Source organism: Pinus tabuliformis, chromosome 3_1 (genome assembly GCF_031772625.1).
Source record: "Pinus tabuliformis cultivar Carrire ecotype Pingquan chromosome 3_1, CPIR1, whole genome shotgun sequence".
Lineage (NCBI taxonomy): Eukaryota > Viridiplantae > Streptophyta > Pinopsida > Pinales > Pinaceae > Pinus > Pinus tabuliformis.
The window spans coordinates 340127-484305 of record NC_142301.1 but is presented as its reverse complement, the minus strand read 5'-3'; the positions used below and the strand labels follow the sequence as shown (position 1 = coordinate 484305).

The 144179-nt window shown below is 37.2% G+C and overlaps 2 protein-coding genes across 2 annotated transcripts; both read right to left on the bottom strand.

Annotated features, from left to right (window-relative positions):
* Positions 1-87548: 87548 nt before the first annotated feature.
* On the bottom strand, positions 87549-88116 carry LOC149185467 (UDP-glycosyltransferase 85A7-like). Its single transcript, XM_089412405.1, has 2 exons — positions 87663-88116; positions 87549-87562 (listed from the first exon to the last, which is right to left on the bottom strand). The coding sequence occupies exons 1-2, from the start codon at positions 88114-88116 to the stop codon at positions 87549-87551; spliced, it is 468 nt and encodes a 155-aa protein (XP_089268531.1).
* Positions 88117-91703: 3587 nt separating this feature from the next.
* Positions 91704-138861, bottom strand: LOC149185466 ((R)-mandelonitrile beta-glucosyltransferase-like). Its single transcript, XM_089412403.1, has 2 exons — positions 138324-138861; positions 91704-92665 (listed from the first exon to the last, which is right to left on the bottom strand). The coding sequence occupies exons 1-2, from the start codon at positions 138859-138861 to the stop codon at positions 91704-91706; spliced, it is 1500 nt and encodes a 499-aa protein (XP_089268529.1).
* Positions 138862-144179: the final 5318 nt, after the last annotated feature.

Here is a 144179-nt window from a genome sequence, read left to right as displayed (position 1 = left end):
CCTTTTGATGATGCAATCTTATTTGGGTCCACTTCTATTCTCTCCTGAGATATTGAATGGCCAAGGATAGTCCCTGCATTCATTAAGAATTCACATTTCTCAGGACTAAGCGAGAGGTTCATTTCAATGAATTTCCTTAGGACTATTCCCAGGTTAGAGAGATCCTCAAGGAAGTCACACCCATAGGGAGTGAAATCATCCATGTAGATCTCTACAGAGTCATGGAAAATCTCAAAAAAGATGCTCAAAACTTCCCTTTTAAAAGTGGCAGGGCCATTTCATAAATCGAAAGGGATGAACCTATAAGAAAAGGTACCCCAAGGACATGTGAATGTAGTTTTGTCCTGATCGTGAGGGTTGATCTGGATATGATTGTAACCACTGAAGACATCCAGGAAAGAGAATAACTTATTCCCTACAAGAGCATCTAAAAATTTATCAATGAAAGGCAAAGGGAAATGGTCTTTCTTGGTGGCTTTGTTCAATTCTTTGTAATCGACACAAATCCTCCACTTCCCATTCTTCTTTGGGATCAAAACTAGAGGGGACACCCACTCACTATCTGAGATGGGGTATATGAACCCTACATCCAACAACTTTTGCAATTCTTCCTTTACTATGTCCTTGAGGGTTGGGTTCATTCACCTCTGAGGTTGGCGCATAGGTTTGCATCCCTCCACGATGTAGATGTTATGAGTAAAAACTAAGGGATGCACCTCCTTCATTTCTTTATAGTTCTAAGCAAAGGCATCTAAGTGTTATCTCAACATCTTGTAAAAATTTTCTTCTTGATTGGCTGAGAGAGAGGGGTTGATATTCAAGGTTCTAGATGGACCAAATTCTACAACTTTGACATGGGCATGACTTAGGTCAACTAATCATAATTCAGTCCAAGGACTACTCTTAGACTCTTTCACAAGATCATCAAGAGGCATGGTATTGGGGGTTGGTTATGGAGGATCTGGTCAATGAGGTCATATTCATCAGGTTTCCCCCCTCCTATAACAAAATCTAGGGTACAAATTCGATGGGATGTTGTATGAAACACTTCATCTTCCTCCTCCTCTTTTAGCCATAGGGGTAAGTAATGCTCAGTTGATGGCTAAGAAGAAGGGTACAATACCAATTGTTTGTACAAATGCCCATTCTTAATGGTCATGTTCCCAACCCTACAACTAATGTAAGCATCAATAGTGGATAACCACGACCTTCCCAAGATGAGAGGATAACCATTGAATTTGGTTTTAGGCTGGAGAACCAAGAAGTTAGTAGGATACTCCTAGCAGTCAACATGGGCAATTACATCCTCAACAACTCCCGCAGGAGCCATTATGGATCTATCTGCAAGTTATAGTACGATAGTGGTCTTTCTTAAGGCTCCTTGGAGGTTTAGTTTTAGCATGGTTTCTTTAGTCATCACATTGATGGTAGCCCCAAGATCAATCAGGGTGGGAGGGACAATGATGCCATCAATGTGCACATCGACTACTGGACTTCCACGGTCTAAATATTTTGGACAAATCACTCTCCCCAACATAAAATAAGATAATTGGTTGGTAACATTGATGGTGGGGGTGTCTCTTTTTCTCCTCCCAGTGTGTTTGAAACATTTCTCTTTGGTAATCTTATTATAGATGGTAATATCCTTAATAGCTTGGAGGAGGGGTATTTTAACACACAGATTCTTCAATTCTCCCAGAAGTTCAATCTCTTCTGGGGTGTGCTAGTTAGGATGGATCAATCTCTTAAGAAAAGAAGGTGGATTTACTTGAGGGGTACTCTGTTCCTTTTCCTCTTCAAGTTTTTCAGGTGGAGATGAAGGTTGGTTATCTGCAAGCACTCTTCCAAACTTAAGGTTGATTTCTTGAATATCCACAACATAGGAAGGGTAATATCTCTCTCCACTATAGATGTATTGTGTGTGCTTATTATTCAGGTTTGGATTGGGTTGAGCAGGCATATGAGGTTTCTTGGGTGGATCATGATAAGTGAGTTGTGGTTGAGGTGGAGGTGGAGGCAGTAAAGCAAGAGGTTGGCTGAGTTGAGGCCTCCACCCTTGTGATGGGTTATTCCATTGAGGAGGTTCAGAAGCACATGGATGAAATGTTTGATTGAGAGGTTGGGGAGGATATTGAGGAGCATAAGGCAAAGAAGGAGGTTTGGACCATGATCGATGAGTGGAAGAGTACTAGGGTGGCAAGGTTGCATTTTGATTGGGATGATAATAAGAGTAAGATGCACCTTGCATGCCCTGTTGGTATGGCCAAGGTCCTTGAGGCCTCCTTTGATTTATAAAGCAGAGTTTCTCAGCCCCGCCTTCTTCCCCTTGGTATACAATGTTTAAACTTGGAAAAGAAGGAAATTTATGTGTGGCATGGTTTTCCTCACAAACTGAGTAGACCTCTATGATATTTAATGAGCATTCATTTCTGGGGTGCCTTCTAGTAAATTTAGGGTAGAAAATAGCTAGGTCCCTCTCTGCTTCCTCTTGTCTCCTCTTGATCTGCATGGTATCCATTTTCAAAGAAAAGGTATGCAACATTTCACTTTTAAAGTCCTCCAACATGTTCCCAATCTCATTCTTGATGGATGTTGTGGAAGGAGAGGAACTGAGTAAGGCTTGACTAGCCCTACCCTTCTTCCAAGCAACCCTAGAGTGATTTTTGAACACTATTTTGATGTCATCATAGGATAACTGATAGATGCTTCCCCAAGAAATCATGTTGAGGATTTCCAACATGTATTCCCTTATCCCTAGAAGAAGAATTAGCTTGAGTGATTCAGGATCAAGGGTGCATCTAACCCTCCTATAACTGAGTTGAAATCTCTCCTCATAGTCCTCTAGGGATTCATCAAAGTCCAAGAGTAATTATAAATATTTCTTCCTTGGTTTCTTTGGACCTACAACAGTCTTTGTAGTTTTTATTAAAGGCTTGTTGCATTTGAGCCCAGGTAGTGATGTTATCCCAAGGAAGATAGATAAACCAGTGCAAGGTTGTATCCTTAAGGGTAGATAGGAATAACTTCAACTTCTGGTCATTAGAGGCATAGTCATAGGTCCTACAAACAACATCAAATTCAAACATAAAAGTATCAGGATCCTCATAGGTCAAGCCATGGAAGTGTGGAAGGGAAGTAGGGCTTATATTCTTCATTCTAACCTCTCCATTAGTCTCCCTGATAGGGAAAATTGCATTGTTCTTGTTTAAAGCCATGGTTTGGGTAGGTGAAATGGGTTCTTCTTCTTCCCCAATAGGTTATTCAAAGATCCTAGGTTTGTCACCTAAAGGGTCTTCTAGATCCTTTGTAGTCAGAGAGGGAAGTTGTCAGTAACCGAAGAAGAGTGAAGGTTGACTGTTTGAGGGTGTGGGGGTGTTTGGTAAGAATTTTCCATGAGTATCTCTATTCCTACGAGGCATGAAAGAAATTTCTTTCTTCTTTTATGTTATTTTTTTCAAAATTGAATGTAAAACAGAAAATAATGCTTAAGTATAAATAACATATACCTAGACACCTCCCTGAAAACGATGCCAAAAATTGGTGAGCCCTAGTATTTCACCAAGAGTGTTGCAACTTCCAAGGGCTCCTCAACTATATTTATCAACCCGAGGTTCGTACAAAATTTGAGGTGACAATGCTATATACATGGTAGATGAGATTCTACTCACGTCAACCTCAACTAGGAAATTTGATCAATAGTGCTCCAAGACAATTCTTTCTACTCAATTAGAAGGAAACTAACTAATCAATGTGAAATTCAGAAGCTAGCTCTAATGAAAAAAAAGTAAATTTCTTTTTAAACCTCAACTTGTAGATGTTATTAACTTGTAAATGCTACTAGATCAATTCATGAAAAGACAAGAGCTACACTACTTGCAGAAAGCGAACTACATTATCTTGCAATCAACCATCTAGCTACCAAATCCACTTGCGGACAAGAAACTAACCTACCAAATCATAACTCAATATTTCATGCAAAATCTATCTATTTCACACTTGCATATAAATAAATATTCTATTTGTGCCAAATCTATGATAAAGAAGCTAATGCTATTATATTTTGCAGTGAAGGAAAAGGATGGTTGGAATGACCTAGGTGTTTCCCTTGATCATGGAGTCACAACTGGGGTTCAACCTACTTCTAAACTAAGTCAAACTTGCATCACATGTCAAAACCAATGGTGAAATAGGCTGCTATAGGAGGATGCTACAGGTGCCCTGTATTGCTACAAGAAGGATTGTAATGCTACAAGAAGGTTTTCGAGAAGATTTAGGAGGTAGGAATGATGAGTTCAAGGGATGGTAAGGTGGATGGAGGTTGTGGTAGATGGATGAAAGGTGGCCAACACCCGTATCCAATCTAAACACCTTAGGAAGGTTTGTTTTGAACTAGGAGAGCTGCTCATAGTGACCTAAGGGAATGAGATAAAGAACATAATTTTGGGATTCATCGAAGAGGGTGAAGAAGTCTAGGATCAAGATGGTGAAAGGGTACTTTCTTTTAGATCCAAAAAACACTGCAACATCACATTCCCATACTTTTTTATCATTGACAAAATAAAATAACTAATAGTGTAAAATATGAGTTGAATTTAAATACCATCTAATCTATGCTAAAAACTATGATCTAGTCAATAAATCAACTCCTAAGCTACAGTAAACACATGCAAACCAATATGAATAATATGGACCTTCTTCCAACAAGTCATAAACATACCATTTTTGGACTGTGATGGTAGATTCTTCCATTCATGCTCCCATGAGAGAGATGAGATAGAGTTTACAATGATAAGATTTTTGAGCGGTTATGTTCTAGTGAAATGCAGAAAACTAATAAGCATTCTAAGATAAAAAGAAATACCAATACATAAGAGGGACCTAAGACACCGGGGTTGGGACCAAAACCAAGAGCCTCAGGTCTCTCGAACTAAGTCAGTGATTGAAAAATAAGAAACTTCTCATTATCATTGCATCAATGTCAAATGCATCACACAACTAGTAAAAAATAACAGTATCAAGTACTTAAGCTCGATAAATTCCTAGCTGAAAACAAAGTTCGAATATTAATGAGTTATTTTTCATGTTTATTTATACAAGAGGGTAGCTACTAAGATCTCCCTAGAAAATTGGAATGTTTTTCTACCAAAACTCGAGAAGGGTGGATCTTAATCTTCTTTAACTACACTTGCTTGGCTAACAATGACCTTATCCTGCTTGGCTGCCAATGACCTCGAGCTGATGAGAGAGAGTGTGGTGATCTTGGTTGATTGAGGCAGTTAAGGAGGCGAAAAACCTCCTATAATATCTCCATGTTGTCTAATCCAAGCTCCTGCATTGAAATCATCTCAAAAAATTCTCCATTTCCTGCATTTAAATGCTATTAGGCCAAATGACATAGAAAAACATATTTTACCCCTCTCGCTAAGCATAATATAACATAAATTGTAAATAAATGTGAGAAAGAGATAGTTCTAAAGTTGGAGGATGGAATTATGACATTTATGATGTAGTCATTGATGAGCCTCATCGGCAATTCTGACAAACTCTGAAGTATCATTGCATTTACCTCAGCTTGTTTCTCCTGTGCCTGTATGATTGTGTCATTCTCTAGCTTACAACTCCTTATTTCTGCCTTCAAGCTTCTCCATGTGTCTGCAAAATAAAAAGAGTGCCCAACACCATGCTGCTCATCTAATCCATATGGAGAGTCTCAGGAACAATATTCTACCATCCTGCTAGTCATCTTTGATATTCTTCCTGCAAGGTATATCATATCAACTAAACCAAATCACAATAAACCAACGTAGCTTAGCATAATTCAGGGAGGATACCTTGTCTGCAAGATCAAAAAATCAACGTAATAGACGTATAACATAATCATGACAACATACAAAAATATAACACATAAGCATGTAACCATATATCCATCATTCTAACTAGAGTCCAGTCATCAATGCATGACCATATCAACTACACATACCATGAACTCATGCATGACAACAATAACCATATCACTATACATTTCACAACATGTAAGCACTGACATGCATAATAATGCATAACTAATCATACACTCATGATGGCACACTTCACAACAACAACATCCTCTTAAACATGGCGACATCACTACAACCATGACTGACACCATGCATATGCAACAAGCATTCAAGGATGATTAACACATGTGAAACCAACATGAATGCATGACCAACACACAACCCATCTAGTCCAAGGGGTGAACCATTCTCTGATACCACTCTCTAATGCCCTCCTCCCACATCTACCCAAGTAATCAGAAAACTAGGGTAAACATGTGACGAAATTCATCTTGTCGTGACGATGAACCACACTTGCTAGTTCGAAACGCGTCGAAAAATAAATTTCGATGTGATTTATACCGAAAACTCTCTTCAATAAATGTGATGAGACGTTACTATGATATGATTCAACCTCCTAAGTCACCTTAAGGAAGTTAAACTAACATAAACACACCATGGAGACCTTCCACATCAACAACACGACACCCAGGAACTATCCCAACCTCTCAGGTAACTAGCCCCAGGGTCTCACTGAGTTTTTAGACCATTAAAATCCTAGACCCTCCCTTGATATTGGCATGGGTGCATGTGAGGACATCTGGACGCATGCAAAAAATGGGTATGCCAGTGTCCAGGGACTTTTCTTCCTAAGACTGTGCCTGCGTCCCCGACATTTGAGCCATGTTTTCAGGCCCACAACCTAGGTCACTTCCCATAACTCAATGACACTTTTAGAATCCATAAATTACATTATGACAAGACTTACAAATCAAAACTGACTTCAGGACTAGGCCTGACCATCCCCAAATGCGACTGACATTCTCTCAAACACTTGGCCTCAATGAAATCTTCAGGAAATGAATACAAGACATAGCATAAATGACTGATAACTCATATAGAACTTGACAAGAAGGGTCACCACCCTCTTCTCTTAAATATTTTGACATAAATTAGGTCTTTCCTCCATTATCCTTTCAATTACAAGTAAATACATGAAATAACCATGACAATAACCAGTCACATAACCATGCTTATAACCAACATTAAACCATGAAAATAACAAGAATATAACAACCACTAAAGACACATATTGACAAGTACAAAATCAAGATAACCTAGCTTTTATTAACCATAGGAAAAGTTGACGAGGTTCGAGACTTCCACGTACCACCTGACCGTAGACATGGTTGAACCAAATCATTCTTTTAGCCAGTCACCCCTATGCCATATTCCAAGCATGAATATGGGATCTCATGGATTAACCAATCCAAAAACAACCAAGGGAATACATAGGTTAAACCACCTCAACCCTCACCAAACCGTTATCTCACCAAAACCAGTACGGAAATCACAAAACCAAACCAAACTTGGAATGCCTCCAGACTCCATCACTATCCTTGAGGAATTTTCCATCTCCTTGCCTCTCAGGCTTTACCACACCAGATCACTACGCTATAAACTGAGATGCCAGTCTCTCAGGCTTTATGGCAATCCACGCCAGATCATTCGGCCCTAAACTGAGAGTCCACCCTCAGGATTTACCATGTATCGCACCAAAACCATTCAAGGGATTCCTAAGCCTTTGGGAATTTTCTTGAGACCACCTTTGCCCTGACTATCTTGAAAAAATCCTTGCTAGGTTGAAAACCACTATCATAACCTAACAAAACCATGCCACCGACAACAATAGAACCGTACACCAATATGAAAATCCATTCATGTCCAAACCAGCTAGGAAATCACACATGCAATATGTTACCTGCAAGTATTCATGTTGAAATTGCTTCATCCTGCTCTTCCTTGCTTGATCCTTTCTTTCCTTCCTTTCCTTTGCTTGCTTTTTCCTTGCTCGCTCCAAAGTTAGAGTGCTCCAAGGAAAATTTAAGTGTCCAACAGTGAGAGAGAGAGAGAGAGAGAGAGAGAGAGAATAATGAGAGAGCTCCAAAACTAAAGTGAAAAAAGTTTACAAACTGATCCTCAAAAGCCTTTTTATCAATGAGGCCTCTATTTTCTCCATTTTCCATTATTTTCCTTCAATTTCCTCCTCACATGAAACCTGTGACCTTTCACCTTCATTTTCTCCTAATTTCCTTTATTTTCATAAATAAATGTGCCAAAATACATTTTTGCCTTTTTAATGCCTTAGCCATTTTCATTGCCGAATTCCCTTATCCATAAACACATCCAATGATGCCCACTAGGATATCTTTGCCTAAACGTGGTCTTATTTTTCCTTTATTAACTTTTGTTACATGAACTTTTAAGCAAGGGTTGTTACACATATCTATTTAAGTCATGACATCTTCTGAAACCTTGGTAGGAACACTCGCTTAGGTCACCTCTTGGGAACTTACCTCCAGAATATTATTAAGAATGTCACATGGAAAAAAGAAAACCATTCCCATGGATGCAGCTAAATACTACTCGAAAACATATTTGGTAAATTGTGTTATATGGTAATTGATTTAGAAAAATATTGTTTCATTATAAATTTTTCAAAATTTCATTTAAATAATAAATAATTGATTTTGGATTTTTACTTTTCTTAAAACTATGAATTAAATAAAATTATAAAAATAACATATTAATTAACTATTTACGTTAACTCTTATATAAAACAATCATATTATCTGTAATTTATTATTAATATAAAAAATATATATTTTTACCAAAATGGAAAATAATAAAAAATAATTAAATTATAATATTGGGTTGGATAACTTATTTGCAAATCAAAAACATGATGTTATCTTTAAAGGAATTAAAATTATAACCTTTAATTTAATAAAAGAATTTGGATTTTTCCCTTTTCATTTATAAATAATTGCTTTTAGAATTATTTTTTCTTTCTTTTAACCTATAAATTATGATTTAAATAAGAATACATATTAATTAAGTTTTTACATTATTTTATATATGATGATGATGATGATTAATGTACACTAAGGCCAATATGGTCTATCAAACCTAAAGATAGGGGATTACTTGAGACTCTTTAAAATTTTATTTCTATGATAAAAAAGAAGGGAAATAATCGTTCTTAGATCACTATAGTTTTGTTGATTTAGCAAGTCAAGAAGTTTGGTATTATGGAAAATGTTATGAAAACGAGATTAGATGTGAGTAAGAGCTAGGAAATATAAGAATATTTTTTTTCATCTGCAACCTTCTTAGTATCACAAAGGTGACAAATTCTTTCATCCCATGGTGTTTTTGGAATAAACAAATGCCTAGTTTCGCTTCGAAGTTGTAACACCGCAAGTTAAAAGTTTATGTAATAAAGTTACTAAAGGAAAAATAAGACCAAGGTCATGGGACATGTATTCCAAGCTGATTGTTGGGAAAAACATCCTAGTGGGCATTCATGTGGTTTATTATGGCTAAGGGAAATTGGCGAAGGCATTGGCAAAGGAATTTAAAAGGCAAAGAGACATTAATTCGTATTTTACTTAGGAAAATAAAGGAAATGGGAGAAAAGGAAGGTGAAAGGTCACAAGATTTCATGTGATGAGGAAATCAAAGGAAAAATAGAGAAATTGAAGAAAATAGAGGCCTCAATAATAAAAAGGCTTATGAGGATCAATTTGCTGCTTTTATCAGTCCAATTTTGGAGCTCTCCCTCTATTCTCTCTATTCTCTCATACTCTCGCACATTTACAGTATTATTGGAGAAATCTAGCATTGGAAAAAGGAATGTAAAGGAAGGAAAGGATCAAGAAAGGAAAAGTTGGATCTTGGGGCTACATCGAGATTTCTTTGTAGGTATCGAGTTGCATGTATGGTTTCCTTCCTAGTTTTTTCATGCATGGTACATGGATGTGTGTATTTGGTTCTCTTGTTGTCATTGGCATGGGTTTTTCTAGGTGTGACAATGGTTTCATATTTTCCTTTCCATTTCCAGATAACCATGGTGTGATGGGGTTCTTTCATTTGGTTGAGCTTTGGATTTTTGGATGGTTTTGAAACTGGGTGAGGTGGTCTCAGGAAAATTCTCAATGGCCTAGGAATCCTTTGACTGGTTTTGGTGGGATTGCAGTAGAGCCTGAGGGTGGAGACATGCAAATTCCTCAAGGTATTGGTGAATAAATCCACAGGCATCCAAGATTGTTTAAGGCCTAATGATCCCTTGACTGGTTTTGGCAGGATTGCGGTAAATATTAGTAGTGTATGTTTTTTGTTTGGGCCAAGGAATCATTGACTGATAATGGCCAGATTGCGGTAAAGCTCAGTTGTGTAGGTGCTTGTTTCGGGCCTAGGAGTCCCTTGATCGGTTTTGACGAGATTTTTTTATTTTTATTATTTATTTATTTTATTCGTTTATTTATTTATTAGTATTGTTTAAGATATGTTTTAATCCCTTTTAATTATTCGATTCTATTTATTCATTCTTATTTTTACTAATTCCTCGTGTTTTGTTATTATTTTACTTTTATTTAGTTAGTTACTTTATTATTATTATTAGTTTTAGCTTTTATTAATTAATTAATTCAATTAATTTATTATTTTTTAACTTATTATTTTATTTTATTCCCTTTTAGTTATTCATTCTTATATATTTATTATTATTTTATTTCATTTTTTCGTTGTTTTATTAGTACTTTTCATTCATTTAGTTGGTTATTTTTATTATTTTTATTAGTAATTTTCTTTATTTTTATTATTATTTTTAATATTATTAATTAATTAATTTAATTAATTTATTACCACTTGATTTATTATTTTATTTTTATTTTTGTTTTGCGCTTTATTTTATCTATTTATTTTTATTTTTATTCTCGATTAACTCTTAGTCAGATCCAGTGGTCTATTTTTGTTTGATTTCTCTTTAAGTTTATTTATTTTTATTTTTGTGTTTGTATATTTGTTTTATTTTTACTATTTTAGTTCGAGTTTCTATATCTATTAATTTATTTATTTGTTATTTTAATAGTTTACTTAGTTATTCTCCCTTAATTCTTTCTTAGAAACGGTCCTTTGCAACTAATTTTCTTTTATTAGTAATTTGACCTTTAATTTTTTATTATTTATTGGTTATCTTTATTTTGATCCTGGTCCTCTCGTCAATATTAGCGGTTAGGTCAAACTAGCCGTTGGAGGTTCTGCTCGGTCTATATAGCATGCTTAGTTAGATCTGTTTTCTTCATCTTGTCCTGACGATGAACCACACTGGTTGGTTCGAAACGCGTCGACAAATGACTTTTCATGTGATTTACGCCGAAATCTTTATCTAAACTGAAGAAGCCATGACTGTTTTGGTATGAGTCCCACATTCATGATTCTAATATGGCATGTGGGTGATTGGTTGAAAGAGATATTTGGTTCAACCCAATATATGGTGACATGGTGCATGGAAGCCCCTGACTTGGTTGGTTTTTTCATATGTTAGTAAGAGCTCTTTTCCTCTTCTATTTCATTAGTATTTATACTTGTTATTATGTGGCTTTCATGGTTATTCTATCATTGTTATTATTCGGGTCATATGATAGTTATAAGAATTTTTCCATAACATATTCTAGTTCTGGCTCTATTGAAGGCTTGAAATGCTTTGCTGAACATCAGGGAAAACCGCCTAGTTCGAACCTTAGGGAAGATCCATTTTGTTGGCTTATTGGGGCCTGACCTAGGTTCAGAGTTGAGTTAGCCATACAAATTTTGGTACTACTGGCCCTTTCAGCAACAATCCTCGTCCCGCGGACTGATGTCTCACCCGAGGTAGTATGGGAGGGTGCTAGAACTAGGTTTCTGCACCCTGGATATCTTTGATGAGTTCAGTGGTCCACGGTTCGACCCTGTGCACAGGTCGCTTCACGCACTCTCCTGTACCTCGCAGCCCAATATACTACCTTTGCACCGCCCTACTCGGGGCCTGAAAGTTGCGCCTCTACGTTATTACACAAGACCTTACTCGTATTCCAATGTGAGTTGATTATTTTAGCCTACTTGCGTGCTTTAGGTTATAAAATATAACCATTCATACAGGTGCACCAGTAAATAAACAGTATATGTACAAATTATATCAAACATGCATTAACCCAAAATAGATACACAGAATTATGATAACTTCTCTTTATTAATTCCTTCTTTGGTTACAGACTCGACCCCGCCCTGCGCACTTAGCTGCAGGGGTCCGCGCACTCAGTTGTGGAATACTAGGCTTCTGTGCACTCAGCTACAGAGCCTTCTCCTACTCTATGACCCAAAGACACACTTCACTTAGTCACTTAGACTCTTCCTTTGCTTTCCTACTCTTCCCTTCTTTCTTTAGACTTATATCCTTGCTCTATTTATACAATCCCATGGTCCGTGGAGCATGGGTTGGTCTATCCAACCGAAACCACATTACAAAACTAAGGCGGACAACCTTGTGACTCTATCATACATTTCATGCTCCACACCCACAATTTGCGGAACTTTACAACAAGATTGGGTCAAAACTTGGGCTTTGAGACCAAAAACATGCCTTGGGGGGGCAATTCCATGCCCAATAGGCCCCCAACACAAACATTGTGACTTTCCCTTGAGTCACTCTGTCGGTGCAATGATATTTATGTGGAGTCCCTCCAACTGTTCTTGAACTGCAAGGAGGTCAGCAGCGCACTCAGCTGCTGCTTGCTAGATCTGCTACATGCGTTGTTCTGAGACCTCTTCGTTTGGGGTACTTCTGTGCCATAATGTTTTCATCCCTGTATGTGTGCGAGCTTTCCTTTGATGTTTGTCATGATGGTCAAGGCCTCGTCGATCCAAGGTTGGATGTGTGCTTTTAGAACTGTCTCCTTATGTCATGTAGAGTCCACCTGCTCCTTCAGTGCCTTAGCCTGCTGCATGATCACAGGCCGCTGAGTGAGGACCACTGTCTGTGCAGTTCCTCGGACACTGTCATATTGTTGTTGGAGTTCTTGCGCCTCTGTCTCTAAGCACTGGATGTTGGGGTCCTCTTGCAGAGTTGTGAGGACCTCAAGTGCTTCTCCCGACATGCTGGTATAGTCTCGCACTGCACCTCCAATTTCCTGCAAACCTACTATGATAGCGCTAGCGCGTTATTCTCTGACTTCCGGGGGAGTGGAAGGTTGCGCTTTTAACCGCAGCTCGACAATCTGAAGGTTCAACTCCAGCTAAACCTTTTTCGTTTCTTCCCTGGCCTCATGGACTCCTGCTACTAACCTACAGATCCACACCTCTGCTGGTAGATCTAGTGGGATGGCCAAATACGGGACGCTTCGGAAAGCATCACCTATCACCTACACTAGCTGTTGATTTTGTGACACCAATTCATCGCACTCCAAGATGAGTTGTTCCCTATTTACCTTCTGCTCGTTGAGGACTTGGAGTGCGCGACTCTCCCTAACACGCAGCTCTGCCGTTATCCCATCCTGTAATATATATAATGTCTCGCGTGGAAGGGCAGCTAGATTAACACCGAGACTTTTCATCGTGCTAACCGAAAACTTGTCATCCTCATTTGATGTCACCAGAGCCCCTTCCGACAACACTATTGTGTTCGTCATCCACTCGCACAACATCTGCTCTGTTACCGTGGATCCGCCTGCGAGTTTGGTCAAAAGGGCACCAACCCAAGGGGGGTGTGCCTGTAGTTCCTGCAACTGTGCTCTAAGGGCCCCCAACAAAATCTAGTTCTTTTGCATTAAATCTTGAAGAGCCTCATTTGTGACATCATGCACCGTCTTGTCGATGTCATGCAGATCACCCTCAGTTAGGGTGATTGGTTCAATGGAAAATTTCGAGGCCTTGACCTTCTTTTTCGATCCTGATCGCTCTGCCGGGAGTTGGTTCTTCAACTGTGTGGACGCGGTTCGTGGGTCCGCATCTCCTTCTTTTGTTTCGGCTTCCTCTACTGCAAGTCCTCGCGAAGGCGTTGCTTGGCCCTTGCCTGCCTTCACAGTTTCTTCCTGTACTGCTGCTACTGCTACAAACTTTTCCTACTCATATGCTTCCTATGCTGGTTCCTGCGCTACCCACACTTCGGCTGTTGCTGTTTCCTTCTGCCTTTTGTCGGCCAACTGTGCGATGCGTAGTTTGGCATCGTCTTTCTTCTTCTGCACTGCCAACCTCTCAAGTTTTGCAATGTCTGGGGCACACCATTCTGGAGGTCGTGCTTGTAAGACATTGACAATGTCATCATCAGTGGCTATAAAGGGTAGCTTTGTCCACTGCTTCATCGGATCCTTCGCGCCCTAATATATATGTTGGCATGTCTACCTTAAATTCTGCAAAACTTTGTAGGATGTTGTAAACAGTGGGCAACAAGCGTGGATTCTAGTTGATCCAAATTCAAATGTTCATCTACATGGGCACCGAGAATATTTTGTTATCCCGTATCCTTGTAGCATTCTTCATGGCTGAGAGCGAAGCGTACTTCATGGCCTTTGGTAATTCTCTGTCAATTATGGGGAATTGATTGTCCTCTGGCAATTCCCTTGCTACGAGTAATATGGACAACAACAACCATGCACAGTGGAAGGTTTTACCCTGCTCCTGGGCTTTGCGTCAATTCTATAAGAATTCCATGCATAGGAATTAAAACCAGTTAAACTAGAACCCCTCCGTGCACTGCTCAGCCAGTGCGACCACTGACACAGGTACCTTGTCGGCACGACACTTGCGCATAACTTTGCTTGTGAGTATTTGGGTAGCTACCCGTACTACTTTCTCCTTGATGCTAGAGATTGCATAACCCCTCTTCTTATTTTCCATCTTGTACTTCATCTTCATGGCCTCCGTGATGGCCGAATCACTGCCCTTTCCTTTTGATATGGTCTCGGGGTCCTTTCCTTTGTATGGAAGCCGGGAAACATGATGAATTAGGTCTGTCGTGATGGGGATGGGCTCCTCTAGCCATAAATACCCCTCATGCACTAGGCATAGAAGCTGCATGAGGGCGCGGTGGAAGTGCAACACCCATAGTAATTTCACCAACCCGACCTTGTCCACACCGCGCAACCACTTTCGTGGCTCTAACGTTGTCACCACCCCCGTGGTATTCTACTTCATGAGGTTTCTAGTCTCAAGGTGAGGGAACTTCTCGCGGTCATCGAGGTCCCAATCTTCAAATTTCATGGTCGGCACGCGGCCTAGGTGCATGCCTTCAAACATAATCCCATCTGGGAGGAGCGAGGTCTACAACAAACTCTTGGTCTTGTCCAGGTCCTTGGGCACTTTGGCCTTCCCTTTTTGCTGGGGGATATAGGCGAGCAGTTTTGTCGTAGAGTGCGTAGGTTGAATATCCACCTCCATGCCTTCGTCTTCTTCTTTTGCAATGATAAGAACCTACAGATATTCTTCTTCTTCATCTACTTCTATAGTGACAACTTTTCCTTTCTCCTCCATCGACAGTTCATTGTGCAGCAGGTTTTGCGGGGACACATGTATGGGAGCCATTGCTTGTTTATCCTTCTTGGGTCTTGGCATATGCTGTGATTTCAGGATATTTTCCACCATCCCGACACCTTCTGGAACATCCTCCATAGTTAGGGCCTGTGCAGCCTCGCCGGAGGTCACCTCTTCTATCCCCATACCATCCTTAGTTGTTGTCATTGTATCTATGCTGCAATCTATCACTCGCAAATTCAGGGGCTCAATCAACGCTCAACTCACAATACTCAGGGCTCTACTCAATCGCTCAATTCACAAATGACCAAGTTCTATTTTCTGGGTAGCCCTTTGTGTTTTATAGTGCTTTTTGAATTCGAATTTGACTATTCCCCCCAGTTCCAGTTCATTAATGCTTTCTTGGTGGTAGATTTTCCCAAATCTTGCCCATAAAGCACGTCTTAAATGCTTGTCGCCCGCTCCATTTGGCCTCAAGTCGAGCATCCCATCGTGAATAGTGACTTCAATGGTCACTTTCTGACCAAATTACGTGGCAGAGTAGCCCCCCATGCATGGTCGCAGACCTTGTGACTCTCTGCTTCTGCGCACATCTCCAATATCTTGCAGCTCTCGGGCAGAATAGTTTATAGTCCCGCGCTCCCTTCCAACTACCTGGAGTGCTAAGACTATCCTTGCCTTGGCTAGTCAGGTGGTCGCACCACCCACGAAGAGTTCCATCATGTCCTCCATCATGGCTCCTGGAGAATCCCCACCTTGTATTGTCATGGTCGGCATTGCACACTTCACTATTTGCAATGTGCTTATACCCTCATCACTATGCTTAGCAATATGTGGTCCAAACCAAGGCATCAGACTGATTAATTCATGGCAATGGGCCTTAACCCTGTCCTCCTGATTGCATGACTACTGCCTTACCATTCTTGTCTTTTTTCCGAGAAAATCTTTCTTTATTTCGTCTTCCATCCTCCTGACTTCCATGTCCATCAAAGTGATTTGCTTCCTTAACCGTACCCTTTCTTTTTCAAGTTCACGGAGTCTAAGGTTTCCCTATTGGATTTCTTCCTCAATTCCCATCATTCTGTTCCTTGCGGCTGTGTGATCCCTCCTTCCAGGGCTTCGCGAACCATCGTATCCACGGGTGCTACTGTGTTCGGACTAGGCCTCGCATGCTCCATAAGGATTGCAGCATCTACTTCATATTTTAGCTTCGAAAGTGCCTGTGCGTTCAAGGTTTTTCACATGGTCCTATAAGCCCATAGAACCACCAGTACATGCAGGTCTGAGTCAATGTGTTTCACATGGTGGACCGTGTTCAATACTTTGCATACTTTGTCAAAGGCTTCCATGTGGATAATCTTCAGCGTGCTTGGTCTTATCATACTTCCTGGTTGTCGTTTGTACCATTGTCATGCCCGCTCCTTATTATTGGTCATGTTTCCTATCATGAGGACGGTGTGCGTTCATGTAGGTTGCGCACCATACGCCTGTACCCATCTGGAGAGGTGGGCGCGTTGGATGTTTTGTCCATCATACCCATCTTTCATCTGCATCTAAGGCTTTCCAAACTGCCTGAGCATCATCCTTCTACATTCGCGCCAGTCCTCAAAACTTCTTTGATGCGTACCCCACCATCTTGCGGGCATAGCACATAGTGCCCATTTTAGAGCATCGAAACACTGTTGTTCTGGTACTTCTTTTTCAAACTTGTTTAAGAAATCATGCACCTTAGTCAATCTGTCATACACAGGCAGTTCTCTTACCTTTTTTGTCACGCAGCGCAACGATCTTGTCATCATGTTGCAATTGAGCATGGTTACCACGTGTAACCGGCTCTGCCACCGTTCTATCTCTTCATCCAAATCTGAGGTGTAGGAGCTTTCACGTTTCCATGAAATCCTGACATCCGCTGTTGGATTCACCTAGTCCTACACCCACACGGTTATCTTGTAGATACAGTCTAGATCATCAATGTTGTCATAGTTGCACACTGGCTCTATGTAGTGTGATCCTTCCGCAGGGTCTGAAGGTACCACTACGCGTAGTGACTTTTTTTAAAAAATCATCTTGTGCTTCTTTAGATTTATTACTCCATTCATGTCAGTGGCCCAATATGTTCCCAATAGCGTGGGATAGGGATTGTTGTCATCAACAATCTCTATCACTTCGAAATCTGCAAGTGCGCTCGCACCTTTGATATCCACCGTTATTCCCTGCAATCTTCCCATGGGTAAGATCTTTTGTTCGTTCACCATTCGCAATTGAATAGGAGACCATTGCAACACAGGCCTGCCCATGCGCTCCCATGTCTGCTTTGGAAGGAAGTTTGTGTCCGTTCCTAGATCCAAAATCACTTGATCCATTTTGTATTCTCCGATCTGCGCGGTCAATCTCATCTCCCTTCTTGTTCGTGTTCTGTGCTTCCCAAGCTTCTGGACTACGCACAGTTCTCCTGGTCCAGCACATCTAGTGATGAGTTCTTATAGTCCCTTCACCACTTTGGTGTCACACAGTAGCTTCATGCATGTCTCCAAAAAGGTAGTGAGTATTGATGGGTCCATTTTCAGTTCCAATTTGTCTTTACTACCTGAAGTGGAGGCCTTCGTGAAGGTCTTCTTAGCTTCCATGAATGTCTCCTTAGGATGCTCCAAATCAAATTCTAGTTCCTTTGTTAGAGCCTTGCAAACCTAGACACTCTCTTTGGGCTACTTTCCTTTGTCATCTCTTGTCGTAATACCACCTCGGAGCACGACATTTACATTTGGGTCTTCCTCGCGCAGCTCAAACCTCATCATTTGTAGTTTCTGAGTTGGGGGAGGTTCGAGCGCTCCTTTATCACGCAACCTCGCTATTAGTGTAGGATAGTCCTCTCTCTCATGATCAAACTGGGTATAATATAAGCATGATGGTCTCGTCAGATTTGTACAATCGCAGGCATAATGCCTTGGCCCTCCGCAATTGTAATAGATTAGCTATCCACGACCTCTTCCTGGTCCCCTTCCACCTTGACCTCGTCCACGCCCCTGAAATCCAGTGCGTGCCATCCCTAAATTTTGATCAAGGGCCCATGTTTCAGTCTGAACTCTGTAGGTAGGAGTCTAATCCATCATCAGTTCATAACTTCTACAAGTATGCTCATCATGACCTACCGACCTGCAAAAACTACAGAAAAACTGTTGGGAACTTTGTGTATACTTCTGTAATATATGGCAGTTATTTGTAGCATTATTCCCTCTTATCTGACAAATAGCGCACCATAATGCACGCGTCACGCTCGGTCCTTCTTGTGCCTCTGGTTTCAATGGAATTGGTCCTCCTGCCGCTAAGTAGTTCGCAAATACTAGACAATGGTCCTTGTCATGTGCTTGGCCTTTTCACTTTATGCACCATACATCCTCGCACGCTTCTGGGTGAGCCGTCCTGATTTGTTTCAAACTCTGCATCTCAAGGCACAAGTTTTTCGACTGCGCATGGATCTATTGGAGTCCCAGGTTAGGATCTTGTATCAGGGTCTTGTGTTGTCTCATTGTGATTTCCAGGGCCTCGGCCAAAGTGGATAGCTTCTACTGTGACAACGCATTTCTTAGATGCGGTGTTAGCAACGCTACAAACCGTACGTGATGTTTCCCATCCATCAAGGTCATGTTGGCTTCACGAATCATACACTTGAGTCTTTGATCTAGCTCCAAGGGGGTTGTGCCTGGAGGCATCACAATTTCCTTAAGTCCAATAATGGACTGTGTCTTTGATTTTGGCCTGCTAAATTCCCTGTTTAGCGCAACTTGGATATCCGCGATCCCTATGTTTAGATTGTCATTGGAATGATTAATGTACCACGTCAGTGCGCAATCCTGAAAAGCACTAACCAGCGTTGCTTTCTTTATATTTTCATCGGTGACTCCCTACGCTTCCCATATAGCCTTTACTACGAACCAAAATTGGTCCGAATCTTTGTTCCCTACTGCTTTGAACATCAGTAATTTAATCGCACTCGCCATATTGAACTGTGGTGGTGGTGGAGGTGGTGTGGGCGAAGACAGGGGTGAATATGGTGGAACTAGTGGTGGTGTAGGTGGGGGTGGTATGCACCGAATTTGCTGCTTTATCAGACTAATCGCACTTCTTGGTGAGACTTTCACGAGCTCTTGATCACTTTCCCGTTAAGGTGGAATCAAGTGGCTAGACTCTAGTTCTGTGCTACCTTCGTTTCTGTAGATCCTCCCACTCCGCGTATCCCCAAACATCAATTTATTCGCATAACCCACTTTTCACACAGTAGAATTTTAATCCACGTGTTCAAAGATTTAACGTACTTACCTCGCGGTCCTTTGAGGAAGTGGCGTTCCGCCTCGTTATATCTGACTGAAGTATCTACCGCGAACTCGATGATAAACCCTACTACAATTCGATCAAGCCAATGGCCCACATCACGCGCGATCTTTTCTTCTGATGCTTTGTAGTCTACACACCAACTCTGGAGTCAACACAATAGATTTGTCGAGCCTATACCTTCCTTGACTATTTTCTAGCTTCGATATCCACTCATACAACTCAGAGGGGAAGGATGCAAAGAAAATTTTGTGGATTTCCGTATACAAGTAGAAATCTAACCACTCTTCCTTTTATAACCATGGATTCCTATTTTGCTTCTCCACAAACTCGTGAATCTTTCTGTTGAACCACTCTTCAATTCCTTTCTTTGTCAGATTCCAATGACACGACATCAAACATCTCTTATGCAGATCCTGGTCCCAGAAACAGAACCATTTGTTGGATTAATGGGGCTTGACCCAGGTTCAGAGTTGACTTAGCCAAACAAATCTCGGTACTACTAGCCCTTTTAGCAATAGTCCGCGGAGCGCGGACTGAGGTCTCACCCGAAGTAGTATGTGAGGGTGCTAGAACCAGGCTTCTACACCCTGGATATGTCTAATGAGTTCAATGGTTCGCGGTTCGACCCTGCCCGCAGGTCGCTTTGTGCACTTTCCCGTACCTCACAGCCCGATATATTGCCTTCGCGCTGCCCTACTCGGGGCTCAAACGCTATGCTTTTGCGTTATTACCCAAGACCTTACTGGTATTCCAATGTTAGTTGATTATTTTAGCCTACTTGCGTGCTTTAAGTTATACAACATAAACCATTCATACAGGTGCGCGCAATAAATAAACAGTATATGTGCAAATTATATCAAACATGCATTAACCCAAGAACAGATACACAAAATTATGATAAAAGTTCTCTTTATTAATTCCTTCTTTGGTTACAGACTCAGCTCACCCTGCGCACTCAGCTGTGGACTACTAGGCTTCTGCGCACTCAGCTGTAGAGCCTTCTCCTACTCTATGACCCAAAGACGCACTTCACTTAGTCACTTAGACTTTTCTTTCCCTTTCCTACTCTTCCCTTCTTTCTTTACACTTAGAGCCTTTCTCTATTTATACAATCCCATGGTCCACGGACCATGGGTAGGTCTATCCAATGGACATTACATTAAATAACTAGGGTGGACAACCCTGTGACTCTATCATACATTTCACACTGCGCGCCTGCAATTCGTGGAACTTTAAGACAAGATTGGGTCAAAACTTGGGCTTTGAGCCCCAAAACATGCCTTGGTGGGGGGGGGGGGGATTCCATGCCCAACACTTTTCCATTTGGGATAGTGGCTCTGACTGGGTTTTATGGGACTAATTTCCCTTAATATAAAATACGAAAATGGATGAAGTATATAGATGTGAGACTTATGATGTGATTAAAACTAAGAATAAAAAGTATTTAAATTAACTATTTATCTATGTATCTATCTATCTATCTATCCCGGGAAATCTTATCTAGATATGTGATTTAAGAGAATCTCACATACACCATGAAAATATAGATTATTAAGTTAACATGAGGTTAAAGATATTTATGATAACTAATTTAATTAAATAGTTAATTAGATTAGTTGATGAAATCGTTACACATATATGATATCCATGTTCATGCATAAAACATATGATTTCAATCACAGATAGTAATAATGAAAGATGTATGACTACTTATAGCATATATATGATAAACATAATCAAACAACCATTCAACTCTTAAGCAAAGGAAAAATAGACAGATAATAGTACCCGATATATTGCAACTTTTCTCATGAGAAAAACAATATTGGTTCAACTTTCTATAAAGATAACTTGAGTTACAATAGTGCAAACAAAATATTTCTCTCCAAAATTCAGAACCCTTTCTCCATTCAAGTGAAGGGGATTTATAGTTTTCAAACAAAATACAAACATATTAAAGAAGAATAAAAGTCGTGAGCGGTTTGAACAAACACCGCTTAAAATAAAACCATAAGACAATTTTAGATTTTGTTACAACAACCTAGCTAAGACTATGAAGAAGACTGCCCTCCCATACGCTGCCGCAGTTCATAGATATTTTTCATAGGATTCAATTTAGGTGGAGACCATGGCTGAATGCACATCTAACTTGTAAATATAGCATCCTTGAGTGCTTGCAACATATGAGTGGTTGTGTTAGATAAACATCTAAGAATTAACCATTGGATATGAGGTTTGACTAAGAAATGGCAATGCCATTCTAATTCTATCTTAGAGAGATTTTTAATCCTCTCAACCTTTTTCTTTGACAACTCCTGCCACATCTTAGTTAACAATTTAACATCAGGAAGAGTTCCCTCATGGCAGTCTAAAATAAGATTTCCTTGAAACAGATTATCATTGATAGCTTCAATAAGGTCATTTAAGATGTCCCTTGCACTGAATACTGATGATTCTGTCTCTTTCAGTTGAAAATCCCATTCTCTGAAGACTATGTCCTTATGCGATTCTTCAATCCTTAGGAGATCATCTGACATGACTTCAACACTATCTTGCCATGTTATATATCCTGCAATCTTCTCCTCAATATCATCAAAGTATGTCCTCAGGTCGAACAGTTGGTCTACCAATGAATTGGATGTTTGACACAAATTGTGAATCATAGCCAACTTATGACAAAAAATTACCTTCTCTTGAGGAAGGAGAGTATTTAATTATCCTGCTTCTTTTCAAATTCTACCAACTCATGATTGACTTTCACTTGTTCAATCTTCTGTTGTAATTCTTGGATATGGGCATCTCGAGCCTTTAAATCAAAGTCATACTGAACTTTAAGGGAGTTGAAATTGTTTTGAAGTTCTATAGGTTGTCCTTGCCATTGCTGAGCAATTATTTTCTTCTCATGCTCATGGTATTGTTCTTATTGCATTATCATGTCATCCTTTTCCTTTAGAAGTTGTTGAATCTCAGTAGCTTTGTCCATAGTGGCAAAAGCATAGGCTCCTATGAACTGTGTGAGTTTTCTGAGTTCCTCTGTAGGGGTAGTCTGTGAACCTTTCCATAGTACATCAAAAGTAGTTTTTCTAGGGACTAAGGCCTGGGATTGATCAATATTTCTTTTATTTCTTTTCCTTTTGACCATGTCCTTATGTTGGGGACTCCAGAATATGTCGAGAGGAGTAATCTCTTCAACCCTTAAGATGACCTCGAAGATTGGGAATTATGGTATAATCTATATATCTTCAACCTCCAAAGGTTTGACAAAAGTCCCAATAGTGAGTAGGGTCTTCTCTGTAGTCTCAAAAATTTCTAATACCTTCACTTATGATGGATTCTTCAAAACCTTAGGTTTATTTCTTTAAGAGCCTGGCTACATTGTTCCCAAATATCCTCAAGTTCTGAGCTTGCCATTTTTCATTCAATCTGGGTAGAAGAAGAAGCCCCTGTCTCTTTTGGATCAAGGATATCAATAATATTTTGAGAAGAAATAACTATAACTTATTCCTGAACTGTGATTTCCTGTGGAATTTTAAGCAAATCCAAGGGTAAACGAGATAGCCTTGCTTCCCTGTATTGTAAAAACTGAATAATTTCATGTGGAGATAGCTTCTCTGAAATATGTTTGGAAATTATGGCATAGGTTGCACCTTTCTCACAGACATCTTCAAACTGATCAAGTTCATGAGAGAATTGTCTTACACTTGATTGAGCAATAACTTTTTTAGTAGTTCCATGAGGATCATTGATGGGCCTCTAAATTAGAAATAAACTAAGGCCCATGCCTCTTAATTAAAACATAAACTAAGGCCTATGACCATCCTTCAACACATCAAACCTCTATTTTTGCATTAGATAATTTATTTTTAACTTTAATATATTCATTAGGAAGGTTTATCAATAACTGAATATTTGAGCATAATATTATTTTTTGTGGAATATTATGAGAATATTGGGCAGATTATGAAGAGTTGGAGGAGGAGATAATTTAGGGACTTGTTCCCTACTGCTAGAGGATCAATAATAAGTAATAAGTCAACAAGATATTATGGAATTATGGCACAAATTGTGGAACTCCAATGATTGAGAAAATCTAGGAATGTGTTCCACTAGCCAAGGGAGCAGATCCACCATTCAAGGGAGAAGATCCACTAATCAAGGGATTTTGGTGGGGAAATCCTCCTCCATCCATGGGGAATGATTCTTAGCCATTTTTTATAAGTACCAAGTCGAATTTGCCTCTGGACGAGATTTTTTTATTAGTGTTATTGTGGAGAGAGCTTGTATTTTTGCAACTCCATTGTATTTTCTTGCAGGCATGTAATTTTATTGATGAAAATAATGAATATTGGTGTCGTGTTCAGCTGCTAATTCTTATTCTCCTCCATAGATCTCTGATTTTCCTTGGGCTTGGCAATCCCAGGAACCTCAGAGCCCTTTTGTATCATTTTCTTTCATTCTTTTAAGTGCTTATTCACATGTATCTCTAGTTTTTATTTCCTTCTATTTCTACATTTAGTATTAATGATTTCTTATTGTAGGATTGAGTTAAATGGTTGATGTAAGTTATTTTGTAGGATAAAAAGAATTAATTCATCCTTGGAAAAGCTTTGGAAGTTCATAATAATCATTGAGTTGCTTGGATTAGTCTTCTTATTCCCAAATCTAGATTGTTGGACCTCCTTTTTAGCAAAGAACAGTAAATTTATGCTATTTTTTAGAGCATTCTAATGAGCTTCAATCAACTTGATTCCACTTTCATTAGATCAAAAAAGCATTCTAGTTCATAACAAAAATTACCCCATTTCATTTTCACTTGATTTGGTTAGGAATTTTTTAGATTTACTAGCTCACTAGTTCTCGAATTTCTAGATTTTCGACTAGTAATGTTTTTTTATTTTTTTTGCATAGGTTAACATAGGTATTTTTGAGTGATTCCAGTTGGACTAGGGACCTAAGACATCCTATTTAATAAAAAAAAAATTCCCATCCAATTTGGATTTGATTTTCTTGGTCATTAAACCCTCGCCAATTTCATCATTTTACAAGAAAACTTCTCCTTTTGAGCAAACCCATCCATCTCCCAACTTTGGTTTTGAGTTCCGAGTGATCCTAGGAATTTTCTCACTCCATTCCACCCATATACCACCTTCCATAAGCCTTTAATCACCTCAAAAACCTTCCATTTTTCTCTCGGCTGTATCCTGTAGGTTCACTGTAATTCCTACAGGATCATCATGTTGGTTTCCAGTACATCCTGTAGGTTTTCCTGAAATGGCCCGTTTTAAGGCCGAATTGATGGAAACCTCTACAAAGTCACCAAAAGCCTCAAAATGGTCTCCCACACCATCCAATCATCTCCTAACCCTTCCATCCAACCTCCAAAATCTTTAATTCAGTTGTCACATCACCAAAGGAAATTAGATTGCACACTTGATTTTGCATGAAAAGACAAAAAGACAAAAACAAATTTATTTCAGTCCCTTTACTTGCACATTGGTGATGTTTGATGCTTATTACTTTCATGCTTATATAGTAGCATTTGGTTCATGATAATTTAGCATTATTGCAGAGCATAGTTTCTTGGTAGTTAATTAGGAAATGGTGTGATTTAGCATTGAATTTCTATCTCTTTCCTTGTACTTTCTTCGTGCAATAAGTTAAGGTTCCATTTTGAACATTTCATTTTCTACAATTAGTTTAGGATTTGACTTCAGCACATGCACTCCATTACATCATGACAATAAAGGAAGGACACATTGTATGCCACACACATAGTGTCGACACCGCTTAAGTTTGTACGAACACCGAGTTGATAATTAAAGTCGATAGCCTTGAGAGTTGCAGCATCCTTCTTGCAATACCAAGTCTCATAACTTTTTGGTGCCGTTGCGGGGGAGGCGTCAAGGTATGCATTATTTTCTTCCCTAGTTGATTCATTTATTTTTACTTTTTCAAAAAACAAAAAAATATTTGCATTAGGCATATTTAATTTCAAAAGTAGAAAATTTCATTGCATTATAGTTTTCATTCAATCATAAAAACAAAAAATATCCAACACCAACCCACCCCCCCATTTGATCACATGGTGTAGTAAGAGCCATATCACCATTCACTTTTTCAGGTAGAAGAAGAAGATGGCAAAGAATGTAGAAGAAATTGATGGTGATGATGACAACGAGGAAGGTCCTATCAGATTTCCCATTCAAGATACAGATGGAAGTGTGCACATGAAGAACATCCCTCCATATTTTCTTCCAAAATTTCATGGTCTAAGTTAAGAGGATCCGAAAGTTTTCTCTTTGAATTTAAGATTGTTTGTACATCTTATGGTTACTTATTAAAAACTCAAAATTTGAGATTGTTTCCAACAACTTTGAAGGATAGAGCTCTTAAATGGTTCATGAGTTTAGGGACTAATTCAATAAGATCATGGAGTGAGATGCAAAATATATTCCTACAAAAATATAAAGATCAAGATATTAAAGAAGAAATCTTTAGAATGAATCAAAGAGAAGATGAGAGTTTAGAGGATCTAATAGAGAGGTTCATATATAATCTTAAGAGGGAAAAACTACATCATTTAGGATCTGACACACTAAAAACCTCTTACTTAGAACAATTAGGGATGAGTGGATTGATCTCCGTAATCTCATAAGTAGAGGTGATTTATATCAATTATCAATTGAGAAAATTTGTGAAACATGCCAACACATATCAAGAGGAAGAGTAGGAGTAGGTAAATCAACATCAAGATCAGTAAGTCAAGCTAAACTTGGAAATTTGTTTGATGACTTTAAAACAGAAATTCTTAGCAAGCTGACCAAACAAGTAGAAATGTTAAGAGTACAAAATGAGCAAAAAGAAGATGTTTGTGTTGTCCATGCAGAATCACATGATGTTAAATTTTGGTCCTCATTACTCCAGCAAGACCAGGAGCCCATGGAGAGGTACTAGCCATGGGCTCTGATACCAAAACAAGTCGAGAACAAAAGATTGAGAACCTCTTACTGTTTAGTAAAGTGGCTCCTTGAGATGGTATCCTCTATCATATGCTGCCCGCGTCTACGGAAACTTGGCTTCTCCCTGGGCACTCTCTCAGCAGCTTTACGAACCCATCCCTTGCAGCCTTACTGATGCTTAGAAGAAGATATCAAGTGAACAACTCAACTTAGAGTAAAAAGGTGTGCGAAGATTTTATGAAATCAAAATAGAAAATTAGTTTAGGATTTGACTTCAGCACATGCACTCCATTACATCATGACAACAAAGGAAAGACACATTGTATGCTGCACACATAATGTCGACACCGCTTAAGTTTTTATGAACACCGAGTTGATAATTAAAGTCGATAGCCTTGAGAGTTGCAGCATCCTTCTTGCAATACCGAGGCTCATTACTTTTTGGTGCCGTTGCGGGGAGGTGTCAAGGTATGCATTATTTTCTTCCCTAGTTGATTCATTTATTTTTAATTTTTAAAAAAACAAAAAAATATTTGCATTAGGCATATTTAATTTCAAAAGTAGAAAATTTCATTGCATTATAGTTTTCATTCAATCATAAAAACAAAAAAATATCCAACACCAACCCACCCCCCCATTTGATCACATGGTGCAGTAAGAGCCATATCACCATTCACTTTTGTAGGTAGAAGAAGAAGATGGCGAAGAATGTAGAAGAAATTGATGGTGATGATGACAACGAGGAAGATCCTATCAGATTTCCCATTCAAGATATTGATGGAAGTGTGCACATGAAGAACATCCCTCCATATTTTCTTCCAAAATTTCATGGTCTAAGTTAAGAGGATCCGAAAGCTTGCTCTTTGAATTTGGGACATCTTATGGTTACTTATTAAAAACTCAAAATTTGAGATTGTTTCCAGCAACTTTGAAGGATAGAGCTCTTAAATGGTTCATGAGTTTAGGGACTAATTCAATAAGATCATGGAGTGAGATGCAAAATATATTCCTACAAAAATATAAAGATCAAGATATTAAAGAAGAAATCTTTAGAATGAATCAAAGAGAAGATGAGTGTCTAGAGGATCTAATAGAGAGGTTCATATATAATCTTAAGAGGGAAAAACTACATGATTTATGATCCGACGCATTACAAAACCTCTTACTTAGAACAATTAGGGATGAGTGGATTGATCTCCGTAATCTCATAAGTAGAGGTGATTTATATCAATTATCAATTGAGAAAATTTGTGAAACATGCCAACACATATCAAGAGGAAGAGTAGGAGTAGGTAAATCAACATCAAGATTGGTAAGTCAAGATAAACTTGGAAATTTGTTTGATGACTTTAGAACAAAAATTCTTAGCAATCTCACCAAACAAGTAGAAATGTTAAGAGTACAAAATGAGCAAAAAGAAGATGTTTGTGTTGTCCATGTAGAATCACATGATGTTAAATGTTGCTCCTCATTACTCCAGCGAGACCAGGAGCCCATGGAGAGGTACTAGCCATAGGCTCTGATACCAAAACAGGTCGAGAACAAAAGATTGAAAACCTCTTAAGATTGAGAACCTCTTACTGTTTAGTAAAGTGGCTCCTTGAGACGGTATCCTCTAGCATATGTTCCGCATGTCTACGGAAACTTGGCTTCTCCTTGGGCACTCTCTCTGCAGCTTTACGAATGCCTCCCTTGAAACCTTACTGATGCTTAGAAGAAGATATCAAGCGAACAACTCAACTTAGAGTAAAAAGGTGCGCGAAGATTTTATTAAATCAAAATATAAAATTACAGAGCATTACAACTGAAAACAATAAATATCAGAGTTTAGAAGCACTCAGTCCAACAATATGCGCTTCTCTTCTGCCGATTTCTCATTTTATATACTCTCTAACAAATCTACTTTTTCCTAGACATGACACAAAGTGGAAATAATTGAGGGTCCTGTCGGCATTTCCATAGTCTGACGGTGTCTACTTAATATTCCAGTACAATAATTCAAAAGCACTCTTAGTACAATAATTGAAGCTTTCACTATTTACAAAGAATCTAAGGACGATCACCATGGAACCATAGGGCTGCGGTCTAGGTCGTAATCATCGAACTCGTCAGAAGATGGATTCTGATGGTTCTTCAAAAGAAGAATAAATTAACATATATACATCTGATGGTTCTTCTTCTGACTGCACAACAGACCAATCATCACAAAAATCTTCAATATCTACACATGCTTTCAATTTTCCGGATGTGCTTTTAGGACAAGCATGAGCATAGTGTCCTTCTTGTTTGCATATGAAACAATGATTGTTTTTGGTTCTCGGTTGTTTCCTTTTCTTGAGAAACCTATAATTTTTAAAAGGTCGTTTGGGATTTGCAATTTTCTTGGTCTTAAATTTCCCATACCTTTTATGCTTTCTCCGTTTCTTAAAAAGTGTCCATGGTAGAGCAGCATGACAAACATTAGCACTGGGAGTTATATCATGTGCTTGTTTTTGCCAACATAGATATTTAACTTTCTCTTGACACATAAATAAAAGATCTATCCAGTAAATATGATCTATTGTTTTTCTTTGAAACCCAATATCCTTAGAAATCAGATCCCCTAGATTTCCTAGTAATTTTGACAAAAAAGAAATTTTATGAACTAAATCATTTGAATGATTTGCTTTGTAGACTTTGGCCATGAAATATTGACCAAAAGCTTCAAGATATTTCAGATCTTTCAGTTCCATTCTTGCGAGGTCTATAATAATTTTCTTCTTTTCATCTACTGGCTCGGTAAAAAACTGTGTTTTTAATAGTACCTCTAGAGTAGACAGTCCAACTGCAATGACTACTTGTCGTTCTAACTCAGGAGGTCCAATCCACCAGTCATAAACTATTCCGCCCATTCTTTTCTCCGCTAGAAAAAATATGGACATGTTATCAATCTTTGTTGTTACTTACATTTGGTCTAATGCTCTTATCCATATTTGGATCGATTCAGCTGGATTTGTTGACTTGTCCAAATCTAAAATATATCCACTAGAATTAGAAGCAAACAGATCTTCTTCTATTCTAGGATACATTTGGACTTCTTTAACAAAATTTTCTTTTTGGATTGAGGGCATGATAAAAGATGGAAACTTAGAAGATGCATTTTCTAGAGTCACTATTTCTTCTTTTGTTTTTCTTAGCTTTTCTGGAATGCACTCTATTTTCATTGGTCTGACAGGTGTTTCAGATGTACTAGCTTCTGTTTCTTCTAAATCCCAAAAATTAGGAGTTGACATATCTATGGAGAACTTTGAGCTCTGAGCTGCTTCAGATTTTCTTCTTCTTTCCTTTTTTTGCATTCTTTCTTCTTTCTCAGCTCTTTCTTCCTGTTTCTCATCATGTAAGAGCTTTAGATTGGCTAGAATAAGCTCATTCTGTGCACCCAAATCATCTATAGAATTTTCAGCATAAGAGCACCACGTGGTAATATAATTACCTATTTGATACAATTGGTCTAAATCATTGGGATTTGATGAATTGTGTTCAAATAAAGGGGCACAATTAGCTCTTGTAGAAGGTTGCTTTGAGGAGGATGAAGTAGTACAAATTTTTGTCTTTGGCGGCCATTTACCTCCTTTTACAAAGCGACGATTGGCATATTGCCATTCTTCAACTGGGGTTATTTGAGAATTAGAAATTCTAAACATCTTATTTATAGCAAGAAAAGGTTTAACTTTAGGTATGTATAATTCATTTGAAGACAGAACAGGCTGACTAGATGTACTAGCTATTTGAGCAGAGGATTCTGTTGATTCTGCGACTGGTAATGCATATTTTCTTGGATGAATGATGGGTCGTGGAATAGAAGGCTTTTCTTGGAGTATTCTGATTTTTTCTTCTTGTAATGAAGCTCTTCTGCATCTAAACAGTAAGATTATATGCATTCTGATACTAGCCATGGAGAGGATATGGAGAGGTACTAGCCATCAGAGCCCATCATCATTCCTAATGGCTAGTTTAATTAGATCGTTTTCCACTCTGGAAAGACGTGTTGTTACTGAAGTTGATTCTAGATCTCTTGAAAAGGAACTCGACTCTGAAAAGGAATTAGAGATAGTAGAAAACCCTGAAAGTTGGAATCCCCCAGCTCTTCATGTAGTAGATGTTTATAAAACTCCTTTCTCTAATATCTTTCAGAAAAAGATGCTTCTAAAAGAGGTGGAAGTTAAAATTAAAATCTCAGGTCCTTCTATACAGATCGTTTCTCTCTCTCTGTTTACCTCTGAAGAAATCAAAAAATTTCGTCAATATGCAAAAGATAAAAGATATGCTTATTTACTTTTTGGAGGAATAAGGATAGGTTTGGTCCCTTTGTTTAGACATGGCTTAAATACTCCGTGCATATCTGAAGTTTTTGACACTCGACACCAGAACTATGATCATGCTAGAATAGGTACCATTGTTGGTAACCTATCCATTGGTTGTCAATATGGCACGATTTCCCTTGATTATTCTATTAGTCTCATAGATCCTCATCTGAAGGATTGTTAGAAACTCATGGTAGGAGTTCAAGGTTTACAGATGGTTGATGAAAGTGAATTCTTATCTGTAATAATTCATACATCCTTCCAGTTGACTAATACAACCCATCCGAAATTAAAACAGCCAATGCTTAGAGATTGTGTGTCAGTCGGTTTAAGTAACACACAAGTAGGAGTATCTTATGATTATATAGGACTACCATATGACTGGTATTTTCAATACAAGTCTTTAGCTGATGAAAAGAAACCAGGAAGCCTAACAAGAAGAGATTCATTACAAGAAGGCAAAATCAGAATACTCCAAGAAAAGCCTTCTATTCCACGACCCATCATTCATCCAAGAAAATATGCATTACCAGTCGCAGAATCGACAGAATCCTCTACTCAAACAGCCAGTACATCTAGTCAGCTTTTTCTATCTTCAAATGAATTGTACATACCTGAAGTTAAACCTTTTCTTGCTGTAACTAAGATGTTTAGAATTTATAATTCTCAAATAACCCCAGTTGAAGAATGGAAATATGCCAATCGTCGCTTTGTAAAAGGAGGTAAATGGCCGCCAAAGACAAAATTTTTTACTACTTCATCCTCCTCAAAGAAACCTTCTACAAGAGTTGATTTTGCCCCTTTAGTTGAACACAATTCATCAAATCCCAATGATTTAGACCAATTGTATCAAATTGGTAATTATATTACCACATGGTGTTCTTATGTTGAAAATGCTATAGATGATTTGGGTGAACAGAATGAGCTTATTCTAGCCAATATCAAGCTCTTACATGATGAGCAACAAGAATAAAGAGATGAGAAAGAAGCAAGAATTCAAAAAACGGAAAGAAGAAGAAAATCCAAAGCATCTTAGAGCTCAAAGTTCTCGATAGATATGTCAACTCCTAATTTTTGGGATTTAGAAGAAACAGAAGCTAGTACGTCTGAAACACCTGTCAGACCAATGAAAATAGAGTCCATTCCAAAAAAGCCAAGAAAAAAGAAGAAGAAATAGTGAATCTAGAAAATGCAGCTTCTAAGTTTCCATCTTTTATCATGCCCTCAATCCAAAAAGCAAATTTTGTTAAAGAAGTCCAAAAGTATCCTAGAATAGAAGAAGATTTGTTTGCTTCTAATTCTAGTGGATATATTTTAGATTTGGACAAGTCAACAAATCCAGCTGAATCGATCCGAATATGGATAGGAGCATTATACCAAATGCAAGTAACAACAAAGCTTGATAACATGTCCATATTTGTTCTAGCGGAGAAAAGAATGGCCGGAATAGTTTATGACTGGTGGATTGGACCTCCTGAGTCAGAATGACAAGCAGTCATTGCAGCCAGACTGTCTACTCTAGAGGTACTATTAAAAACACAGTTTGTACCCGAGCCAATAGATGAAAAGAAGCAAATTATTATAGACCTCGCTAGAATGGAACTGAAAGATCTGAAATATATTGAATCTTTTGGTCAAGATTTCATGGCCAAAGTCTACAAAGAAAATCTTTCAAATGATTCAGTTCATAAAATTTCTTTTTTGTCAAAATTAATAGGAAATCTAGGGGATCTGATTTCTAAGGATATTGAGCTTCAAAGAAAAACAATAGATCAGATTTACTGGATAGATATTTTATTTAGGTGTCAAGAGAAAGTGAAATATCTATGTTGGCAAAAACAAGCACATGATATAACTCCCAGTGCTAATGTTTGTCGTGCTGCTCTGCATTGGCCACCTTTTAAGAAATGGAGAAAGCATAAAAGGTATGGGAAATTTAAGACCAAGAAAATTGCAAATCCCAAACGACCTTTTAAAAATTACAGGTTTCTCAAGAAAAGGAAACAGCCGAGAACCAAAAACAATTGTTGTTTCATATGCAAACAAGAAGGACACTATGCTCGTGCTTGTCCTAAAAGCACATCCGGAAAATTGAAAGCATGTGTAGATATTGAATATTTTTGTGATGATTGGTCTGTGGTTCAGTCAGAAGAAGAACCATTAGATGTATATATGTTAACTGATGCTTCTTTTTCAGAAGATGAAGAATTAGTTAGCTTTGCTATTAGTTCTATTCAGAAGATGAATATTTGTTATGATTGTTCTACTGATGAATTTTCAACTGAAGATGACGAAGAAGAACTGCATTACAGTGAAGAATTTGAGACTGACACCAACAGTGTTGAAACAAGTGAACCAGAATCCTTATGTTGGTCTCTACCACCAGAGAAAGATAAAGGAAAATAGGTTATCTCTATTCTTCCCTAGTTAAATTCTTTTTGTCCATATCAGAAAAATATTGGACAAAAATCTTCAATGCTAGTTCCTGAATACGACCCACCAGTAGAACAAGGTCTTTTGAGGAAAATGTTGAAAAGAAATAATCTTTTGTATATTCCAGTCTCTTTACAGGTTAAGAATAGTTGGTTAGATCTTGATGCATTTATTGATACCAGTGGTTCAAACAATCTTGCCAGACCATTTTTGTTTAAAGGATTATGGAAACCTCTCCAGAATATCCTAATTTCAGAAATGATAGGGGGTACAGTAAATATTACTCACTATGTGGATAATGTTTCCTTAAAATTCGGTGGGAATATTGTCAAAATATCTTCTATACAACATTATGACCCATCTTCCAGTTTAATTTTGGGTATGCCGTTTATCAATTATGTTTTGCCGGTGACCGTTAGTGAAGATAAAGTTATTTTAAATTTCCAAAAATAGGCAATCTCTCTTCCGAGACTAAAAGTTGCAGATTTTGAAGTTAGAATAGAAAGCCAGAAGAAGACCAGTACACGAAAGACAAAGGATGATTCCAAAGAATGGCAGTGAGTACTGAAGATTTATGAAGAAAAGGAAGTTCTCAAAACAAAACAAAAAGCAGTAATAGATCCGCAATGGACTCAGGAACGAATCTCCATATACCAGCAGTTAATTAAAAGATGCTCAGAAGACCCTCAGAAATTTTGGGAAAAAGAGATCCCCAAGCAAGAAATTGTGACCATGCATGAAAATGGAGTCAAAGGTAAGTTAATTCCTTGTACTCCTGATGAACAAGAAATCAAAACGCAGATTGAAGAATTGTTGAAGATGAAATTGATTGAACCAAGTGTTTCCCATTATTCATGTTCTGCATTTTTGGTTCGCAATCATTCTGAAATAGTTCGATGTAAAGAAAGAATGGTGATTAATTACAAACCATTGAATGCAATCACTCAATTTTTTCACTATCCCTTACCTCAACAAGAAGTAATAATGCAGAAAATTCAGAAGAGTAAAATTTTTAGTAAATATGATATGAAATCTGGATATTATCAGATTCAGATTGAAGAAGCAGACAGACATAAGACAGCATTCACATGCCCTACAGGATTTTACCAATGGAAAGTTGTTCCATTTGGATTAAAGAATGCACCTGCTTTCTTCCAGAAGAGAATGGATTTTATCTTTGGTAAGTATGATTTTATCATAACTTACATTGATGATATTTTAATCCACAGTCCAGATTTACAAACTCATTTGGCTCATTTAGAAATATTCCTTCAAGAAGTTAGGGCTCATGGTATTGTCCTCTCAGAGAAGAAAATGGTATTATTCCAAAATGATATTGATTTCCTTGGAATCCATGTTATCGATGGACATATACAGATGCAGCCACATGTATTGACAAAGCTTGTCGAGTTCCCTGATGAACTCAAAGATACTAAAATGATTCAGAGATTTTTGGGTGTTTTAAATTACATTCATAAATATATTCCCAGGCTATCTGAAAAAACAGCTCCTATCAGAAAGCATTTAAAATCAGGTTGGTCTAGTCAAGCCACTGCTGCAGTAAAAAACCTCAAAGAAGAATGTAAGTCCCTACCAAAATTATAACCACCAGGTGATGGATTATTAATTCTACAAACAGATGCTTCATATGATTTTTGGGCAGCCGTCCTTTTTGAAAAAAGGGGGAACACACAGGAGAAGAATTAGAAAACAGAGAAGAATTATGCGCCTATGCATCTGGAGAATTCCTCCCCAATCATAAAAATTATTTTTCTACTGAAAAAGAAACTCTTGCAATTTTTAATGGCATTCAAAAATTTGAACTGTATCTTGCTCCAAGAAAATTCTTGATTAGAACCGATTCAATGAATTTTAAATATTTCTTGTCAGCAAAATTATCAAGACAAATGGCAAGAGGAAGATTATTAGCATGGTAAATTTGGTTCCAGCAATACGATTTTGACGTAGAATGGATTCTTGGAAATTCTAACTATATTGTTGATGCTCTTACCAGGGAAATGAATAAAGCCCACAGGATTGGCTGCAGCCAGTCAGAAGTTAAAGGAAGGATTTTTGATATTCCAGATCAACCAGAAAATCTTGTCACTTTGGCAAAAGGATTCAAAATTCTCGAGAAGCATGTTGCAGATCTTTGTCTTGAAATAAATAAGGTATTCAGATTCAGGATTCGAAGAAATCAATGGATTCAAAAATTTGAAGCCTGGCATTCAAAGAATATTGGCACACTTCTTGGATTGGATGCCGAATTGGTAAAAGTATACTCTTTACCAAACATGAAGGTCAAATTATATTTCAGAACTCTTGATGATTTATGGTCCATACAGTATACTCAATCTATGATTTGGGTCTTGCAAATTTTAAATTATTATCAGATGATTGGGTGTATTGATTTTGCACTCGAAATATTTACAAGTGCTAAAATGATGGATCTCGATGATGTTAACATCAAGATAGAAGTTGGTCAGTTTTTACAGACTTTAAGGATCCCAGATCTGTTCAAGGAAATGGAAGCATCATATCTACAAAGAAGAGATCCAGATTATATGCATTCAGATACTTTTCCTCAGTATGAAATCTTCAAACCATTTGCAGATTGGGAGATCAAGGATGGATATTGCAGAAAGAAAAGGGTTGAAAGGAAATCTCAATGTGTGGAAAGAACTTTGTAGTATATTAAAAAATTTTCAACTCCATGGGACTTTCAAAGCCCATAAATAAGAAATTCTATTGAGCCAAATCCCTTTTCACAGGTTTTTGCAAATCAGTTCTCAGAAAGTTCAGCTTTTGCCGAAAATAAAGATGAAGTAAATATAGTTTTAAGATGGCTAAAAGAATTTCCCCTACAAAAGGTAGCTGAAAAAATTCATATTATCAAAAAAATGACTGAGTCATAAGGAAAGCATCCTATTTTAAAATTTCAGTAAATCAAAAGGCTTTCATCACAGTTGGAGTAACCTCAGGAAATTGGACAGCAGATACTATATGTTTGATTAGTTTGTTATTATCCACTAGGGTATGCACAACATTTAATTTTGAGTTTGGATGGCAAGAAAAATAAGGTGTTAGTGATGACTGTAAAATTTGGGTACAACACACTATTGAAACAACAACTAGTATGTTCCAGATTTTCAAATGGGAATTATTGGATGGGATAGAACTACCAGTGCTATAGATGGCAACTTTCTCAAAAGCGCATAAAGATTCTTTCTTAGATATTGAGATAAATCCTACATCTTACATCAATAGATGGAAAAAGAAAGATGACCCATTCTAGTTACCCTACATAAGCCATCATGCCTACAAAGACCGAATAAAGTTGGAAGTCAGAAAGTCCTCTAAAGCAGCTACAACACCTGCAGCAACCGAATCTTCAGAAGGAAAAGAAACTTTATTTTTAGATGTGTACCAAGATGCACAAAATCCCATCGAGCCGGACTACGAAGACAAATATCTAAAAATAATGGAGGAAGCATATCTAAAAGAGAATCCATCTTTTGACGAGTTCGATGATTACGACTTAGACCGCAGCCCTATGGGACCATGGTGATCATCCTTAGATTCTTTGTAAATAGTGAAAGCTTCAATTATTGTACTAAGAGTTCTTTTGAATTACTGTACTGGAATATTGAGTAGACATCGTCGGACTATGGAAATTCCGACAAGACCCTCAATTATTTCCACTTTATGTCATGTCTAGGAAAAATTCGATTCGTTAGAGAGTCTATAAAATAAGAAATCGGCAGAAGAGAAGCCCATATTGTTGGACTGAGTGCTTCTAAACTCTGAGATTTCTTGTTTTCAGTTGTAATGCTGTGTAATTTTCTATTTTGAGTTAATAGAAGCTTCGCGCACCTTTTTACTCTAAGTTGAGTTGTTCGCTTGATATCTTCTTCTAAGCATCAGTAAGGCTACAAGCGAGGCGTTTGTAAAGCTGCTGAGAGAGTGCCCAGGGATAAGCCAAGTTGTCGTAGACGCGCGCAGCAGATGCTAGAGGATACTGTCTCAAGGAGCCACTTTACTAAAAAGTAAGAGGTTCTCAATCTTTTTTTCTTGATCTGTTTTTAGAGGATACCATCTCAAGGAGCCGCTTTACTAAACAGTAAGAGGTTCTCAATATTTTGTTCTCGATCTGTTTTGGTATCAGATCCATGGAGAGGTACTAGCCATGGAGAGGTACTAACGAATAATTATTCTTTTATTATGGTATGGATATGGGCAGGTATTAGAGGGTACTCCTTTTCTTCTTCTTTTCAAAGCTCAAAGGTCTCCATACATATGTCAACTCCTAATTTTTGGGATTTAGAAGAAACAGAAGCTAGTACGTCTAAAACACCTATCAAACCAACGAAAATAGAGTCCATTCTAGAAAATCCAAGAAAAACAAAAGAAAAAATAGTGACTCTAGAGAATGCAGCTTCTAAGTTTCCATATTTTATCATGCCCTCAATCCAAAACACAAATTTTGTTAAAGAAGTCCAAAAGTATCCTAGAATAGAAGAAGATCTGTTTGCTTCTAATTGTAAAATATGAAGCTCTTCTGCATCTAAACAGTAATATTATATGCATTCTAATACTAGCCATGGAGAGGATATCATCAATAATAGCCATGTCAATCCTGATATGAATCTTGACCAGTACTCCAACGAGACCAGGAGCCCATGGAAAGGTACTAGCCATGGGCTCTGATACCAAAACAGATCGAAGTGCCTCTCCATCAGAGATACTTTATTATGGTATGGATATGGGTAGGTATCAGAGGATACTCCTTTTCTTCTTCTTTTCAAAGCTCAAAGTTCTCCATAGATATGTCAACTCCTAATTTTTGGGATTTAGAAGAAACATAAGCTAGTACATCTGAAACACCTGTTAGACAAGAGGACAGGTTGAAGGAAGTTCACCAAGAGGACAATGGAGCAATTCAATTGCCAACGCAACAATGTTATGTAGCTCTAAGAGGACCATGGTAGCCTATTCAACATGATATGATGCAAGTGCCTAATTCACAATTTCAAGCTTATGCACATCCACCTCAAAGTAATTGGAACACACCCTTTCCTTGACAACATTGGCTATCTCAACCCCAAAACCAATCTTGACAACAAGGTTGGAAAGGAACTTATGGGAGCCATACAAAATATCCTCATTATTTTCCTCAATATCCTCCATACCAAACTCCATGTTATCCCTACCATTCACCTCCACCACAACCACAACCTCATCCACATCCATCTCAAATATACACTCTCACTCAACTACATGTAACACCATTTCCAAAGCCACACATTGAAGTAGCTCAGCCCACTTACAATGCTAAGGTACAAAACTTCTAAACATCTCCTCTTGAGCTCAATGGTATTCACCATGGCTCATGAAGAGTATTGCAAAAAAGATATTATCTTGATATCAATGAAGGACCACATCCAGAAGAAGAAGATTTAAATAAGAAGACTACAGAACCATGTGTTGCGATTGATGAAGAGCAGACATCAAAATCAGAGATCGAGAGAACTCCATCATGGTTACCATCAAATCATCCATGTATTTAAGAGAAAAATCAACAAAAAGATGAATATTTGAAGTCATGGTAGAAGAAGACATGAAGAATCATCCAGATCAGCAAAAGGACCAAGGACATCACAACTATATTGAAATATGGTTCCAGACAGTCACTAAGTTGCAACATCACTCTCTTCTTCAACTATGATTAATCCTTTCAAAGTCAAAAATTTGATCACTCAAATCCAGGTACATGTCAAAGCATACATTTCAAGCCTCCACATCATTTTGTTTGTGATCTTGATGTGCACATGGATCCATTGGAAGTATTCTTATACTTGAAAGTGATTTTGTTTTCCAAGTAGGGTAGGGTAGATGACAAAATAATAATAATAATAAATGAAAAATAAGAGAAAAACTAAAAATCTAAGGTGAAAACCTCCTTGGAGGCACCTCAGATTGGCTCATTGATTGAAAACCTCCATGAGGCAGTCAATGGGTTGAAAAAAAGAGAAAAAAAGAGAAAAAAAATATCCTAGGTGAAAACCTCCTTTGAGGCGCCTAGGCAGACCTACTAGTTGAAAACCTCATTGAGGTGGCTAGTAGGCCTAGAAGAAGAAAAAAGAGAGAAAAAATAAAAGAATCCTCGTTCCATGCATGCATGTACTCTCCAAAGCAACAAGAACAAGTTGGTACCAAAAGGAAAATTAGTCAAGCCTAGTCAAAAGAAGTCAAATTTTGACTTTCTCCTACTTCGCTCAAATGCTCCAACAAGGCCAACACCATGCCAATCCATCACCCTCATCTATTTTCACCACCCACCCATCATTATCAAGCTTCTACCACTCATTTTCCTTGTTGTCCTAAAAAACTACAGGATGCTCTATTTTACTACAGGATACAAAAATACATAGAGCAGAAATTTGTTTTTACCATAACCTGAAAACCATGCATCCATTTTCCAAGTTGTTTCAGGGGGAGATGCATATGGATGATGGTAACATGTTCAAACAATTTCAACAAAATCCAGTGCACGATTTCCAAGAAATTTTCCTCCATCACCTTCAGCCATTTTTGCATTTTCTCAATCTTCGTGCATCCATTTAAAAAACTGTCTCATGGGGAGATGCATATGGATAATGGTAACATGCCCAAACAATTTTAGAAAATTATAGTGCATGGTTTCCAAGAAATTTGCCTCCATCACCTTCATCCATTTTTAGTTTTTCTCGAGATCCATGCATCCATTGACCAAATTGTTTTATGGGGAGGTGCATAATAATGATGGCAACATGCTTAGGAAGTTTTAGCTCAATCCAGTCTACCTTTTGGGAGATATGGACAAAACAAGTCATTGTCCTCTAAACCTACAGGATACAAAACAACACCTATAAAATTGGCAGTGAGCAGTTTTAAAGGAGATCTAGAGGTCAAAGAAGATCCTCCAGAGCTTAGCAGTAGCATTAGGATCATCAACATCACCATCCAACACCTGCACATCAACATCAACTCAGCAGCAGCATGCATGTCTCTCCAACAACCATCAGGTAGGTACAGGTATGCAATATTCTTGACCTCTTCCCTTGAGCATATTATAGTTAGAAATTTGTTGTCAATGCATGAGAGATGAGGTTTTATAAGTTAAGGATGGGTCAGCAGTCTCAGCCGCCTTCAACTAGTTAATTGCAACTCACTCCTTCACTCATGCAATGTTGAAAAGTAAAATTGTGAAGGGTGATGATTTCAGGAATGAGGATAACAGTTAAAAGAAGAATTTTTTTCAAAATCCAAGGTCACCATAGCACTCCAAGCCCTCCATCCACTTCATATTCTCTATATATTCATCATCCATCCATCCCATTTCATTCTAGAAAAAAAAAACAAACAAGAGCATCCTCTCCATTTTCATGAAATTTCCATTTGTAGGTCAGCAACAAGGACGGTCAAAGAGCAAAGGAGGATGACAAAGAGACCCCTGTCACTCACATTTTTATTTTACTACTCATTACCATTCATTCCTCCACCATTTCTATCATTTTTTCCACTCCTTTACTTCAGTTTATAAAGGCATTGTGTTTTCTACAGGATGATCATGTAGGAATTACAATGACCCAGAAATCCTACAAGAGGCAGTCCTAAGGCAAATAAATGACTTGCTATGCCAATAAGGGTGTGGAATACCTTGCCAATTTAAGAAAATATTCAAGAACTCATATTGAATAAGGGAAAGAAAGCAATCTAATGGTCTCAAGAAACAATGATTTTTCTTTAAACAAATATGTGTTTGGGCTTGTCCTTGCAGAGCTTACAACCAAGATTCTTAATGCACAAGAGAGAGGCCACCAGAGCCATGGATGAGGCACAATGAGGTCACTAAGTTGCTCAGAGGATGAGAAACACTTTCAGCATGGAGGTATGATGGACCTCCAAATTAGACATAAATTAAGGCCCATGCCTCTAAATTAAAACATAAATTAATCATATTGCCTATTAAGGATAGTAGGAAACTTAAAATATAAAATAGAGTTCACCTCAATAACTACATGTTTTAAATTATCTAATGTGAACATACCACAATGGAAAGGAAAGGTAGGCCATACTTTCTTATTGGATTCTTTGACCACTTTATAAATTCGATTACCAACAATTTGGTAAGTTATTTAATGGGCTAGTAGTTTATCAGGAACATACAGGGGAAAAACATGTGGATTATAAATACTTCCATAGACCTTAATGTAGGTAAACAACTTTTCAACAAACCAATCCCCAACTTTGATGAAATTTTTATCTGCTTCTAGGGAAACTGTAGGAGCCCTTTTGTTAAAGATAATTTGATGAATCAGAAGCAACAACTAGAGGTCCTGCAAGGGAGTCTACTGAATATATGCCATCTTATTCATGCTTGTGATTATTGGGCTCTCTCCTACAATCCATGATGGATTCTGATGGTTGATAAATTCCACTCATGAACTTCTCAACGAATTTTTTGTCATATTTACACTGAGGAGCAAGGAAATGATACATAGCGCTAAAATCACTACCAGTGAAAGAGCCAATGATTGTATCATTATTTGTTATGAATTTCCTTTATGAAATGTTTAAATGTTCGACAACCCATCAAATCATATATGTGTAGGGTAGGAGCTTGGGAAGAGCAACAATTCTGTGTAGAAATGGGTTTGCGACATCATTGTAGGTGGTATTGGAAACTGGAGCAGAATCTTCAACCGTGATAGTTCTTTGAGTAACCCTTGGTCCCTCTTCTTAGAATAACTAATAAACAGACTCCCATGAGGTGCTACCAACATCTAAAGAAAAAACTGTATCTGAAAACAACCCTGGTGTGTCAAGATTTTCAGCTGGTGGAGTGGCTGGTTGTTGCTGAGAAACTGGTTTCTTTCCTGCTTTAGTTACCCTTGACATATCTTCTAAATTTATATTATCGGGACTAGCATGTGATGTAAAACACAATCTAACTAATAATTCTCTTGCTTGAAAGCTCTTTACGCAAATAATGAATTTCCATAAAATTTTCTATCTTTAAAGGGCGAATCATGATAATATGAATTCAAAATGAATGTTGTTTTAGAACTTCGAAAACCATAAATTCACCAGTCTTTAGAAATTAAATGAAAAATGTGGATTCATGTGGGAAATGGACACATCACCATATCGAAGGAGTTTTATCAGAGAAATCCCATGGTTGCACTCTAAAGCTATGATATTGAAGACTTCCGATATATATTTTTCAAAGATTAAACAATCATAATTGTAGGCGGGCAGATATACCGAGGGTTTGTTATCGACATTTTGGAATATTGGGGATTTTAATGTGTGTCATCTGATATGTAAAGTTATGATATAAGGATAGTGGGAATACCGAAGGGTTGAGATATCAGAAGGGAGAAATATTGGAGATATCGAGTATTGGGAGTGTAAGATATAGGATCATTATGACATCGGGAGTTTCGGAGAAGCGGAAGCATTTGGTACTGGGATATCAGGTATTAGAGGTTTTGATATGGCACTTGGATGAAAGTTACGATATTTTAGAGGTCCGGTATGCTAGGTGGGAATTTTGTGGGGCTGGTGTTATTTGAAATATTAAATATAAAGGAAGCGTCCATTTTATTCTTTAGATATCGGGGAAGTTGTATCGGGGATTGTTTTATCGTAAATTTCTATAAGGAATGTTACGATATTCAAATGTTCCAATATGACTAACCCAATAATACATTATTTTAAACAATCAAAGGCTTATCGGGTTTTATAGTATGTGCATGGTTTGAATACTCCGATATATAATTTCAATATATGAAACCTTTATAAGAGGGTTATTTACAAAAACTTAAAAATAGTCTTATCTCTATTAGGTACTAAATAATTTTATTAGATTTCAAAAGGGTCCCCATTATTTATTATATAGCTAAAATAAATTCAAATGTGGGGCTGTTGAGTACTACAACAAGCTCTTAACATGTTTTTATTCGTAAATGAAGTGTTATTGAATGCATGACCTACTAGATGCTATTGTAGCTATTGTGAGAGGGCATCATACCTTCTTCATGACTTTGAGATAAGTATGAGACCCATATGTTAAGATATGCATTTAGGACCTGTAGATTACATGTTCAAAATGTGTTTGAAAAAATGACTGTCATGATTAGGCTTGGTTAGGTCAAGTATTTGAGAAAATTTTGTATGAATGTCTTTGTCTTGATGTCATCTATCATTCTGGAAAGTCTCATTAAGTTTTGGGCAATGGTCTGGAGACAAGCTCTAAAAAGGTAGCACTGATTCTGGGGTCACATGCTTAGAATTGAGAAATTGGGACCCCAGTCACTACCTTGCAGGCTTATGCATATGACTAGGGGCCTACAGTTGCATGGATGCAATGTTATGTCCATGGTTGGTAGTCCATGTTAGTAAAATAATTATCTAGCTCAGGATTTTGGCCCCTGGAGTGGTTGTTTAGCTCCTGGGGGTCATGTAGCTCCTAAGGAAGGTTAGTAAGGTTTCATTTTGTCGACTCCATTTCCGTAAGGTGATCTAGGAGGTCGGTTCATTGGACCATAGTAACCCTAAGCTTGTAGGTTTTAACCCCGTATAGAAATTACCTACATATGAACTACAAAACACAGAAAATAAACAATGGCGAGAGCCAAACACATAAAATAAATATACACAGATATTTTCTCATGGATACCAATACCGGGACTACCAGGTTGATTTTTCATTATGTTACTTTCAATGTTACAATACATATATATAAATGTTGAAGTATCCATAAACCCTAATCTATTAAGCCTATATTAGAACATGACCGTAGTTCCCTTGATCGGGTCTACAAAATACCATGTACCCAAAACCATCGCGCCCAAAACCATGTGCGAAAACCATATACAAAACCATAGGTAATATAGGGTGCAGGGGGGACCCCTACATACCCCCTCACAAGGGGGCTGCTGCCCCCCTTGTGACCGCCCCACTAGTCGTAGAAAGAATATAACACAACCCAACAAAGATCATGTCTACCCTGGCAAGCTGATGAAAGTGGGTAGATATGGGAGGGGTGGTTACAAAATCTCATGAGAAATAGTTCTTATCTTCACAATGTTTATTTTTTTCTTAGCACTAGTTAAGGAAGAAAGATAATTATGGTTAGCAAGAGTGGAGTTGATCAACACCTTATAATAATTTAGTTTCCTTTTCTCCTATAACACCTTATCATCCCACAACTTATCCTTAAATTTGGAGTAATAGTATTTTTATTCTTATCCTTCATCTCTAAGATGATCTCTTCCTTTATCCCCCAGTAGACGAGCCAAGAATGAGCATCCTTGTGCCATCCTCGCTTGAGCCAGAGATGTTGGTGTTGGATAGAGTTAGAGATGATTTTGGGGAACCTCTTGGCTTCCATGTTGTAAAAATTCTTCTTGTACATTAGATACATAAACATAGCCATGCTTTCAATTGGGGAAAGGATAGCTTCAATCAAGAGGATATGATAGGGAGTATTTCCTTTAATTTTGAGGTTGTAGGTTATAAATTACTTTTGGATTACCTCAAGATTCCTCCAAAATTATCTAGATATGCTACAATCCCAAACCTCTCAACCATATAAAATGAAATGGGTGACAAGAGTCCCAAAGAGGAACTTCTTCTTACCCCAAACCTAGAGATAAATTGAATTACAACTTTATTCAAGATCGTAATAAGCTTCCCATCCTACAATAATCCTTTTCTCAATGCTATGATTCTAGCTGAGCTGAAGATGAATATCAATACCTAAATATTTATATGAATATACCTTCTCTAAGTAATTGTTATCATAGATGAAATTATCATGGTTAATATTTTTGGACTAAATTATCATGACTTTAGTCTTGTTGGTATTAACAATCATACCCATCTCGAAGTAGTAATAATGGAGGACTTTAAGCTAATTGTCGAGATCATCATGGCTTCTAGGAAGAGGAATGATATTGTCGTCAGAAAGGATAAGAGTAATGACCATATTAGAGAGCTTTGGGCTGTCACATCCAACAACTTCTAAGCACTCCTCTAGCTTACTAATGTAAATTTCAAAAAGGGTAGGGGAAAGGGGACACCCTTTCTTAACATCGATATTGCATTTAATTTATTTAGACCAATGCTCGGTAGTATTAATATTGGTGACAATATTCCCATATAGATGAATTATGGAAAATATTAACTCGATAGGAAGTAGCATCTCTTTGAGTCTTCACGATAGATTATCTCGAGGGATTGTGTTGAAAGTTTTTCTAAAGTCAACAAAGCAACAAAAGAGATTAGTTTTATTATTGCTACATTGTTCGATGATGACTCTAAAAGTTAAAATACGGTCAATAGTGGAGTGATTTCTCTGAAATCAAGCTTTCCCTTTAGCTCTCTTACTATGGCTTTCAAGGCAGAGGATAATTCTCTTTTCCATAATGGGCCCATATAGTTTGGGTAAAGTGTGGCTAATCATAATGGTCCTATAGTTAGAGGGAATGTTTTTATCCCCACTTTCAAAAATAGTTAGAGGAACAATTATAGTATTTATAATTCATTACTAATATAAAAAACACATATTTTTTCTAAGCTATATTAAAACATAAAGTTGTGTAACTTATTTGCACATAAAAACATGATGTTGTATCTTCCAAGATATTACAATTATAACCCCACATTTATTTGAAAATCACGCTTACGAATTCATTACACTGTATTAGATATTATTTTTGAAACAATGCAAAACCACCACCATTCTAGTCAATGTCACCACAATCAGAATCTCAAGAATTGAAACCCATTCCCATCTCCTAAAACCATCGATGGCAACATCAGCTAGGACTACCTTAGTTCATGCAATGAAAAAATAATTTTGCGACCCTTGGCCATGGCCTATGAGACCGAATCTATCAAGGTCATGGAGGCAATGAAATTGATAATATATTTTCATCTTTGAGTGACATAGATAATAAATTTATGGTAGTCCTATTCTATTTCAATTGATGTAAATAGTTTACAAATGAAATGAGCTATATGACCAAAAACATAAATCTTTTCATGTTGAAGCCCTATTTTCCATAGTGATTCCTTCTCCCTGTAGATACATATTGATTGATTTCATCATATCATAATGAATTTCTACAATTGGTGGTTGGTTGGTAGTTGAATATTTGTAGGTGGTACAGACACTTGGTAGGACGGAGTAAATACAGATAGATGATGAAGGCCCAGAGAGAATCGTCCCCTTAAAAGAACGCCTTCGACATAAATATAATTAATTTAGAGTGTAGACTCATGTTTCCATATATACCTTAACATTATAATTTGAAATAAGTGATGATAAACCTATGATTTAAACATGGATTCAACATTGATATATGTGTGTAGTTTTACTCTTGAATTCGTTTTGTTTGCTTTGCATTTTCTATTGTCATTTTTAAATCGTCCCTTTTTTTGTTTTTTAATTGTAATTTTTTTCTTTTCTTATTTTTCATTTCCTTTGTATTATTGATTCATTTTTCATTTACGTTTTTATATCAATCTATTTTATTAATAATTTTAATTTGAATGTTTTTAGTTGTATCATTATAGAAATCACAGTATTGATTAAATTTTCATTCTCATTTTCATATTAATCCATTTTATTAATTATTTGAAAGTAAATGTGAGAAATTCTTCTATGTTAATATGAGTCTATCATCTTCAAAAAAAAAAATCTTGAAAATATTATAACAAGTACCAAAAGAATCAACACTACATCTTAAATTCAAACACCTTTTCTTTCATGACGTACTTCTTGTTGTCAAATTTTCCACTTCTTTCTTGACCTTTATAAATACCTTTTATTATATGCTTTTGTGGATACTATTGGAGATATTGAGACTTATTTTTCAAGGCTCTTGGATAGGGATATGGGGCAGCCTTGCACTTTGTAAGCCTCCATTTTCCCAACCGTTGGTTTCTTTCCCCTACCCCACCTCTTTGTTTTTTACTATCCATTTCAAATGCAAAAGAAATACCCTCTAAATGAAAAACCCTTAGAAATTATGTTCCATGGGTCCACCTAGTAGAGTTTTAATGAAAAATACCAACCACCAATTCTTGACAATCAACATACCATTCTAAGAGAATAATAGACACATATATAGGAAACTAAGGAATCAAATACCCAAATCGCTATGATGCTAATGCAAATGACCTCCTCTATTAAATGATAATTGACTTATCACAATAGCGTCAAAATATATGTAATAGGTCCCCTTGTTATTATTATGAGCTATGTCTACCAATGAATTTTTAAGGTGGTAGTCAAAGCCACAATAACATCCCCATGAACTCCTAGAATTAATGTAACTTGAAATAATCATTTTTATAGACATGAGATCCTAATATCTTATGTCTATCCTAACATATTATGTGGATATTATATATTTCTCATAATTATAAAAGATACTATTTTTATGTTTTCTATTTTCAAGTTTTAACTCTTTATTTGATTGTTAGTCAAATTTAATGGAAAATAAGTAAATGTTTATTTTTAAGCAATTGTTTGTTGATGTGTTTTCATGTTATGGATCAAATAGAGTTATTTAGAAACCACAAGCTTTTAGTCAAGTATAATATCACAAATCTTCTTCATACAAAGAAAATGAGGATGGTTTCTCTTTTGAGAAAGAGAAGAAAATAAAAAATACCCAAAAAAAGAAATTTCTCATGTTCATTTTCTCATTTGATAACCTTATGTCTCAACTGCACCTAACACTTAAAGGAATCTAAAACAAAGGTCATTCCTCTATGATATTTTCCCTTCTTTCTAATTTCTAGATTTAATTATCTTTTTATCATTCTTTTTTTTGTGTAAGTCGGAAGTTTATATTAAATCACAAAATATAGTACAAAAAACCGCAGAAGCGGATCGAGAAGCAGGGATAAACAAGAGACCATAACTCAGCACCTGCTCAGAGATTTCAAAAAAGAGACTGCAACATGCACACTGCGCAGGGTGGCCCGAGCAAAACTGGTGCCTAGAAACCGGAAACTATCGAAAACATTACAGTTTAACATATTAACATAAAGAGACAGAGGCCGAAACATGTAAGAAGACGAAGGAAACAGCAAAAGGGACGACCCTAGATGAACTTTCCCATTTGACTGATAGTGTCCAGACCAACCTCCCGAACATGTTTGTCCACTTTTGCTTGCAGGGCTTCGAGTGGTTCGTTCTCCTGCATCTCAGTTGTGGCCTGCTGCGGAGTCACCGGCGCTTGATTCACAGTGTCCCTCAGGATCCTGATGAGCAGAGTAAGCTTCCTGTTGACTGTTTGAACAGCCTCATGCACAGTAGTGATTCGGCTGTCCAGCGAGCTGTTGTAGTCGATTATTTTTGCCATTTGTGCCTCCGTAAGGTTCATCTCAGTCACACTTTGCTGCTTTCCCTTCTCGACCGATTCCAGAGCTTTGGCGATGAGAGTCTTGGTTCGCCAGCTTTCTGCTTTTGTTCTGACAAACTGAGTTGCTCTCTTCGAGGGGGTGCCTGGATCCTTCATCCAGTCCACCTCCTCAGCAATCTGCTCCTCCGTGCGCCCCTCTTCCTCCTGCTTGGCCTTGGCTTCCAGTTCAGCAACCTTTCGTTTGTTCTTAGTTGCCGTTCGGGTTTCATAACCTCTCTTCGCCTCCTGAAGGTCCCGATTTGCAGCAGCACAACGGCAACTTACCGTGTCCATATCTAACTCTCTGTGCTCCTTCCAGCTAATGCAATTGCCGAAAAAGGAAGCGTGCTCAACTGTGGAATGAGAAACTATGGCAAAAACATGGTGTCTGCCCTCAGATTTATAGTGTTTTTGCTTGTAAATCCTCCTGAGGTCTGTCTTAATCCAGCAAGTAGTGGGAGTACTGATGTAATTAATTTGGTTGAGGTTCGCACAAGCCAGGCCACTCCAGGTCGAATTGGCTTGAAGGTGGCTGCTCATAGTCCAATTGAAATTATGCCAAGTGTCCTGTACGTTTGATCTGTTGCTATGGTGAATATTGGTGTTTGAAATACCCCATTTGCCTGCATGTCTGGCCTCCCTGTACAGAGCCTCGAGCCAACCCGCTCCTCTTGAGATCACCATAAATGTTATTGATGCTTCCCCATACGGAACCCTTCCATGTGTCTTAAATTTGATACTGCTGATGCTATGTGCTCTGTGGCTCGATCTGTTATGATCATTCGTCTGGCTGGCCTGCCGCCGCCAGGAATTCCACCGCCAGAGATGTCCTATCATCCCATTGCCTTGATTATAATTACTGCTTTTACCGGTAACTACAAATTTCCGGTAACGAAACCCAAAACCGTCACCGGCTAGGTTTGATCGGCTTGGATTAAATCCTTCTCTGCCAGCTGTGCACATGTCACCTTGAGGATTGGGCAGTTCACCTCCTGCCAACAGCTGTCCAAAATTTTGTTCTGGTTGTCAACACCGTGGTTTGCCAAAAAGTCTGCCAACCCATTCGCTTTCCTTCTGATTGTTTGGAACACCAGGCCTCTCATTTCAGTAACCAGCTCCGCTATATTCTAAGTAGCCTTAGCCAGCCTCCAATGTGTGGTAGCTTTACTGGCTCTTGTTCCTGCTTTTAATCGTTTGGCCGCCGTGATAGCCAAGGATGAATCCCCTTCAATTACAACATTTCCTTGTCAAATTTTCCTTAGAATTTTCAAACCTTGTTCGAGCGCAGCAAACTCTGCTTCATTGTTTGTGCTTTCGCCAAGCACCCTGCAGTATATATGAACAATTTCACCAACCTGATTACGAATTACGCCCCCGATCTCCGCTGTACCTGGGTTGCCTCTCGAAGCCCTGTCAAAATTCAATTTTAGGCCTCCCTCCGGCGGGCATTGCCATCTGAGGAGTTGTCATGAAGGCTGTGACCTGTTTCCCCCAGTCGGTTGGTTGCTGGATGCCTCCAAGTGAAAGCTCTTCAAGATGCGTAAGTCCTGAGCCGATGGTTTTTCATTCAATTCTTCTTTGCATTTTGTTTGTATGAGCTGTTTGATGTTGATTGTGATTGAGTCTTTAGCAAACTCTATGTTTCTGACTTCCTCCTGAAAAATCCTTTGATTACGCTCTTTCCATATAGTCCATAATATAAAGCCTGGGACGCATTTCCATATACTTTCAACTCTTCGAATTCTAGAAAAGTTGTTCCTCCAGTTGATGATGGTTCCCTGAATGGAGTCTCTGTCCCGATCAGAAGCGCCAAGTACTTCTTCCATCCATTGCCAGAGCTGGGTAGCCCACTCACAGGAATTAAAAAGATGATTCATTGTTTCCGCCGCATTCATGCACATAGGGCATCTAGAAGGTCCCCTGAATCCTTTTTTTAGTAAGTTTTCCCATGTTAGAGTTTTCTTTTGCATAAGAAGCCATAAAAAAGTTCTGACCTTCGGCCATTGAAGGCTGTCCCATACTTTATCGGACCAGGGCACTAGTTCAGGCTGCTCTTCCCTCTCTATTATACTCCTGGCTTCTTTCAGGGAGAAATCACCATTGCCTTTCGGACCCCATCTAAGCTTATCATTTTCAACGGCAATTCGGATTTTTCTTTTGAGGATTTGTTGATTTAAAGCTTGGATGGTTTCCTGCATGTTGTCGTTGTTGGTTGAGTTGAAAACTGTCCATTCCCTCCAATCCGGGTCTTCACTGGTTGGGTTCCAGTACTGATTGACTCTGAATTTGCCCTCATTTTGATTGTTCTGCTTCAAGGGTGAAAGTTGAGGGGTGTCCAGTTTCGGGGACTGCTGCCAGGCATCCTCCCAGAAAAGTGCTTGAGTTCCATTTCGTATCTCCTAGAAGCTATGTTCCTGAACAATGCTTCTGTTGTCTTTGGCATGGTTCCATATTGGCGATCCGTAGGGAGCGTCCTGCATTCTTATAAGTTCTAGAGTGGTGCTGTTCGGCATATACTTTTCCTTCCAATGAGTGGCCCAAGGTAGGCTTGTGTCAGAGACCCATTTCCACCAGATTTTGGCCCCGCAAATTCTATTTGCCACTGAGGGATCAACCAAATTTAGTCCCCCCCTATCCTTAGGTTTGCACAGTTTCTGCCAAGCAACCAAAGACCATTTTTTCTTTTCATTGTTTCCACTCCATAAGAAGGATCGCTGGATGATTCTCATTTGATTTAAGATTCCTTTTGGAGCAGGAAGAATTGATAGCAGATACTGAGGGATAGCCTGCAAGACAGCTTTGGTTAGTATTAGTCTACCTGCGAAATTCAGAGCCCTGTTAGTCCAGTGTTTGCACTTCCTTTCCATACTGGCTAGAACTTTCTCCCAATGAACCTTTTGCCATGGTTTAAGATTTAGAGGGGCACCAAGATATCTCGAAGGTAAGGAGCCAATTTTAAACCCCAGAAGCCGAGACAGATGAGATTGGATAACCTGATGCGTATTGAAGAAGAAAATTGTAGACTTAGAAAAATTGATTTCCATTCCGGAAGCTCTGCTAAACAGATTGAGAATATCCCTGTAAGCTGAAGCTTCTTTTACTGTTGGGATACCATGTAACATGGTATCATCCACAAACTGTTGATGAGTTGTGGCTGGAATGGATCTGATTGGTTGCAGACCTCTGATCTGACCCTCTGCTTTTTTCTTGCCTATTAATCTACGTAGGCCTTCTATTAGAATGACAAACAAGAATGGGGACAGGGGATCACCCTGTCTGATACCTCTGGAGGGGCTGAAGGGGGCAGAAGGGGCGCCATTCACGAGGATAGAGTATCTAGGAGATTTTATGAGGGCTAAAACCCATTTGATCCATTGTTTACTGAAACCAAAAGCTTCTAAAATTGCTTCCAGGTAGGACCAACTTACCTTGTCATAAGCTTTAGAAAGATCTAATTGCATGAGCATTCCGGCTTCTTTCCGTGAATGAAGTGAATGAATCATCTCCTGTGCCAGCAAAATATTGTCTAGAATTTGCCTTCCTTCCACGTAGCCAGATTGTTCTTGCGAGATGATGCCAGGGAGGACCGCCTTCAGCCTATTGGCTATGACCTTAGAAATGATCTTGTAGATGACATTGCATAGGGCTATGGGTCTGAATTTTTCTGGTTTGTTAGCTTCCTCCACTTTGGGTATAAGAGCAATGAAGGTTGAGTTTAGAGATTTTAGGATCGTTTTGGAACGTCTTGAGTCTTCCACGATTTCCCATATGTCTTGCTTTACAATATTCCAGCAGGCTTTATAGAAATTGATGGTAAATCCATCCGGTCCTGGAGCTTTGTCGTTGGGCATGCTTCTTACTGCCTCCTCCACTTCCTCCATAGTGATTGTTCTTCTTAGGGCCCAGTTCTGATCCTCTGTGATGGATTTAGGTATGACATTGGTAATTTCTTTGATGGCTTCCTCTCTGTTGATCCCTGGTTCTTGCGCTATGAAGCTGAAGTGATCCGATAGGACAGCTGATATCTCGTTGTGATTTCTCAGGACTTCTCCTTCACTGTTTTTTAGTTCTAGGATTTTGTTGGCACTTCTGTAGTCCATGGCTGATCTATGGAAGAACTTAGTATTTTGCTCTCCTTCCTTCAGCCAAAGAATTCTTGATTTCTGCTTCCATAATGATTCTTCCTGCCTGCATCTGTTGTGCCATTGTTGAGTAAGCTCTTTTTCTTGCTCAAAGGTTTCTTCATTTCTGCAGCCTGCCGCCCCATCCTTTTGAATTTGTTCCAGCTTGTTTTCGATGATAGTTTTCTCCTGAAAGATATTTCCGAATACTGATTTATTCCAGTCTTTTAACCTTATTTTGATGTTTTTTAGTTTCTTTTGAAGATTGAACATTTTGGATCCTTCTTCATCTAAAGGTTCTGACCACCATTTTTCCACCATCGTGAGGAAGTTGGGGTGTTCTATCCAGAACTTTTCGAACCTGAAGGGTTTATTCCTGGGGGTGCCCTGAAGCTCGACAGCTAGTGAGATCGGCCAGTGGTCCGACCCTCCACTTGGGAGGATGTTCGACTCAACTACTGTTCCATCTAAAATTATGCTTTCCGAGACTAAGAAACGATCCAGTCTGGATGCTATTAACCTTTCACCCCCCCTTCTGTTATTCCAGGTAAATTTACCACTTTTAGGGAATACATCTACCATTCTGGCATTATCAATGAAACTAATGAAAACCTCTGCATCCCTATTAAGTTTTCTGAGGCCTCCCTTTTTCTCCAGGAGGGAGGTGATCATGTTGAAATCTCCCCCCAATATGAATTTAGCAGCAGGGTGCCTTTCTATAAATTTGGATAATGAAGCTAGAAAACTAATCTTGTCTTCTAACTTCTGAGGACTATAGACATTGATGCATAGGAAAGATGTAGAATTACCTGTGGGTTGAACTCCCAGTGCTAAGTAGTTTTTGCTTGCCTCAGCTGTTAAAATCTGGTATTTCCGTGTGTCCCAAAATGTAGCTAAGCCTCCTTCTCGACCTTGGCTTTCGATCTCTAGGACTTCAAAATTTCTTCCCAGCTTAGTTCGTAGGCGATCTATGATAACTCTATTACATTTAGTCTCCTGTAGAAACAACATATCTGGGTTGTATTTCTGCATCTGCCGCTTCAGAATCCTCTGTTTGGCCTGGCTGTTGATCCCCCTTGCGTTCCATGAAACAATCTTCATAGTTAAACAGTTATTTGGAAGGATGGATAATCACTTAACTGCCTAATCTGACCTACGTTGTACAACATCTCCCCAAGCTCATGTAGATGTTCTCTGCTTGATTTGCGGCCTCTACGGCGCTTGTGCCTCGAACCGAAGGTTTTTCCCAGAATTGCTTTATACTGTGGGCTGCTTCCTTTGATTATGCCTAACTTTTTCTTCTGTTTCTCTATTTCTGCATTCTGCCGTGCAATGAAGAGGTCATTGACCTTCCTGATTTCTTCCTCCGGTACTGCTTCAATCCCTGTGGCTCTCCAGCTTTCTACAATCACCGAGAGGTCCATTCCTTCCATGGCTAGGGTTTCTTCCAGCTCCAGATCCTCACTCCCCGCTTCACTTGTTAACATGTCTGTTTCTTCTTCCGTTTCTGTTGTGCTCTCCTGCATGTGGATTTCACCATTGAGTTCTCCTTCCGTGGTTCCTTTCCCTGCTGGTTCTTCCTGTTCTTTTTGCTCTGCCTCCACATTGGGTCTATTTTGCTTTTCCTCCAAGTCAGTCTCAAGATCAAGGATCTCAAAGGGGTTATTGAAGTAATTTCTTTATGTGCTACCTTTATTAGACCTTCTTCTGTTAGCGCGCTGCCTGTTCTTTGGTTTGGTGAAGTTGTTCTTGTCTTTGTTGTTTTGTATTTTCTCTTCTTCTGCCTCCTTTCTATTCAGTGGGCAGTCTCTTATCAGATGCCCATGCTCATGGCATTTCCGACACCTGAAAGGTATCGGCTCATAGTCTAAGGCTTGATAGTATTCCTCATCCCTATACTCGAGCCACAAACCTTCATGTAGAGCGCCAGATACGTCCAGTTCCACACAGATTCTAGCGTAGGAGGTATATCTTTTCTGCATAGTTGCCTCCGAGGCTTTAACAAAGGTGCCCAGCTTATCACCTATTTGCTTTAAGGCATTCAATCCCCAATAGTCTATTGGGAGAGAGAATAGTCTGATCCAAACTGGTACTTGGGTGAAAGATTCCTTTTCCGGGACAACGTTTGGCTTCCAGGGTCTCATATACAAGCCTGCTGCTGCTAGAAGATAAGGGCCACCTTCGAATACTCTGTCTTTATCTTCTAGATTTGTAAAGACTACTGTGAAAAACCTTTATCCCCCAGGTGCAACTGCACATCCCCTTTCGGTTTCCACTGCTATCTTATCCATTGGCACAGAGTCCTTTCAGATGGCCAGACTCCCATAAATTTACAAGTGATGGCATGCTCAGTCGTGTGCTCCTTGTAGGCCTGGATTTCAGGGTCAGTGATTGTCACCCGTAGGTTGTCTTTTTTCTTGCGCTTATAGGTAGTACTAGTCATAGAGGTCCTATTGGGGTTCGCGCTGGTCTCCCCCTCCTTCTCCGGTTGAACCTCGCTATTGTTTTTTGGCTCTTTGTCATTTTCTGGTCGTTCCTCCTCATTTCCTGAGGGTTGAAACTTTGCAGCCGTTTTGTCTTTTGTGTCTGCTCGGTTCTGCTTCTCTGTGTGATTGACTTCTGAGGTATTTTCTGTCTTGTCAGGCATCATTGGTGTCTTTTCCTTGTTTTTTCTGTCTTTCTGCATCTTGTTGTTCATTCCCTCTATTCTGACTCCCTCTTTCATTTTCAGTTGTTGTTTCTGCATGACAATCTGCTTAAAAGTTGGGGTCCCACTAGACCCCTCTGCTCCCATCCAGTCTGACAGCAATTGCCCCTTTCGAAACTATGCTGCCAACCTGAATTTGTGGTGTTCCAGCACTGTCTCAAACTCTGGAATGCATGAACCCTAGCTCAATTTCCTCTTTTTATCATTCACTTTTTATTATTTTATCTTCTTCTTTTCTTTTCTTTTTTTTCAGTTAGCATTATCCATTTTCATTGTTTTTTTGTTTATATGTTTATCTACCTTGTATTATTGTGGTACTTTCCATTATTACATGTTTGCATACTTAGCCTTTCCACTTTCCATTTTCCTTTTTTTCCTTCTATTACCATTTCTATAATTTTCCATATCCATTTCTAATTAGTTTTTATATTTCTACATTTTTATTATCCATATTTCCAAAAAAAAATCAATTTTATATTCCATATTTATAAATATTTATAAACTATTTCTAGTCCAGCCCCCAACCCCCAACATATATTATCTTCATAACCCATTTTACTATTCACATGTTGTTATAACATAATTATTCTTGAGCTTGAGCATTCCTTTGTGTGGAAGTGCATACTCTTTGGCACACCATTTCCTCTACACAACTCTTTTCTCCCTCACCTCCTCAAACACTCTCCTTTGCAAAACTTTTCCGTATACACAACCATCCCTCTTCATGAGCCTTCTCTCCACACACTTCATGATCAATTCTTTTTTGATTAGTCAATTTTCCACTTGTTTACTTTTACTTCAAACACAACTTAATTTCCAAATTCATGCATCTCACCTTGGAATTATTAACATCTCTCATATTACTTTTATCCTCATTTCTTTGGCATACCTCTTTATTACACTTGGCGTCCAACTAGACATATGCTTGGATGATACTTGAAAGATATTATTTGGATAGGGTAATGACCTAGTGTGATGACTAGACAAAAAGATAATAATTTAAAAAATATATTATATGTATGATATGCAAGGTTTCATGTCTCTTTAGACATCACATAAAAATAATATAAGTTGTTCATACCTTTATGAATCATTATAAATTTCTCCATAATGCATGATAGATGGATAGGGTGGATTTGTACATCAAAATTTTAATATTCTTGCAGATTATATCAACAATTGTTGAGTCATGGACATTCAAAGACCATAACTTAAGTTCTTGGAGTCTAATTTAGGAAAAAAATAGCTCATGGAAATATATAAGCGTGACGAACAACTAGGATTGGTTTCCAGCCCTAAAAGTATAGATATCATCTTAGAGAAATAAAAAAGTAGTCATGACAAGTTTTGTGCCTATACCAATTTTTGTTTTGGGAAATGATTTATAAAAAGGGAAATCTACATGAAAAGTTCCTAACCTGATATTTTCAAAATGGATCTTAATTCAATTAATGCAAATATCGAAAACCTAACCATCAAGTAGTTATAGAGATGAGGAGAAGGATATAAAGGGAGACAACCACATTCATAAAAAAGGTGGTTCTTTCGTTGAGTTATCGTTTCTGGAATATGTTTTGAATCAGCGAGATCAATTTTCCCTCTCATATTTTTTTCTATATTTGTTATTACATTAGATTTTCCATGTGTGCTTAGCTACTCGGTCTGATTATTTCTTCTCATCTCTTCTAAGCACTACATATTGTATTTCAATTCTAAGGGAGCAATGTCCCTACTTGTAAAAGAAAATTTAGTTTCATTATAGTATACTAATTTCTCAATTAGAAGGTTGTTTCAATTTTTAGACAATGTTAAACTTGTCACATTGGGATATTATTGTTAATATTTCCTACAAATAATCAAGATTCATGTTGTAGACATGGGTCTGTATGGTGATGTATCATTGGATTCTTGTGCAATTGAATATTTACAAACTTGATTGATTTTAACATATGTTTTCATTTAAATTTCTTTGAAGCCCTATCCATATTTTTATTTTTATTTCATCTTGCAAAGTTATTATTGATTCTAGATTCATAAGATATTAAAGAGGAAGGAAAAACACTTAATGAAGGTAGAGCCCACTACATAAAAGTTATGTTTTTTTCTTATTCATTTCCATCGTGATAAAATACTAAATCTACGATATTATAGATTTGTTGGAATATTTTATAGGGTTTGTTGTTTAGGACTCACCCATTTTATTGTTTTACGTTCATAATAAGAATCTTCCAAATATTGAAAGAGGGGTACCACCTTCTTAAACAAGTGCTGCATGCAGCCGGTAGTCCCTGCCTAACCATATAATATGCCATTTGTCAAGGCTCATAACCGTTTTATACACATGGTATCCACGGGAGGGTTAGAAGTCTAGCAAAAACCCTAACCATATAATATGCCATTTGTTAAGGCTCATAACCGTTTTATACACATGGTATCCATGGGAGGGTTAGAAGTCTAGCAAAAACCCTATTTCACGATATCATGAACAAATCACTTTTATCTTCACGTTAGGATAACTTCACACAAAGTTTGGGGTGAATTGAGAAATGTATGACGTGTAAAGTAAGGAAGAGAAAGTCAATTTAGGAATTAAGTTGAATGTCTTTGGTACAACAGAAGCAAAATTCTTTTATTTCCTCAAGTCGTACCTGTAACGATTGAAAATAATATAGGGGATTAGTCGTTGCTGTGTGCGCTTCAACGCTGGCCCTGCTAAAGTGTATATTGCTCATAACTAAAGCTAACAGCCGGTGGCAAATAATGTTTAGAGGTTTAAGTTGCTTACAAGATATTCGGAGGAACCACCCCTTCACTTTCCTCTCTAGGAATAACTTTTTAGAATTGTACTAACTATAGAAAAATGCTGATACATAATCTTCATAATGATTCCAAACCTATTCTGAGCATGACAATTGTGTTCTAGTGCAAACCAAAACATAAAACATTGATGCATAACCTCCCAAATTAATTTTACAGGTGTAGTGGAATAAATTTTATACAAGCGAGAAACATAACAACCAAATAAATATGGAAAAGATATTGCATGTTTGAACATACTTCCATTCGGAATCGACCTCTTAATGTATGAACATATAAAATGATCAACAATGCATTTATGTTTCTACTGCATAATGTAAAGAGGTAATGTCTTGCACACCCAGGTCAGTAGCATACTACTTGCGGACCATACAAAAGAGTACACGATAGAATGTTAAATGTGATACTATGTGAGTAGAAGTTCAAAATTACACCAATTAGCATCGTTAAACCATCAACAAACTTAGTTGACAACAAAGAGGATAATCAACCATCAAAAGGCATTCAAGTACCCCGGTGGCCTTACGATTAAAAAGAAAAAAATAAATATGTTACAAACAAGAATTACATGCATATGAAAATATGCTTGTCATGGAATATCCTTACTAGATTTAAAAAAAATAAAAAATATTCGACTAGATTCTCAAGATCTCCCTTAATTGGAACTATATATATATAAAAGGAATTACACATCTTCATACTAAGCCCTTCTCATTATTCAGATCAATTTACTTACAAATATATTTCCATAAAATAATTATAATAAAAAAATTCTTATACTTTAAATATGAAGTGATATACTTATTAATATCAATATCATGTCTTAATTATAATTTAAATATTGGGTAATATGCTTATTAATATCTATCTAAATATATCAATTCCATTTTGAATATAAAATTAATTATTTTATATAATTTGTAATTTTTAAAATAAATAATATTTTTTTTTATATTATTAATATTAATTTTTCCTTATTTATATAGAAAAATACAAATGAAATAACAAAACACTATAATAATTTTTGTTATTTCAAATATCAAAGTGAGTATTTTATTTTTTATTTTTTTATTATTTCAAATATAAAAATGAGTAAGTTTTTATTATTTTAAATGTCAAAACAAAAACAAAAGTGAACTGCAATTAGTGTCGTTCCTTTTTTTTCAAAGGACTAGATTCCGTGGGCAGTTGTGTTGAGAATTGTATGTCTCCTTTAGATCTTTACCAGTGGCCAAAAAAAATCGGGTAGTTTATGTCATTCAAATTTCAAGGGATGAGATTTTTATTAAATTTATTTCTTATGCACCGACTGTCTTTGTACTCTGATCACGTTCTTTAATTCTATTCAGTTAAAAAATTAACTTTCAAGGCGATACAAGAATTTTTTACTTATTTACTTATTTACTTTTTATGTCTATATTGCCATAGATTTGCTCTATTTTATAACTAGCAATTTTATATCATCTTTTTTCTGAGTTATATAGAAAAGCTTGCTCTATTTTATAATCCATTTGATTATGTAACATCCGGCTTCATCCTGTAATTGTTATATTCAATTATAGTCATATACTTGGAACCTTTTCAAATAAATTAAATGTGAAAATGTATATTACAAAAAGATAGTATAAGAAACTGTTGTAGAATAATTTAAAATATAAATAGATATAAACTCCTCATTCAAATGACCTGCATAACGCACAAAAAATCGTAACTGTCTTCCGCTCCAAATTCAGAAATTCAGTTGACTAGAGCTTAACGCTCTTAGACATAAGCTTAATGCCACTCAAAGTTTTCAAAAATGTGAAATGAAATCAGCGCGAACGCTAATCAATTCGGAGGATGTACTCCAACCGATGAGTCCAAAATTAACATGTTTGTCTTTGTAAAACTGTTCAAAGAACAATTCTATTGTTAAAATTTGTAACTGCCTACCTTTTATATATTAAATAAATAATAAGAAAATTTTGAAATTAAATAATAAGTTATTCGAGAATTGCAAACAACTTCACCTTTATCTACCTCTTAACATAAGAACTACTCTCAATATCCGAGCAAGTCCCCAAGCTTACTTTAACTTTATCAACAATAACACTCTGGAAGTCCAAAATGTTATATCTTTTAAAAAAGTATCGAAATCACTGATGGGAACACATTACCTTTTTTGTAGTTGTTGTAACGAGACCACCATGGATGCAGAGCCGAATGTGCCAGCAAGCAAATCACCGACCCACATGCCAGAGTGTTGAAATACACGAGATACAATTTGCTCTGTATAAACCCAAATTGCTGCTTGGGAATGGCTCTGGACAGCACATAGCCCCCAATAAAATTCACCCATATTGAACTCCCATACACTACTGCAAAGGCCAACAGATGTACCAGTCGTAATCCGGTCCTAAGCCCCTCCTTTGAAGCCTGTGAAGCAGGCATCGCATTTACAGAAGTTGTCACTTAAAGTTGGTTAAAAAGGAGGAACACTGGCCAGAGCATGTTGCCTGACCACATGCAGAAGAAACTACAATATTATACCTTGGATCATCCAATGCACATACTATGTTTGCTTCCCGTTCTTATGGACTCTGGAGGCATACACACGTTATTAACCAATAATTTTCCTTTCCCTCACAAGTTTCTGGGTAGTGTAATGGGATGGTAGGTTTTCTCATATAGAAAACTAGTGAGAAGAAAGACATTCATAGCCATGGAAAGACATCAAGTATTTGTTATTCATACTGCCTGGCTTTGCCATTAAAGAGAAGGGAAAGTAACTTTTTTTTTCCTGATTTTGTCGTTGTTGCTGCTTTCTTCATTTGGATAAATGCTTGATGTGAAGCTTTTGTCTGCCGCTGAGCTTTGTGGGTGCCATGGTTACTGAATCTCAAAGCTTGTGTCTCATAACCGAAAAATACCTACGAATAAGTAAGTGTTGGATGACAGCGGAGAAAGAAACACAACACATGAAGCAAAAATAACAACAAAAAATTACACGAAGCTAAAATAGCTAAATATAGAAGTTAAATGCTGGTCAAACATTAACACAAAAGTATGGCTGAGAATGGATCCCGTGTAAGGAACCTTCTCAAAGATCACAATATAGAAATTGTACTTAACTAATACTCTGTAAATATAGTCAAAACAAATTCGATATGAACCAAAAAAAGAAAGTAGAATGTACTATGACAACGAAAGTTGTCTCTGTCAAAAAATATAACTAAGTTGCCGAAGGCAACCCCGGAAGAGCAACCGGGTGGGTAACAATTAGGAAAATGGGTACCTGTAAAAATTTACAAACAACGATTTAATGAGAAAATTGTACACCACCGAAATTGGGGTTACCAATAAGAATGTAAACAAAAATCTTTTAACGAGAGAAGGACTTCACCTAATATAGAAGCAAATAACCCTGCTATCCAACTAGAATATATAGAAGAAAAACAAACTCCATTATATGCGGAAATGTTAAGACTGTAATGCGTGAATGAAAGAGAATTCAATATGAAATGACAGCCTGAAGTATTTTATGTACTATGGTCATATAAAAGTTAAGGCTAGAAAAAAAAAATACGGTAGAGAGAAAAACAAAATAGTTTAGGTGCCATTTCTTGTATCGGAAATAAAATTAATGAATCTTCCTTTCTAAATTCGAAGAAACGAAGTATAAACCTAGAGCGTTATGATAAGGAAAACAAATTAATCCGCTATAACGCTAAATAATGGTCACAGGAAAAAAGACTTGGAATCCCTGAGGGAAATTGCAGTCTGTATAATGAAGACATTATAACAAAATGTAAAAGCTATGGAAACAATCTTCGTATCCAAAGTTTCAAATCAAAGAGAAATTGGAAGGGTCCAGAGAAACCTACCGAAAAATCTGTACAATGCACTCGTAGAGTAATAGATTCTAAACTATGCCCGTGGCTTAAAGGTTTTCATAGAAGTCGTCGAACCCTTGCGGTTACAGCCACAAAGAGTTGACTGAAAATTTAAATTAGGAAAGCGAAGACTTGGGGTTTACCCAATTTAAAATAAACTACTCACTAAACTAAGAGCAATGTAGATTAACTTTGTGAGAGGGAAAAATAACCCATTGAACAAAATCTTCAGGACCGAGCAAAAAACCCTTATCAGAGAGAAGTTAACCATAGAACTTCTTCGAAAACATTGGGAAATGAGGAATGATGGTAAATTACCTGTTGATTCCTGGTGGATGTTCACATCCCTTTTTGTGAGAAGTTTATATAGCAGTCATATTCCTTACAGCTTGTCATTTCAAAGGATTAGCAAGCCAGACCAAAAAAAATGATATGCCAAATACATCATACAAGCATAGAAGAGATGTTATTGTTACAAGAGAGTTCTGTAAGAGAACGAGATTGCCTTTATACGCAGAGTCGGGGTCAACTATTAATAACATTTCCCTCCGGACAGAAGGAAAAATAGTCTACTTTGGAATGCCAGATGGTGAAACCATGGAACTGGTGGAACCACAAACACTTGTTATACCATACTGTACCATACTATCAGGGTAAACCATATTTAAAAAATTAAATATAAACCAAAGAAAAGGGGTTTAATGGCAGTCTACTGAAAGTATTTAGGATTGAGTCTTACCGTGGGTTTTACAGGGGAAATGGCCTTTGGAAATGAGCATATCTGAGTGATAATATATTATATACGATGCAGCGGACTGAGTCCACAACGAGATGAGAGGAACGTTGAATTTCTTGGCAATGAGCACCCTCCATGGCAGAAACGAATCTGCAATTATGCGGGAAATTTGATTTTCCTCCTGTTTGCTCAACGTCTCGATTACTTCGTCCACTGGCTGCATCATTGTATTGAGAGTAAACTGTAAAAATCCTTTGTTGTACAAAGACCTATCAAAATCCATGGCCAAGTTATTTGAAATCTCTGCACAGCGAATGTCTAAAACAGTTTTTTGAACAACATTGTTAATGTATGCTTGCGAATCAAATGAAGAACATGGTAACATATTGGACTATGAGCATTAACCATTAAACTTACCTCACTTGGAGCGATTCTCAAGTCAATCATGTGTTTTTTGCAGCGATTCTCACGCATGTCTTTTGTGCTCTCAGTGCTTGCCTTGTCTTCTGTGATGCAGGCGCAGATGAAAGGAGTCTCCATTTCTGCCACTCCTCCATTGTTGCCACTCCTGCAGACTTCGGCTCTGAAATAAGGATGGAAGATAATACACGTGTGGGCATCATTCGCAACAAGCAGAAACCAGAGATGTGATATCACAAAATGGAAGGACAGTGTCCATGAAAAATGGTGTGTCAAAGAACCATGGCAAACATAAAACCACGGTGAAAACGATGGAAGATGGCAAAAATATGCGAAGGCAAATGGCACACATGCAAGAGCGGCTGTGGGACACTATTCAACATTAAGATGAAACTCGGGCTTAAAGTTTCTTTACTTTAATATGAATTAATACTAAAAACAATAAGAGCTCAGTTGAACCTTCGGCTAAAGAGATATAATTTAAACCGAAAGAGGAGACTTTGGTTAAAAGTGTATATAATTCAAAAAGAGCGGATAAAACTTTGCAGAAAAATTCACAAAGCTAAACGAGCCACCCAAATTAAAGTTTCTTTACTTTAATATGAATTAATACTAAAAATAATAAGAGCTCAGTTGAAACTTCGGCTAAAGAGATATAATTTAAACCGAAAGAGGAGACTTTGGTTAAAAGTGTATATAATTCAAAAAGAGCGGATAAAACTTTGCAGAAAAATTCACAAAGCTAAACGAGCCACCCAAACTTTGGTTAAAAAAAAAAATTGGATTTGGAAATTCAGCAACCCGGCAATAAGACCTCCAATATAAAACTTTGGATAAAAAGTAAAAAACATCAAAGCTCTAAAATAAAACTTTAGGTAAAAGCGAAAAACATCAACTAAATTCTCCGGTCAACTCAAATTAATAAGAAGTCAACGCCTGATCGAACGCTATTAGTCTGAGACAGGGACTAAAAATAAGAGAGAATATTGATCATTCCGTAAGAGGTTGACACTTATCATTGACAGGAAAAATGATCAACGCCTCTCAAGGTGTTTATGTTAGTTCCCATGCACTTTTGCCTCATCAAGTTAGTCTTGCATTGAGAAAATAGATTCAAATTAACACATGAAAGTTCATATTCTAACTTTTTAAAATGTATGAATTTGCAAAAGATTATTTAATTCCATCATATGATAGGAATGTTTCCCTTCAAGGGAAAATTGTGTACTGTCATCATCCTACAGGTGGATTAAAATTTCTTGGTTGATCTCTCTTACTCATATCTACAAATTCACACTTATTCTTATATTTATTCCTTTAGACATGTGATTATTTATCCTTACAACATCCATTCTATTAGATAACCTTATGATTATGTTATATCCATATTTGCCACCACCAAGCCTAAAAAGAAGCTACTATGTAGACTATGCTAAGAAATTACTTTTCTCTCATTGATTCCTCAATTTTTACTTGTACTAAAAGACATTAGTGCCCTACTCTACTAGCAAGGTGCAATAAATAATTGTTTGCAACACTTGCTGATGCAGGAGCATCTAGACACCTCAGTGGAAAAAAAATTAGAGAAAGAAGACAGGTGGACAACCACATGGACAACCAGGCCAACTTTGAACAAGATTCGGTTAATGAACTAATTTCAATTAAAAATTCAGTTAAAAATGAATGTATGTATAACAAGAATTTAAGAATTCATTAGGGAATCAAGAAGGGAAGAAAAAATAAAAAAAGCCTTTTGTGTATAAGAGAGGGCAAAACATAGTTGTTGGAGAAATCTTGATTAAGACTGAGATGCCTTAATATTGTAATCTGAGTTTGTACATAATAAAAATGTGTTTTATGTGAACTTGTGTCTGTCTTTGTGTATAAGAGAGGGCAAAACATAGTTGTTGGAGAAATCTTGATTAAGACTGAGATGCCTTAATATTGTAATCTGAGTTTGTAGATAATAAAAATGTGTTTTATGTGAACTTGTGTCTGTGTATGTTTTTCCATGAATTGTTTGCCAGCGTTTTTGTTTTATTTTCTGGAGCCATGACATGGCAGCCGCGTGATTCACTGGCAGAGGCATTGAAAGAGAAGAATTCATTTCCAGTGGTTTTAATAGCTTGATAAAACACTAAAATCAAGATGGTTTCTGAGCAAGAAATCGCAGGGTGCCTGAAGGAAATTCTGCAGACTGCGGACCTAACGACCACTACGACTGCGAGCATTCGGCGTAACCTGGAAGAGGAACTTGGAGTTGAATAAAAGGACAGACGAATGTAAAGGATGAGACAGACCCGTGGGAGAGCATGTCGCCAAGCGAAGACGAAGAAGGTGAATCGTCTACCGGAGAATTTGAGGGTGCAGATATCGTCATGGTGCAGCAGGCCGTTGCAGCAGGCCGTTGCAGACGAGGATGGTCATGCTTATGATCACCAGTCCAAAAGGGCTAACTCTGACGAAGAAGCGGTCCAAGAACTGGACCAGGGTCGAAACCCTCAAGCTTATAAAGCTTCGAACAGAATTTGAACCCAGGTTTTCTCACAGCGGAAGAAAGACGGAACTCTGGGATGAAATAGCTGAGAGTCTGCGAAAAGAACAATTTTTCAGGGACGCCCAGCAGTGTACAGACAAATGGGAGAAATTAATGGCGGGTTTTAAAGATGTTAGGGAGGGTTTGAAAGATAGGAACGATAACCCTTATCATGAGGATTTGCTCTCCGGCAAATGCCTGCGTAGTGAAAACCTCAAGAAGGAAGGAGAATCTACCCATAACGAGAATTTGAACTCTCGGTATTTGGAAATTTCCGGCAGGGAAATGTATGAGAAAGCTCGTATGTGGATGAAGAATGATGAGAACGTCACCTGGTTTGTTATGGCTAGGGCTTTCAGTGTTCCAAGAACAAAGCACAGTTTTTGAAAAGATGAATGACTCATGGGCTCATAAGGCAATTCACACTGTAAGAAGTTTCAGATAGGCTTTGTGGGCTATGGGCCCACAGGCCTGAAGAATGAAGAATGATTTTATTGGGAGAAGGGATTTTGGTTCGCCCCAGAATCTCGTCCTCATCACTTGCGCGGATTGATCAGTCATATGTTACACCACTTGCAATTTGTAACTACCTTGAGAGCCTTTTAGATCCATTTATTTTTTAGGATTTTAGTTATAGATGAGTTACCTATCTCACACGAATAAACTTGGGACATGCAATACCCTTAGGTTTCCAATGTTATAAATATATAGATCCATCCTTTAGCCTCCTTCATGAATATATTTAAGGAAGTTTCTTAATGATTAAGGGAGTAAGAATCATTTTCAAACTCATGATACTATATTGATTATAGACTATTTAGTTTGATCTATTGAACTTTTTATTCTTTTATGAGTGCCAAGGGAGAGTTGGTGAAAGGATCTAAAAGAGGATTCGACCAAGACTTAAGATACATTTACATAGTTGTTGTAATTTTCTCTTCATATCAATAAATATCTACATGATTCCAAACTCCATCATAAGTATTTAGCTTTACATGAAAATAATTGGTATATCTCTTTTATCTTATGTATATTATGTTAGATTTGATTATAATCAACATTTATATTTGCTTGAAATTGTTGAGACTGGTTTATTTGTCTCCTTGCTTTTATGAAGCAAGTATTAGTAACTAGAACGTTGGATATCTCTAGCATCAACTGAATGACATGAAGAAAATCATAAAAGAAAAGGTATGTGTTATAACCTCTCTTCTCATAGCATAATATTGGATTAGTTGCATTAGATATAGATGGATATTGTGTAGTGGTTTATCATATGTTATGTCTGGGATGAATGGTATATAAGAGGGAGTACTCAGCTGTATTTACGACATATTTCTTACTCCTTGTTTTTGATAAAAAAATAGCTATATTAATAAACCTATTTCAATCATAATAAACCTACTATCTATCACTTTTGTCACAATTTTTCTCCATTTTGACCAATAAAACCATTAAAAAGGTAATTTTATCAGTTCATTTTAGTTCTTTATTTTTAATGATTTTTATACAATGAAACAACATTTTTACGAGACTTCACGAGAAATAATTTATACAATGAAACAACATTTTTACAAGACTTCACGAGAAATAATGGGTTCTAGCAATTTCTCCTTCATTTAGACATATGTAGATGATCTAGGTGAAAATAAATATATGGGTTTTTTCTCCCAAGTTTCCCATGATGGATCATATCCTCTTGTATCAAAAAAATTACAACTGTAGGGTCCAGTAAACACCCTATCAACATAACCAATCAACATGGAAAAGCTCATATTTAGGAAACAAATTGTTACAAATAACCACAATTGCAATTTGGGCACAATTTTTTACCGTTGTTGAGGTAAAATTAGATCTAGATGACTATTAAATTAGGAGATCAACTAGCTGGGTGAATATTATCAAAAATTTTGTTTCCTTTTTTTATTATTTAGAGGGCATGAGACAAATGTGAGATATTTCCATTTAGAGCTTAGCTTTTTATTAAAATTCACTCTTCTTTCCTTGTTTTAATTAATGTACGTAGCATAGTTCGAATTTATTTCTTTAATCATTAGAGATTTTAGGTTGAATGCTGAGGATTAGAGGGACCCAATTTTTTTAATTATTTACCATTTAATCCAAGTGAATATTATGTTTTTTTAACCTCTCATTTGTTGTTAATCAACTCTTTAATTTCTTTTAGATTCCCTGCTATATATGTAGAAATTTCTCATTGTTCATATGCAACACTATTTTCCTTTGAATAATATAAATTGTTTTGAAAACAAGTTTAACCTTGCTTGATTGAGTAAAATATTGAGGAGTCAATGGAGTATTTTTCTAAGTCTTTAATCCACATGAAGGAATAAGATAAAGAAACCACAATGGGATTTTCTATAGTTAGGGACCCTAATGTATACTTGATCAACCTATTAGACTTGAGTTAGTTGTTTTATTCAATTGATTTAGAATATTTTCATTCAAGCACGTGTGACTAAAATTTCTTCTATAATCAACAATATGCATAAGTGAAAAGAGCATTATTGTGCAATCCTTTCTCAAGGAATAAAATCCCACAACCTAATTGTCTACCTATGTAAACGTTTGTATCCTAGACTGAAGAAGATTAATTCCTTTTCTATTGAATTCATATGCTAGAATATTCTTTTTCTTTGCAATTTAGAATTTTCATTATTTCCAATGTAGCAACTTCGTCAATATTGACATTTCCATTTTATATTGTTTTAAACTTCATTTTCCATTTTATATTGTTTTAAACTTCATTTTCAAATTGCTATTTTATGTGATTAATGATATCCATAACTTTGGATTTCATTTAGAATTTGTTACAAGCAATTTCATTCTTTTACCTTGAGTGAGTGATATTAAGGTGAATTTAAGGCTAACTCTTGACATATGATTGTGTCCTTCTATGTTTATGGAATCCCACGTTGATAAGATTTATGTCCTAATTTACTCAAATAAATTAGACTAACATTTTGGAATCATTGTTGAAGAAGCATAATAAGTGTTATATTTATATCTAGAAGATAAGGAGTGAAAGTTGAAGTTGTAGGATGAGACGGTATGGATATACACATTTTGTTTAGTGATTTTTCATAACCCATTTCATGTTTATATGAATATATTAATTAAGGTAAGGTATAATAAACGTCGATTAATTAATGTTAATATGAAATATGTTGTAGTTGAAGAAAAAAATATTCCCACTACTAATATAGCTTCAAGTACTCAATAAGTGTAGGAACAAATGACTATCATGGAATATTCCAAGAAATACAATTACAATTGAGAGAATCCATTCAAAAATTATCATTAGGAACATCAAGGGAAGGACAAGTTTAAACAAACTCATCTATTGAGACATCATAAGTAAACCATTGGGTTTGAATTAAAGGACTTTTGGTTCTTTAGGAAGTAGATATGGTAGAACTTGAGGAACAAGAAAATAACATGGATGCCAAAATTGTACAATAAATAGAGAAAGTAGCATGAGAAACAACACTAGAAGTAGAAAGAGATAGAGGATAAAGATAAAGAAAAGATAAGGTAAAACAATATGAAAGAGGATATGTTGTTGAATTTGGAAGAATGATTGAGAATGGAGAAGGATATGGAGCACAAGAAGAAAAGTGTGAATTAACCTTTGGAATTCCCACCTTAGATGTACCAACACTCATTATTTAGGAGAAATGGAAAGTATTCCTCCATATGTACTTTTATATGTTTATGGTATGTCAATCAAAGATTCTAATGCTTTCATTTTTTCAATTTGTCATTTTATACCATACTTATGAATATGCAAGATATGAAAAAAATAATTTGTTTCCAACTACTTTAAAAGGATTTTCCTTGTCCATAGGGTATTGGATAAATGGTGATTGGGTTCTATGTTAAGGCACTACTTAATGTGAAGTCATTGGTTCAATTCCCAGCCCCAATCAGGGTGATATATTGGACATGATAAAGATGTAGTCCCACCAAGTTTATAAAAAAAGAAGAATGATTTTCCTTAAAATGGTTTATGGGTTTTGGAGAACCACGGGGCCTTCACTCAATGAACCTATGACATATCACGCACGTTCATGGAATACTAAATAATACCTTTAATTTGACTACATATTAGAAAATACCTCTAAAAATAATATTATTTAACCCCCTACCAATATGAACGAAATATACCTTCCAATTTTAAAAACCCGTACTTTCACTAGATATTGTAGGTATCCATTTTTTCATTAACTTTGAGCTCCATTTTATACCAATATAAAAATAATTTACCTCCTATTATATGGTCAATATATTATGTCATTTTTTCCTCAATATATATCCCCTAATATGTACACACGTGCTATGGTATTTCTCCTCCAATGAATCCCCCGTGTGCAGAACACACTATTATATATTGCAATGATATGAGAATTTTTTTTCTTAATAAGTATGAACCACATTGTAGACTCAAATAATCTAAGGATATTATATTTAGGATGTCACAACAAGAATATATAAATTTACAAGACTATTTGGAATCATTTTTGTATAATCTAAAAAAATCTAAACATAATGTACTAAACCTAGTTACCATTCACATAATTTTCTTAAAAGGAATTAAGGATGAATATATTGATTTACATATTATAGGACTAGGTGAAATGTATTTTCTACCTTATAATCAAATATGAGATTTATGCATAAATTATTACAAAGGAAGAGAAAAGGCTAGAAAAGATCAATAAGTTATTGTAGGAAGTGTTACTAGGGTAGAATTAGGGAATATATTATAAATTTTAAAAACAAATCTCTTAAGAACACTTGGATCACAAATAGATACATTAAAATATAGGAAGATGTTGTAGCGGCTACAACCACCCTTGAAAATTTTGACCTGCACCCAATTTCAGTGTATCCCTTGTGAATTTCACTTGATGACTGCACACACTCGAGTTCACTCTGTGAGCTCATTTGAGTCTTTGCATTCACCTTGCTTGTTCATTTCACCAAGTCTTGAATGTTGATGTCAAAGTCATGCTTGTGGCCATGTTCTGGTTATGCACAAAGTCTTCGCTTCGTGTGTACTTGTTGTGTTCACTATGAAAACATCTGTTGCACTCACACACGGAGTCACATTCACTATCACGCAAGCATCATAATGGTCAACCAACGATCAATCACAAGTTTCGTGCTTGTCGCTTACACTACCGTTCAATGATGTTGTACATGTGTGTCTAGATGGTTTGAGTCATCTCGTCGTCGATTCATGCAAGTGTGTGTTTACAATATCACATATGCATCTTTCACTCATTCACACACTTAGTCATTTTGCTGAAGTTCTGGTGACCGGACTCCCCTCTAACATCCAGACCATCATCCCACCATCAATCGATCGATTTTCACCCAGAACAGAGCAGAAGCACCAAGCAAGCCATTTCAAGCTGCACTGCCCTCATGAAAATAAATCAGTATCCATGTTGGTTAGTGAGAGAATTTGACCCAAAATCCACCCTGGGACTGACTCCCTTGAAAAATTGCGCAGAGGCTGCGAGCATTACCTGCTCTACTAACTAAGAAAATTGCGCATATAGGTCAGACAGACACCAGTGCTCGTCCCTGTCTCTCTCAGGAAATTGCGCAATTTTTCTAGCCAGCCCTCCCGACAGCTGACCAGCTGCTCATCCAGAAAATTGCGGAGTTCTCATGAGAAGTCCCTCTGCTACCCAACAGTCTGCTCAGCTCAGAAATTGTGCTGATATGATCAGCAAGCTGACCTCCCAGCATCAGTGCAATTTCCCTTGCCAGCAGCTCCTAGCATCAAACTGCCAATTCCCTCCAGGAATTGTGCAGTTTCTACTACCAAGCTCATGGCAGCTGACTAACAATTCCCCTAAAGAATTACGCATTTTTTACTGCCAGTGACCCAATAGCCAGCTGCCAGTTCCCTCTAGGAATTGCGCTGATTTGGATGCCAAGCTCTTGGCTAGTTCCTCCAAAAAATTGTGCAGTTTTTCTGCCAAACCCTACTGCCCGCTCATTCCAGAAACTATGCAAATTTTCCCTGCCTAGCCTCCCTACAGCCAAGACTGTTCCCCTTAAAAACTGAGAAGTTTTGTCCTCCAGTCGGGCCGGACCTTGAAAATAGTCAATGTTGATCTGGATTGCCCATTTCCATCACCCAGTGACTCTTACACTGTTATCATCAGTAGTTCCTGGAGCCTCCATCCCACCTCACAACCTTCTCGCCTCTCCTAGTCACCTGCATCCAAAATGATCATGTATCATGGTATACTAGGAGGTTTTTGGATTTGATGTCATCTCTTCATGAGTGACTATAGGAATAGGTACAAAAAAAAACATGGCATGATGATGAATCAGATGAACGAAGGGGAGCACATGCAAAGGGAAAGGTTCACCAACAAATGAAAAAATGATGCATACAAAGGGATGTGCTCACGAATGGATGATCATGCAAATATGTCTTTGCAGACAGACAGATGATCAAACATGTAAGATGCACTCACAAACGGACAAACGAATGAACATGCACCATTAATGAATAGACAAACCTATCAAGCCTTCTAACATACAAGCAAAGAGCAACGTGCAAAAGCAACATTAATTAAAACCAACGACCATCGGAGACTCTGCGCACTTTTCCATGCAGAGGTGAAGCTATGACACACCATGAGGACATCCATTACCCAACACCACTACAGCTCGACATGCACACCAGCAGTAGCACGAATGTACCAGCACTTTCATGTCGAGTCATGTCATGAGTCATGTCGTCCACATCTCTACTTTGGGTCATATTGTCTATCAATGTAATGAAACATGGAAGTCCAAGAGACTCACTTATTGTACAAAGAGTCATGTAAACTCGAAAAGTCATGGAAGTCAAACAGTCATGAGGGAAGTCGACAACCACAAGGGTTAGTATCACCCTTGGCTATAAATACCCCCTCATTTTTACATGCAAAGGAATTTTTCACCTCAGCTCCTCCCACATAGCCAAGAGAGTTTGTAATCTTTTCTTTGAGGAGTAAGTAGTGGCTCCAACGCTCCTCACACGAGGTTAGTGATGTATGGTGTAACGAGGTGTCTTGGAACTTTTTCTTAACTCAGAAGCTTGCTAACAGGCCATCACGTTTTCACACATGTATTGTAACTGTTGTAAGACTAATCTTTAACACTTGTGATGAATGTTGCTTTAACTTGTGTTTCACATTTGAGCTATTTCAGTTGTTGTAATACATAATCTATTAATGAAAATGTGTTGTATATGTTGTTAATGTTGTCTCACCTGTGTAGACTACTCTCCTGGGCATTGGACAGACCTTTCATATAAAACTGGTTGTAAATAACCGTTTCACTCATGTGGACATCCACTTAGTGTTATATGTGTTATCTTCCCTTGTGTGTTGTGACTACCGCATCCGTGTGTACTGCTTTGCCGGATGCTGTGCACCTCGTGTTATGTTCTGTGTTCCTAGCAGAGTTGGGATTTCTCCCAACTGACTTGGGACTCACTCTCAACCTCTTCCTCTAGAGTGAAAGAACCATTAACACAAGTGACACTTACACTCATTAGGCACGCGAACCTCACTTCTCAAAGACAAAGAAGACAACTCTCTTGTGCTGACAAGCAAGAGTTGAGGCAAATCCTTAAGATAATGGCAACCGGGCCATCATACAGGATGGGAATCCTACACCAAACAATGTGAGGTTTAGTTGGGACTTCATACCGGGGTGATCCCCTGAATGTTGGAGGGACAATCACCGTCTACATTTCTGGCGCTAGAAGGAAGGAAACCAATTGTATATGGTTGAACATTCTCTCACACTCATTCATCAACCATCTGGTCAAGGTAGTAACTCGCACTTCCTCTCACCTACATGCGACTCTGCAGTTGGTTACTCCTCACCTCCAAGGATTGAACACAAGATTCTGTATCATCAACTTCGCTCCATCTGTCCCATCGCTCACTAGTTCACGAAAGCAGTCGAACTGATCCTAGGCATAAAACATCTTCCATATGCATCAAGAAATAGAAAGCCAATCCTATGGAAGTTGTTGTATCAGCAGAGGAAGAAGCAGTCCTTGCCACACATGAAGGTCTGGCAGAAGCTATTGAAGACGGAGAGGAACCTTCGATCTTCTGGCAAGGTGAACAAGACACTCTTGTGATCTTGAGATCATTCTCCAATATAGGGGGCAGAGGGGAAGGCAGCGGAGGAGGCCGAGGCAGCGACGAACCCACGGACTTAGGGATGGAACCATTAGATTCTGAAAGAGAGGAGGAGGACGAAGAAGAAGAAGAGATGGTTGATCCAAATCTGGAATGGATGACTCAGGGACCCTTGGCTCTCCCAGATATTCTACACAAGATGTTGAAGCGAGCGTAGAGGATGAACATCAAGTTTAGCCCTGACAGCATGATGAAAGTTGAAGATCACTTGGACAACATATACCTGCAGCTGCAGAACCTTGAGGTATGGTATGAAGACGTAGCATGTATATTGTTTCCATGTACCTTGGATGGTCACGCAGCTTCATGGTGTCACAGCCTTCCAGCAAACTCTATACAAAACTGGGGTGCATTCAAACACATGTTCCTTGAAAAGTTTATTGATGACAAGACCCCAACCATGATACTCAAAGAATTGGGAAGCTTGAAGATGGAGGGAAAATAAAAAGTAAAAGACTTCAATAAGAGGTTTACACACATATTGAACAAGTTTGTAGGGGACACTAAACCTCTTGACTCCATCACTGTTGATTACTACACGTCCGCACTGCCGACCAACATTGCGCAGTTCGTCAAATGAGCATCGAAACCAACACTCTAAGAAAGTTGTGAAGAGGCTATCATTGTTGAAAAAGACCTACACACAATTTAAGTCATCATGGATGATGAACCAGCAAAGGAATCCAAAGATGCGAGTAGGAAGTCCCAAGCGATGGCAAGCAAGGGTAGAGACAAGGAAGCAACTGATATTGAAACCCTCACTCGCCTCGTCAAAAACTTTACCACAGAAGTGTTCGAGCTCAAACAACGAAAACGAACACATATGCAAGTAGCCATCCACCCACGTAGGGGCGGGCAAGCATCTCATCAGCCATCAACTGGTTCACACCAAAAACTACACAGAAACCTGTGTCCCAGGTCGAAAAGTGCACAGATCCCAAGTTCTTCTCATTCCACGAAGAACATCGCCCCAAGAACTCTTGTTCAGACTGGAAGCAAGTCGCAAACTATGTATGCAGTAATACACTCGATGCAGAAAATGGTATGCAGGAGTAGCGGGAAGACAATGATGACGACAAAGAGTTTCACCTAATCAACCGTCAAGTTTTGGACATGTGGTGGATGTGTATTAGTGCTCACAAGTAATTTGAAGATGAACACTGAGAAGCAGCTCCAAAAGAAAATTGATCGTTACAACCTTAGGAGTAAAGGGGCTCCCCTTACACTTGGGGAAGTACAAGAGAAAATGAGACTCCTGATGAGGAAGGCTGATCCATCGGCCGCCCCTAAGCAGAAAACACAAAACAAGTACCGGAAGACAGCGGCGAACAAGAATATATGCATGAGCAGGAAGCTACAGAACACTCTGTTGAACAACACGAACATATATTCTACCCTGAACACCTTGGTGAGTCTACCACCTCTAAAATATAACATTGTTGATGACATGAAGAAAAATCAGGAGAAAATCAGTTTGTTCGATTTAGCTAAGTTCCAGAGTTAGCGAGACATCCTGCTGCATGCATTGGGATAGAAAACAACAGATAGCACAACCTCTACCAACAAGGGAGAAAGCACACCTCCCATAACGCTTTCTACTATGCTCAACACGCTCTGGATGGAAGAAACAAACTCAGGTTTCCCTCCATTCCTGCTATCCTCTTAAATATTTAACTTCAATGTTCACAATTGCTTGGTTGATTTTGGCATGACCACAAACATCATGCCACTCTCCATTGAAAAGTAGATCAATGCACAATGGAGTGAAACGTCCGCACAAATCATCCAACTTGATCGAACATCGGTACCATCCATTGGTGAACTACAAGACGTGATCATATGACTATCTCATGATAGTGGAGTCAACCAATGCATCAACATAGTTGTTGTGGACATACCAGAAGCATACGGTCTACTACTCAACAGAGAATGGTCCAGTAAGCTGGACGAATATTTTGCTATAGACTCGTCCCACATGTGGCTTCCGCACAAGGTAAAATGCAATGAAATATGGGTATTGTCCGAGAGGTATATGAAGCACAATGTTACCCCCCTTAATGGTGAGAATGAACCATTGGCATTTGCAGAACTCATGTTTCGCAACCACCTACTAGAAACAACATTGGGGTGTTATCCTGCACGGCTAGCTCCAACCCCACCAGACATGTAGTTAGGACTCCTTCCTTGCCCAACTAATGGTAATGAAACATGTATAGTACATTGTACCAATAGTAGAAGTAGCGGTAGCAACAATAGCAACAACAGTACTAGCATGCAAAATAGTCGGTGTACAGACAAGTTGTGGGCCATGGATTGTGACGAATCAAAGACACATGATGACTCAATGACTAGGCATATCTCAGTCGCCCAAAATAACAAAAAATGCATGATTTCAAGCTACTTGAAGTTCGAGTGCACAAACAACATTGCTGAGTATGAAGCATTCGTGTTGAGCTTACAAAGGACCATCAACCTCAACGTGGTCACACTCAAAGTCATACTACACCCCGTGGACAATCTTGATGATTCCAAGGACATAACAATTGATGAAGGTAAGCACAAGCAACCCTTGAAAAATGCAACTAAGGCCAAGAAAGGCAAGCAAACCCCCAAGGGTGTAATTTCCCTCAACTAGCTCTATGATTTGCAGAATTTCTATTGAGGGCTAAGAAACAACAAAACCCACAGATCCACCACTATGAATGAACCGAGAAACCTGGGAACCAATCACGATCCAAAGATAGCTAGTCTCGGTACAAACTACACACCACAGCAACGACAAGTCTTTGACCGCTTGATCAAACAGTATCGGGATATGTCTACATGGGCAGATGATGACGTGAGTACACACTACACGTGAGAAATCCAACACGGGATTCCAGGTTAAGGAGTAGCCAAGCCTTTGAAGCAAAGACCAGGTAAACCACATATGTCATTTGAACTCCCTATACATAAAAAATTGACTAATATTTTGGATGATTGGATTACTTTCAACGTTCGTCATCATACTTGGATTTCTAATTTAAATTTGGCACGTAATAAATCCAGGGAAATCCTCTTATGCATTGATTTCAAGAACATGAACCGCTCCTGAAATAAAATCAACTACCCCGTTCCCTCATCCGAGCCTATGTTGCACACAGTATCTGAAGCACCCCGTTCCCTCATCCGAGCCTATGTTGCACACAGTATCTGAAGCAGTGGTGTCATCTTCATTTAAAGGTCTTTTGGAATACCACCAGGTTACGGTAGTGGAGCTTGGTGGACTTATACTGGTCCATGACACAAACTTGGCACACACACATGCTGTCTGCAATCACTTGGCGGGAGGGTTGATAACCTTCCTGTCAATGGACAATATCTCTAGCGTCACTTCCAGTAGGCCGGGTCGTGCCCTGTGCCATGTACATAGTATGGTTGCTGCTTGTTGTTTTCATCTTGTTTTCTTTGCTTACTATATTTATTTTTACTTTGTTTGTTATGCTTACTATTTTTTTCATTTGTTTTATTTGCTTGATATATTACTATTTTCGTTTTCAGAAATAAGTGTTGCCAACTACTCCGTTCTGGCTTTTAAATAGAGTATGTGGCTAAAATATGAAGAGACTTGTGACATTGCAGCACTTGGCGAATATTGTGTCCATCTTCTCTGTGCTGGGTTACAACCTTCGGCCGATGAAGTCTTGAAAAAAAATACGAGTCGTCTACAAGGGAAGTTTTGGTCCAACCACAAGCCTGTGCCCACAATGGGAAGCCTTGGCCTTTTTCTCTGTGTGTTCAAGCTCATCCAACTAGTAGAAATGGATAAGGGGAAAATATAAACGAGAAAACCTATGTCAGAGGTCTTACATGCTTCTCTAAAGGAACAACCCCTTCTGCTCTCAATAAGTTGGTATCCCTCTTATGCCGCAAAAAATAAACCAGTGCCTATGCACAATCCTCTTAAAAAATACAAAGGTGAAAGAAGAGAAAGGCTTCCCATGTAGAGAGGTGAAGCCTAAAACTCCACCGAGGTACTGACTAGGCTTGCTGGTAGTCGAGCAGTGTGTGTGTTCTTACGTGACTTCACCAGAGTACTGTCCAGGCCTACTGGCAGCAGAGCAACACTAGAGATGGAAACTTATACTCTGAAAATATTCAACTAGCGAGCTAAACTACCCTTCAATAATTCGAAACACTATGATCAAGCTAAACTTTTGATTGTGTTTGACTGAGTTGGAAAAAGGTGAACCATATATGTCCATGGGGTAAATGGGGAAGCCGAAGTAACCTGCACAATGATTCAATACTCTCCAAAAGACCAACGCCCTAGGCTGTCAATGAATGAAAACAAAGAAGATGGAATTCTACCAGTGTGTTGCCAAGTGTTGTAGCAGCTACAACCACCCTCCAAAATTTTGGTCGACACCCAATTTCAGAACCTCCCTTGTGAGTTTCACTTTATGACTGCACAAACTCGGGTTCACTCTATGAGCTCCAGTGAGTCGTCACATTTTCCTTGCTTGTTCATTTCACCAAGTCTTGCATGTTGATGTCAAATTCATGCTTGCAACCATGTTCTAGTTATGCTCAAAGTCTTCGCTTCATGTGTACTTGTTGTGTACGCTATGAAAACATCTGTCGTACTCACACATAGAGTCACATTGACTGTCACACAAGCATTGTCACAGTCAACCAACGATCAATCACAAGTGTCACACTTGTCGCTTACATTGTCGGTCAGTCATGTTCTACATGTGTGCCTGGATGGTTTGAGTCGTCTTGTCGTCGAGTCATGCAAGTGTGTGTTTGCAAGATCACATATGCATCTTTCACTCATTCACACACTTAGTCATTTCGTTGAAGTTCTGATGACCAAACTCCCCTCTCATAGCCAGACCATCACCCTGCCATCGACTTGATCGATTTTCACCCAGAACAATGCAGAAGCACCAAGCAAGTCATTTCAAGTTGCACTTCCCGCAAGAAAATCAATCAGTCTCCATGTTGGTCAAGCGGAGAGTTTGTCCCAGCAGCTACCTGGGGACTGACTCCCTTGAAAAAATGCGTAGAGGCTGCGAGCATTTCCTACTCTGCTGGCTAAGAAAATTGTGCAGATATGTTGAATAGACACCCAATGCCCATCCCTGTCTCTCTCAAGAAATTTCACAATTTTTTTCAGCAAGCCCTCCTGACAACCGACCGATTGCTCATGTAGAAAATTGCACAATTTTCATGAGGAGGCCCTATTCTTCCTAGTAGTCCTCTCAGCTTAGAAATTGTGTAGAGATGATCAACAGGCCGACCTCCCAGCATCAGCGCAATTTCCCTTGCCAGCAGCTCCCGGCAGCAGACTGCCAGCCAGTTCCCTCTAGGAATTGCGCAGTTTCTGCTGCCAAGCTCTTGGTAGCTGACTGCTAGTTCCCCTAAGGAATTGCGCAGTTTCTTATGCCAGTGACCCAACAACTAGCTGCTAGTTCCCTCTAGGAATTGTGTAGTTTTGGCTGCCAAAATCCCAGGCATTTCCTCCAAAAAATTACACAGTTTTGCTACCGAGCCCCACTACCCACTCATTCCGGAAACTGCACAGATTTTGCCTGCCCATCCTACATGCAACCTGAACTGTTCTCCTAAAAAATTGCATAGTTTTGTCCTCTAGCTGGGCAAGACCTTGCGGACATTCAGTGTCGATCTGGATTGCCCATCTCCATCACTCAGTGACTCTTGTGTTGTTTTCATCAGTAGTTCCTGGAGCCTCCATCCTGCCTCGCAACCTTCTCGCCTCTCCCAGTCACCTGCATCTGGAATGATCGTGTATCATGGTAGACTAGGAGGTTTTTCAATTTGATGTCTTCTCGTTATGAGTGACTATAGGAACATGTACACAAACAAACATGGTACGACGACGAACGAGATGAACAAAGGGGAGCACATGCAAAGGGACAGGTTCACCAATGGACGAATAAACAATGCATGAAGAGCTATGTGCTCGCAAATGGATGATCATGCAAAGATGTGTCTGTGGACGGACGAATGAGAAAAAATGAAAGATGTGCTCACGGACGGATGAATGAATGAACATGCACCCTTCTCGAATAGACAAACATATCAAGCCTTCCAACATACAAGCAAGGAGAAACATGCAAAAGAAATAACAAAGTGTACCAATGACCATTGAAGAGTCCATGCACTTTGCCATGCGAAGGTGAAGCTGTGACACACCATGAGGACATCCGTCACCCAGCAAAATTATAGCTCGACATGCACACTAGCAACATCATGAATGTACTAGCACTATCATGTCGAGTCATGTCATGAGTCATGCCGTCCACATCTCTACTGTGGGCCATATTTTCTATCAATGTAATGTAACGTGGAAGTCCAAGAGACCCACTTGTTGTACAAAGATTCATGTAAAGTCGAAAATTCATGGAAGTCGAACAGTCATGAGGGTAGTCGAATAGCCACAAGGGTCAGTGTCACCCTTAGCTATAAATACCCCCTCATTTGTACATGCAAAGGACTTTTTCACCTCAGCTCCTTCCACATAGCCAAGAGAGTCTGTAATATTTTCTTTGAGGAGTAAGTAATGGATCCAACGCCCCTCACACAGGGTTAGAGATGTATGGTGTAATGAGGTGTCTTGGAACTTTCTCTTAATTTAGAAGCCTGCTAACAGGCCAACACGTTTTCACACATGTATTCTAACTATTGTAAGGCTAATCTTTAACACTTGTGATACAATTTTCTTTAACTTTTGTTTCACATTTGAACTATTTCACTTATTGTAATACATAATCTATTAATGAAAATGTGTTGTATATGATGTTAACACTATCTCGCTCATGTAGAATACTCTCCCAGACATTAGACAGACCCTTCACTTAAAACTTGTTTTAAGAAACCATTGCACTCATGTGGACTAATCCACTGAGTGTTATATGTGTTATCTTCCCTTGTGTGTTGTGACTGCCGCATTCGTATGGAATACTCCGCCGAAAGATGTGCACATCCTGTTGTGTTATTTTTTCCTAGAAGAGTTGGGACTTCTCCCAGCCGACTTGGGACTCACTCTCACCCTCTTCTTCTACAGTGAAAGAACCATTGAAAAAAGTTACACTTACACTCATTAGGCACACGAACCTCACTTCTCGAAGAAAAAGCAGGCCAATCTCCTGTGATTACAAGAAAGAGTTGAGGCAAATCCTTAAGATAATGGCAACCGAGCCATCATACCAAATGGGACTCCCACACCAAACGGTGTGAGGTCTAGTTGGGACCTCATACCGGGGTGATCCCTTGAATGTTGGCAGGTCCAGCACTATCAACAGAAGAGAAAAGAAGAGAAGAGTGAAGTATTTTCTATTTTTTGTCCCAAGTGTAAAAATAAGCATCCATTAAGAGAATGCACATAAGATAGTATTCAAGTTTGTTTCATTTGTTCAAAAATGCATGCAACTATAAATTGTATATTATTATCGAACTTGAAAGTACTGTATAAAGGAGATTAATTGACCTTTCTATGGATGAAATCGGTGGAAATAATAGTGAATGATTGTATAATTTGGGCCTTGTGATTCATGGCCATAATTTTACCTTTTCTCGAAACTTGGGAGTGATCAAATGCCTACTCGATAGCTAGTTGATTTCCAATGTGTCCTTGTTTTGGATTATATACAAACATATGGGAAAATAAAATTATTCATGAATTTATCAAGTGGTAGCATTGGACCTTTGACTTCACCTATAAGCCACGCAATTTATTAGCAAGTATGTTGGGAAAGAATAATTTCACTTAAACAATATTTAGTTCGATTATATTTTATTTCAATTTTATTTCTCCCATTAGTCATATGACCATCTATTCTGATATCGTCCACGATTTCTATAATATAACTTTAGCATGGTATATCAACTCCCATGCATTACATATCGAACAAAATTTGAACTTGCAAATGGTACATCATTCATAATCCTTTTATTTGATCTACTACAATTTTATGTGTGGATTCCTTGCTTAGATATGTTGTGTTAGTTTCTAAACTTGTCATGTAATGTAATAAAGGTTTGGTTTGATATAATGACTCTTCCGCAATGTAATAATATTACTATCATGTCTCATACAACATTGGGGGTATACTTGTTTTTATATAAATTTTGTCATTACTAATATCAAATCATACAATCTATTATATATTTGGTTATGTATTGTACCACATACCATAATCATATTGAAAATTTTCCCATTTTTCCCTTTCGTTATCATCCCATTCATTAAAAATGTTGTCCTCACTTATTTCTGGCTTTTAAATTGGCATACAGCAAGGTTTAATAAATAAATATCAAGAAAGAAGGTAAAAGCCAAAATTAGACAAAAAAAAATTATATATATTTGTGAGAAGTATGTAATTTTACAAATGAAAAAATAATGAAGTTGCCTCATTAAAAGTTCCCAACAACAAGTTACTATGCTAAAAATGAATATCTAAATAAAAGGACTAAAAAAAATCATACAAGAAATAAAAAAATGTGTAATAGAATGGTATTGAGATGGTAAACTTACATTAAATCTCCCTCTCAAATGCTTATAACTACAAAAAATGAGGGTTCTTGCATCGAAAAGGCTAGATGAACTAGTAGAAGGCCTTATATAATTAATATTAACTTTGAGGATCAAAATAAAAGGTTTCTTTTATGTTTTTCCTTTAATTAATCACCACCTTTACCTATTACTAACTAATGTACATACTAAGTATTTCATGTCCTAGGAATTGACACATCTAATAGGAGTGAGGTTGTCCCTCTAAGGTAAAGTTATGTAATTTACATAATTAAACTATGTTATGATATTGTTAAAATATAATTACTTGATGACTCATTTTGAGCTATAATTAGGATCCATCCTATTAGAATTTGTGCACTATGCCTTGGGATCTAAGTATCTACATGGGGATTTATGTACCTTGAAATGATTATATTAACAAACATTGCAATAATTTTCATCGGATTGATGTATGGAAGCACAATGAATGATGATGCCACATCATCATAAATGTGTTCACATTAATAATATTATACATACCATTATACATAGTAGGTATGAGCCACCTGGTGGAATATTTTCATGTTGGGGTGGCTAGAGGTCATTATTAGATAATTTTGCCACATTTTGAGTGAGATGGACTCCAAGGGAAGTTATATTTTAACAAAGTTCCTTGAGCTGCATGAGATTAATAGCATAGATGTACAATGGACACATGATTACCGAATTTATAATAGAAAATTGAGAAAAAGTTAACAATATTATGATGTTATTGAAATTGTTGTAAAAAAATTATCATGTGTTTGACCACACGTGTGGAATTAGTTAATCAGTTTCTCCTTATGAGAGGAGTGCCTTATTTAAAAAAAAAAATTGTAATAATCTGAGGATTTTTCCATGGCTTTGACATGGAAACATGGTTTTACACTCATGTTTTAATCCTTGCACACAGTGTGAACTCATGGTTCCATAGTATCTCACATGTTTTGATATATGATGTTGAGGAGGAATCCATCAATACGAGGAGGGTGCCTCCCTCATATATTTAATGGTTTGAATGGAATGGGAGACTCTCTTTCTCTTTATGTGGTATATTTTATTATTTATTCTCTTGATTATAATGTTCTATACTAGTACTAGTAGAGTAGTGTGTATGAAATAGGCACTGAATAAACCACTATTGTAAGGTCAATAATGAAAAGAGAGTATGATCAATATCTATTTTGTTTCTTTGTGATTTTATGAAGCTAGGCATTCATATTCAATTTTAATTCCTTAGGGTTTTCAATTCCTACATTATATGTATATTATAATTAATCAAGTTTGCAATAATTATGCTATATCTACAATTAGTTTACCCTCTCTATGAATTTTGTATAGTCTAGGTTTCTTTAGGTTATGCTTCCCAATTATTTTCAATGAAAATTTTTGGGGACTTACACATTAAATTAGATGACACCTTTTGTAGAAATTAAATAAGAATCCATATCCAATGGTGACACTTAACTTATCTCTATGATTTTCTTTCCATCTCAATTTTATTGTCCTCCCGACCCTTCTTTTTTATGTAAGGGTTTCATGACCAATATTTAGATTTAGATTGTTGTATTCAATTCTTGGAGCTCACCTTAATTAGATAATTAGTATTTCAATTATTTTATGTTAGTTTTTTCTTAAGGGTAATATTCATTGATAATTATCATGAAGCTACAAAATATGTACATAAGGTTCTAACTAGCTAATGAGTTCTTATATCTTGATTTAATTTCATCATCTTATGAAAAAATCTAGCACATTTCTCTATTGTTAATGTAATTTTCATATTTCATAGAGTTTATTTCATCTCAATTAATCTTATAAAAAATCAAAATAATTCCATGAAATTAAACTTTATTTTCATCAATAGGTCTCGTTAACCACCTATTGACATGACATTAAATAATGATAATTTTGAATTCATTTTCATTATAAATTTGTGCTTAAAAATACATACTTAAATATCAACATTCATGGAATTTTTGAAATACTAAATTAAGATAGAAAAACAACTTCACTCATTACTGGTGCACCACATGAAACACTTCACATGCATAAGGAAACAACCTAATCACTTCAACACTTTCTTATCCTACCAATATTGGATTATTAACTGTTATTATTTTTTTTATCTATGAAGGTTTAAATTGGTGGTACAATTATAATTTAAGGCTAAAATGATAATTTTGGTTCACCCTACCCTTGGCCTTGTCATGTCTTAATGATTAGTGGTAAAATAAACACCTTGACTTATTTCTTTAGTGTCATAATTCTGATGTAGACCTTGTTGTCATAAGAATAATTTCTAATAGCACGGAGTTAAAAAAGACAAGACTTAATAATTATCACTTAATACTACATTTAAGTAAGCACTGAAATTCACCACGTGGCATGATGATGGACATTCCTAAGGGCAATGGTTTTATGATAATGCACTCATGAATTTAAAGTTATATCTTGCTACCCTAAATGTCCGAGCTTCCTAAAACTAAGATAAATATGTTGAAATTTTATTTTGAAAATACTTGCTTCACTTAACACTAAAGGAGTTGTCTATAATGCGACTTTTTGGAGATTCCGGTGACGGAATCCGGGAAGAAATTGAGGTTAAATCTTGATTTGTTGCAGTCTGCATATTTGGATTCAACACCCTGGAAAATCCCTGGGACGCTTTCATTGTGCAGAAACTAGCTCTCAAATTTGCGATTCCAATAAATTCCTGCCGGATTTCGACCGAAAAAACCCGCTGGAAAAGCTTTCAAAAAGTCGCGTTATAGACAACTGCAACACTAAACAATGTGGAATGGGATTGCATCTCGGTAAGTTTCGTGTCATGATATATAACTCGTAATTAAATCTTGCGGATGGAATTTTGGATTTCATTTCATATGGATAAATGATATATGGAGACATATTTTTCAAAAAAAACCATTTACTAGAATATATTATTTATATAAACAATTATAAATGTGAAGCAACATTGATTTTATTATATACAATCATATTCAATTATCTTTTCTAGCCTAATATATAAAGTTGGTCTATTTTAACAATACCTTACATATTTTAATTTGTTTTGAACTTTTGAAATCAGAAGTTACATAGATATTTGGATTATAGAATATATGGATTTTCCGGATAGTCTCTCGTTAGTTTGTAGTGTAGGATAAGACTACATATAGATAATTGGATTATAGAATATATGGATTTTCCAGTTAGTCTCTCTCATTAGTTTGTATTGTAGGATAAGACTACACGGCTAATTACCAGTGATTTGTAACTTATTTTTAAGTTTATATATTTGGATTATAGAATATATGGATTGTCGAGGTAGTCTCTCTGGTTAGTTTGTAGTGTAGGATAAGACTACACACTTAATAACCAATAATTTGTAACTTTCTTTTCAATTTATATGTTTTAATTTTTAAATTTTAAATAGAATTTAAGAATTAAAATAAAAAAATATATAATTAGTTTCTTTAAAAAGAAAAATGTTAAGTAATTATTACAGTATCTATTTTGGAATATTATAATTTTAATATATTAAAAATATTTTTAATAATAGTGAAATAAAATATTTTTAATGGTAGTGAGATAGAGTACTAACTATGAAATGGGTCATGATAAAATAAAGGTGAGTGAATTAAAAAATTTATTATATGTTTTTTTAATTGGAAATATGTTTGAGTTATATTTATTTTATAATTAATAGTAAAAATAATTTATTTAAAATAATATTATAGTTTAGTTATTTTTAATGATTTTTTTTAATCATAATAATATGAGATATATTATTAGTAAGTATTTTGATACTTATTAATATTTAGTAGTTATTTTATTTGTGATTTTGGTGGGACTGCATCTTTATTATGTTCAATATATCACTCAGATGGGATGAGGAATTGAACCAATGACTTCACATCAAAGAGTACCTTAACATAACACCTTCACATCAAAGAATATCTTAACATAACACTTTCACATAAAAAAATACTTTAATATAGCACAGGATCACTGTCTATCCACAACCCCATAAACAACATTTAATAGCTATAAATACACTAATTTATTTTGTAAAAAACCTAACTTACACTTTTACCATGAAACAATACATGTGCTAATTCAAAAAATCATTAAATAATTAATGCGAGATATAAGTGTGCGTAAAGGGTTTTAAAAAACAATGTAATGAAAACAAATTATGGGAAAAATATTGTTTTTGATATTTGAGTTTTTTCTAATATAACGGTATAAAATTTGAGTTTACCTAAAAATATTTATACACTATAAAATTTAATTAATATAATTAAATGTTTCTCTAGTATCCTTATAAAATTTATATATAAATAAAAATAAAAATTAAATAATATCATTAATATTATTTTTAATAATTAATTATCTCAATTTATGGCTGATATCTCTATATCATGGATGATTTACTCGACAACAAACACGAAACGAAGTGTCACATAATCAGTATTTTCATAAAATCTGAAGTGTTACATAATCAGTATTTTACAATCATTCTTAAATTTTTATAAATTATTAAAAAAAAAAAAACATCTCCACTTCACCGAAGAAAACTTATAAAATTAAAATATATATATATATATAATTTGAGTCTACTTAAATTGAACTGTAAAAAAAAGGAAAAAGAGTAATATGTAAGTCACACAGAATGTTCATGTAGCATTGAGAAAATCTATACTCTCTACAGTGGAAATGGAGAGACATACCATTTGCTGGAATATGTCCCAGAGAAGCTAGCAAGCTGGCGTAGCATTGAGAAATGGAGGCGGCTGCACATAGAGGCCAGAAGATAACCCTGGGCACTTTCATATTGCTTGCGACTTCCTCCGTGCAGGACATATAGGGGTCTGTGATGATGAACTTGATGGGTGGAAATGAGGGTGATTTTTCATGAGCACTGGTAAGGAGGTCCTCCAACGCCGGGCCTAACTTTTGCAGAGAAAGAAGTAAGTCGATGGCGCTGGAGGTGCGGCCATGGTTGTCTGGTAAACCATCAGGAATAGACAGAAACCGAATTCTCCATCCTTTTTGCTCCGAGTGAAGATCTTCTTTGGAAACAGGAGATCTAACTTTCCTTGAAGCTTCCACCACGCGTTTGTGTATCCACTCGGTATTGACGAAAGTGAAAAAAACTCCCCTAATACCCAGCAGCGTTAACATGACCCTGTTCAGGAAATGGTACATTGACAAGGATTTTGATTCATCATATTCAGGACAATATTGTCAAACTCTATTCGTTTCTCTTCAGGACAGTTTCCTGCTCTGGATTTGAACTGCGAATTATGCACCTACCACATCGGAGTTTACAATTATAGCGATCACGCTCACTGCTTACTATTCTCAAACAATCATGGCCAACGCATTATAAAAAATTAACACGTAATAATCCGTAAAACCGGAAAATTACATCGATTGACTTCTGAAAAACTAAGCTTCCACTACCTTCCTGTCTGGTTGTGTTTTTTTTGATATAGGTACCTATGACGAACTCTGGTGTTCTTATCAAGAAGATCAAATAAGATTTATACTATTGATTTATACTTTTCTACATGCTATGATTTGAACTTGGCTTGTCTGGTTGTGTGGTACCTATGACGAACTTGATCAAGAAGATCAAATAAGATTTCTACTTTTCTACATGCTATGATTTGAATTTGGTTGGTGGTGAAGATTGATTCTGAGATATTTGTAGGAAGATATTTCTATTAAGATATTGTTGTGTATGAAAGTATTATAGGTGATGTTTTTAGATTTAATTTATCATAATTTTTATTTTTGTAAAACTCATGGTCATATCTAGATAGAAGAGGAAGTTCTTGAGGATTTTTAGATGCTTACTAGACTCATACTGACTCCTTCTATTAGGAACAATATCATGAGCATAAAGAACAAAGATGATGTCTATACCTGCAAGAATCCTACAAGAATAACCAAAATCCTCAAAAACTCTTCTAACTTGTCAATGTATATGTCAAAAAGAATATCGAATAGGGAATAACCTTGATCGATGTCTCTATTACAGTTTATCTCTTTCAACCATCCCTCAATGATCCTAAAATTGGAAGACATAGTGTCAAAATCTTTTCTAAAAGTAATGAAATGAAAAAGAGGATTAATATCATTATTGTTCCACTCCTCCATAATGATCCTAAGCATAATGAGGTCATCCATAGTTGATTGATTCCACCATGGCAAGATTTTTGTGGTCTGGTCGTAATCAGTTCAAGAAAATTCATCTGGTTTGTATGTCAACCATTGGTAGAGTGGTTGAGGGAGGTGGATGGAGCATCCTTGATACTAAAACCTGATTATAAAGAGTCTTTGGAGAGGGCTATCTGGTAATAACATATGGTTGCAAATCATCATAGGAAAATACTTGAATTACCATGATTATGAAGTATAGATTAAGGAAGGAGCAGTTCAAAAGAGTAGTTCTTCTTTCATATGGCGTAGCATGCTGAAAAAATTTATTGGCTTTTAAGGGGCCTAAGTTAGGATGTTGGGTTTGGTTCACGAATTGAGATGGGACTAGACGCCATCAAAGGATTTGAGGGCAACTTCTCATTATTTGTTCCTCTTCTTCATCATCTACATGAAAGAGGTTTTTTCTTTCTTAACCATATTTCCATTGTTCAGGATTATTTTACTATTTTTCATTCTTCGCTAAGGATGGAGGAGATAGTTTTTATAGGATATTTAGGACTGAAATGGGAAAATTGCATCTCTCAGTTATGTGCCACAGGTATCAGAATTTCCAAGTAGGTGGATAAGTTGATATGGGATGGTCAAATAAAAAGGGGTCGGATTGTGGCTAAGGAGATTTATTATAGTCTGTCTTTGACATGAAATTCACTAGTTTATAGGTTATGGTTCCAAAAACCCTGGCCTTCGAAGATCCCACAGAGATTAAAGTGTTTCTATTGGTTGTCCCTCCACAACAAAATTCTTACATGGGATAATCTTTTTCATAGGGGGTTCATTGGCCTTAGCTTATGCTCTTTATGTATGAATGTTGCAAATGAAGTGAGACATTTATTCCTGGATTGTCCCTTTGCTACAATGGTATAGAGTGGGGTTTTACATTCTCTTTGCATAACATCGCTTTGGGTAAATATTTCGTTGGAGGATTGTCTTAAATATTAGTTTGGGACACATAATGAACATTGTTCTTTGCCCTTTTACATTATATGGGGCATATGGAGATGCAAAAACTATAATATTTTTTCATAGAAAGAGGTTGATGTTAGAAGCATCGTGATCAAGATAGTGGCATATTATTTAGAGATTAGACCTCAAACGAAGATACAGGAAAAGAAAATGATCAACAAAAGGGATATATGGAAGAAATTCTCGGTCGGTTTCTTTGATGGTGCATGTTCACAAAGGTTGTGCAGTTGTGGTGTATACATTTTCATAGAACTGGGTAGATAGTATTATTTTTGGTGGGAAGTATGAATATGTTCAAATAGCTTACCAAAAATCATTGCACTTTGGGGCGTTCTCATCTGCGCCAAATGGTTGGGTATTAACTATTTACACGTGTATGGGGATTCAAAAGGCACCATTGATTGGGTCAATGGTCATTCACATCTTCAGCCACATATGCTATCAAATTGGATGTGTCACATTCATTCTCTGGAAAAGGTTTTCCAATGTATATCTTCTAGACACATCTACAAAGAAGCACAGAATTCGATTGGAGACATTTTGTCCAAGGTAGGAATAGCAAAGACATTGGGTGTGATCTATATTTTGTGGCTTTTGTCCAAAGTTCTTTGTTCAATGTAAGAAGCATTAATATCATATATGAGCTCTTAGTGGTCTCTTTTTGTTTTTTTTGTGGATATTGATGGTTTTTTGAATCAGCTATTTGTGACTTCATTCTGAACAGATTCCTAGTCAGATAAAAGATCATTGTTGATACATCATGATGTTTGAGATAGGAAAAGGACAAGTATGAAAAACAAGAGAATCTAGGTTTTTGTTTCTCATTTGAGCCCTCCGTGGATCAAATAGTACAGAAAAGGAACTATGTTGTATGTACTCTCTTTTTTAATAAAAATAAATCATTTTAAATCACTTTCTTCTGCTGACAAAAAAAAGGTGCTGCTAGATTTTCAGTTGGTGCTCGGATAATTTAATTTCGATGTAGAACTACTTGTTTGGAGGCTCCTTTGGTGTTAATTTTTTCGTTAGTGTTGGATAATTTACCATGCAAAATCAAACTACCTGGTTACCTGGGAGTTACATAGTTCTGCATTTCAAAAAAATCGTAATCTCTTGGAATATGTCAAATATTCTATAAGCTTATAACAGAACTTGAAAGCAAAGACTTTTGCGAATGAAATCTAAAATCGCTGCAAATAATCTGTTTTCAGTTATTCAAAATTATGTAAGATACGATTTGAGTACCATCACGGGACTTAGTGATCACGTCACGGACAACTAATAAAACTTTAAAGTTAAATCTACCACGCCATACAATGAATAATTTCTGAATAAGATGGAAGCATTTAAACCATGAAATGTGGCGCGACGATCATAACAATCCATATGTTCAGCAGCCAAAATACTTTTGTTAATAGGAGTAATTTACAACGCTTTCTGCGGGGAATGAAAGCCGTCTCTTTTTCCTGTTCATCTCGGAAAGGAGAGAGGTATCTGACGATTTAGCAAGAATTTTGATATTGATCAACAGCTTATTCTCAAATCTCCATATTCTTTTAAGGTAAATTCTGAAAACAGAGTCACGTGGTTTCATTTCTGGATTGGACCCCTTTAGCCATCGTCATGTCTTTAACGAAAGTATTCAAGTTCAGAAAAGATGATCCTCCGGGTAGGACGGCCTTCGTTGCAGACTCCCTGATAATGAGAACGTTGTCTCTCAACTTCTTCCCTTCCGGTGTTCTCATCATTCTCCTCATAACGTCCTCCACCTCTTCTTTCATGACCACCTTCTGTTCATCTACTTCCACATCCTCAAAAGCCAGGCCGATTTTCCATATTTCCTTGGCGAATCTGCAGTTGAGGAATTGATCGGCAAGATTTGGGAATCCCACTACGGGAACTCCGAAGCCCATTGCCTCCAAGGTAGAGTTCCATCCGCTGTGTGTGAGAAACAATCCCACTGAGGCATGGGCAAGTACTTTCCACTGTGGCACCCACCTCACAAACCGGGCCCGCTCCTTCATTCGTTCTTCAAAGCCCTCAGGTAAAATCGCAACCTGGCCTTCTGCGATATCCAACCGAAGAACCCACAAGAAAGGTTGTCCGCTGCCTTCGAGCCCTAGTGCCAACTGCTCTAGCTGTTGCTGAGATTTCATAGCGATGCTGCCAAAGGAAACGTATATAACTGATCCCGGTCGTTGCATATCAAGCCATGTCAGGCAGCTCTCTTCCTCCTCCCACAGACTGCCGCACGAATCCCTTCCTTCTAAGAAATTTGGAAGAAAAAGAGGTCCTACGGCCAGAGCAGGACAGCCATTCAAAGAGAGTGCTGTTACTGCATCCCTCCCTTCGAGCTCCTCGAACGTGTTCACTAATACGTAGTCGCCATTGCTTTGCTTCTGCGATTCATAAAGAATAGCATCGAAGGTAATGTCCATCGGATCCTTAGCACTACATCGGGACATCATGTCGGTTGGCTTCAATGGTGGGATGTTGCCCGGAAGACAAGTGATGAGGTTTTCTTTATTTTTGCCTTCCGACACTGAAGAAGTTACAAACAAATTACAGTCATTTTAATGAATATAATTAAACAAAAGCACTCAGGATATATAAGAAGACTGTAAAAGGAAACAAAATATGAACTAGTCTTTTATCTGTCATCCTCAATTTCTTATTGGCCTGAGAGGCTCATCACTATATATATTTATATAAAATCCGTCCGAAACTCTAAATTGGGAGCACACAATATGTGATCAACCCGAGACATGATGATAAAAATGTCAGTGTTTTTCGAACTGCGATGCAATATAATCGAATTTTCTTCGCTGCTGTAGGGTGATTAAAGGCAACTCAATTACGTCTTAGAACTTAGAAGAAGCAACAAGTACATGGAGAGATGGTAGATTGCAAAGTTTTAGACTAGGGAATGAAATTTGACTTATTGGAAGTCAAGATTACTTAACCATAGTTGACCTGAACCTGGTTAAAATAGAAAAAGTCAATTTTCCTGGTTGAAAGTCAGTCGTTTTTTAGGAGTGACCAAAAATAAGGAGGGTGATAAAGGCACATTTTATATAACTAATTCGAAAATAAATATTGATATGTGACCTCGAGGAAACCAACCTAGTATAATGTTATTAAAATTTCTATAAATCATAGGAAACAACGTGTTTATATGTCAACTTTCTTTTCAATCATTGGGACTTTGTAGACAATACTATAATACTATTTGCTTAACAGAAAAAGAAACCAAAAAAAATTACTTAGGATACACTACTTAGCTTCTGCCATATTACATAGGAAAACACCAAATATTTAAGTTAAGTTCTACCAATCACTCTTTTTTTTTTATTTTTACTTACTTATGCTAGGATAGGAAAAAAGATTTATTTATCATTTAGATTTGTAAAATAATTTCTTATTTTGATGTAATATATTTGTCAATTTTACAAGTAATAAAAAAATATTTCTAAGATTAAATTTCGTATTACTTGTTATTCAAATAAAATCTATAAAAAATAATATTTTCTTAATTTTTATTTACATTGAATGGAATTTAAACAATAAAACCTTAACACATATATATATGAAAAAAAATATCTCATTTAATTTTTCAAGTCTATTTATTTAAATATGAGGTCACATATGTTATGTGGTTTTATGTTTTGTAGCTAAATAGAAAATGCAACTATAAATGAAAATAATTTTTTTCACTCAAAACATTAGCATTAACTTAAACCATAAACAAGTATTTTCTTTAATTGAGCCATCTCCTAGACTAGAACAAGTCACCATATCAACAATTATATAGATGTTATTGTAAAGCATAACAATTACCATAAACTAAATACTACCATAAAAAAATAACATCTCACTCTTCATAAGAATTCCTTACTATAATGAAAGAAGTAGCAAGGTTCCAATAATATATACCAAAATGTTAAAGAACTTAACCGTTTACAATCTTATACATATGCATTTTTAGTAGAAACTCTCCTCTTTTTTTTCCAACAAAGCTGAGGCAATCTACTAAAAACCACACCTAAGTTATCCCTAATCCACAATCCAGCCAAAATATTACAACATATTACAATACAACTAAAATTCATATCGAAGCACCACTAAATCCATATGTGTTGCATCTTAAAAGACATGGTTTAGGTCTAAAATTAACAATAACATGTATTAATAAATATGTCTTATCGAGACGCTTTAAAAGAGACAAATCCCTAAAATAGACTCAGTATTTAGAACTTGATATTGCATTGGGCCTAAACAATCCATAACAAGATACAAAACAATACCAATAGATGAGGAATTTATAATAAACTCATTAGCCACTCCAAAGACATGGGGCAACCATAATTTCTAAGTGGATTAGTGGTAGAGTTATTCATTCTATAAATACAAATGATTAGATAAAAATAAGATGGACTATTTTACCCTAATGTTTAACACCATTAGAAAAAATATGCATAGCTTCTAAAAGTATACAAATGATGAAAAAAATATGCATAGCTTCTAATAAAAGTTTATGCATATATCAAAACTTTGTGCATGATTGAGGAAATGGAAGAAGTGAAGATAAACTCTGGTAGGTTTAAAGCGCCATTCTTATTGTGATATGTGATTTTATCTACCTATATGACATGAGTTTTATCTTTCATATCATGAGGACTTGCTACAACCGGTAGTTGGTTGGTTGCTGAAGGTAGATAAGTGGTATAGACATGTGGCAGGATGGAGTGGGTATAGATAGATGATGATGGACCAGAGAGAACCATCCCCTTAAATGAATACCTTTAACATAAATATAATTAATTTAGAGTGTAGATTCCTCATGTTTCCACATATACCATAACATTATAAATTGAAATAAGTGATAATAACCCTATAATTTAAAAATGGAGTCAACATTGATATGTGTGTGTAATTTACTCTTCAATTTGATTTGTTGGCTTTGCACTTGCTCTTGTCTTTTTTAAATCATCCTTTCTTTTTTGTTTTTTAATTGTAATTTTTTTTCTTCTTATTTTTCATTTCTTTTATATTATTGATTAAATTTTCATCTATGTTTTTTGTATCATTTTAGAAATCACATTATTGGTTAAATTTTCATTTTTATTTTCATATTAATCTAATTTATTAATCATTTCAAAATAAATGTCCCAAATGTTTCTATGTTAATATGATTCTATTTTCTTCAAAAAAATATTATCCTTTTTCTTGAAAATATTATAACAAGGACCAAAAGACTCAACACTACATTCTAAAGTCAAATACCTTCTCTTTTGTGACATACTTCTTCTTGTAAAATTTTCCACTTCTTTCTTGATCCTTATAAATAACATTTTATTATATGCTTTTATGGATACTATTGGAGACATTTGAAACTTATTTTTAAGGGTCTTGGATAGGGATATGGGCCAGCCTCCACATGCCCAACCCTTTGGGGAAGTTACCACTTCTTTCTTGACCTTTATAAATAAACTTTTATTATATACTTTTGTGGATACTATTAGAAATATTTGAGACTTATTTTTCAAGAGAACCTTGAATAGGGATATGGGTCGGCCTTGCACTTTGTAGGCCTCCACATGCATAACCCTTCGTTTCTCCCCTGCGGCACCTTTTTATTTTCTACCATACATTTCAAATGCAAAAGAAATACTCTCTAAATAGATAATCCTTAGAAAAAAGTTCCATGAGTCCACTTAGTATAGTTTTAACGAAAATTACCAATCACCAATTCTTAACGATAAACAAACTATTCTAAGAGAATAATAGACACATATATAATAAACTTTGGAATCAAATACCCAAATCACTATGATGCTAATGCAAATGACATCCACTATTAAATGGAAATTGACTTATCACAATAGCATCAACGACTATGTAATAAGCCCCCTCGCTATTATTATGAGCTAATTCTACCAATAAATGTTTGAGGTGGGATTCAAAGCCACAATAACATCCCCATGAACTCCTAGAATGAATGTAACCTGAAATAATCACTTTTATAGACATGTGATTCTAATATCTTATGTCTATCCTAACATAGTATGTGGATATTATATATTATCCTAACATAGTATGTGGATATTATATATTTCTCATAATTATATAAGACGTGATTTTTATGTTTTCTATTTTCCAACATAGTTAAGAGTTTTAACTCTTTATTTTATTGTTAGTTAAGAGTTTTAACTCTTTATTTTATTGTTAGTTAAATTCAAGATGGAAAATAAGTAAATGTATATTTGTTTAGTAATTTTCTTGTTATGTCTTTTCATCTTATGCATTAACTCTTTATTTTATTTGTTTAGTAATTTTTTGTTGATGTGTTTTCATCTTAAGCATTAAATAGAATGATTTTGAAACTACAAGTTTTTAGTGAGGTATAATGTTGTAAATTTTCTTCATACAAAGCTAACAAGGATGGTTTCTCTTATGAACAAAGAGAAGAAAAAAAAAGATACCAAAAAAAATTGATCATGTTTATTTTCTTATTTGATCGCCTTATGTATCAACTACACCTACCACTTAAAGAAATCTAAAATAAAGGTCATTCCTTTATGATATTTCTTTTTCATTCTACTTTCTACATTTAATTATATTTTTATCTTTTACTTTTTATTATTTTATCTTATATTTTTATCCTTCACTTTTTATTGTTTTATCTTTTCCAATTAGCATTATCCATTTCCATTATTTTCTTGTTTATATATTTATCTACCTTGTATTTAATTGTGGAATTTTTCATTATTTCGTGTTTGCATGCTTAGCCTTTCCACTTTCAATTTTCTTTTTTTTTCCTTTTCTTACCATTTCTATACTTTTCCTTTTCCATTTCCAATTCGTTTTTATATTTCTACATTTATATTCTTTGTATTTCTTATATATATATATATATATATATATATATTCCATATTTAGAAATATTTATAAACTATTTCTAGTTCCTACCCCAACATCTAATATCTTCATAACTCCTTTGCACTATTCACACATTGTTATAACATAATTAATTTTGAGCTTGAGCATTCCTTTGTGGGAAGTGCATACTCCTTGGCACACCATTTCCTCTACACTGCTCTTTTCTCCCTCACCTTTGTACACTCTCTCCTTTGCAAAATTTTTCCATCTACATAAATGTCCCTCTTCATGACCCTTCTCTCCACAAACTTCATTGTCAATGCTTTATTGTTTAGTCAATTTTCCATTTATTTACCTTTACTTCTTCAAACATAGCTTATTTTCCAAATGCATGCATCTCACCTTGGCATTATTAATATTTATTATATAATTTTTATCCTAATTTATTTGGAATACCTATATATTACAATTGGTGTCCAACTGGACATATGCTTGGATGATACTTGAAAGATATTATTTGGATAGGGTAATGCTTAGCATGATGACTAGACAGTAAGACAATAATAAAAATTTATATTTTATGTATGTTATGGAAGGTTCCATGTCTCTTTCAACTTCATATAAAAATAATATAAGGAGTTCTTATTGTTAAAAATAGCAACAAGAAATCCTAATTTAATTTGTCCTTGAATTAAATAGGAATTAAATCGAAATTATATTCTCATAGCAACTTGTAATAGTTAACCAAGATAATTTGACTTAGTTGGCTTAGGAAATTTGAGTTGGAAGTATATCTAGAGTCATGTAGAGTGATCCATAAATTTTAGAGGCCCAGGTTGATTTCTTTTGAGTTGTAATTAATTAATTCAATTTAACTAAGTTATAGTCAGTTAAACTAGTTCCAAATGTTGGAGGAACTAGTAGGAGGTCTACTAGTGAAGACGGGCACCAATGTGGCTTCACTGCTGCACCAATGATCCAAGATATTTTACTTACAGATGCATCAGAATTACATATAACAAATTTAATTAAGCATGGAACTTAAAAGCACGTAAACAATGTAGAAATAATCAGAAGAACTCAAAAACCATGACATGATGATTTGATTACGGAGTTCATCCAATTTGGACTACGTCTCCGGGCCCTGCTCAATAGTGGGGAGGCCTTCATTCAATTAGTGACATAAAAGAGATAAAAGTACAAGCAACAAGAAATTACAACCCATATACCTTCAAGCTGAAAGATGGGTAGAGAATGGAGAGCTCAGCTTCATAAAATAGATAGTACCACTGAACTCTTGGCCAAAAATAGTGCAAAAACTCCTATCCAAACTCCCAATTTGGATAATCGGGCCTTCTGCAACCTATCAGAACCTCTCTGCTGCTCAACGCGAGGTTTGATCTGCTGCCAAGGTTAGGGTCTGCTACGTGCGTGTGCTTCTGAACTATCTACTAACTCCCCCTGCCTTTTTCTGACACAACAGTCATATATATAAGCATGGAGGCATCCCTAAAAACCAGGGAAGTTTTAACATAATAACCAAGTTTAGGCAGGCGGGATTGAGCCAGAAGCTTATATGGCAACAACCTTGTAACAATAGTGAAATCCTGTTTAAACATAACAAACCCATTAACTGTGCTCAAGGCCCGAGAGCATGTCTATTGATGCTTTTAACTATCGGCGGACAATCCAAAGCCAATACAATAGACACTTCTGCGATATATGGACCTGTCGGCTTATAGAAATAATATATAATATATCGCATCAAGATCCTCCCTGCAAATCGTAATCGACGTGCAACCCATCAGCATATCAACCCAAGTTCATCCCTCTACGATATGGCGGACCCGCCAAGATTTATAAACCACAACATATAAGATATCGGGTCCGGATCCTCCTCGCAAATCGCAATTGGTGTGGGCTAGGGTGTCACTCCATGCTACCGCTCCCCTCCTGTGAACTGCGATTATGATATATACCGCATTGCAAATGGACTCCATTGGGGCTGATTCGTATACTTGTTCCACCTCTGACCTATGATATGTGATATCGCAATCGCAGTCGACACCCGGTCGGGGCCGATTCTTAAGCCGCTTAGTCCTCTTGCGGCGATATACGATATGCGGGACCAAGTGGAAACCTACCACGTGCCACTCCCTCATTCGCTAATACTTTTTCCATGTCACCTTCTCCTGCCACATGGACAAGTCAAACTCAAACTTTGACTTTCTCTAACTTCGTCATCTGGACTCGGATTTGAGTGTCATTAGGATGACGAGAACTTTGATCTGATTCTAAGTTTATCTAGATTCTTCCACTTTGAGTTTTGAGCCTCTTACAATGCAACTGGTACTTTTCTGAAGATCCACCTCGATCAATCCTCCAGGATCCTCCTGGATCAATCCTCTCCACTAAGAGCTTTTGGACCACCAAAAGACTTTTCAGTCAATTGGAAAGTGAGGAAATTTCTCCCTCACTTTTTCCTTCTCCATCCATCAAGCTTTGCTTGGCTGCATTCCTTTGAAGCCAACATGGATATACTCCACATCTCCCCATTGTGAAGTTCTAGTTTTCCGGTCGAGTATGATATCCTCGGGAACTTATCTAGATACTTTGGTGCAAAATCATCCACTATAGGAATCTGTGAAACCTCCTCGGTATCCATAATCAATGGAGGTTCATAAAGCTTCAGGTTTTCTACATTTATCATTGAGTACATCTGCATATAAGCAGGCAAGTCAAGATGAAAAGCATTGTCTCCGATCTTTGCCAATATGGTGAAGGGACCATATCGGATGGGTCTCAACTTCTTCCCTTCTCATTTCATTCTATCCTTGCTGATATGGAGCCATACCTTTTCCCCAACTTGAAACTGATGGTCAACTCGGTGCTTATCATGTTGAGGTTTATACCGATCTTGACTCTTCTCCAATTGCTCTTGCTCTGCCTAATGAATCACCTGTATCGACTGAATGAACTTCTGTGCTTTGTCCCTATCATCTCGTCCATTTATATCCTCCTCTTTCCCAAATACCATGTCCAAGGGATCTCTAGGTAGATAGCCAAAGCATGTCTCAAATGGTGACCTCTGTGTACATGAATGTGCTACTTGATTGTATGCATGTTACACATAAGGAATTTGTTCATCCCACAACTTGGGATGTTTCCCACAATAGCCTTGCAACAAGTGTACCATGGTGTGGTTGAAAATCTCTGTCTGTCCATCAATCTATGGATGTGGTTGACAATCTCTGTCTGTCCATTGATCTATGGATGAAATGCCATACTTCTTTTCAGCTTAGTTTCCATCATTCCCCACAATGTGATCCAAAACTCCGCAAGAAAGTGAGAGTCTCGATCTGACACAATAGATGTGGGCAACCCAAAATGGACCCAAACATGCTGAAAGAAATGGAAAGTAGTCTTCTCAGTAGTGACCTGCTTTTTACAAGGCATTAAAATACACATTTTACTAAAGGATCCACAACGACATACAAATAGTCATGACCTTTCCTAGACATAGGAAAACCTCCTACAAATTCCATGGACACACTTTCCCATGGTCGACTTGGAATAGGGAGTGGTGTGTAGAGCCCAAGTTTTCTATTAGAGGGCTTTGAAACAAAACAAAACACACAAACCTTTACAAAGCGAGCCACAATGTTTTTCATATGAGGTCAAAAACAAAACCTCTGCAAATGACATAAAGTTTTCTCAATTCCAAAATGACCATACACCAGAGAGGTATGAGCCTCTCTAATTACATGAACCCTTTCATCACTAGGTATGTATAGTTTTCCAAGGTGGTACAATATATTTCCCTACAAGTAATAATTGTCCACTTGCGATCCATGAGTCAGTTTTGCATAGATTTATTTAAAATCACTATCATTAGCATATTGTTCAGCATAACTTTCTAACAATAAAGAAACATTTTGCAAAACTACAGATGTAGAAATAGGAGGGCGAGAAAGAATATCTGCTACTTTGTTTTTGGAGCCCTTCTTGTGTCTTATCACCAAATGAAACTGTTGGAGGAATCACATCCATCTGAAGTGACGAGCTTGCTGAAGCTTGGTCTGTGACTAAAGATATTGCAAGGGTTGATGATCCATATGGATGATGGTCTCCTTGCCGATCAGATAGTGTTTCCACTTCTTTACACTCTGTACCAAGGCGTACAACTCCTTTTCATACATGGGATAATTGAGAACAACCCGAGAGAAAGTCTTTGAATGGTAACATACAGGATTTCTTTGCTGCATCAATACAGAACCCATGTCATATCCCTTGGCATCTGTTTCAATTTCAAAAGGTTGTTGAAGGTCTGGTAAGGCTAACACTGGTGTTATGTTGATCTTCTCTTTCAGTGTGTCGAAGGATTTATGTTTCTTTCCTCCCAACTGAAAGACTCACTTCACACTAGTCAAGGCATGCAAGGGGGCTATGATAATGGAGAAGTTCGCAATGAACCTTCTCCAATACTATATCGCGCCCAGAAAAATTTGAACCTCTATAAAATTTGTGGGCTCAGGCCAATTCATAATCGCCTCCACTTTAGAGGGATCTATCCTTAATTGTCCATTACCAAAAATGTGGCCTAAATAAATCAGAGAAGTCTTCCCAAACTCACACTTTGACAGTTTCAAATATAGTTTCTCATTCTTCAGAACATCAAGCACTTTCTTTATATGACACACATGTTCATCCGAGTTCGTACTGTACACAAGAATATCGTCCAGATATACAAGAACAAAATGATCAAGAAAAGGCCCAAATAAATCATTCAATACCCTAATAAATGTCGATAGATCGTTGAACAGTCTGAATGGCATCACCATCCATTCAAACAACCCTGTTTGGTTTTGAATGCAGTATTCCAAACGTCCTGATCTGCAATTCTAACCTGGTGATAACAACTATGCAAATCGAGATTTGTAAAATAAACAACATTTTTCAAATAATCTAACAATTCATCAATGCGAGGGAGAGGGTATCAATTCTTCACCATGATCTTGTTCAACACACTATCATCTATGCACATTCTCCATGTGTCGTCTTTCTTAGGTATTGTTGTATTGTTTAACAGCCCCCCATTTATTGATTTAATAGTTAATATTCTATTGATAAATGGGGACCCTTTAAAAAAATACCTCCAAAAAACTTAACACTTAAGCGCTTTCTTTTTCAATTCTTAGGAATAAATTTCTAAATAATATAAGGTATCAAGTCAAAAACCTTTACGACTAGAAATTCTCACTTTATCACATATCGATGGATCATGTGTGTCAAAGGTTAATTAACAAATTGGGATTTTTGAATTGCGATAAGAAGGGATCACCGTAATAAACTTATGGTATCATTAAACTTTCCATTTAAAGCTAAGACTTAAAGTATTTCTTGTAGAATAAAGTTTCTATCGCAATCGCATATCAACATTCCCAAAAAGAAAAACTAACAAAACCTTTGGAATATGTGAATTGCGATATTGCGACATAACAAGCCAAAACTCATCGCATCACGACCCTTACTCAAAGGCCAATCTTGTGAACTATGAAAAGTTTGTGAAACACGATATGAACCAGACCCGATGGAAGTATACAATAAATGTTATAAACGTTGGTTAAGTCCAGCGCATAGTAAAAGGTCAATTTATGCAATAAATATTCATTCAAGCAAAATGCGCTTTAAACGTTAAAAGGTACGCTTCTCACATCGCATCTCACAAAATTCTAAATAACTCTTAAATAACGCATAATCGAAAATGGGATATTGCGATAATCTTTATCGCAATCGCATAATTGGCATTTCACACATTAAACTCATCACCTTAAAGTTTTTTCCTTACATGTTTGTGATGCGATGGCTTAAATGAATACTAACGGCCATGATAAAAGATCTTAGTGCATATTTAATGAGTTTTAATGGCATTTATGTTTAAAACGGCTCAACGTGATTTGATATCTTTCATTTGCATTTTCAAATAAAAGCTTCTTTCTTGTCACCTTTTGGAGTTAACTGTATCATTGAATTTTCACTCTCATTTTTGCTCTGTGTTTATCCAATAATCTCCATTTGCTCCATTTTAGGGAACCTCCGTAGGAAACAACGTTTGAGAAGATGGAAAAGAAGGGAAAATCTACTGCATATAAGAAATCAGACATGATACCCCTTTTCTCCGATACCACCTGCAACAAAGACGAAGGAACCACATCATGGGAAGCTATGTATAACCTACTGGAAGAAGAGAAACCCAGGCCACTGGAAACAAAGGCAACAGCTGATGCTGAAGTATCATATGACGCTTCCTACTTTGAGGCAACATGTTCATTTTTACACATAATAGCAGCAAGACCTAAGATATTACCATACACAGATATGGTAAAATGGGTGATTGATGATGTAGATGTCTCAAACAGAACTTTCAGGAATTCAAGACATAAGGTCATGGGGTCTTTCACACCAGAAAATCTGCCACAGATGTACCATCTACCAGAGCCTCAAAATCTCTATAAAAAATATTTCCTTGAGAATTTCACCAAAGAGAACGAGGACCCATTGGACGTTACACACACCTGGAGGTCAGGCGGAGGCAAATTCAAATGGGAGAAATTTGGTATGTACCCAATTGCTTCCCTCTCTGCCCCACATAATTTCGCAGTTGCGATGATGTGTAGATTATTTGGTAAAGCTGATAGCACCCAATTTTATATGGAATGGCTTCCATTAATTGATGCAGCGGTTAACACAACAATTATGAACTTGAGATAGATTTTATCAGACAATTTAGCCATGGCTATTAGGGAATATAAACAAAAGAGAAGTGTTTCCTCAAGAATTTTTCCTCCTTTTTATATGAGCTCTTATGTTATGGACGCCATTTGTTTTTGTTCTCAATTTCCAAATATGGGTTGGAAGTGGACTGTACAGAACCCTCTCCCCATCCATGTATACCATAAAATTTTGTGGGAATCCCAATTCAATCCCCATTTTTACACGATCGGTAAGCAGGTGTGGGTAAGGCAATGGCGTGAACGACCTCTCCGGTTGGGACCATGCAGTATGGAAAGACCAAGTGCACAGAAAGATATCCACGCAAAATATTTTAACAAAGTACGCGAAGCACTGAACAAGGTCCACGATGTGAAGCGGATTGAGCAGGACCTGCACGTACTAATGGTTATGTGGGATTATAGGATCTTGTGCAAAAACCTGACCACGCAGACACTGCCAAGGCTGAAGTATGAAGCAACCACAGTAAGCCCTATAGTACCTGGAGAACTTAGACCACGCATGATAGCACCAATAGATACGATGGTTCACGGAACCTTGGAAGCAGAAATCCGATAGGGAAATCTCAGAATCCAAGAACTTGAAGAAGAAAGGATACGATTAAGGAAGAAAAGCGCTCTAGTGGACGCAAAGGTCAAGAAGTTGGAGGACGAAATAAAGGAAGATTTTCTTGGAAAAAACCAGGGTGATAAGGTAGGATGTGTATGATCACAATGACAGGTCTAAGGCCTATCGCCGCGAATTGATCAGTCTGATGCCCTGGCCTGGGCAGCACATTGCTAAGCGTATTGACCACAGTAGCACATTACATATGGTAAAGTGTGCGATGCTAAAGTGCGTGATGCTGACCGTAATAATAAATGGTGGGTATTCTCTAAGAAACATGATGGATGACAGGATGAAACTTTTCATGGGTGGTGCGACCACCTGACTAGCCAAAGGAAGAATAGTCTTAGTCCTTCAGGCAGTTGAAAGGGAGTGTGGGATTATAAACTATTCTGCCCGGGAGCTGTGCGAGGATGAAGTTGCGCGTAGAAGCAAAGAGTCACAAGGTCTTTGACCACACACAGGGGGTTGCGGTGCTGCGTGGGTTCACCAGAAAGTGACAATTGAAGTCACTATTCATGATGGGATGCTCGACTTGAGACCAAATGGAGCGAGCGTCAAGCATTTAAGACGCGATTTATGGGCAAGATTTGGGAAAATCTGCCACCAAGGGAGCATTAATGAATCGGATTTGGGGGGAACAATCGAATTCAAATTTAAAAAGCGTTATAAATTACAAAGGGCAGCCCAACAAAAAACACTTGGTCATTTGCCAATTGAGCTATTGAGCAGAGCCTTGATTGTTGCGTGTCGAGCGTTGATTGAGCCCTTGAGTTTGGGAGTGCTAGATTTCTGGACATATACGATGGAAATATCTAAGGATGTTATGGAGATAACAGAATTGACCGCCGAGGAGGCCAACAGGAGGAAACTGCGCAGGTAGCCTTCTATCATGTTGCACCGCAATGCAGAAACTGCACTGACTGGGTGAACTGTAGTGCACTTAGCCTTTGTTTCACCTGCGCTGAGCGAGATTCATTGAATTTATTAAGTGAATCCATTGGATTCCTCATCTAATGGATACTTATGGAAGTTTCCAGATTGATTGAGCTCACATTTGGATGAGGAAGAGGATGAATGAACCTCAATCCATTATCCCTTCCTCCATGGAACCACCTCCCAATTTTGGCAGAGCATTCATGAGGGCCATTAATGGCTTAACCTCCTCCATTCAGCTATAAATTGACCAAGCATTCAAAGGCTTGTCTAGGTTGGAATTTCTTGAGCTAAGGAAATGCTGTTTGAATGAGAATAGTAAGAGTATTGTAATGATGTCAAATTGTTGCTTCATGAGGAGACAAGGGATCAAAACTAGAAGGAAGACACTGAATCAAGCATGAACATTCATGGGTTGTAATCTTTCCTTTTATCAATAAAGAATTAAAATATTTCTCCATTCACGTGCTTATATGATGTATATCGTATTCTGGATTCTATGATATGTTTAATTAACAGATCTTTATTGTATGCTTTGATGGGTTTCTGTCTTAGCTTGTGTGCAGGTACTTTCCAAGCGAGTTAAGTACAGAAAGGAGCGGCGGAATTGGTCAAAGGAGAGAGGGAGAAAGCGAAAGTTACAGGTTGGTTTCTTTTCCTCCTTCTCTTATCTGTTGATTATAGAAAAAGAAGCGAATTACTTTGTCTGTTATTTCTAGACTAGCTACTAGGTCTAGAGGGTTAGGCGTTTGTAGAAACACTAAATTTGCCCAAAACAAATTGGTGACTCCACTGGGGATATCTTACCCTTATAGTAGCTTATCCACCTCCTTAGACACCTTGACATACTTTACTTGTTGTAATTCAGCCTTTTGCATTGAATTTTGGTCAAAATTTGAGGTTAGATGACTCTTGAGTGGTCGCATAGGAATCAGTGCAGGCTAGCCTTAGAGACAGTGCGCTGCAGTGCACTTAGGCCTTCTTTGACCTGCGCTGATTAACAAAGGAATATTTTAATCAGCGTATTTTTTCCCTCTTTGGCCTGCGCTGATCAATGCAGATTGGCCCTCTTTGACCTGCACTGATCAATTTTGAAATCATTGAAATCAGCGCAGTCTTTAGTGAGAGCCAGTGCTCTACAGCGCAGTTAGCCCCTCTTTGACCTGTGCTGATCAACCTTAGGTTAAATTCCCACCTTTGGATTGAGTTTTTGCCAAAATTCTTCTGATTGCTTGCTTGCTAAAAATCAATGATGTCTTATCTCTGAAAACAGTGTTTTCATCTCCTTAGTCAACCAACCCTACTTTGATTGGATTGATTAATGTTTCTTTAATGTTTTCTTTGTCATTATCAGTCTATAGTCAAAGTTAGAATATAGTTGATTGATATTTGTCGAAAGAAAGTGTCGTAAAATCATCGTTTCTTTCAAAAGTTGAATTGTCGTCAAGTCTTCATTCATGAAAGATTGATTGATAGATTTGTGCATTTGATTTGTATTTTCATTTAAAGTGTCGAAAATATTCATTTCTTTAAAATCGAAAGTGTCGTACAGTCTTCCTTTCCCTTTAAAAGAAATTGTCGCAAATCGTCATTTTTTATGAAAAGAGTTCTGAATCATTTGTGCATTAGTTTTTCTTATTGCATCATTCACATTAAGAGAAACTGGAAAGATATACATGGAATCTGCATTTTAAAGTTTGAGTTTGTGAATGCTTGAAAGGAATGGTTTAGGGAATTGCATTAGTTTGTGCTCTTTGTTGCTTGTTCAAAAAGTACTTGTATGCTCTATCCCTCATAGCTAGGATTTTCATTGCTGAAATTAAATGGAAGGAGTGCTTCTCATTCTAGTTGCATTTTTAGGAATTTCGGAAAACATCTCATGGTGAACCTTCAAAGGAAAATTTTAAGCAAGATCAACCTAAAATTTACATCAATTAATCTAATAACACATTGGAACTTAATGAAAACATCTAGAGGTCTAGGCTAGAGATGTGTTCCGGTGTCTTCAAACCTAGTGGCTGTCATTTTCACTGAGGTTGGGTGATTCCTCCTCTCTGATTCGATAAGTACTAGTACGGACTTGTGCTCCCTGTACTGTCGAGTATATAGTGGGAGACCCCAATAGGTTGAAATCCTTTATCCCTAGGAAGCCAAGTCTGTCGCCTTACTGATCGCAACGCACCGAACATACCATTTGGGAAGATTGACTACCGTACGTAAAATCCTTGGTAATTTCTCCTTCATTTATAACCAAGGTGTATATTTCAGTTTTGCGGTTTGTTTGGTAAACCCTCTTGTCTAGAATCTCCAAAGAAGTCACTTTCGTTCCTTTTTGACTCTTTAACTGTAAAAGGATCATCTGAGCACTTGTCCCTTCAGGCTCATTAAACATTGAAGGCGACTAAAGTCATCTTTTGCTTTTTCTCGACTCTTTAAAAATGAAAAAGTGAATTTGTGTTCCAGTGTCGTAAAAATTAATTGACCGCGGATAACATCCTCCTCGCTCGCTCATTAGTTGATCTTAGGTTGAAACATATGGCGACAAATCTGGAGTCCATCGATCAAGGAATTCATTTTGATGCTAATCCTAGTCCTTTTCCTCCTTTCGGAAATATTGGTGCTCCTTACATGGCTACATTATCCCTTCCGAGATTTACCATTGGCTTGCCAGTATGGTTTTTTCAACCTCCTTGGTTCAAAATGTCGTGATTTCTCCGCAATCGAGTACACCTCCAACTGGACAAAATCAACCTCTAATTGATCCTAAAGTTGACCCTTTGCCTTCTTCCTCGGTTGTTTCTTCCTCCCCTTCTTCCTCTTCGCCTGGTGAAAGTATTGGTACTAGTAACCAGGTGACTAAGAAGAATAAGAAAGGGAAGAAGAAGAAGAAGCAAATCCAGCGGAGGGGCAACCAAGAAACCATTGTTTTGAATGCAACATCTGATGAGAAACCGCCCGTCAAGCCTCACAAAGTTCGATATCAATGAAAACTTTGTGTGGGAGACCATCTTCTTCGAATTTTTCCCGATATTCCTCAGATCTTAGAAGAATGGGCTTCCCGTTCACATCATCCTTTGTCATCAACTTCTGGAGATCATGCTGGTGACACACTATTAACTAGTGGTAGTAAAGATCATGGAAAGAAGGGTAAAGTTAAGTTTCCATGTAGTTTATGTGAAGGGAATCACCCCATTCACCTTTGTCCCTATCTGGATGAAGCCAAAAAAGTGTTGGATAACCGTCCTAATTCACCGCAGCAATTTCCATCTGGTTACAGGAAACTTTCCCTTAATCCTTCATTACTTGATGAATTGACTGACAAAGATCAACTGTCAGTCAAACCCACTCTCTCTGAAAGTGAATCCTATGAGTCTATACCCAATCCAAATCAACATGTCGAGGTAATAGTTGACCTGATTTCACCTTCAGTAAATCACACCTTTCCCGAAGAGAGTGAATCTGATACCACTCAGGTTCTTTTTGCTTCTTCAGATTCAAATAAGCTTGGAGGCAATCCTCCTGTTCCATTAAGACAGAAGGAAAATCCTCCTGCTCTCTTAACTCAATGGGTTAATCCTCCCGTTCTTACGGCACCCCATCCAAGTAGTCTGGTCACTTCCTTTGATTTGAATCGACTGGCTGGATTTTTCCTTCCTTCTTATGTGCCTTTCCAGATCATAGTACAGGTTTGTAATATGATTATATCGGGCATTATTATAGATGAAGGTGCATCAGTAAGTGTCGTTTCCTTAACTGCTTGGCAATCGCTCAGTACACTGCCACTTGTGCCAGTTACCCGTAATTTGTTGGATTTTAACAGAGGAACCAGTCAACCATTAGGGATCCTCCCTCGGTTACCCATTACTTTGGGAGGAAAAATTGTTTATCTAAACGTGATGGTAGTCCCAAGACCTTTAGATTACAATTTACTTCTTGGGCACGACTATGTTTATGACATGGGAGCTATTGTTTCAACACTCTTTTGAGTGATTTGTTTCCCTCATGAAGGCAGAATTGTCACCGTTGACTAGCTTTCATTTCCCAGTACAAATATAGCTCCTAGTCCACCATCTTCCCTATGTGGTCCTTTTATACCATTGGTATCATCCCTGCCATGGGTTAATTATGTGGCAACCTGTTCCATACCTACATCAACTGACGATCAATTTAGTGATGTTGTACATCATATACTAGGGGCATTGGAACCAAATCTCTCCTTCATGACCTCTTATGAGTTGTGATTGAATTCGAGGATAGTTCGTTTTCTTGTGTCAACCTCGTTAAAAATGAAACCAAGGAATATGAGGATAGTTCTTTTACTATGTCAACCTCATTAAAAAAATGAAACAGATCCCATGAGGATAGTTCCTTGTCTTGTGTCATCCTCGTTAAAAAATGAAACCAAGGAGTATGAGGATAGTTCTTCTACAGTGTCAACCTTGTTAAAAAATGAAACAGGCCCATGAGGATAGTTCCTGGTCTTGTGTCAACCTCATTTAAAAATGAAACAAGGAATCTGAGGATAGTTCGTTGTCTTGTGTCAACCTCGTTAAAAAATGAAACAAGGGTCTTCGAGGATAGTTCGTTGTCTTGTGTCAACCTCGTTAAAAAATGAAACAAGGATCCAAGGATAGTTCGTTGTCTTATGTCAACCTCGTTAAAAAATGAAACAAGAGTCTCCGTGGATAGTTCGTTGTCTTGTGTCAACCTCATTAAAAAATGAAACAAGGGTCCGAAGATAGTTCATTGTCTTGTGTCAACCTTGTTTAAAAATGAAATAAGGGTCTACGAGGATTGTTCTTTTACTGTGTCAACCTCGTTAAAAAATGAAACAGGTCCACCGAGGATAGTTCTTGGTCTTGTTTCAAGCTCGTTAAAAAATGAAACAAGGAGTTTGAGGATAGTTCTTTTACCGTGTCAACCTCATTAAAAAATGAAACAAGGTCCCCTAGAGCAAAGTTCCAAGTCGAGTCTTTGAGTAGACCTCGTAAAATTTCAGTCGAGTCTTCCACTTGATCTTGTAAAAGAACTTTAATTCCATCCACCTGATAACTGCGAGTAGTCTACTTAGGTGAATGTAATGAAGCTTGGGGGTCATGCACCTAGTGGTAAAGTTAAGTTTCATGTAGGTTATGTGAAAGGAATCACCCCATTCACCTTTGTCTATCTGGACAAAGCCAAAAAGTGTTGGATAACTGTCCTGCTTCATTGTAGCGGCTTCCATCTGGTTACAGGAGACTCTCCCTTTCATCATACTGGGGGTATGTAAACCAATCTCAAGCATAGTTCTTCATTTTAAGCTTGTGTAAAAATGAAACTGAATCCAAGCATAGTTTTTTGTTTCAAGCTTGTATAAACATGAAACTGAATCCAAGCATAGTTCCCTATGGTTAAAGCTTGTGTAAAAATGAACCCATTTCCATTTTTAACCCTCGTGATTGCCTTTCTATCAGCCTCTTTCTATTAGATGAGCCTTGGTCATTCTCATCCCATCACCACCATTCCTTTGGTCGATCATATGCTTTCACTTGGTTGTTTTACCTTTTTTGAGGAACACCTGCAATGAGTGGTCTTATTAGCTAGCCTCTTCACATAAATCAACATGTTTTGAGAAGTTCCAACATCACCAGAACCAGTTGCTACCCTAGACACGACTTGTTCGTCAAAATGGAGTCCTCTTTAAGCTCTTTTCAGACTCTCTAAATATGAAAAGATTGTCGAGCACTTGTATTTTCCAGCTCGTTAAAAGGATTGGAAATGTTATCTCTCCTGTATTATTTTACGCTTTTTCGGACTTGAGAGATTATTTTACGAAAAATAACTTGTGGAGTTTTCTTTTAGTCCCTTTTCAAACTCTCTAAACATGAAAAGGATCGAATTGTCTTTGTCGTTAAACTCGTTAAAAACATCAAATAGCGACAAACTTGTCCATCTAGACAAGACCGAGTTTCACCTTCGCTAGACTCGTTAAAACATCAAATAGCGATGGATTCACCTGAAGGGTGGAATTATACAACAAGAATATGTTATCCTCCTGAAGCTTGATAAAAATAAAGAGGTACTGGTCAGAAATGACTGGGGAAAATTGAGAAAAAGACGACAACACTTTATGGTAGCAGGTCGCTCTTGAACATGACACTTTCACCTCATCACTGTGACTATGTGGGTTGGGTCATTCAGCTTGATGGTTATCACGCTGTTGATCTATCATACCATCCATCACTTTGTTTTGGGTCAATGCTACCAATTCACTTCAGTGTCGCCGATATGTTCAAGAGAAGTCATTCAGTTCAAAACTTCATCCTTTACAATACAGTGAACCTTCATTTTCATGTCTGCCATTCCTGAACCTTGTGTCATCAGTCGATGTTTCATCTCCAAAATAATTTATCTCATTTCCTGTCGTTGATGTGGGATACATCAAGGCCCTCCTGCGATGATTCGCTTCTTGTCAACATCAGCACATCATCTAAGAAGTTGACTTAGAAACACCCCTCCAGTACCTTGAGGATTGCATACATGAATGGCAGGTTTCTCACTTCCGGCGATAGGTTGACATCACTGGCCTTTGACCGAAAGACTTCGTATGGTGTTCGACATCAAATCATTTATTCACACTATGTGAAATGTACTGTAGTACCTTGAGGGTCATTATCATTATCAGTGATTCCTCTCGCGTCTATTAATGACTTACATCATTGGCTGGTAATCAGATGATGTCTCCCATGTTAGACTTCGGATCATCTATTCACATGGTTAGACTTGTACTTGAGTGAAAGATTAGATGAGATCGAAGACCCCAGATCTAGTTTCATCGATCCGGGCTGCGATATATTTTCAGGAGTACTAAATCAAATGTACAATTGCCTTACATTTATGGTCAACCATTCATGGGTCTATATCTGTAGATGACTTTATTTGTACATGTAATGAAAGTCTATAAGATGAGCATGGGTATGCCTTCCCTTAGCTAGTTTGTGAGAAAAAATAAAATTATCATGATATTTGTATTGTAACTGATGCAGGTCACCTTCCACTTCGAAACCTTCTCTCCAAATGGTAAAGCATCTCACTCGATATGTTTATTTTTGACTTCATGCTTTAGGGGGCAACTGTTACAGGTCAATCTGGGCACATCAATCCCGACTTCCAGATCTGTATTATTAGTGTCCATCAAGCCCTAATTCAGTTGTTTTCATTCCCTAGTGAGGTCAACCTACATCATGCTTGCCTCCCAAGAGTTTCCATGACACCATTCATCCAAAAAATGTCCCTAAGGAGATCAACGCAGGTAGCCTTTTATCAGGGTGCATTGCAATGCAGAAATTGCACTGACTGGGTGCACTGCAGCACACTTAGCCTTTGTTTCACCTACGTTGAGCGAGATTCATCGAATTTTTTAAGTGAATCCATTGGATTCCTCATCTAATGGATACTTCTGGAAGTTTCCAGATTGATTGAGCTCGCATTTGGATGAGGAAGAGGATGAATGAACCTCAATCCATTATCCCTTCCTCCATGGAACCACCTCCCAATTTTGGCAGAGCATTCATGAGGGCCATTAATGGCTTAACCTCCTCCATTCAGCTATAAATTGACCAAGCATTCAAAGGCTGGTCTAGGTTGGAATTTCTTGAGCTAAGGAAATGTTGTTTGAATGAGATTAGTAATATTATTGTAATGATGTCAAATTGTTGCTTCATGAGGAGAGAAGGGATCGAAATTGGAAGGAAGACATTGAATCAAGCATGAACATTCATGGGTTGTAATCTTTCCTTTTATCAATAAAGAATTCAAAGCTTTTTCCATTCATGTGCTTATATGATGTATATCATATTCTGGATTCTATGATATGTTTAATTAACATATCTTTATTGTATGCTTTGATGGGTTTCTGTCTTGGCTTGTGTGTAGGTACTTTCCAAGCGAGTTAAGTACGGAAAGGAGCGGCAGAATCGGTCAAAGGAGAGAGGGAGCAAGCGAAAGTTATAGGTTGGTTTCTTTTCCTCCTTCGCTTATCTGTTGATTATAGAAAAAGAAGCGAATTACTTTGTCTGTTGTTTCTAGACTAGCTACTAGGTCTAGAGGGTTAGGCGTTTGTAGAAACACTAAATTTTCCCAAAACACAGTGTTGGAAATAATACTGAGAGGGGGGGTGAATCAATATTTGTAAATCAATAATATTTCATTTCCATAAGCAGATTTGTATACGCTACTTTAGCTAAGTGAACTAGCGTGTACACGTGACTGTTATTAAAGCAACCAGCGTATATGCAGATGACTTTTGATTTACCCATTTTATCATGCACTGAACTTAACTAGTATGCCAGATATAAATTAGACAGTGTAGTAAAAGCAGAATAAAGCGTTACACATAAGCATCACACATGAATACCAAGATATAAGCTGGAAACCCAATGTGGGTAAAAATCACCTGCTGTTGTCGTCTTTTTCTTCTTTTAATAATAAGAAAATTTTGTTAACAATTCTGTACTGATGCAGACTTATATCAGTACGTAGGCTTCTACCTACAGAGGGCTGCAACCTTCTCTCATTTTCTAGCTACTACTGGAAGGGAGCTGCAACCCCCTAGCTCTTGTACTAGCCAATATGTTTACTAGTACGTAGGTGCCACCCTACAGGAAACTCCACTCTTCTACCAGGGACCACGTTTCATAAATTTTTAGATTGGATACTCCTGGAACATAACACCATAATCTGAAGGCCACGTTTCATCCAATTTTCATACTGGACCCATCAACATCATCATAGCTGCAATACAATCATCAAGTACATAAACCAATCACTGAAACTCCTGAATTTGATCATTCAAAATACTGTCACCAAAATATAGTCACCAGAATAGAACCCAGATCTTCTGTAACAACAAACAAACAACTGAAACATTCTTCACAAGGTATATGCTACTTCCCTGTGTCTAACCAGCGTGTGTACGTGCTTTTGTCAAAGCCAACCAACGTATACATCTGTAAATGTTAATTCATAATTTTACAGCTATACCAGACTTCAATTATACCCAGATCATAACATTTACATAATAATATATGCGTCAGTATTCAGATCTAGAATATACATGAGCAAAAACACATAATGATAGTTCATTTTACGCCTTAAGATCCTGATCCATCATTAGATCTAATCCCTCATCATCCACTAAGGTTCATCCTTGGTTCAGATCCAGCAATGCACCATAACCCAATAACCTGCATACTAGATCTCACACTTCATCAGATATTCGATACTTGCACACCTTGTCGTAATGATCTTCTCCTCCTTTTATAGTTTTAGGCATTTCTCAATACCATGGACCAAAACCACTTAGGACTAATACCTTGGACCAAATACCTAGGGTCAATACCTCGAACCAGATGCCTTAGACCAATACCATGGATCAAAATACCATGGACCAAATAATTCGGACCAAAACATACGTTTCCAAGGTATACGCCCTTTTCCTTCTGTGAAAGTGCGTGTGTACGTATATGCGACTTGTATACAGTGAACCTACATGTATACACAGCTTGGTCAAGGTGAACCTGCATATACCTCTCTTTCTTCATTATGTGTAGTCTGATCTGCAATTCTTTGTTGTTAACCTGTTGTACTGTGATCTTTCATCTGAGTGAGTTGCCATCAAGGACAACACCTTTATCATAATGCCAACAATCTCCCCCTTTGGACTTGATGGCAACAACAACACCAAGTCACTCTCCCCCTTTGACATCAAGGGCAAAAGGGTCATGCTCCCCCTGAGTACAAGCAAAGTCTACAAAAAGATTTTCTAAAGAATAACATGACTCTATACAGACCTTCCTATCACCAATGACTCATACATACATCCATCTCCCAACCAAGTGGGGATATACCAAATTTGACTCATCCACCCAACCAAGTGGGGATATACCAATTGTTTATACATGACAAAAACAAGAAACATTACATCATCCATCCGGTCATTTCATGACCTTTACATTAAAAGGATATGCATGACATATATACCAGAGACCAAATATCATGATAGTCATCAGCAACTATCATATGATCTGTACCATCAGCAACATCTGTCAATAGCATCTAGACCAACAACTTGTATATGTTCATCATCATCAATCTGTGTCAAAGTATGTCAGCATATATCAACTCATCCTCTTGATCTCATCAACACCATAGACATCATTATCAAGAACTGCATGATCTTTCCACAAGAACCTTCTTTATATCATCACTAGGGAACATCCCATATCATCAACCATGATAATCAACATATGTGAGTATCATCCTATCATCATAAAGTAAGAACTCATCATCATTAATTAGGTACCAAAGACTTCTAAACATAATGCCAATAATGCTTTATTAGAAGCATAGCATGTTCTCCCCCTAAACCTGTTCCACCTGTTCACTATCATATCTAATCACTGCATATGTCAGAAAGAGATATCAAGACATCATCATCAATCAAATATACATCAAGTTATCAACAACTTTATGAGGACCAATATATTTCCACATGTTATCAGCAGATTGTAACCATCAAACAGAGCAGATCATTGACAGAACCATATCAGACCCCTTTTTCTAAGGCTGGCCCACTTCTTTTCCTTAAACCAACATATACGCGACTGTGCCCACAGAAACCTGTGTATGTACGCGATTACGCTTCATGAAACTCGTGTATAACAACCTTTCTCTGAAAAGTAGGATTTAACAGCAGGATGATGCAGCAACTACTCCCAACTTTTGTTTGAGATATTCAAGTGTCTCTCTAGGCAGTGGTTTAGTTAATATATCAACAACCTGTTCTTTGGAGGGAACATACTCCAATTTGACCTTTTGTTCAAGCACTTGTTCACGTAGAAAATTATATTTGATGGGTATGTGATTGGTCTTGGAGTGCATGATTGGATTCTTTGAAATACTGATGGCACTTGTATTATCACATAGAGTGGAAATGGGTGGAGTACATGTGATCTGAATGTCTGGCAAGGTTTTCATCATCCAAAGTAGTTGACTACAGCAAGATGCAGCAACCACATATTCTACTTCAGCTGTAGACAATGAAATTGAACTTTGTTTTTTTCTAAACCAAGACACTAACCTGGAACCCATATAGAATGCACCACCACTAGTGCTTTTTCTGTCATCAACAATTCCTGCCTAATCTTCATCTGTATATGCATGAAGAGTGAGATCTGTATCTCTAGGATACCATAAACCAAAGTTCTGTGTTCCTTGAAGATATTTGAAAATCCTTTTGACTGCCTGAAGGTGTGATTCCTTTGGATTTGCTTGGAATCTTCCAACTATTCCTACTGCATGCATGATGTCAGGTCGGGTACCTATTAGATAAAGCAGACTGCCAATCATGGATCTGTAAGTTGGTTGATGTACTGCTGTTGATTCATCATTTGAGCTGAGACTGCATCTTGTTACCATTGGGGTACACACTGGTTTAGAATCTTCCATGCCGTACTTTTTCAAGATCTGTTTGAGATATTTGGTTTGTGAAAGAAAAATACCATCTTTATTTTGTTGAAATTGTAGACCAAGAAAATAGGTAAGCTCGCCAAGCAAGGACATTTCAAATTCTTGCTGCATTATTGAGGAAAAATTCTGACTCATTATTCTTCATTGCTACCAACAATGATATCATCAACATAAACAACAATTATGAGAAATTTATCAGTGTCAATCTTTGTATATAGATTGCTATCTGCTGACCCCTTTGAAAAACCCTGTTGGTGGAGATATTTATCAAGACGGTAATACCAGGCCCTTGGAGCCTATTTTAGACCATAGAGAGACTTTCTGAGTTTGCATACAAGTTTTTCATCATTTCCAAGAATGAATCCTTCTAGTTGTTCAATATAGACTTCTTCTTCTAAGTCTCCATTAAGAAAGGCAGATTTTACATCCATTTGGTATACTTTGAATTTCTGAAAACTAGAAAGAGCAAGAAACATCCTTATGGCTTCAAGTCTAGCAACAGGTGAAAATTTTTCTTCAAAATCTATACCTTCTTGTTGAGCATATCCTTTACAAACAAGTCTGGCCTTGTTTCTAATAACTTCTCCATTTTCGTTCAACTTGTTTTTGAATATCCATTTAGTTCCTATGATATTCTTATCATGAGGTCTAGGAACTAATTCCCAAGTATTATTCTTTTCAATTTGCTCAAGTTCTTCATTCATGGCCTTGACCCAACATTCATCTTTGCATGCTTCATTTACATTTTGAGGTTTGGTGGAAGATAGTAATGCTAGATAGCTTGAGGCTTCTGTAATAGTTCTTCTTGTCTGCACACCTGCCTCTTTTTCCCTTAAAATTTGAGTTTCTGGATGATTTTTCTGAACATACCTGGATGGAGTCTTTTCTTCCACCGTTATATCTTCTTCTGGGCTTCATTGGTTTCTTCTTCAGAATCAGTGTGATTTGATGTGGGAAAATAATCCTCATCTTATTCATTATCATAATCTTCAGTTTTTATCTATTTTGGATTTTTGCATGCTTCATCAACCACAACATCAACACTTTCAATAATTTTCCCAAGTGTTTTATTATAACATTTATATCCTTTACTTCAGGAAGAGTAACCAAGAAGAATACCTTCATCCACTCTGGGTTCAAACTTACCAAGTTTTTCATCAGTCCTTTTCATGTAAGATTTGCTTCCAAAAACTTTGAAGTATTTTGCAGTAGGAGTCTTACCATACCAAAGTTTATGTGGAGTTTGAGTGTTGTTTACCTGAACATTTGCTTGGTTGAGAATAGTGACAACGGTGAATGCAGCTTCACCCCAGAAGGTTGCAGGAGTTCCAGATTCATCTAGCATAGCTCGAGCCATTTTTTGAACATTTCTGTTCATTCTTTCTACCACTCCATTTTTCTGAGGAGTCCTTGCGGTGGAGAACTGCCTTTTTATTCCATGTTGTTCACAAAAGTCAAAGAATTCATTCGAGGTAAATTCCCCTCCTCGACCAGATCTGAGGCATTTGATTTTGCGATCTATTTCATTTTCAACCAAAGCTTTGAAGGCTTTGAACTTTTCAAATGATTCATCTTTATGCTTTAGAAGACCTATCCAACACATTCTGGAAAAATCATCAATGAAAAATATAAAGTATTCTTCTCCACGAGGTGACTTTTTCCTTGATGGTCCACATAAATTAGTATGAACATGTTCAAGAGGCTTACTAGCTGACCCTTCTTTTTCAATGAAGTGAGATCTGGTTTGCTTACCGAATTGACATGATTTGCATATTGTATTTTCAGGAATGCTGATATCTAGAAGATCACGAACAACCTCAAATCTGCATGCTTTTCTTATTTGAGAAAAGCTTAGATGTCCCAATCTTCTGTGCCATAGCCAACTTTCATCATTTTTGCTTAGATAGCACTGTTGTTGTCCTCCCTTGAGTATGTATATGTTGTTTGGAATTCTTGTACCTTTGATCATGGTTTCTCCTGTATCAAGCTCACGAACAACACATCCATTTGATCGAAACACCACTTCATTTCCTTGATCACACATTTGACTGACACTCAACAGGTTATGCTTTAGACCATCAACATACATAACATTCCTAGCTTTAACCTTTTATTTCAAGAAAACAGAGCCTTCACCTTTTATGAGAGCAGGAGTGTCGTTTCCAAATGAGACATTCTTTTCCTTTTCTAAGGCATTATACGAGTGCAGTTTTTCTTTGTCACCACTAGTTTTCTTGTCCTTATGCATACAAGGCTATACCACATCTTTCTGTTTGCGGTTCTTTCTTTCTCCATATTTTAGGATTTAATGGAGTTTGCTCCTTTTGAGATTTTTGCCAAAATTTACTCCTGCATTCTAATTCTTCATGGCCAAAGTTGTTACAGATTGAGCATTCTATTTCATTTTCAAGAAGATAAAAGTTATTATAGGAACTTTTCTTGATCCCTATCACATTCCTTTGATTTTGTGCTTCTCCATTCATGATGGTTTTGTAAGAAACACATTGAGCAGCTTTATGTCCAAAATTATGACATGAGAAACATTGACCATTAAAGAAGTTCCTGCAATTATTGAATCTATTGAATTGGTGATTGTAGTTTCTATTCATCTTTGAAGCAAATTGAGTATGATTTACCTGAGGTTGGTTGTGACTTCTGTTCATCCTTGAAGCAAATTGAGCCTGATTTACTTGGTGATTTGCTTTATGCCTTTGCTGACGATTGTCATACTGTTCACTGTTCTTTGCTGCATCAAGATAGCTTTTACTGGAGGTTGATGGCTTCTGTGATTGAGATGCTTCTTTAGTATATCCAAGACCTGTCTTTATCAAAGAAGAACGCTGCACTTTGATCATTTCATTTAAGGTTTCTGGTCCTTTAGCAAATCTAAGATTGAGAGATTTTGTTTTCTCAAGATCTTTTCTTAGACCCACAATTTCACATTCTAGTTTTTCATTGTGTTTTTATCTTTCAGCAAGTTGATATGTCAAGGTATCTATAATCATATTCTTTTCTTCTAAACAGATTTTGATTTTAGAGATTTCTTCATGAAGGTCATATTCTTCTAAAGCATCCAAAAAATTATCATCTTCATAAGCCATTAGAAGTCTATAGTGATTATTATTTTCATCTTCATCACTATTTGATAAACCATCGCTATCTTCATGAGTATAGTAACTCCTTTTACTTACACTTTGTTTTCTATTCCATTTTGCAGATTCCTTCCCTTTATCATATTTATCTTTATGAGGACATTTGGTAGCATAATGGCTGACTCTACCATAGGAAAAACATTTGAAAGGTAGTTTACCTCTAAATCTTTTGGAACCTCGTTGAAGCTTCTTAACAAAGTTTACTTCATCTTCTTCTTCTAAAATATGTCCTGATTCATTGAGTTCTTGTTTTCGTTTTGCTAAAGCTTTAAATGCAGTTTCTGTCATATTTGATGGGCCTCCTTTTCTCATCTCAAAGGCAGTTAAGATTCCGTGAAGCCGTGTCATAGTAATAGTCTGTAGATCCCGTTTTTCTTCTATGGCAGATAATTTTGATTCAAATTTAGCAAACAAGGATCTTAAAACTTTCTCAACTAAGGTAACTTCGTTTATTTGTTCACCCAAATTCTTCATGCAATTAACCACCTCATCTATAAGTAAGAAGTAAATAGCTATACTTTCATCATTGTGCGTCATAAGAGTTTCATATTGAATTCTGAGAGTTTGTAGTTTAGCACGTTTTTCCTGAGAGTCTCCTTCGTAGCTTAGAACGATTTTGTCACATATTTCTTTGGCTGATTTGAGCTACATAACTTTGACAAACTCTGATTGTGACAGACTTCCCAATAATGTATTGATAGCCCTGGCATTGGTTTCATATTTCTTTTTACCTGTTGTATCTGTAGGAATTGCTCATGGAAATGTATATCCTCCTTCCATGATTTCCCATACATCTGTTCCAAGCGATTGAAGATAGGCTATGGTTCTTATCTTCCAATAAACAAAGTTTCTCCCATCAAAGATTGGTGGTGTTATGGATCCCCCGCTTTCTTGATTACTCATGATGATGGATCTTCCTTCAAGTGATCAAGCTTCTTCTGAAGGACCTGCTCCGATACAAATTGTTGGAAATAACACTGAGAGGGGGGCAGGGTGAATCAATATTTCTAAATCAATAATATTTCATTTCCATAAGAAGATTTGTATACGCTACTTTAGCTAAGTGAACTAGCGTGTACACGCGACCGTTATTAAAGAAACCAGCGTATATGTAGATAAATTTTGATTTACCCATTTTATCATGCACTGAACTTTAACCAGTATGTCAGATATTAATTAGACAGTGTAGTAAAAGCAGAATAAAGTGTTACACATAAGCATCACACATGAATACCAAGATATAAGGTGGAAACCCAATGTGGGTAAAAACCACCTGCTGCTATCGTCTTTTTCTTCTTTTAATAATAAGAAAATTATGTTTACAATTTTGTACTGGTGCAGACTTATACCAGTACGTAGGCTTCTACCTACAGAAGGCTGCAACCTTCTCTCATTTTCTAGCTACTACTGGAAGGGAGCTGCAACCCCCTAGCTCTTGTACTAGCCAATATGTTTACTAGTACGTAGGTGCCACCCTACAGGAAACTCCACTCTTCTACCAGGGACCACGTTTCATAAATTTTTAGACTGGATACTCCTGGAACACAACACCATAATCTGAAGGCCACGTTTCATCCAATTTTCATACTGGACCCATCAACATCATCATAGCTGCAATACAATCATCAAGTACATAAACCAATCACTGAAACTCCTGAATCTGATCATTCAGAATACTGTCACCAGAATAGAACCCAAATCTTCTGTAACAGCAAACAAACAACTGAAACATTCTTCACAAGGTATACGATACTTCCCTGTGTCTAACCAGTGTGTGTACGCAATTTTGTCAAAGCCAACAAATGTATACATCTATAAATTTTAATTCATACTTTTACAGCTATACCAGACTTCAATTATACCTAGATCATAAAATTTACATAATAATATATGAGTCAATATTCAGATCTAGAATATACATGAGAAAAAACAGATAATGATAGTTCATTTTACGCCTTAATATCCTGATCCATCATTAGATCTAATCCCTCATCATCCGCTAAGGTTCATCCTTCATTCAGATCCAGCAATGCACCATAACCCAATAACCTGCATACTGGATCTCACACTTCATCAGATATTCGATACTTGCACACCTTGTCCTAATGATCTTCTCCTCCTTTTATAGTTTTAGGCATTTCTCAATACCATGGACCAAAACCACATAGGACCAATACCTTGGACCAAATACCTAGGGTCAATACCTCAGGCCAGATACCTGGGACCAATACCATGGATCAAAATACCATGGACCAAATACTTCGGACCAAAACTTAGTTTTCCAAGGTATGCACACTTTTCCTTCTGTCAAAGTGCATGTGTACGTATACATGACTTGTATACAGTGAACCTGCATGTATATGCAACATGGTCAAGGTGAACCTGCCTATACCTCTCCTTGTTCATTCTGTGTAGTCTGATCTACAATTCTTTGTTGTTAACCTATTGTACTGTGATCTTTCATCTGAGTGAGTTGCCATCAAGGAAAACACCTTTATCATAATGCCAACAACCAGTAGAGGCGCGGATCCACAGGTTAGTAGCATGCATATGAGAGGTCAGGGAGGAAATGAAAAAGGTTCAACTAGAGCTGAACCTTCAGATCGTCGAGCTACTATTAAAAGTGCAGCCGTCCACCCCTTTGGAAGTCATAGAACAGCATGCTAGCGCTATCACAACAGGACTAGGGGAAATTGGCAGTGCAGTGTGAGACTGCACTAGCATGTTGGGAGAATCATTTGAGGTCCTCACGAATCTGCAGGAGGACCCCAACATCCAGTGCTTAGAGATAGAGGCACGAGAACTCCAACAGCAGTATGACAGCGTCAAAGGAACTACGCAGATAGTGGCCCTCACTCAGAAGCTTGCACAGATGCAACAGGCTAAAGCACTGAAAGAACAGGTGGACGCGACACAACACAAGGTAATCTTGAAGGCGCGCGCTTAGCCTTGGATCGACGAGGCCTTCACCATCATAGCAGAAATTGAAGGAAAGCTTGCACAAATGTAGGGGATGCACGCCTTAATGCAGAGAAGCACTTCCAACACAGAGGTCTTGGAACAACGTATGCAGTAGATCGAGCAAGCAGCGTCTCACTGTGTTACTGACCTTGCCACAATTCAAGAACAGTTGGAGGGACTCCTCATAAAGATCTCCATGCCGACAGAGTGGCTCGAGGGTGAGTCACGATGTTTGTGCTGGGGGCCTGTTGGGCATGGAATCCCCCCAAGGCATGTTTTGGGGCTTAAAGCCAAAGTTTTGACTGAATCTTGTTGTAAAAGCTCTGCGAATTATGGGCGCGGAGCGTGAAAGTATGATAAAGTCACAGGGTTTTCCACCCTAGTTTTTGTAATGTAATGTCGGCTGGATAGACCTACCCATGGTTTGCGGACCATGGGATTGTATAAATAGAGCAAGGCTCTAAGTGTAGAAGATAACTAATAACCAAGGAACTAATAGAAGGATGAGAAGTCTAAGTGATCGAGTCAAAGTGTAAAGTGTGTCTGTGGGTTGTAGAGTAGGAGAAGGCTCTGCAGCTGAGTGTACAGAGGCCTAGTAGTCCGCAGTTGAGTGCATAGACCCCTGCAGTTGAGTGCGTAGGGTAGGTCGAGTCTGTAATCGTTGGAAGAATCAATAAAGAGAAGTTTTGCTATAATTTTGTGTATCTTTTTCTGGTTTAATACGTGATTGGATATAATTTGCAAGTATATTGTTTATTTACTGTGAAAACCTATATGACGTTTTATATTGTTAAGTATAAATTAAGACATTTAAGTAGGTGAAGGTGCTTAATTAATACTGGAAGATAAATAAGATCTCGGGTAATAGTGCAAAATGCAACACAACCCCTGGTTAGGGTTGCGCGAAGGTAGGGTATCAGGCCGCGAGGAACGGAAGGTGTGTGAAGCCACCTACACGTAGAAATAAGAAAACAACCAGTCAAACCTCTCAGACATCTCAAGGGTGCGAAACCTGGTTCTAGCACCCTCCCATACTACTTCAGGTGAGACCTCAGTCCGAGCTCCGCGGACTGTTGCCGAAAGGTCCAGTAGTATAGGGATTTGTTTGGCTAACTAACTTAGGTTAGTCCCCAGCAAGCCAACAGAAGCCTCATGCCTACAATCGGCCTTTTGCTCTGTGTGTTCAAGCTCATCCAACTAGTAGAAACGGATAAGGGGAAAATATAAACGAGAAAACCTATGTCAAAGGTCTTACATGATTCTCTGAAGGAACAACCTCTTCTTCTCTTAATAAGTCGGGATCCCTCTTCTGCCCCAAAACATAAATAAGTGCCTATGCATAGTCCTCTTGAAAAATGCAAAGGTGAAAGAAGAGAAAGGCTTCCCGCGTAGAGAAGTGAAGCCTACAACTCCACCGGGTACTGACCAGGCTTGCTAGTAGTGGAGCAATGTGTGTGTTCTTGAGTGACTTCGTCGGGGTACTGTCCAGGCTTGCTGGCAGCGGAGCAACACTAGAGATGGAAACTTATACTCTGAAAATCTTCAACTCGCGAGCTAAACTACCCTTCACGAATTCGAAACATTGTGATCAAGATGAACTTTTGATTGTGTTTGACTGAGTTGGCAAAAGGTGAACCATATATGTCCATGGGGTAAATGGGGAAGCCGAAGTAGCCTGCAAAACGATTCAATACTCCCCAAAAGGCCAAGGCACTATGCTGTCAATGAACCAAAATAGAGAAGATGGAATTCTACTAGTGTGTCGCCAAGTGTTGTAGTGGCTACAACCACCCTCCAAAATTTTGGCCTGCACCTAATTTTGGAGCCTCCCTTGTGAGTTTCACTTGATGACTACACAAACTCAGGTTCACTCCGTGAGCTCGTGTGAGTCATCACATTCACCTTTCTTGTTCATTTCACCAACTCTTGCATGTTGATGTCAAAGTCATGCTTACGACCATGTTCTAGTTATGCTCAAAGTCTTCGCTTCATGTGTACTTGTTGTGTTCGCTATGAAAACATCTATCGCACTCACACATGGAGTCACATTGACTGTCATGCAAGCGTTGTCATGGTCAACCAATGATCAATCACAAGTGTCACGCTTGTTGCTTACACCATCAGTCGTTCATGTTGTACATGTGTGTCTGGATGGTTTGAGTCATCTCATCATTGAGTCATGCAAGTGTGTGTTTGGAAGATCACATATGCATCTTTCACTCGTTCACACACTTAGTCATTTCGCTGAAGTTATGATGACTAGACTCCCCTCTGACAGCCAGACCATCACCCCGCCATCGAATCGATCGATTGTCACCCAGAACAATGCATAAGCACCAAGAAAGTCATTTCAAGTTGCACTTCCTGCAAGAAAATCAATCAGTCTCCATGATGGTCAAGCAGAGAGTTTGACCCAGCAGCTACCTGGGGACTGACTCCCCTGAAAAATTGTGTAGAGGCTGTGAGTATTTCCCACTCTGATGACTGAGAAAATTGTGCAGATAGGCCAGATAGACACCCAGTTCCCATCCCTGTCTCTCTCAGGAAATTGCGTAATTTTTTCAGCAAGCCCTCCCAACAACCGATCGACTGCTCATGTAGAAAATTGCGTAGTTTTCATGAGGAGGCCCTCTGCTTCCCAGCAGTCTGCTCAGATCAGAAATTGCGTAGTGATGATCAACAGGCTAACCTCCCAGCATCATTGCAATTTCCCTTGCCAACAACTCCCAGCAACAGACTACCAGTTCCCTCTAGGAATTGCGCAGTTTCTTATGCCAAGCTTTGGGCAGCTGACTACCATTTCCCCTTAGGAATTGCGTAGTTTCTGCTGCTAGTGACCCGGCAGCCTGTAGCCAGTTCCCTCTAGGAATTTTTCAGTTTTGGCTGCCAAGCTCCTGACTAGTTCCTCCAAAAAATTGCGCAGTTTTGCTGCCAAGCCCCACTGCCAGCTCGTTCTGGAAACTGCACAGATTTTGCCTGCCCAGCCTCCATGCAACCCAAAATGTTCCCCTAAAAAACTGCACAGTTTTTTCCTCTAGCTGGGCCAGATGATCCAGATTTAAATAGGAATGCAACAAATTACAAATATAACCATACATATAGAGATGCAATAGAAATAATACTTCATTTCATTACTGTAAAATACTGAAATATGCTTACAAACAGAAATGGATATAAACCAGCTAGGGCGATGGTAGCTTATCTTTGAGAAGAGATGTGGCAGCTACATGCCTCTGAACTATGTTACAATGAGGCTCAAAGGCCTATTTATTGTTGAGATATAATGGGAAACCCTAAACATCCAAAAAACTAAACCTAGAAGATGAAACGCCAAACTGTGGGCCCCGTTTGGGTAAATTGGTACATCAACTTCCCGGGGTCGTAACTTTGGCATACGATCTCCGTTTGGCACGTACAATAAATCGTCAAAAATATATATCTGAGAACTACAACTTTGGGAAGATTAACATTGTTCCATGGACATATGTTGCTCCCATATTTCCCAAAAAATGTCGATTAGGGCCTCAAAATAGCTTCGAAAGTTGAGGACCCGAAAAACTACCAAAAATAGTAAATTGTGCTACAATTAAGGAAACTGAAAAACTAAAAGAGATAGTTGTGGGGATCCAAGTGGGATAGGTGGGTAGCCACCAACATCCACCAAGATCATTCCTTCCCCCTTAGGAAGCAATTGTCCCCATTGCGTTGAGTTCCTCCATCTACTGAACTTAGTCCCTGGTGAGCTATTCTGCAATCTCTGATGTGTCTAGTAATGGTGGGAAGCATGGTCGTGGGCAGTCCACATTGAACACTCGTTGCAAGTGAAGGAATGGGGGAATGTTGTGCTCCAAGGCATTATTTCCCCTAGCCTTGGTAATGGTGTAAGGACCATGTCAGAGTGGTCAGAGCTTCTAATGGGCTCTTTTAAGGCATCCTTTCTGCAGATGCAACCATACTTTGTCACCCACCTGAAACTTGTGTGGTACCCCTGTGGGTGAGGAGAAGTTTTTCCTATGTTCTTTCATAACCGTATCCATATGTTACTACTACTGCATGGAGGAACCCTTCGTAGGGGTCATGGATGTGGAGATGATATTCCCCTTACTTTAGGAGCGAACCAGATAGAAAATGAATTTCCTATTCTAGGAGATGAGCTTTCTTCCTTTCTTAGCAGTGATCAAAGAGGTGGTGGTAAGTGGGGCTACCTCCGGTATCCTGTATAATGAATTACCTAAAGTAATAATAATAGTGCGAGGCCTTGACTCTTACACAACATGTCTTCTCCATAAGTATGGTTGGCCTAATAGTACATCACAAACATCAAGAGATGCAACATCACACAATACCTCACTTGTAAAGGGCTTGATGCTGTAGGGAAGGCGACACTGCTGGCGAACTCAGAGATCTCGTCCTTGGTGAAGCCACCCGATCCTATACGGCTGCGGGTGTGGTGTAACTGGTAGGCCCAACCACTTCACGACCTCTACTGAAATGAGATTCTTTTGGCTGCCACTGTCAACAATGAATTGCAGCGGCAAACCCTTCACCCAAATCTATGGGTGGAAAAGACGCTCCCCCTCCTCTGGATCTTCTGGCCCATTCTCTGGATCTTGGCAGTGGTAATAGTAGCGCTAGGCTCCGTGTCAATGATCTGCTTCCCTTTGCCATTCCCCTTGTCAGGTTCTGACATAGGGTCATAGCATGCATCTGATTCTGAAGCCTTCAACTCAGCCACCAACGATTGCTTGGTCTGACACTCACTTGTGTTGTGAGTGGGGCTCTTATGGAACTCACACCATTTTCCTGTGTCCTTCCTCGACTTTGTGATGTTGTTCTTTTCTATAGCTTCGACGGGTTGTCTTGGGTTGCCCCGTCTTGGCTTTGTCCTTAGTTCTGCGATTTGGGGAAGCCTTTTCCTTGCTTTGGATTCACAGATCCAAAGTCTCGCTTCTTCTGTTTAAACTTTTGCTCGATTTTGATAGCGTATCGGTACACCGTGCCAAGCGAGGAGATGTTCAGGAACTCCATCTCTTCCTAGATGTACCTGTGTAGGTAGCTGCAGTATTTGAGTACCAAATGTAGCTCAGAATCCTTGATACCCAACTCTGTGAAAATGGTAAGAAAAATTTTGGTGAACTGCAGCACATCTTGGTCCCTTCCCTACCGCAGCATGGTCGACTTTATGTATTTGTCCTCATAGCTTTTGACAGGGTAGTACTGCTCCTTGACGGCATCCAAAATGAATTCCAAGTGGGTGCGATTGAAAATAGTGAGCTTGTACTTTCATCGTTTTGCTCACAGTAGGTTTCCCACTAGTCCTTGACGTGGGGGGTTTGTTTGAGAAGAGCGAAAATAATATTTTCCCGACTGGAAAAATCATGAATAGAAAAGTAACCCTCTAGCAGATTTAACCATTTATCTACGGCATCTGCATCTATTTGACCCTCGAATATGGGGATTTCAAAATTAACTTGTACCTTAAACGATGTGGCGTTTCCAGAGTAGTTGTTGGAAGCCGATGCGTTGCCTCTGGGTAGCCGCTGAAGGATCTCGGAAAAGTTGTCCATCATCACGTTCCTTTGCCGCTCAAGGGCTTCTTCGAGCCAGATTTTGATAGGATATCCTGCCCCCTCGTCTTTCTTTTCATCTACCATGGGAGGGCATCAATATTTGTGAGGCTAGTCTTGCAAAGGTTTGACCAGTTCAAGCCCTAACTCCTTATATCCCGACCTCGTTGGGGACATGCAGAGAAAAATAGAGAAAGAGCAGACTGCTCTGATACCATTGATCCAGATTTAAATAGGAACGCAACAAATTACAGATATAACCATACATATAGAGATGCAGCAGAAATAGTACTTCATTTCATTACTGTAAAATACTAAAATATGCTTACAAACAGAAATGGATATAAACTAACTAGGGTGATGGTAGCTTATCTCTTAGAAGAGATGTGGTGGCTACATGCCTCTAAACTGTGTTACAATGAGGCTCGAAGGCCTATTTATTATTGAGAAACAATGGAAAAATATAAACATCCAAAAACCTAACCCTAGAAGATGAGACTCCAAATTGTGGGCCCCGTTTGGGTAAATTGGTACATCAACTTCCCGGGGTCGTAACTTTGGCATACGATCTTCGTTTGACGCGTAAAATAGCTCGTTAGAAAGATATATCCAAGCACTACAACTTTGGGAAGATAAATATTGGTCAGTCAACCCATGTTACTCCCAGATTTCCCAAAAAACGTCATTTAGGGCCTCAAAACGGTTCTGGAAGTTCAAGACCCAAAAAATTGCCAAAAATAGTAAATTGTGCTACAATTAAGGAAACTGAGAAACTGAAAGAGTCAGTTGTTAGGGTCCAAGTGGGATAGGTGGGTGGCCACCAAAATCCACCTAGATCACCAAACCTCGTGGATATTCACTATCGATCTGGATTGCCCATCTCCATCACTCAATGACTGTTGCATTGTTTTCATCAGCAGTTCCTAGAGCCTCCATCCCGCCTCGCAACCTTCTCACCTCTCCCAGTGACCTGCATCTGGAATGATCGTGTATCATGGTAGACTAGGAGGTTTTTGGATTTGATGTCTTCTCGTCATGAGTGACTGTAGGAACATGTACACAAACAGACATGGCATGACGATGAACGAGATGAATGAAGGGGAGAACATGCAAAGGGACAGGTTCACCAACAGACGAATAAACAATGCATGCAAAGAGATGTGCTCGCGCATGGACGATCATGAAAATATGTGTTCGCAGACGGACGGATGAGCAAAAATGCAAGATGTGCTCATGGACGAACGAACGAACGAACATGCACCTTTCTCGAATAGACGAACATATCAAGCCTTTCAACATACAAGCAAGGACAAACATGCAAAAGAAACATTAAAGCGAACCAACGACCATCGAAGACTCTGTGCACTTTGCCATGTGGAGGTGAAGCTATGACACACCATGAAGACATCCATCACCCAGCAACATTGCAGCTCGACATGCACACCAGCAACATCACGAATGTACTAGCACTGTCATGTCGAGTCATGTCATGAGTCATGCCATCCACATCTCTACTGTGGGCCATACTGTCTATCAATGTAATGTAACGTGGAAGTCCAAGAGACCCACTTGTTGTACAAAGATTCATGTAAAGTCGAAAATTCATGAGGGTATTCGAATAACCACAAGGGTTAGTTTCACCCTTGGCTATAAATACCCCCTCATTTGTACATGCAAAGGAATTTTTCACCTCAGCTCCTCCCACATAGCCAAGAGAGTCTATAATATTTTCTTTGAGGAGTAAGTAATGGCTCCAACACCCCTCACATAGGGTTAGTGATGTATGGTGTAACGAGGTGTCTTGGAACTTTCTCTTAATTCAGAAGCCTGCTAACAGGCTAGCACGTTTTCACACATGTATTGTAACTATTGTAAGACTAATCTTTAACACTTGTGATGCAATTTTCTTTAACTTGTGTTTCACATTTGAACTATTTCACTTGTTGTAATACATAATCTATTAATGAAAATGTGTTGTATATGATGTTAACGCTATCTAGCTCATGTAGACTACTCTCCCGGACATTGGATAGACCTTTCACATAAAACTTGTTGTAAGAAATCATTGCACTCGTGTGGACTAATCCACTGAGTGTTATATGTGCTATCTTCCCTTGTGTGTTGTGACTACCGCATCCGTGTGGACTACTCCATCGGAAGTTGTGAACATCCTGTTGTGTTGTTTGTTCCTAGCAGATTTGGGACTTCTCCCAACCGACTTGGGACTCACTCTCACCCTCTTCCTCTACAGTGAAAGAACCATTGACAAAAGTGACACTTACACTCACCAGGCACACGAACCTCACTTCTCAAAGACAAAGCAGACCACTCTCCTGTGCTGACAAGAAAGAGTTGAGGCAAATCCTTAAGATAGTGGCAATCGAGCCATCATACCGGATGGGACTCCCACACCAAACGGTGTGAGGTCTAGTTGGGACCTCATATCGGGGGATCCCCTGAATGTTGGCGGGTCCAACACCGTCAACAGAAGAGAAAAGAAGAGAAGAGTGAAGTATTTTCTATTTTTTGTCCTAAGTGTAAAAATAAGAATCCACTAAGAGAATGTACATAAGATAGTATTCAAGTTTGTTTCATTTGTTCAAAAACGCACGCAACTAAAAATTGTCTATTATTATTGAACTTGAAAGTACTGTACAAAGGAGATTAATTGACCTTTCTATGGATGAAATTGGTGGAAATAATAGTCAATGATTGTATAATTTGGGCCTTGTGATTCATGACCATAATTTTACCTTTTGTCGAAACTTGGGAGTGATCAAATGCCTACTCGATACCTAGTTGATTTCCAATGTGTCCTTGTTTTGGATTATATACAAACATATGGGAAAATACAATTATTCATGAATTTATCAAGTGGTAGCATTGGACCTTTGACTTCACCTATAAGCCACACAATTTATTAGCAAGTATGTTGGGAAAGAATAAGTTCACTTAAACAATATTTAGTTTGATTATATTTTATTTCAATTTTCTTTCATTACCTTGGAATAATTATCTTTCCATGTATTTTCTTTTCTTTAACTAGATTAATTTCATGTTTTTGTACATACTTGATTCTTAATCATTAAAAAAAAAAATTTCTCTAAAGTTTTTAGTATTTTAACTAAGATGGCAGAATCACCTTGTTCGTCACAATTAGCCTAGTTTATATTTGCGCAGGCTACATTTCTAGCATGAGGTTCTTGAGTTCCCACACAATCTTCATTTGAGAGTGCATGCCTAAAGTAGGAGCTATATTTTTTCCCCTCAAGGGAAACCACCTTTGGACCATACTCTTAGGGGTACATTGATGCTATTTGGATTATATCTTCTACTTAAATCTAATGATTCATGCTTGTTCTTATATTTCTCCCATTAGTCATATGACCATCTATTCTGATATCGTCTATGATTTCTATCGTATAACTTTACCATGGTATATCAACTCCCATGCATTACATATCGAACAAAATTTGAACTTGCAAATGGTACATCATTCATAATCCTTTTAGTTGATCTACTACAATTTTATGTGTGGATTCCTTGCTTAGATATGTTGTGTTGGTTTCTAAACTTGTCATGTAATGTAATAAAGGTTTGGTTTGATATAATGACTCTTCCACAATGTAATAATATTACTATCATGTCTCATACAACATCCGGGGTATACTTGTTTTTATATAAATTTTGTCATTACTAATATCAAATCATACAATCTATTATAGAGTTTGTTATGTATTGTACCACATATCAGAATCATATTGAAAATTTTCCCATTTTTCCCTTTTGTTATCATCCCATTCATTAAAAATGTTATCCTCACTTATGTCTGGCTTTTAAATTGGCATACAACAAGGTTTAATAAATAAATATCAAGAAAGAAGATAAAAGCGAAAATTAGACAAAAAAAATTTATATATATTTGTGAGAAGTATGTAATTTTACAAATGAAAAAATAATGAAGTTGCCTCGTTAAAAATGCCCAACACCAAGTTACTATGCTAAAAATGGATATCTAAATAAAAGGACTAAAAAAAATCATACAAGAAATGCAAAATGTGTAATAGAATGGTATTGAGATGGTAAACTTACATTAAATCTCCCTCTCAAATGCTTATAACTACAAAAAATGAGGGTTCTTGCATCGAAAAGGCTAGATGAACTAGTAGAAGGCCTTATATAATTAATATTAACTTTGAGGATCAAATTAAAAGGTTTCATTTACGTTTTTCCTTTAATTAATCACCACCTTTACCTATTACTAACTAATGTACATACTAAGTATTTCATGTCCTATGAGTTGACATATCTAATAAGAGCGAGGTTGTCCCTCTAAGGTAAAGTTATGTGATTTACATAATTAAACAATGTTATGATATTGTTAGAATATAATTATTTGATGACTCATTTTGAGCTATAATTAGGATCCATCCTATTAGAATCTGTCCATTATGCCTTGGCATCTAAGTATCTACATGGGGATTTATGTACCTTGAAATGATTATATTAACTAACATTGCAATATTTTTCATCAGATTGATGTATGGAAGGACAATGAATGATGATGCCACATAACCATAAATGTTTTCACATTAGGAATATTATACATAGCATAATATAGAGTAGGTATGAGCCACCTGGAGGAATATTTTCATGTTGGGGTGGCTAGAGGTCATTATTAGATAATTTTGCCACATTTTGAGTGAGATGGACTCCAAGGGAAGTTATATTTTAACAAAGTTTCTTGATTTGCATGAGAGTAACACCATAGATGTACAATGGACACATGATTACCAAATTTATAATAGAAAATTGAGAAAAATTTAACAAGATTATGATGTTATTGAAATTGTTGTACAAAAATTATCATGTGTGGAATTAGTTAATCAGTTTCTCCTTATGAGAGGAGTGCCTTATTTTTTAGATTTTTTTGTAATAATCTGAGGATTTTTCCATGGTTTTGACTTGGAAACATGGTTTTACACTCATTTTTTAATCCTTGCACACGGTTTGAGCTCATGGTTCCATAGTAGCTCACAGGTTTCGATATATGATGTTGAGGAGGAATCCATCGATACGAGGAGGGCGCCTCCCTCATATATTTAATGGTTTGAATGGAATGGGAGACTCTCTTTCTCTTTATGTGGTCTATTTTATTATTTATTCTCTTGATTATAATGTTCTATACTAGTACTAGTAGAGTAGTGTGTATGAAATAGGCACTGAACAAAGCACTATTGTAAAGCCAATAATGAAGAGAGAGTATGATTAATATCTATTTTGTTTCTTTGTGATTTTATGAAGCTAGGTATTCATATTCAATTTTAATTCCTTAGGGTTTTTAATTCCTACCTTATATGTATATTATAATTAATCAAGTTTGCAATAATTATGCTATATCTACAATTAGTTTACCCTCTCTATGAATTTTGTATAGTCTAGGTTTCTTTAGGTTATGCTTCCCAATTATTCTCAATGAAAATTTGTGGGGACTTACACATTAAATTAGACGACACCTTTTGTAGGAATTAAATAAGAATCCATATCCAATGGTGACACTTAACTTATCTCTATTCTTTTCTTTCCATCTCAATTTTATTGTCCTCCCAACCCTTTTTTTTATGTAAGGGTTGCATGACCAATATTTAGATTTATATTGTTGTATTCAATTCTTGGAGCTCACCTTAATTAGATAATTAGTATTTGAATTATTTTATGTTAGTTTTTTCTTAAGGGTAATATTCATTTATGATTATCATGAAGCTACAAAATATGTACATAAGTTTCTAACTAGCTAATGAATTCTTATATCTTGATTTAATTTCATCATCTTATGAAAAAATCTAGCACATTTTTCTATTGTTGATGTAATTTTCATGTTTCATAGAGTTTATTTCATCTCAATTAATCTTATAAAAAATCAAAATAATTCCATGAAATTAAACTTTATTTTCATGAATAAGTTTTGTTAACCACCTATTGACATGACATTAAATAATGATAATTTTGAATTGATTTTGATTATAAATTTGTGCTTAAAAATATATACTTAAATATCAACATTCATGGAATTTTTGAAATACTAAATTAAGATAGAAAAACAACTTCACTCATTACTGGTGCACCACATGAAACACTTCACATGCATAAGGAAACGACCTAATCATTTCAACGCTTTCTTATCCTACCAATGTTGGATTATTAACCGTTCTTATTTTTTTTATCTATCAAGGTTTAAATTGGTGGTACAATTATAATTTAATGTTAAAATGATGATTTTGGTTCACCCTAACATTGGCCTTGTCATGTCTTAATTATTAGTGGTAAAATGAACACCTTGACTTATTTGTTTACTGTCATAATTCTGATGTACACCTTGTTGTCATAAGAATAATTTCTAATAGCACGGAGTTAAAAAAGACCAGACTTAATAATTATCACTTAATACTACATTTAAGTAAGCACTCTTGTTCACCGCATGGCATGATGATGGACATTCCTAAGGGCAATGGTTTTATGATAATGCACTCATGAATTTCAAGTTATATCTTGTTACCCTAAATGTCCGAGCTTCCTAAAACTAAGATAAATATGTTGAAATTTTATCTTGAAAATACTTGCTTCACTTAACACTAAACACTTCACTTAACACTAAACAATGTGGAATGGGATTGCATCTCGGTATGTTTCATGTCATGATCTATAACTCGTAATTAAATCTTGCGGATGACATTTTGGATTTCATTTCATATGGATAAATGATATATGGAGACATATTTTTCAAAAAAGAGAACCATTTACTAGAATATATTATTTATATAGACAATTATAAATGTGAAGCAACATTGATTTTATTATATACAATGGTATTCAATTATCTTTTCTAGCCTAATATATATCATACAAGTACACTAATCTGAATTTCACATAATCAAAAGCTGGTCTATTTTAACAATACCTTACATATTTTAATTTGTTTTGAACTTTGAAATCAGAAGTTACATAGATATTTGGATTATAGAATATATGAATTGTCGAGGTAGTCTCTCTCGTTAGTTTGTAGTGTAAGATAAGACTACACAGTTAATAACCAATAATTTGTAACTTATTTTTAAGTTTATATTTTTCAATTTTTAAATAGAATATAAGAATTAAAATAAAAATATATATTATTAATTAAAAAAAAAAAATTGTTAAGTAATTATTAGAGTATCTATTTTGGAATATTATAATTTTAATATCTATGAAATATTTTTAATAGTAGTGAGATAAAATATTTTTAATAGTAGTGAGTAGAGTACTCAATATGAAATGAGTCATGATAAAACATGGGTGAGTAAATTAAAAATTTTATTATATGTTTTTTTAAATTGGAAATATATTTGACTTATATTTTTTGGATAATTAATAGCAAAAATAATTTAAAATAACATTATAGTTTAGTTATTTTTAATGATTTTTTTTTTTTTTTTTTTTTAAAGACTAAATCTATTAAGTAAAATATAGTACAATCAGGAGAAGCAAGAGACCGGCAGACCGGAAATGATGGATCCATCAACCTCGGTCCCGGAGGAAAGAATCAATCTCAGAGCTACAACAGATAACTTGAGAGCAAAAACAGACTAACTGACTTTTACCCCACAGGGTCAGAAACTACAACACAATGTTTTTTCCCTTTCTTTTTGTTGACTTTTGTCCAGCCATCCTGGGGAGAATGAGCTAGAACAACTTGAAGACTGGAATTCTCTATCCTCGGGAACTCCTTTTCTGATTCAGAGGAGGAAGTCTCATGGGCGCGTTTCTATGAGATTGCTGCGACATGGGTGTTCCCCATAATATCCGTGGGCGGAACCATCGGCTGAGGCGCCTGGTCCGGTTCTGAATCGCTTTCCTCATCCTCCATACTTGGGGAGCTAGCGCTTCCAGCTGGCGGCGGTGGACAGGGAGCCCAACGCTTGGGTTTGGATTTTGCGGAGATGCCCTTTTTCGTTCTTGCTGTCAGCGATGGGCAGGAGTTCTGCAGGTGCCCAGTTAGGTGACAATGGCAGCATCGGAAGGCAGTGTTTTCGTAATCTAGAAACTGAGTCCAGACAGAGTCATTGATCTTGAGATTGATTTGCTCTGGCAATCCCTTGCTTAAATCTAGCTCTACGCATACTCTAGCATATGTATAGAGACCTTGTTGTTCCCTCTTGTAATCTCCCATTAAAAAGCAACCCAAGGTGTTGCCTATTTGCCTGTATACTTCTGTGCGCCACAGGTGTATTGGGAGATTTGGAAGTCTGATCCATACAGGGGCTTTAGTGATGACTGCAGAAGCTGGGTCAAAGTCTGGGAACCATGGAGTTAAGAAGAGGCCTGCTGAACCCATGAACCAAGGACCTTCTTCTAAGGCATTTTCGTAGTGCTCGGGGTTATCGAACAGCACTATAAAATATCCCTTTGCACAGAAATAAACCTTGCAACGGTCAGTCCAGTTATCCTTGATCCAGTCATAAAGATCCTTTGAGCGTGGCCAGAGCCCATTGAATCTGCAGATGATGGCCTTTTCAGCAAATTTTTGGGTGTCGTCTGCAAGGTCAGGGTAGGAGATCTCAACAGAGGGAACCTCCTCCAATTTATCAACCAAAAAAGGCTTGGGTTTAGGAGGTTCCGGGGTTGCAATTTTTAATGATTTTTTTTAATCATAATAATATAGTCTATATTACTAGTAAATGTTTTGATACTTATCAATATTTAATAGGTATTTTCTTTGTAATTTCGGTGTGACATTTTTATTATGTCTAATATATCACCCAGATGGGGTGAGGAATTGAACCAATGACTTCACATCAAGGAGTACCTTAACATAACACCTTCACATCAAGGAATATCTTAACATAGCACCTTCACATCAAAAAGTACTTTAATATAGCACCCTATCACTATCTATCCAAAACCCATGAACAACATTTAATAGTTATTTAATTTAAATAAATAAACTAATTTATTTTATAAAAAAACTAACTTACACTTTTACCAATAAAACAATATATCTTTAAATACATTTGCTAATTCAAAAAATCATTAAATTATTAATTCGAGATATAATAATAATAATAATAATATTCATTTTTAAGGTCACAGCCAAGCTAGACACCAAATTGGTGTATCAGACCCCACTGCTAAGTCTACGAAGGCATACATACTCTACCCCCTCTAGTTTTGAACCTGTGACCTCTTAGGATGAAACACATACTCTTAACCATTAGGCCCACTCAAGCTATATAAGTGTGCATAAAGGGTTTTAAAAAACAATCCAATGAAAACAAATTATGGGAAAAAGTATTGTTTTTGATATTTGAATTTTTTCTAATATAATTATATATAGTTAAATAATAACATAAAATTTAATTAATATAATTAAATGTTTCCCTAATATCGTTATAAAATTTATATATAAATAAAAATAAAAATTAAATAATATCATTAATATTATTTTTAATAATTAATTATCTCAATTTAGGGCTGATATCTCTATATCAAGGATGATTTACTCGACAACAAACACAAAACGAAGTGTCCCATAATCAGTATTTTAAGATCATTCGTAAATTTTTATAAATTATTTCCTTAAAAAAAAAAAACATCTCTTCACTTCACCGAAGAAAACTGATAAAATTAAAATATATATATAATTTGAGTCTACTTAAATTGAACTGTAAAAGAAAAGGAAAAAGAGTAATATGTAAGTCACACAAAATGTTCATGTAGCATTGAGAAAATCTATACTCTCTACAGTGGAAATGGAGAGACATACCATTTGCTGGAATATGTCCCTCAGAAGCTAGCAAGCTGGCGTAGCGTTGGGAAATGGAGGCGGCTGCACATAGAGGCCAGAAGATAACCCTGGGCACTTTCATATTGCTTGCGACTTCCTCCGTGCAAGACATATAGGGGTCTGTGATGATGAACGTGATGGGTGGAAATGACGGCGATTTTTCATGAGCACTGGTAAGGAGGTCCTCCAACGCGGGGCCTGACTTTTGCAGAGAAAGAAGTAAGTCGATGCCGCTGGCGATGCGTCCATGGTTGTCTGGTAAACCATCAGGAATAGACAGAAACCGAATTCTCCATTCTTGCTGCTCCGAGCCAAGATCTTCTCTGGAAACAAGAGATCTAACTTTCGTTGAAGCTTCCACCATGCGTTTGTGTATCCACTCGGTATTGACGAAAGTGACAAAAACTCCCCTAATAGCCAGCAGCTGAGCCAAATTCATAAGAGCGTTAACATGACCCTGTGCAGGAAATGGTACAATCACTGCATGCAGAGCATCTTTCCTATTTTGATTCATCATATTCAGGCCAATATTGTCAAACTCTGTTCGTTTCTCTTCCCTTAATCCAGTACCACAGTTTACTGCTCTGGATTTGAGCTGCGAATTATGCACCTACCACAGCGGAGTTTACAATTATAGCGATCATGTTCACTTCTTACTATGCTCAAATAATCATGGCCAACGCATTATAAAAAAATAACACGTAATAATCCTTAAAACCGGAAAATTATATCAATTGACTTCTGAAAAGCTAAGTTTCCACTACGTTCCTGTCTGGTTATGTTTGTTTTGATATAGGTATCTATGACGAACTCTGGTGTTCTTATCAAGAATATCCCATTCTTTGGTAACATAACACGTAATAATCCTTAAAACCGGAAAATTATATCAATTGATTTCTGAAAACCTAAGTTTCCACTACGTTCCTGTCTGGTTATGTTTGTTTTGATGTAGGTATCTATGACGAAATTTGATATAGGTATCTATGACGAACTCTGGTGTTCTTATCAAGAATATCCCATTCTTTGGTAACATAACACGTAATAATCCTTAAAACCGGAAAATTATATCAATTGACTTCTGAAAAGCTAAGTTTCCACTACGTTCCTGTCTAGTTATGTTTGTTTTGATGTAGGTATCTATGACGAAATTTGATATAGGTATCTATGACGAACTCTGGTGCTCTTATCAAGAATATCCCATTCTTTGGTAACATAATTAAGCAAAATCACGGGAAATGCTTTGGTTGATTGTTCAGGTGACGTCATCAATGATGGCTGGACAACGAACTTTCCTTTTGTTGTTCTATTCTCAATCTTCAGAGTCGTATATTAGAATCTGCTTGTGACGCAAATATTTGTTATAATAACATATTTCATGTGCCATGCCTATATAAGAAAATCTTAAGAAAATAAAGACAACCGAAAAAGCATCTTTATGTCCACGGCAGATTTTGGAATATTCTGAAATCTAACCGTCAATGGAGAGGTTGATTGTTTGTTGTGTGAATCGTTCTGGAATAGAAAATGTCAGCGTTTCTTTAAAGTAATATTTATTATAATAACATATTATTCACTAATATATATATATATATATATTAATAATTATATATAAAAATGTTTAAGAGTTTTAATAGACGGTGATCAAGTATTTTGTTAAGGCATTTTAGATATGAATGACCAGTTTAATTTCTAGTTTGGATCTTGGATAAATGGTGATCAAGGGTTTTGTTAAGACACTCCTTTATGTGAAGTGACTATTCAATTCCCCGTATTGTAGTGATATATTGGACATGATGAAGCTATAGTCGTGTGAAGCTACACAATTTTTTTTATATTAAACATAATGAAGATATAACACTGCCTCTAAACACATAGTTCGACATCGAAATTAAATTATCCTAGCACCAACTGAAAATCTAGCGGCACCTTTATTTTTCAGTAGAAGAAAATGATTTTTTTTATTAAAAAAATAGAGTACATACAACATAGTTCCTTTTCTTGTAGACTATTTGATCCACGGAGGGCTTAAATGAGAAATAAAAACTTAGATTATCTAGTTTTCCATACTTGTCCTTTTCCTATCTCAATCATGATGTATCAACAATGATTTTTTATCTGATTCAAAATGAAGTCACAAATAGCTGATTCAAAAAACCATCAATGTCCACAAAAAAACAAAAAGAAATGACTAAGAGCTTATATATGATATTAATGCTTCTTACATTGAATAAAGAACCTTAGAAAAAAGCCACAAAATAGATCACACCTAGTGCATTCGCTATTCCTATCTTGGACAAAATGTCTGCAATCGAATACTGCTCTTCTACATTCTGCTCTTCTTTGTAGATGTGTCTGGAAGATATATGTTGAAAACCTTTTCCAGAGAATGAATGTGACACATCCAATTTGATAGCATATGTGGCTGAAGATGTGAATGACCATTGACCCAATCAATGGTGTCTTTTGAATCCCCATACACCTAAATAGTCAATACCCAATGATTTGGCGCAGATGAGAATGCCCCAAAGTGCAATGATTTTTGGTAAGCTATTTGAACATATTCCTACTTCCCACCAGAAATAATAACATCTACCCAGTTCTATGACAATGTATGCACCACAACTGCACAACCTTTGTGAACATGCACCATCAAAGAAACCGACCGAGAATTTCTTCCATATATCCCTTTTGTTGATTGTTTTATTTTCCTGTATCTTCATACGAGGTCTAATCTCTAAATAATATGCCACTAGCTTAATCACGATGCTTCTAACATCAGCCTCTTTCTATGCAAAAATCTTACAGATATGCATCTCCATATGTCCCATATAATGTAGAAGGGCAAAGAACAATGTTCATTATGTGTCCCAAACCAATATTTAAGACAATCCTCCAATGAAATATTTACCCAAAGTGATGCTATGCAAAGAGAATGTAAAACCCCACTCCATACCGTTGTAGCAAAGGGACAATCCAGGAATAAATGTCTCACTTCATTTGCAACATTCATACATAAAGAGCATAAACTAGGGCCAATGAACCCCATATGAAAAAGATTATCCCATGTAAGAATTTTGTTGTGGAGGGACAACCAACAAAAACAATTTAATCTTTGTGGCATCATCGAAGGCGAGGGTTTTTGGAACCATAACCTATAAACTAATGAATTTAATGTCAAAGACATACTATAATAAATCTCCTTAGCCACAATCTAACCCTTTTTTATCTGACCATCCCATATCAACTTATCCACTTGCCTGGAAATTGTTATACCTATGGCACATAACTGAGAGGTGTAATTTACCCATTTCACTCCTAAATATCCTATAAAAACTATCTCATCCACCCTTAGCAACATTCATACACAAAGAGTATAATCTAGGGCTAATGAACTCCCTATGCAAAATATTATCCCATGTAAGAATTTTGTTGTGCAGGGACAACCAACATAAACACTTTAATCTATGTGGGGTCTCCCAAGGCCAGGATTTTTGGAACCATAACCTGTAAACTAGTGAATCTGATGTCAAAGACATAGTATAATAAATCTCCTTAGCCACAATCTGACACTTTTTTATTTGACCATCCCATATCCACTTATTAACCTGCTTGGAAATTGTGATACCCGTGGCACATAACTGAGAGATGCAATTTTCCCATTGTATTCCTAAATATCCTATAAAAACTATCTCCTCCACCCTTAGCGAAGAATGAAAAATAGTAAAATAATCTCGAACAGTAGAAATATGGTTAAGAAAGAAAAAAACCTCTTTCATGTAGATGATGAAGAGGAGGAACAAATAATGAGAAGTTTCCCTCAAATCCTTTGATGGCTTCTAGTCCCACCTCAATTCATGAACCAGACCCAACATCCTCGCGTATGCCCCTTAAAAGCCAATAATTGTTTTTCAACATACTATGCCATATGAAAGAAAACTACTCTTTTGAGCCGCTCCTTCCTTAATCTATACTTCATAATCCTGGTAAATCAAGTATTTTCCTATGATGATTTGCAGCCATATGTTATTACCAGATAGCCCTCTCTAAAGGCTCTTTATAATTAGGTTTTAGTATCGAGGATGCTCCATCCACCTACCTCAACCACTCTACCAATGGTTGACATACAAACCAAATGAACTTCCTTGAACTGATTACGACCAGACCACAAAATTCTTGCCATGGTGGAATCAATCAACTATGGATGACCTCATTATGCTTAGGATCACTATGGAGGAGTGGAACAATAATGATATTAATCCACTTTTTCATTTCATTACTTTTAGAAAAGATTTTGACACTACATCTTCCAATTTTACGATCATTTGGGATGGTTGAAAGAGATAAATTGTAATACAGGCATCGATCAAGGTTATTCCCTATTTGATATTCTTTTTGACATATACATTGAGGAGTTAGAAGAGTTTTTGGAGGATTTTGGTTATTCTTGTGGGAATCTTGCAGGTATAGACATCATCTTTGTTCTTTATGCTCATGATATTGTTCCTAATGCAAGGAGTTAGTATGAACCTGGTAAGCATTTAAAAATCCTCAAGAACTTCTTCTTCTATCTAGATATGACCATGAGTGCTCAAAAAATAAAGGTTATGATAAATTAAATCTAAAAACATCACCTATGATATTTTCATATCACAACAATATCTTAATAGAAATGCCTTCCTACAAAGTGTTTTTGGAGGATTTTCGTTATTCTTGTAGGTATAGACATCATCTTTGTTCTTTATGCTCATGATATTGTTCATAATGGGAGGAGTCAGTATGATCTTGGTAAGCATCTAGAAATCCTCAAGAACTTCTTTTTCTATCTAGATATGACCATTTGTCCTACAAAAATAAAGATTATGATAAATTAAATCTAAAAACATCCCCTATAATACTTTCATATCACAACAATAACTTAATAGAAATGTCTTCCTACAAATATCTGAGAATCAATCTTCACCACAAGCCCAATTCAAATCATAGCATGTAGAAAAGTATAAATGAAAAGTAGAAATCTTATTTCATGCTTGAAAATGATTATAGGTTAGAATTTTTTTATCTGTATGATAACAAAAAGATCCAAGTAATATCTTACCTTTCTTAAAGTCTAATCAGCCAATTTTGATTTTACTAGACCTCTCTCTATATATGTAATAATTTTACACAATTATATATACATATATGGAATGGTCAGATTGTGGTTAAGGAGATTTATTATAGTCTGTATTTGACATGAAATTAACTATTTTATAGGTTATGGTTCGAAAAACCCTGGCCTTCGAAGATCCCATGGACATTAAAGTGTTTTTGTTGGTTGTCCCTCCACAACAAAATTCTTACATGGGATAATCTTTTTCATAGGGGGTTCATTGGCCCTAGTTTATGCTCTTTATGTATGAATGTTGCAAATGAAGTGAGAAATTTATTCCTGGATTGTCCATTTGCTACAAAGGTATGGAGTGGGGTTTTACATTCTCTTTGCGTAGCATTGCTTTGGGAAAATATTTCGTTGGAGGATTGTCTTAAATATGGGTTTGGGACACATAATGAACACTATTCTTTGCCCTTTTACATTATATGGGGCATATGGAGATGCAGAAACTGTAAGATTTTTGCATAGAAAGAGGCTAATGTTAGAAGCATCGTGATCAAGGTAGTGGGATATTATTTATAGATTAGACCTGAGATGAAGATGCAGGAAAAGAAAACAATCAACAAAAGGGATATATGGAAGAAATTATCGATAAGTTTCTTTGATGGTGAATGTTCACAAAGGTTGTGTAGTTGTGGTGCATACATTGTCATAGAATTGGGTAGATATTATTCTTTCTAGTG

What these genes read in the sequence shown, in the direction of transcription:
- LOC149185467 (XM_089412405.1), bottom strand. Translation starts at nt 88,116, where the DNA reads ATGTTAACGCTGCTGGGTATTAGGGGAGTTTTTTTCACTTTCGTCAAT.
- LOC149185466 (XM_089412403.1), bottom strand. Translation starts at nt 138,861, where the DNA reads ATGATGAATCAAAATAGGAAAGATGCTCTGCATGCAGTGATTGTACCA. An exon ending in GGGACATATTCCAGCAAATG is followed by an intron (nt 92,666 to 138,323) that starts GTATGTCTCTCC and finishes TAACTTCTTCAG; the next exon opens with TGTCGGAAGGCAAAAATAAA.